Source organism: Hyla sarda, chromosome 4 (assembly GCF_029499605.1).
Source record: "Hyla sarda isolate aHylSar1 chromosome 4, aHylSar1.hap1, whole genome shotgun sequence".
Lineage (NCBI taxonomy): Eukaryota > Metazoa > Chordata > Amphibia > Anura > Hylidae > Hyla > Hyla sarda.
The window spans coordinates 134,648,131-134,787,657 of record NC_079192.1 but is presented as its reverse complement, the minus strand read 5'-3'; the positions used below and the strand labels follow the sequence as shown (position 1 = coordinate 134,787,657).

General features: G+C 43.1%; 4 protein-coding genes across 10 annotated transcripts in view; 3 read left to right on the top strand and 1 right to left on the bottom strand.

Annotated features, from left to right (window-relative positions):
• The window catches only part of BLOC1S6 (biogenesis of lysosomal organelles complex 1 subunit 6), a 12,464-nt gene extending 10,379 nt beyond the window's left edge, over positions 1-2,085 (top strand). For all 4 annotated transcript variants that reach the window (XR_008892484.1, XM_056572224.1, XM_056572225.1 and 1 more), the window contains one exon: positions 614-2,085. Coding sequence is in view for 3 of the 4 variants with exons in the window: in XM_056572224.1 (XP_056428199.1) it covers positions 614-733 (120 nt within the window). In the remaining variant the exon portion in view is untranslated. The remainder of the gene's footprint in view (positions 1-613) is intronic.
• Positions 2,086-13,984: 11,899 nt separating this feature from the next.
• Positions 13,985-65,547, top strand: SQOR (sulfide quinone oxidoreductase). 2 transcript variants are annotated; one of them, XM_056572210.1, is made up of 10 exons: positions 13,985-14,114; positions 27,406-27,623; positions 28,278-28,448; positions 31,553-31,606; positions 37,210-37,404; positions 39,526-39,735; positions 42,002-42,185; positions 57,445-57,512; positions 61,753-61,931; positions 65,167-65,547. In XM_056572210.1, exons 1-10 carry the CDS (start codon positions 14,054-14,056, stop codon positions 65,222-65,224), a joined length of 1,398 nt encoding a protein of 465 aa, XP_056428185.1. In that variant the 5' UTR covers positions 13,985-14,053; the 3' UTR covers positions 65,225-65,547. The 2 variants fall into 2 exon arrangements, with proteins under 2 accessions (XP_056428185.1, XP_056428186.1); XM_056572211.1 differs by lacking the exon at positions 13,985-14,114 and adding an exon at positions 14,255-14,396 and having other exon boundaries at positions 65,167-65,546.
• Positions 65,548-74,328: 8,781 nt separating this feature from the next.
• LOC130368486 (nicotinamide riboside kinase 2-like) lies at positions 74,329-92,114 on the bottom strand. The gene is made up of 8 exons (XM_056572205.1): positions 91,872-92,114; positions 84,001-84,091; positions 83,004-83,049; positions 82,694-82,877; positions 80,406-80,477; positions 78,221-78,327; positions 76,566-76,645; positions 74,329-74,523 (listed from the first exon to the last, which is right to left on the bottom strand). Exons 1-8 carry the CDS (start codon positions 91,895-91,897, stop codon positions 74,518-74,520), a joined length of 612 nt encoding a protein of 203 aa, XP_056428180.1. The 5' UTR covers positions 91,898-92,114; the 3' UTR covers positions 74,329-74,517.
• Positions 92,115-104,988: 12,874 nt separating this feature from the next.
• Positions 104,989-137,096, top strand: LOC130368487 (CDC42 small effector protein 2-B). Of its 3 annotated transcripts, none has more exons than XM_056572209.1 (5): positions 104,989-105,123; positions 123,376-123,516; positions 123,882-123,980; positions 124,559-124,643; positions 136,111-137,096. In XM_056572209.1, the coding sequence occupies exons 2-4, from the start codon at positions 123,463-123,465 to the stop codon at positions 124,628-124,630; spliced, it is 225 nt and encodes a 74-aa protein (XP_056428184.1). In that variant the 5' UTR covers positions 104,989-105,123; positions 123,376-123,462; the 3' UTR covers positions 124,631-124,643; positions 136,111-137,096. The 3 variants fall into 3 exon arrangements, with proteins under 3 accessions (XP_056428184.1, XP_056428181.1, XP_056428182.1); XM_056572206.1 differs by having other exon boundaries at positions 136,106-137,096; XM_056572207.1 differs by lacking the exon at positions 104,989-105,123 and adding an exon at positions 105,382-105,446 and having other exon boundaries at positions 136,106-137,096.
• Positions 137,097-139,527: the final 2,431 nt, after the last annotated feature.

Here is a 139,527-nt window from a genome sequence, read left to right as displayed (position 1 = left end):
GTACTTTATAAAGTTTTTGTTTTCGCTAAGTCAGCATCCTCTAAAGTGTCCGACATCACCTCCTGTGTTGCGATCTGCAGACGGGTCCTCTGCCGTCAGTCTTACTTCGGATTCTGGAGGAAGGTGGCAAAGCCCGCCCCCCCCCCCTCCTCTTGGTTGCACATTGTGCTAATCCACACCCCGTGAGCGCATCCTGATGATGTGGGAGATGGGCAAAAATGTAATGTTGGATGGCTTAAGTCAGCCACTCTTTTCACATTACATCAGCAGTGTCCATCGGACATATGGTAGTTCCCGATACCTAATTATGATGGACGCTAGTACTCTGGTGCATCTGTAATTTTTATTTTTATTTTTTTATTTTTTTTAGGGGAACAGCTCAATTTAAATAGCATGGAGGTCTGCCCTTTTTCATGCAGCAGACCCTGCCACATAAGTCCAGAACTGATGCCAAAAGGGCATACTTTTTACCTTTTGTGTATATGTGGGTGTCTATGGATCCATGTAACACATAAGGAGTTTCCCAAGAGGGACATATGTATAGGGGTTGTCTTTATCAAAAGTGTGTCTGTTACAAGGTGATGATGCTGATGATAGTCTCATTTTATTGCAGAAAAGAGCATTGAAGCTCCAACAGAAAAAGCAGGAGGAAAACCTAAAACAAGAACAGCAGCGAGAGCGGGAGCTTGAACGAGAAAAACAGTTAACGGCTAAGCCGGCAAAAAGGACATGAAAAGTCCAATATACTGCAGTCTGTTCTGATCTGTAATGCTTAATCCACATCCTCAATCAACTTCAATAGACTCCGAAGACCCTTATGAACTATGAAAACTGCTCTGCCTTGTCCTCTGTGTTGTGTATTATATTATGTTTATAGATGAAAATTTTAAGATCATAGTTTTATTTATATTTACTTATGATTATTTCTTTTACTGTGTAATGTGTATCATGTTTACTTTGCACCACCTAGTGGCCAGCTAGAATTTACTCCATTATAGGACTACAGTCTTATAAAATAGTTGGTGGAACGCCCTTTTTCCACGGTGAGTTCTGCATTCCACATGGTACAAGCTCATCTGCATGTGAAAGTCTTTTCTGAGCCATAAACTAATTTTCAGATATTTGCTTCACTTCTTCAATGACAGATTTAGATAAAGGTGAAGTTATGCCAAGGTACACAATCGTATAAAGGCATGAGAATGTGCTACTTTATACAAACATTATTTCTAATTCTAGGTTCAAGTCTTCAGACAATTAGGACTCATTCACACTATGTTTCAAGCAGAATCCTGCACAGAAATTATAGTGCAGCAGCCCTATTATGCTGCACCATTCACAAATCCCAGCTTAAAGAAGAAAGTTTATGCTTTTGGCGGAATCCGCACCGAGATGGCACATTTCCTAATGTTCCTGTGGCCGGCTTGTTTTTCCGGCACCCGCTCCAGACAAAATCTATACCCAGAATATCTCCAGGCGGAGATTGCTTAGTGTAAATGAACCCTTACCATTTCAGGCTATATGAAGACAAATTTAGTTTTGATGTAATTTACAGCTAGCTCATTAACCTAACCAAATATCATCATCCTTTACCTCCTGGGACTTTTGGTTCCCTGCTTGAATGTTAGGGCTGGGTTCACACCACGGAATCTCTGCTAAAGATTCAGAGGGCTTCGCTAGGACTGCGCAGACTTCATTGCCGTCTCCATAGATGGCAATGCATTTCTGAGTGGATCTGCTGAAAGAATACTCATGTGAACCCATTCTTTTAGCAGATATGTTCAGAAATGCATTGCCATCTCTGGGGACAGCTACGTGGTCCTAGTGCTGCCCATTGGATCTCTGCCTGAAATTCCAGTCATCTATTCCATAGTGTGAACTCAGCCTAGGTGGCACACTTTCTTAAACTCATACCCTAGATGCAGCCATTTTTATTTTGGCTATTACAGGTTAATCTTTCTAGTTTAGTTCAGTAATTAGACTCTCTGTATATTTCCTTATGTCTGTCTGGTGGGGGGCATAGAAAACAATCCATTAGTATGTAAATACTCTGCCTGAAATAAATGATGCTTCATGGTAACACAATAATTCTGTGTATGTCAGCATTTCTTCTGTATGTTCTAAAGCTTTTCCTCTGGGCTGCTGCTCAGTGTACACCACACTCAAATCTTACATTGCATATACTATCTACTAGACTACAAGTTCTTCAACATAAGCACTATATGTCTTCACATATTTATAGTAATCAGAAGGAGGGTAGTAGTATTTTTTTTTACATTTTACAAGGTGTTTGGGCAATAAATAAGCCCTATATGTCTCCAGCATTATAGTGTCAGTACAGCAATCAAAGTATATATCTTCCTGGTTAAGTATATATACTTTACAGGTTACTGTACTATGAGGAGGACTGCAGACACATAGGACTTATTGCACTATAGACTAGTAGATAATATATGCGCATGCAAAATAGATGGATTTTATTTTTTACTTTTTTTCTAGTCTAGCTTTTTTTTTTATATTTAATCAGTCCCCTGCCCCCTTAATCAGTCCCATGTCACCCTTCACCAGTCCCTTGCCCCCCTTAATCAGATGCAGTATAGTTCCCCCACATTAGGTGCAGTATAGCTCTCCACATTAGGTGCAGTATAGTTCCCCACATTAGGTGCAGTATATTTCCCCCACATTAGGTGCAGTATAGTTCTCCACATTAGGTGCAGCATAGCTCTCCACATTAGGTTGGCAGTATAGTTCTCCACATTAGGTTGGCAGTATAGGTCTCCACATTAGGTGCCATATAGTTCCCCACATTAGGTTCAGTATAGTTTCTCCACATTAGGTGCAGTATAGTTTCCCCACATTAGGTGCGGTATAGCTCTCCACATTAGGTTGGCAGTATAGTTCCACACATTAGGTGCAGTACAGTTCCCCCACATTAGGTGCCATATAGTTCCCCCACATTAGGTGCAGTATAGTTCCCCCACATTAGGTGCAGTATAGTTCCTCCACATTAGGTGCCGTATAGTTCCCCACATTAGGTGCCGTATAGTTCTCCACATTAGGTGCAGTATAGTTCTCCCACATTAGGTGCAGTATAGCTCTCCACATTAGGTTGGCAGTATAGTTCCCCACATTAGGTGCAGTATAGTTCTCCACATTAGGTGCAGTATAGTTCCCCCACATTAGGTGCAGTATAGCTCTTCACATTAGGTTGGCAGTATAGTTCCCCACATTAGGTGCAGTATAGTTCCCCACATTAGGTTGGCAGTATAGTTCCCCACATCAGGTGCAGTATAGTTCTTCCACATTAGGTGCAGTATAGTTCTCCCACATTAGGTTGGCAGTATAGTTCCATACATTAGGTGCAGTACAGTTCCCCCACAGACAAACAGCCTCCAGCCATATACAGTATATGGCTGGAGGCTGTATGTCTGTGTACTGCCCCACTTCAGTGTTCCGACCACCGCTCCGGGTCACGATCTACTGCTATGGCCTATAGACCATAGCAGTAGGTCCTGGGATCGGAGGAGTGGTGGTTGGAACACTGAAGATGACGTACAACATACAGGTAACTTACCATGCGCACGCACTTCTTTTTCCTCGCTGCTCCGCTCTGCTGTTGCTATGGGCGCACGGGACGTCAGTGACATCCCTGCGTGCCCTATCTCCCGGCGGCCCCAGTGCTTTTAAAGTTAACATGGGGGGGTGCCGCAGAGAGATAACGAGACATCCTTGTGTCCTGAAAAGATCTTTCGGGACACAGGGATGTCCAGAATGTGACGGGGGGCCCCTGCGGGCTGCTTAGTGGCGGCCGCGGATCCCCCCCCGTGCGCACGCCTATGGCTTCTTCCCATCTTTGGCCGGCCCGTTACACTGCGAGCTGTGTCGGCTACCCGGCGCCCCTGTTGCTATGGCGCCCTGTGCGGCCGCACAGCTCGCACACCCCTAAGGCTGGCCCTGAATGTAGTTCTATGGGCTCAAAAGTCACACTAGCTGGAAGAACTTCTGAGCTTCCTGTACACAGCTCAGGAAGGAATTACAGATGAACTGTGAAAGACAGAAAACGCAAGTATATTGGAGAGTTATATATCTTTTGTTTCTGCTGTATGGGAAAAGCTGCATATCTCCTTTAACTTTCTGGCATCAGTTGTATTAACCTCTTGGGGATGCAGGGCGGGCGTCATAGCGGGTCGGTCCCGGGACCCGTCGCTAATACCGGACATCACCGATCGCAGTGATGTCTGGTATTAACCCTTTAGACAAGTTGATCGCCACGTCTAAAGTAAAACTAAAAGCTTCCCGGCAGCTCAATCAAACCGCGGTGTCCCGATAAGCTGTTAGGACACGAGGAGGATCCCTACCTGTCTACTCTGTGTCCGATCGCCAAATGACTGCTCCATGTCTAAGATCCAGGCAGGAGCAGTCAAGCACATGGCATAGCATTGATCAGTGCTGGCAATCAGTGTATTGCATGTTATAGGCCCCTATGGAGGCTATAACATTGCACACAAAAAAAGTGAGAAAAAAAAATTAATAAATGTGATTTAACCCTTTCCCCAATAAAAGTTTGAATCACCCCCCTTTTCCCATTAAAAAAAAAAACTGTGTAAATAAAAATAAACATATGTGGTATCACCGCGTGCGTAAATGTCCGAACTATAAAAATATATTGTTAATTAAACCGCACTGTCAATGGTGTACAGTGAGTTGCCCATAGCAACCAATCAGATCACGTCTTTCGTTTTTCACAGGCCTCTTTAACCCCTTTAGCCACGGGACCAGTGGCTAATAGCGTGCGGCACTGATCGTGGTGCTGCATGCTATTAACCCTTTAGACGCGGCGTTCAAAGTTGAACGTCACGTCTAAAGTGAAAGTAAATCATTGCAGGATGTCCGCGGCGAAATTGCGGCATCCCGAACAGCTGTGACACAGCAGAAGGGTCCCTTACCTTGCCTCCTGGTGTCCGATCGCCGAATGACTGCTCAGTGCCTGAGATCCAGGCATGAGCAGTCAAGCGGCAGAATCATCGATCACTGGTTTCCTATGAGAAACCAGTGATCAATGTAAAAGATCAGTGTGTGCAGTGTTATAGCCCCCTATGGAAGCTATAACGCTGGGAAAAAAAAAAGTGGAAAAAAAGTGAATAAAGATCATTATCATTACCTTTCCCTAACAAAAGTTTGAATCACCCCCCTTTTCCCATAAAAAAAAAAAAAGGTGTAAATAAAAATAAACATATGTGGTATCGCCGCATACGGAAATGTCCAATGTCCGAATTATAAAAATATATCGTTAATTAAACCGCACGGTCAATCGTGTATGCGCAAAAAAATTCCAAAGTCCAAAATAGTGAGTTTTTGGTCACTTTTTATATCATGAAAATTAATAAAAAGCGATCAATGAATCCTATCAATGCAAAAATAGTACCGCTAAAAACTTCTGATCATGGTGCAAAAAATGAGCCCTCATACCGCCCCATACGCGGAAAAATAACCCCTTAAAGGAGTAGTCCAGTGGTGACTCAGTGGTGAACAACTTATCCCCTATCTTAAGGATAGGGGATAAGTTGCAGATCGCGGGGGGTCCGACTGCTGGGGCCCCCCGCGATCTCCTGTACGGAGCCCCGACAGCCCGCGGGAAGAGGGCGTGTCGACCTCCGCACGAAGTGGCGGCCAACACCCCCCTCAATACAACTCTATGGCAGAGCCGAAGCGCTGCCTTTGGCAATCTCCGGCTCTGCCATTGAGATGTATTGAGGGGGCGTGTCGGCCGCCGCTTCGTGCGGGGGTCGACACCCGCTATCTGGCCGGAGAGCCGGGGCCCTGTACAGAGAGATCGCAGGGGGCCCCAGTGGTCGGACCCCCCGCGATCTCAAACTTATCTCCTATCCTTAGGATAGGGGATACGTTTTTCACCACTGGACTACCCCTTTAAGGACTGAGCCCTTTTTTGCAATTCTGACCACTGTCACTTTAAACATTAATAACTCTGGAATGCTTTTAGTTATCAATCTGATTCCGAGATTGTTTTTTCGTGACATAGTCTACTTTAACATAGTGGTAAAATTTTGTGGTAACTTGCATCCTTTCTTGGTGAAAAATCCCCAAATTTGATGAAAAAATGAAAATTTTGCATTTTTCTAACTTTGAAGCTCTCTGCTTGTAAGGAAAATGGATATTCCAAATATATTTTTTTTGGATCACATATACAATATGTCTACTTTATGTTTGCATCATAAAATTGACGTGTTTTTACTTTTGGAAGACACCAGAGGGCTTCAAAGTTCAGCAGCAATTTTCAAATTTTTCACAAAATTTTCAAACTTGATATTTTTCAGGGACCAGTTCAGTTTTGAAGTGGATTTGAAGGGTCTTCATCTTAGAAATACCCCACAAATGACCCCATTATAAAACCTACACCCCCCAAAGTATTCAAAATGACATTCAGTCAGGGTTTTAACCCTTTAGGTGTTTCACAGGAATAGCAGCAAAGTGAAGGAGAAAATTCTAAATCTTCATTTTTTACACTCGCATGTTCTTGTAGACCCAATTTTTGAATTTTTGCAAGGGGTAAAAGGAGAAAATTTATACTTATATTTGTACCCCAATTTCTCTCAAGTAAGCACATACCTCATATGTCTATGTAAAGTGTTCGGCGGGCGCAGTAGAGGGCTCAGAAGGGAAAGAGCGACAAGGGGATTTTGGAGAGAACATTTTTCTGAAATGGTTTTTGGGGGGCATGTCACCTTTAGGAAGCCCCTAGGGTGTCAAAACATAGTTACATAGTTACATAGTTAGTATGGTTGAAAAAAGACATACATCCATCAAGTCCAACCAGGGGATTGAAGGGAAGGGTGTAAGGGGATAAGGGAAAGGGATGTAGTTTTATAATTCTGCATAAGCATTAATGTTATTTTGTTCCAGGAATGTATCTAACCCTGTTTTAAAGCTGTTAATTGTTCCTGCTGTGACCAGTTCCTGAGGTAGACCGTTCCATAAATTCACAGTCCTCACGGTAAAGAAGACGTGTCGCCCCTTTAGACTAAACCTTTTCTTCTCCAGACGGAGGGAGTGCCCCCTCGTCCTTTGGGGGGGTTTAACCTGGAACAGTTTTTCTCCATATTTTTTGTATGGGCCATTTATATACTTATATACGTTTATCATATCCCCCCTTAAACGTCTCTTCTCAAGACTAAACAATTGTAACTCCTTTCATAGCTAAGATATTCCATGCCCCATATTAGTTTAGTCGAGCGTCTCTGCACCCTTTCCAGCTCCACAGTGTCCCTTTTATGAACAGGCGACCAAAACTGAACAGCATATTCCAGGTGAGGCCGTACCAATGCTTTATAAAGGGGGAGTACTATGTCCCTGTCCCTTGAGTCCATGCCTCTTTTGATACATGACAATATCCTGCTGGCTTTGGAAGCAGCAGCCTGACATTGCATGCTATTCTGTAGTCTGTGATCTACAAGTACACCCAGATCCTTCTCTACCAGTGACTCTGCCAGTTTAATCCCCCCTAAGACATACGACGCATGCAGGTTATTAGTACCCAGATGCATAACTTTACATTTATCCACATTGAACCTCATTTGCCAAGTGGATGCCCAGACACTTAGTCTATCCAAGTTATCTTGTAACTTATGCACATCCTCTATAGACTGTACCGTGCTACAAAGCTTGGTGTCATCTGCAAAGATAGAAACAGAGCTGTTAATACCATCCTCTATATCATTGATAAATAAATTAAACAACAGCGGTCCCAGTACTGAACCTTGGGGTACACCACTAATAACCGGGGACCAATCAGAGTACGAATCATTGACCACCACTCTCTGGGTACGATCCATGAGCCAGTGTTCAATCCAGTTACAAACTAAAATTTCCAAACCCAAAGACCTTAACTTACCTGTCAGACGTCTATGAGGGACCGTATCAAATGCTTTAGCAAAATCCAGAAACACTATATCCACAGCCATTCCTCTGTCAAGGCTTCTACTCACCTCTTCATAAAAGCAAATTAGATTGGTTTGACAACTTCTATCCTTAGTAAACCCATGCTGGCAAAAAAAACACATGGTATACCATTTTGGAAACTAGACCCCTTGGGGAACGTAACAGGTGGTAAAGTGAACCTTAATACCCCACAGGGGTTTCACGACTTTTGCATATGTAAAAAAATATATATATTTTTTACCTAAAATGCTTGGTTTCTCAAAAATTTTACATTTTTTACAAAGGGTTAAAGCAGAAAATACCCCGCAAAATTTGAAGCCCAATTTCTCCCGATTCAGAAAACACCCCATATCGGGGTGAAAAGTGCTTTGCTGGCACACTACAGGTCTCAGAAGAGAAGGAGTCACATTTGGCTTTTTGGAAGCAAATTTTGCTCTGGGGGCATGCCGCATTTAGGAAGCCCCTATGGTGCCAGGACAGCAAAAAAAAAAACACATGGCATACCATTTTGGAAACTATACCCCTTGGGGAACATAACAAGGGGTAAAGTGAACCTTAATACCCCACAGGGGTTTCACGACTTTTGCATATGTAAACAAATATTTATATATATTTTACCTAAAATGCTTGGTTTCTCAAAAATTTTACATTTTTACAAAGGGATAAAGCAGAAAATACCCCCAAAAATTTGAATCCCAATTTCTCCCGATTCAGAAAACACCCCATATGGGGGTGAAAAGTGCTCTGCTGGCGCACTACAGGTCTCAGAAGTGAAGGAGTCACATTTGGCTTTTTGGAAGCAAATTTTGCTCTGGGGGCATGCCGCATTTAGGAAGCCCCTATGGTGCCAGGACAGCAAAAAAAAAACACATGGCATACCATTTTGGAAACTAGACCCCTTGGGGAACGTAACAAGGGGTAAAGTGAACCTTAATACCCCACAGGGGTTTCACGACTTTTGCATATGTAAAAAGAAATATATATTTTTTACCTAAAATGCTTGGTTTCTAAAAGATTTAACATTTTTACAAAGGGTTAAAGCAGAAAATACCCCCCAAAATTTGAAGCCCAATTTCTCCCAATTCAGAAAACACCCCATATGTGGGTGAAAAGTGCTCTGCTGGCGCACTACAGATCTCAGAAGAGAAGGAGTTACAAATTTTGCTCTGGGGGCATGCCGCATTTAGGAAGCCCCTATGGTGCCAGGACTGTAAAAAAAAACCACATGGCATACCATTTTGGAAACGACCCCTTGGGGAACGTAACAAGGGGTAAAGTGAACCTTAATACCCCACAGAGGTTTCACGACTTTGGCATATGTAAAAGAAAAAAATTTTTTTACCTAAAATGCTTGGTTTCCCAAAAATTTTACATTTTTACAAAGGGTTAAAGCAGAAAATACCCCCCCAAAATTTGAAGCCCAATTTCTCCCAATTCAGAAAACACCCCATATGGGGGTGAAAAGTGCTCTGCTGGCGCACTACAGGTCTCAGAAGAGAAGGAGTCACATTTTGGTTGTTTGGAAGCTAATTTTGCTCTGGGGGCATGCCGCATTTAGGAAGCCCCTGTGGTGCCAGGACAGCAAAGAAAAACCCCCATGGCATACCATTTTGGAAACTAGACCCCTCGGGGTATGTAACAGTGTTACAGTGAGTACTTACACCTCACAGGTTTTTTGAACAGTGGGACGTAAAAGTGAAAAATTTAATTTTTTTGCACTATATTGATAGTGTTACCCCAAATGTTTCATTTTCACATTGGGTAATAGGGCAAAAGGCCCCCAAAATTTGAAGAACAATTTTGTCTGAGAAAAAAAATACCCCATATGTGGATGTAAATTGCTCTGTGGACGCACTACAATGCTCAGAATAGAAGGAGTGAAAATTTTGTTGAAATTGAAGTCGGGGGTCATGTGCATTTATAAAGCCCCCCACAGAAAAAAAAAAAAAAACATGTGACACCATTTTAGAAACTACACCTCTCAATGAACATAACAAGGGGTACAGTGGGAAACAACACCTCACAGGTTTTTTGAAAAGTTGGCCATAAATTGAAAAATTTGAGTCTTTTACAATAAAATGCTGGGGTTACCCAATTTTTTACATTTTCACAAGGGGTAATATGAGGAATTGGGTTACAAATTTTGGAGGGCTTTTTCCCCTGACTATAAAAATACATCCCCATATGGGGTAACGTGCTGGGCGGGCGCACAACAAGGCTCAGAAGTCATAGAAGTCACTTTGTATTTGTGGCCTATGGCATATCAGTAGCTGACGGTTACATACATTCAGAGGAAAATACAAAAATGAAACACCCACATGTGACACCATTACAGAAAGTACCCACCCTGAGGAATATAGGGGTAAAGAGGACATTTTGAACTCACGGGTGTTTCCTAAATTTATTTTCCAGGAATGGATGAAGGGTAGCTTATGAAAATTGCAATTTTCAACCTATGCTCTGCTTAATTTTTCTTGAAACAACTAACATGTGACTCCGAATTGTCGCCTGGAAATACGACAGAGCTCATGAGCGAGAACTCTTCGCATTTGAGGCGGATGTTTGTTACGGACCTAACAGTTACATACATTCAGAGGAAAATACAAGAAAGGAACACCCACATGTGAACCTATTACAAACAGTACACCCCCTAGGGAAGGTGTATAGGGTAAAGTGGAGATTTGGAACAGACGGGTGTTCCCTTCATTTATTTTCCAGTAATGGATGAAGTGTACTATGGGGGGGGGAGAAAATTGCAATTTTAGTACTGATATGCCAATTATTTTCCCAGAATGATGACCCAGAGTACAGCCAAAAGTAAAAATGATGCCCGCCCCAAACCCTATACTCTGAATCATCATTCTGGGAAGGGGATGTGTGGGGCCGTCCCTATTCTGTTACCTCAAATGCGCAACCCGCTCAGGTGGGGAGAGAGCGTTGCACATTTGAGGCAACTGCAAACCTCCAATGCTGTTAACTCTGTGTCCCATGACCCATTTTTTAGGAAGAAGAAATAAAAAAGAGATTGGGGGTATTGGGTGTTTTTTTTCTTTTTTTTTTTTTGGGGGGGGGGGGGGGGTTGGTATAAAATTTGGAAGACAATGTACTCTGGACTGGTACATTGGAGTCGAATTTTGGGGAATGAAAACTAGGGCAAAGGATGGAAAATTTAGTACTCCATGGAAGTGTGATACTCCCTGAAGCAGCTTATGCAGAGGCCCGGATGATCGGGGCAAGTGTCGCATTGAGTGGTGGTGTCCTTCCGAATCCCCCTCTTGCGACACACTCTGCATTTCTTCTGAGATCGTCCCTTCTTTCCAGTGTGGGGGATCACACCTGGAAAGTGTTGGCCGGGGACGATCCAGGGACCTGAAGTTCCAGAGGTGCTCTGACCCGCTCTTTGGCGGTCACCAAACATGAGGGCTTTTAGAACTTCCTCTTGGAACTGCAGGTATGTCCCTGTGTTGCCAGCGTACTTGTACAGTACAAAAGCGTTGTACATGGCAACCTGTAGCATGTAGACCGCAACCTTTTTATACCATACCCGTGTTTTGCGCATGGCATTATATGGCTTGAGGACTTGATCAGAAAGATCAACTCCCCCCATATACCGATTGTAGTCCAGCATACAATCGGGCTTGAGGACCGGTCCCACGGCACCTCGCACAGGGACAGGGGTGCTGCCATTCCCATGAATTGTGGTGAGCATAAGGAAATCCCTCTTGTCCTTATACCGGACCAACAACAGGTTCTCATGGGAAAAGGCACGGGACTCACCCTGGGGGATAGGAGTCTGCAGGGGATAGGAAGGAAGGCCTCTTTTATTCTTCCGGACTGTCCCACAAGCGACCGTGGATCTGGCGGCGAGGGATGTGAAGAGAGGGATACTAGTATAAAAGTTATCCACGTAAAGGTGGTAACCTTTATCTAGCAGTGGGTGCAAAAGGCCCCAAACGATTTTCCCGCTAACACCCAGAGTGGGGGAACAATCTGGGGGTTCAATGTGGGAATCTCGTCCCTCATACACCATAAACTTGCAAGTGTACCCGGAGGTACTCTCGCAAAGTTTATACATCTTCACGCCATACCGCGCTCGCTTGGTAGGGATGTATTGCCGGAAGCTGAGTCTCCCCTTAAAGCTGATGAGAGACTCATCAATAGCGACCTCCCGCCCCGGGACATAGGCCTCCCAAAATCTGGCCCCGAAGTGATTGATGACCGGCCTGATTTTATACAGGCGGTCATACGCGGGATCAGTTCAGGGGGGACATGCCGCATTATCAGCATGATGCAAACATCTCCGAATGGCCTCGAACCGGGAACGTGCCATGGCCATACTGTAGAGGGGTGTCTGGTAAAAGACGTCCCCACTCCAATATTGCCTGACACTGGGTTTTTTAACTAGACCCATATGCAGCGCAAGGCCCCAAAAGGTCCTCATTTCGGCTGCATCGACTGGAGTCCAGCCGCCGGGTCTAGCTAAAAGTGAGCCCGGGTTAGCGGCGACGAACTGTTGGGCATACAGATTCGTCTGTGTAACCATTAGATTAACAAAGTCGTCACTGAACAAATAACCGAAAAAGTCCTTTTCAGTGAACCCGGCGATGTTAATCTTGATTCCTGAGTCGCCAACAAACTCAGGAATCACGGGCTCGTGGTCCGCTGGCTCAGCCCAGTCAAGTTCTCCGGTACGATGTACCAGTGATCTTGGCAGGGGGGCTTCACTAGTATGAGCGCCAGGGGGACTCATACTAGCATGGGGCACAGGGTCAAGGGCAGAGGAGGTTTGCGGCGCCGCACGGCGGCATCTCTGCCGCCTTGGTGGCTCATCATCTGAACTAGATGATAAGGAGAACGATGAAATAAGGAAGGTGGGGTCTTCATCGTCCTCTGAGCCGCTCTCGGTGTCGGAAGCAATTATGGCATATGCCTCCTCCGCCGAAAACGCTCTTCAGGCCATTTCCCTACTCTAATGTGGATACGGGTATGTGTGTGTGTGGGGGGAAAACTTTATTGGTGTGTGTGCTGCGTGTGGTGTGGTGCGATATTACGTCCCTAACCCTCCCTAACCTAACCTAACCTAACCTAACTAAACTAACCCGCCCTAACAGAAAAAAAATAAAAAGGGGACTTTTTTTAAAAACAAAAAAGGGACTTCTAGCGTAAAAAAGCCCTGCGCCAAAAAAAAAACGTTTATCCAATCAGTGGTGTGCGCACTGATTAGCGCTTGTGGCGGCAGGGGGCGCAGAAGTCAGTGGGGGGTCCGGCCACTCAGCCCAGAACAGTGGCTGGTGGCTTGTACACAGACCCCCACACAAAAAACCCGAAAAATAAAATAAAAAAAACGCTTAACCCCGAAAAAATGCACCCGCCTGAACCCCCAAAAAAACGCTGATCAGTGATAAATCACTGACAGTGGTGGGACAGGCTGCACACGCCTGCTACTGGTGGCACGGACCGCCTATGGGTGCAAAAAAGCGATAGAAAACGCGAAAAAAAAAACTAACCTGTCCCTACCTAAATCTAAAGCTATCCCTGGGGATTTCTGTGCCAAGGGGCCACAGAAAGGGGGCAAGGGGCACTTTTTTCACACTGAGGGGAAGGTGGCAGCACGGGGCTCCGTCCTGCTCGCCAGATCTCTGTGAAATGGCGTGCAGAACGGAGCAACGTGCTCCTAGCCCCCACCATCCCCTCCCATTACTATGTGATTGGTGGAGCAAAAAATAAGCCATCATATGGATTTTTAGATGCAAAATTGAAAGAGTTATGATTTTTTAAAGGTAAGGAGGAAAAAACGAAAATACAAAAACGGCAAAAAAAACCCGGGTCCTTAAGAGGTTAAAAAGGAAAGAAGCGATCTGATTGGCTGCTATGGGCAACAACAACTTTTCCTCTGGACAGGTTTTGATAAATCTCCCCCAGTGTTTCCCAACCAGCGTGCCTGCAGATGTTTCAAAACTACAACTGCCAGCATGCCCGGACAGCCGAAGGCTGTCCGGGCATGCTGGCAGTTGTAGTTTTGCAACAGCTTGAGGAACATTGGTTGTTGGAAACACTGGACTAGGTGCTCGAAGAAGAATCAGTCAGGTCTCTAGGAAAGATGGGTGACAAGCTCTGTGCTCCAGACTGGTTGCTGTCCCCAGCTATAAATAGCTGGCAGGGTAGGTGACAGCATACAATGATATGTTATCTATGAGCAGAGCTTTCACCACATAGAATACAAGGACAGGGTGACACTAGAGTCGCATTACACTAGAATCAACACTAGAGTCCCTTACACTAAACTCCACTGCGCATGTGTCCACCTCAACCTATGTCGGTTATGGCGACAGCCTAGCCCCGCCCACAGCGACAGGAAGCATGGGTTGTGGGCGGAGCTCCAGCCCGGGTCTTTTGTGCCCGTACACTGTGTTGTTGTCGTGTTCACGTCAGACAAGTGTCAGGTAAGTGTCTGCTGGGACTCTCCAGTATTTGCATCACGAATACGTCTGCTAGTACGACTCTATGCATGGAGAAGTGCCCTATATCTGTTCCATGCCAACCACTTGTTTCTAATGATGTAAAACTGAAGTAGAACTACAAGTACCAGCATGCCATGACTTGTGTGGTTAGAATGCTGGCATTTGTAGTTCCCATTATCTTCCTGAATCTAAAAGCATAGCACATTCCTTTTAATCTGTGACTTTAGCCCAGATATGTGAAATAATGTGCAGGAATGTTTGGACTAGTCAGTAGCAGAATAGTAGGGTTGGTGGCACTGGTGAAGAATTATAAGGCTGTGTTCACATGCTGCGTTTTTGTTGTATATATATATATATGTGTATATATATATATATATATATATATATAAACAAAGCTATTCTGCGCCAGTGTTCGGGCCTGGCAATACTAATCTCATTGCAATGCCCATAAAGACCATTCCAATTCTAGTGCTGAGTCCTGTTGTAATCTCACATGTATGGCGGCTGCCAAACCTAGGCTGGGTTCACACCACATTTTTGCCATACTGTTTTCAATCCGTTTTTTCTAAAGAAAACCGTATGGCAAAAAAAAACGGATGGAACAGTATGGGAAAAAGTAAATAGTATGCGTTTTTAAACCGTATACTGTTTTAAAAAAGCGCATACAGTTCCGTCCGTTTTTATTTAAAAAAAACAACATATGTTTTTGATAATTTTGTCCATTTTTAATGGGAGGGGTGTTGGGTGGGGACTTTAGGATGCAAATGCGCATGTGCAAAGTAAAAACCGTATACTGTTTCCCGTATGGAACCGTATACATGTGCGTTTCCCATTGACGTCCATGTTAAAAAAAATGGAGTCCAGACCGTGGTTGACCACGTTTTTGTCTCCGGTTTAAAAACCGTACTGCAGCCGCATTCGTTTGTTTTAACATGGACGTCAATGGGAAACACACATGTATACGGTTCCATACGGGAAACAGTATACGGTTTTTACTTTGCACATGCGCATTTGCATCCTAAAGTCCCCACCCAACACCCCTCCCATTAAAAATTTACAACATTTTCAAAAACGTATGTTTTCTTTTTATAAGAACGGACGGAACTGTATGCACTTTTAAAAACAGTATACGGTTTTAAAACGCATACGGTTTACTTTTTCCCATACTGTTCCATCAGTTTTTTTGCCATATGGTTTTCTTTAGAAAAACGGATTGAAAACAGTATGGCAAAAATGTGATGTGAACCCAGACTAAGCCAACTTCCCGCTTCCACAATCTGACATCATGGTGCATGTGCACTTCTATAAGACAAATTCCATTTAAAGGGGTACTCCGCCCCTGGCATCTTATCCCCTATCCAAAGGATAGGGGATAAGATGTTAGATCGCCGCGGCCCCGCTGCTGGGGACCCCGGGGATCGCTCCTGCGGCACCCCGCCATCATTACTGCACAGAGCGAGTTCGCTCTGTGCGTAATGACGGGCGATACAGGGGCCAGAGCAGCGTGACGTCATGGCTCCGCCCCTCATGACATCACGGCCCGTCCCCTTAATGCAAGCCTATAGCAGGGGGTGTGATGACTGCCACGCCCCCTCCCATAGACTTGTATTGAAAGGGGTGGGCTGTGGCATCACGAGGGGCGGAGCCGTGACGTAACGATGCTCCGGCCCCTGTATTGCCCATCATTACGTGCAGAGCGATTTCGCTCTGTGCAGTAATGATAGCGCAGTGCCGCAGCAGCGATCCCCGGGGTCCCCAGCAGCGATCTGACATCTTATACCCTATTCTTTGGATAGGGGATAAGATGTCTAGGGGCGGAGTACCCCTTTAATGGATTTGTGTGTTTTTGAAGTATCCACAGGTATGAAATACCCCCAATTTTTTTATTTTTTTATTTTTGCAGTATCCTGATGAATACTGGGCAGACAAAGGTCAAAAGGACACTTTTGAACTTCTTCTGACTATAGAGCCCTATGGGCATCTTTAGGGTAGGGTCACGTGCGCCATATTTTGTTGCTTGTTTGCTGCTTCATATTTTCCTACCCATCGAAGACAATGGGTAGCAAAATCAGCTGCATAATATACACAGCAGAATACGAAAGTGTGACCCTACCCTCAGCGAGCGATGTGCATGTGTCATATGAACAGGGCCTTATTTGTGGAACATAAAAGTGCAGTCCTGCAAATGAAATGCTTATTAAATAGACCCAACATAACACAAGTAAACTGTGTTTGGTCCGCTGAATCCTATGGCTAGCCATGGTAAGTAGTCTAGAATACCATACTTACCTGCAGAATACAGCCAAAACATAATGTGAATGGTCCCTTATACCAGAACAGTTATTTTTCAATGCCCAGACACTAAAAATAGTGCTAAAAAGTATCTTTAGGCAGCTGCTTTAAAGGGGTATTCCAGGCAAAAACTTTTTTTTAGATATATATACTGGCTCCGGAAAGTTAAACAGATTTGTAAATTACTTCTATTAAAAAATCTTAATCCTTCCAATAGTTATTAGCTTCTGAAGTTTTCTGTCTAACTGCTCAATGATGATGTCACGTCACGGGAGCTGTGCATGATGGGAGAATATCCCTTGCATGATGGGAGAATATCCCCATAGGAACTGCACAGCTCCCGGGACATGAGTCATCAGAGAACAGTTAGACAGAAAACAGCAACTCAACTTCAGAAGCTAATAACTATTGGAAGGATTAAGATTTTTTAATAGAAGTAATTTACAAATCTGTTTAACTTTCCGGAGCCAGTTGATATATAAAAAAAAGTTTTAGCCTGGAATACCCCTTTAACACGGCATATTACCACATGCTTTCTATTCATTACTTTGTTATGACTTTAAATTGTACACCGAATAACCTGTAACAGTGTATAGACCAGTGGTCTTCAACCTGCGGACCTCCAGATGTTGCAAAACTACAACTCCCAGCATGCCCGGACAGCCATTGGCTGTCCGGGCATGCTGGGAGTTGTAGTTTTGAAACATCTGGAGGGTCCGCAGGTTGAAGACCACTGGTATAGACAAAATAGTGCATCTCCCTGAAACGGTGGTTCCCTTATTATAACCGAGGGTACTGTATAGCTTCTGTACCCTCGGGAGAAAAAGTGTAAGGAAACAACAAAACTATGGATTGCAGTCCTCTAGTTTATATGGGAAGCGGTTGGACTCTTATTCAAAGTCATACTAATAATAATACTAATAATAATACTAATAATAATGGTAGAGTGTTGGTTATTATGAATATAAGATGTGTGCAGCAGATCATTAGGATCAGTCTATAGTAAGATCAACAATGCATTTATTTAAGACATTTTTTAATATTAAAAATAATAACGTGCAGACCAATATTTCTTAATACTTTATGGTCTGCACTTGATGCTTTTTATGATTTATTTTTATTTTTTTATAATAATCTTTTTCCCAACTAAATGCATATATTGATCTAAACAGCCTGATCCTCATCATCTAATATGTATAATAAGCAACATTCTACCACTACTATTATTATTATTATTATTAGAATCACTTTGAATAAGTGTCCAACCCCTTCCCATATAACGGTACATGCACACTATGTTTTTGCTATACAGTTCCCATATACAGTTTTAAGTTAAAAACCGTATGAAATGTATGCATTGACTTAACATTGTAAACCGTATGTCAAACGCATCATCCGGTTTAGTCTGTTTGGCATCTTATACGGTTTTGTCCGTTTTTTTTACCCGTACCCAAAACCGTAGTCCACCACGTTTTTTGGTCCGGGTGAAAAACCGTATTAAACCGTAAATCTTTTTTTTTTTTTAACATGGGAGTCAATGGGAACCGTACAGAACTGTATGTGTACGGTTCCATACGGTTTTCACCATCCGGTTTTTGACTTTGAACTGTTTTTTTTTCTTGGAATTTCAATCAAACAAGTGAAACTTCATTCAAAATGGAGTGAAAAGTTAAAAACGTATACGTTTTTTTCTTAAAAAACAGATGCAACCGGACATCATTTTTCAAACTGTATACAGTTTTCAACCGTATATGGGTTACAATTTTTACACATGTTTAGTCAGGTTTTGAGGAATGTGCATGCACCCTAACTAGAGATGAGCGAACTTACAGTAAATTCGATTTGTCACGAACTTCTCGGCTCGGCAGTTGATGACTTTTCCTGCGTAAATTAGTTCAGCCTTCAGGTGCTCCGGTGGCTGGAAAAGGTGGATACAGTCCTAGGAAAGAGTCTCCAGCCCACCGGAGCACCTGAAAGCTGAACTAATTTATGCAGGAAAAGTCATCAACTGCCGAGCCGAGAAGTTCGTGACGAATCAAATTTACTGTAAGTTCGCTCATCTCTAACCCTAACCCAGAGAACTCCAATCCTTTGTTTTGTTGTTTTACTTAATCAGTAACAACTTCTGCTTTTGCAATATCCTAGTTGCAATGATCATTTTGCAATATACTTCCTTATGATACCTCAGCCAAGCAGACACCAATTCACAGCCGGATGTGATACCCTTGCCTTCGCATAAAAATGTTGCACAAAAAAAATGGCACAATTTTTGCCATCTTCCCTGCACACTAGTAAATTCTACTCAGAATTTCAGCAGAATCCCATTGACCTTGGTGGAATTCTGCTTCTTAGAGCACACTACAGAAGCTCAGCAGGGTCTATTCACACGGTAGAATTTCCGCCTCAAATTAAAGCCCATAGACTTCTATGGGATTCCGCACTCCCATTCACATTTCTGAATTTCCGCAAGCGGAAATTCAGAAGTGTGAATGGGAGTGCGGAATCCCATAGAAGTCTATGGGCTTTAAAGGGGTTATCCAGGAAAAAACTTTTTTTATATATATATCAACAGAAAGTTAAACAGATTTGTAAATTACTTCTATTAAAAAATCTTAATCCTTTCAGTACTTATGAGCTTCTGAAGTTTAGGTTGTTCTTTTCTGTCTAAGTAATCTCTGATGACACATGTCTCGGGAACCGCCCAGTTTAGAAGAGGTTTGCTATGGGGATTTACTTCTAAACTGGGCGGTTCCCGAGACAGGTGTCATCAGAGATTACTTAGACAGAAAAGAACAACCTTAACTTCAGAAGATCATAAGTACTGAAAGGATTAAGATTTTTTAATAGAAGTAATTTACAAATCTGTTTAACTTTCTGGAGCCAGTTGGCTATATATGAAAAAGTTTTTTCCTGGAATACCCCTTTAATTTGAGGCTAGAATTCCGCAAGCCATGTGAATAGTCCCTTAGCGGAACTTCCAAAACAGATCAGGATTCCCCCGCCGACTGAATGAACAGGTTTATTCTTTTGTCAGAATCTGCTCAGAAAAGCCCATAAGTCAATGAAACTTTTCTTGTCCTTAGGCTAGGACTACACAGGCAGACTTATGCCCGGTGTGAGTGCCGATCAAGTACATCGGTGTCATTTTGAGGAGCGTATTACGTGGTTTGCAGGAAGGGCCAAATGAATGAACTCTGGATTTTTTGCAGCCCTTTTCCTAGATCATCATCAGTCGCAGGTCCTGTTACATGAGGAGATGTGCGGACAATGAATGATGAATTTTAATTTTTGCTCAGACAACGAAAAAGAGTGTTTGCGCATTGTTCGGCTGTCCTCTAGGCCTTCTAGCTCCACATGTGATGAGCTCTGGGTGTATACTGGGTGTATAGCCATGTAAATGTAAACCATCAACAAGCTGCCGTTGACAGACTTGTTGTTCCTTTTATGTGTCTCTGTTTCAGGCTTTGAGGACATAATGGTGTCCCGAATAGGGTTTTGGGGTTTTGGTCGTTTGTCGGGTCAGGCTAGTTGGATGTTCATGGATTGGTGTGCTAAGCTGCATACCTGCTAGATCCATCAGCAGATAGTATCCTAAGGCTAGGTTTCCACACAGGTTTTCTTCGGCCATTTTTAGGAATACTGCCACTGCAGATTTTGAGCCAAAGTCAGAAGTGAATCCAGTGGGAAGGAGAAGTATAAATCCTTTCTTTATATCCCCATTCATTTTGAATCCACTTCTGGCTTCTGCAGTGGCAAGAAAAAAAATAAAAATAAAAAAAACTCCAGAAAAAAACCTGTGTGGAAACCTAGCCTAAAGCTGACCACACACACATTAGACCTTTATCTCACGTATGGCCAGCTTAAAGGGGTATTCACATCTCCTGATTTCAGCTTCCCGCCCTCTCCCCAGCTGAAGGGGGGGAGGGGGGCGGCGCAGACCCCCCCCACCTGCAGTCAAACACTTATCCCTTATCCTGTGGGGATAAGTATATTTAGGCTGTAGATGTCCTTTAAGGAGTGAACTATGCAGACCCCCAGCTCCTTACTGTAATTTTGGCTACATGCCTAGTCCTGTACATACTGTTTTGACACATGCTAAATGAAAAATGTCTAGTCATTGTGAGTCGGCATAAGCTCCCTGTACATCTGTATATAGCTAAACTACTGTGCCATAATGACCTGGATGTAACATTGCAATTCATGCAAACTAATGTTGTAATCTTATGCATTTGCATTTATTGCACCTCATGATCACAGTAGAGAAAACTGCAATACAATGCATTGTTGGATTGACTTATATGCTGTGTCACTTGTTTATCATTTCGGTAAAAAAAAAAAAAAAATAAAACATGCTATGGGCTAAATGTGTATTTCTGTCTTAATGTGGTATAATGCTTGAATCTGGGATCCCCTTTGATCCCACTGGGATTTCTCTTTACATTATTGAGCCCCGGCCTCAATTGGGGGAAAAAAGTTGTTCTATAGTTCCGTAGTTCTGAGGTCTGCACTGTAGGTTCTTAGCGCTTGATTTATGGCTACATTTGGTCATTTGTGTCATCACTGTAGTTGGGTTTTTATTTTTAAATGGTGACTTTAATCTTGTCCCTTTAGTTTATGCCAGTCACAGTGGAGCAGGTAGTTTGCAAGATTTGTGTAAAATTTACTTAATTGTTTAAAGGAATACTCCGTTGGAAAACTTTTTTTTTTTTTTTTTTTTAATCAACTGGTGCCAGAAAGTTAAACAGATTTGTAAATTACTTCTATTAAAAACTCTTAATCCTTCCAGTACTTATTAACTGCTTAATACTACAGAGGAAATTATTTTCTTTTTGGAACACAGAGCTCTCTGCTGAATCACAAGCACAGTGCTCTCTGCTGACATCTCTGTCCATTTTAAGAACTGTCCAGAGTAGGAGAAAATCCCCAAAGCAAACATATGCTGCTCTGGACAGTTTCTAAAATGGAGATATCAGCAGAGAGCACTGTGGTCATGATGTCAGCAGGGAGGAGCACTGCCAAAGAGCTGTAAAATGACCTCCAGCAGGCCACAAATGTGCATGTGTCCACTCAAACAGTCAGAAACAGACTCCATGAGGGTGGTATGAGGGCCCGACGTTCACAGGTGGGGGCTGTGCTTACAGCCCATTTCCGTGCAGGTCATTTGGCATTTGCCACTGGCACCCTGTGCTCTTCATAGATGAAAGCAGGTTCACACTGAGCACATGGGACAGAGGTGACAGAGTCTGGAGACGCCGTGGAGAACGTTCTGCTGCCTGCAACATCCTCCAGCATGGCTGTTTGGTGGTGGGTCAGTAATGGTGTGAGGTGGCATTTCTTTGGGGGGCCGCACAGCTCTCCATGTGCTTGCCAGATGTAGCCTGACTGCCATTTGGTACCAAGATGAGATCCTCAGACCCCTTGTGAGACCATATGCTGGTGCAGTTGGCCCTGGGTTCCCCCTAATGCAAGACAATGCTAGACGTCATGTGGCTGGAGTGTGTCTGCAGTTCCTGCAAGAGGAAGGCATTGATGCTATGGACTGGCCCGCCTGTTCCCCAGACCTGAATCCGATTGAGCACATCTGAGACATCATGTCTCGCTCCATCCACCAATGCCACGTTGCACCACAGACTGTCCAGGAGTTGGTGGATGCTTTAGTCCAGGTCTGGGAGGACATCCCTCAGAAGACCATCCTCCACCTCATCAGGAGTATGCCCAGGCATTGTAGGGAGGTCGTACGGGCACATGGAGGCCACACACACTACTGAGCCTCATTTTGACTTGTTTTAAGGACATTACATCAAAGATGGATCAGCCTGCAGTGTGGTTTTCCACTTTGATTTTGAGTGTGACTCCATATCCAGACCTCAATGGGTTGATAAATTTGATTTCCATTGATAATTTTTGTGTGATCTTGTAGTCAGCACATTCAAATATGTAAAGACGAAAGTATTTCATACAATTAGTTCATTCATTAGATCTAGGATGTGTTATTTTAGTGTTCCCTTTATTTTTGAGCAGTGTACATGGACTCATCGGAATGCTGTTCACCGCCAGAAATAGGGTTTTACGTGAATCATGTGACCTTCTTTTATGGATGTGAACGTGCAGGAAAGCACTCCACACAATGATGTCAGCACAGGAATTGTAAATAGGAGGAGGATAATATACAGCCTGAAGACCTGCAAGGCTCATGTTACACATGACTTGTATGAACATCTCATTTTACTTGACTAGATGACTTACAAAATAAATTTTTCTTGTTATAACACAAATAACTGAGCCAATGTCCCTCTGCATGTCCTAATGATTTTTTATATATATATATATATATATATATATATATATATATATGTGTTTGCATACTTTATTTTGGTCCGTGAGCAAAATTGCTTAAAAAAAAAAGAAAAAGAATCAAACTTGGCTGGCAATACCTATTCAGTAAAGCAAAGTGCAGGGCCCTTCTTTTTAGCCATTCATGTTTATTCTTTGGAGCATTTTTTGCACATTTTCTGGGCTGTATTTGACCCAAACTAAAGTGCACATACATCACAGATAAGTGAACAGTGGGCTGGTAACTTCAACATTGTTTTAAAGGGGTATTCCAGGAAAAAACTTTTTTTATATATATATATATATATATATATATATATATATATATATATATATATCTCAACTGGTTCCAGAAAGTTAAACAGATTTGTAAATTACTTCTATTAAAAAATCTTAATCCTTTCAGTACTTATGAGCTTCTGAAGTTAAGGTTGTTCTTTTCTGTCTAAGTGCTCTCTGGTGACACGTGTCTCAGGAAACGGCCAGTTTAGAAGCAAATTCCCATAGCAAACCTCTTATAAACTGGGCGTTTCCCGAGACACGTGTCATCAGAGATTACTTAGACAGAAAAGAACAACCTTAACTTCAGAAGCTCATAAGTACTGAAAGGATTAAGATTTTTTAATAGAAGTAATTTACAAATCTGTTTAACTTTCTGGAGCCAGTTGATATGTAGAAAAAAGTTTTTTCCTGGATAACCCCTTTAAGACCAGTGTTCAGGAACTGAGTTTTCACACAGTAAACTCTTAAAAGAATAAAATCATCTGTGCTGTTTTTTTATTTTTTTTTACATATTTGCATGTCATTATAACACTTTTTGTAGCTTGTGGCTACTTTTACAGCACACTTTTTTACTGGTTCAATTAAATTGTTGGAGTGCTCTCTAGAATAATTCTAGAATGCTTAAAGGGGCACCCCACTGGCCAGTGTTTGGAATATTTAGTTCACAACGCTGTGTGCGCACTGCGGGGATCAGCCACGCCCCCTTGTGACATCAGGCCATGCCCCCTCATTGCTAGTCTATGGGGGGGGGCGTGAAGGCCGTCAGAAACAGACCTGCTTTCTTTTAGAAACAGCGCAACTTTAGTCTTCAGTTTGTGCGCAGTATTGCAGTTAAGTTTTATTGACGTGAATGGAGCCAAGTTGTATTACCGCACCTTACCTGAGGACAGATGTGGCGCTCTTTTTTAGAAGAAAGCAACTGTCGTTTTCTAATCTTAGATCTCCCCCTCTCAGCCTAAAATAATGTACCCAAGGTGAAAAGAGTTCCTGATTCCACTTGCAATATACAGTGGTCCCTCAAGTTACAATATTAATTGGTTCCAGGACGACCATTGTATGTTGAAACCATTGTATGTTGAGACCATAACTCTATGGAAACCTGGTAATTGGTGCTGAAGCCACCAAAATGTCATCCAAAAATAGGAAAAGGTAAAGATTAAAGAAAAATAAATAGATAACTAATATAGATAAAGCAAATCCTTACATATAAAAGAAATATCTGCTGGGAGCTGTAAATCACTGTCTATGTCAGTGTTTCCCAACCAGGGTGCCTCCAGCTGTTGCAAAACTACAACTCCCAGCATGCCCGGACAGCCAACGGCTGTCCGGGCATGCTGGGAGTTGTAGTTTTGCAACAGCTGGAGGCACCCTGGTTGGGAAACAATGGTTTATGTAGAGGACAGGAGCTTCTTCAGGGTCCTATACAGTACACACAGTGTCCCAAATGGAGCCGCCCTTACTTGGTGTCCAAAGGAGCGGCTAACCCTGGCACACGTAAGTAGTAGTACAGAACTTGTAGTTCCTTCCTGTACTGTAGGGGGGTGCTACCAGACACCAGTCAGTGCATGTACTTCAGTAATACAGGTGATTTGCCAGTAAAATGCCCATTCTGACTGGTCAGTTCCTCCAGTTGTGACACGTTTCACAGATCTGGACTGTCTGTACATTGTATGTTGAGTCTGGTTTCAAGTTACAATGGTCCAGAAAAGACCATTGTATGTTGAAACTATTGTATGTTGAGGCCATTGTAAGTTGAGGGATCACTGTAGTTTTGTCCTGTTTTCAAATAGAAGTCACTGGGTATTTTATTACAAATGAGATGAATCACATGATTACTAACTGGAGAGGAATGCGTATAGGTGAAAATGGCCCTTTACCTAGAGAGAACAGTGTGACCTCATGGTCTGAAGAACCCCGCCTTGTGTACATGTCTGCCTTTCACCTGTAGATTACTTACTTGGCAGCAAATGTCTGTTAACCTTCCAGAACATTTATATGTAGTGGTGGGTCAGGATGCTACATTACTACCAGACAATAGGGTACGTTTGCATGTACTATATATGCAATAGATTTTTCTGTAGCAGATTTTAACATAGACTTAACAATGGAAAATCTGCAGCATATATAGATAACTTGTGAACGTACACTTACTTTATTAAGCCTCTCTAGGAAACATTACAAAAATTGCAGTAATGTTTTAACACACTGTCAGGCCATGATCACACGGTTGAAAATGTGTATAATGTCCGTTCAGAAAACATGGGCGGACATTCCGCTCATTTACACAATTCAGCAGGTGCTTGGAAATGCACCGTCTCATAGACAGCAATGCATTTCTGAGCAGAATCCGCAAAATAAAATAGACAAGGCAGAAACATCTGCCACGAAAATTCCGCCATGTGCACAGTGCAGCAGAATCCCATTGAAATTCCGCTTGTCTGGAATTTCCATGCGGAATTTGACTGGAGATTCTGCAGCAACAGAGTCCCATTGTATTCAGTGGGATTCTGTTGCGCTGTGCACATGGCGGAATTTCCGCGCCAGATGTTTCTGGCACTGAAATTCCGATTTTCTTGTCTGCAGAAGGAATAAGCCTGTGCATTCTTTCTGCAGACTCCACACAGAATACATAGCAGTTTATGAGATGGCGCATTCCCGTGCGGACATTTTGGAAGTGTGAACATGGCCTAAGGGTTAATGTGTCATCAGACAATTGTTTAAATCAAGTTTTACGTTAAATATTATCAATTTTTGGTGATTTTTTTTTTTAAATAGAGATAGTAAAATACATTTATTTTTTTAAATTATAATCTGAAATCTTGCAGTTTCCATTTTTGGTACTAGGTCTAAAACTAAGCTTAGACTTCCTGTTTTGTCTGTGACCATAAGGTAGGAGCTGCTGGCAGGGTCAGCACCACATATAAGAGAGGTAGGCGCTGACCTAGAGTGCTCAGTGGTTGAGGTCAACGGCCAGGGATCCAGGACAAACATCCCGGACGCCCTGAGCGATGGCCCCTTTAAGCCTTATGTGCGCCTTTGAGACTCACACAGAGTTCAAGTCATGCTGTGTCCGTAACGGGATGTGGCTGCACTACTCCATCTTGTCACTTTACACAGTGTTTCCTGTGCGTGACCGACTCCAATCAGAGAAGACGCTACCTGTTATTAGTTATACAGTCTGCAGAGCTTGAGTAAAACTGGTATCTACTTTTACATGGTAACTGTATGTGGGAATATTGATCTCTGTATAGTTAATTTTATACAGTAACAGTATAGTCCAAAAAAGTTGGCCAAAAGCTGGGACCAAAGGGGTGGAGAAATGAGGGTGACAAAATGAGGTTTTGCCTAGGGTTGCAAAAATCCTTGCACCAGCCTCATAGCAAAAGGTGCCACCAGTGTACAGGTAAGACCTCATTCACCCTAGATGAAGCTCCGAGTCCCCTTTCCTATGAAATGACATTTGCAAAGATCAGAGCGAATGCCCAGCAACGTTTCCCATTCATGTGAATGGGACAGGCCCAGTCCATTGATTTCTATGCCCTTGAGGGTTTCTGTAAAGCATTTCCCAAGCAACTTCCATAATAATGTACAAAAAAATAAAGGAAAAAGTGACATGTCACCTTCTTAATGCAGATCCTCCCACATTCTGTGTTTGGGGGCCCCACAGGTAGGCATTTGCAATGCTTTGTCTGGGTTATTTATACACAGTATTTCAGTCAGTATTTTCTGCCAAAGACAGGAGTGGACTGACACAGATAAGAACGATAATGGAAAGATTTGCAGTTTTCCTGGTTTTGTCTAAAAATACTGATCAAAATACTGTGTGTGAACCCAGTCTATATATCTGTTTGAATAACTTTTAAATTAATACATCTCCATATGCTGTAAAGGAAAACAAATTACTCAGATATTCTAACAAAACAAATGCAAAAGTTATAAAATAAACTACCTGGTCAATTAGACCCTGAAATACCAGTATGTAAGAGATATATCAATGATACTTCTATAGGTCATATCATTGTTTGTGATGTCTGTTCACATGAGTGACTTAGTCTTTTTTTTTTCTCTTTTTTTCTTTTCCTAGAGATGACTTTGCAATGTGGTGCCAATCAGTGTGCCAACTTGCTCAGAGCAGGGGTACACAGCGGCTCCTGTCGCAGCCTGCACATGACCGCCAGATATGCTGCTAAGGAGTACTATGACGTAGTTGTCGTCGGAGGAGGTGCTGGTGGAATCACTATGAGTGCTCGTATGAAAAGAAAAGTTGGAGCTGGAAAAGTCGCTGTCATTGAGCCAAGTGAGGTAAGGGGAATCTACCAATTCTGTCAACTTCTCTTTTTGACTTTATACATAACATATGTATAAATAGATGATAGTTATTATGATTGTAATTGTTGTCATTACATTATCTGTTTTTTAGTTATATCTGATTCTAGAAAATGTGGGTAACAACCAGGGTAGCTAGCAGATAACCCGCTTAAAGGGATTCTGCAATCAGTGTCCTCTGCACTAACCTGTTGGTACAGGCTAGTAGTGTGGGTCATACTGATGATGATACTTTCTGATCCCCGCTCCACCGCTTCGTTCCTCCATTATCCTCCATATTCGGGCGGCAGGCTTGGTGCATAAGCAGAGCTCCATGAGCCCCCTGAGCCTGACCTCATCACTGCAGCTTCTTTAGCCCAGTTGTGAGCAGGCTTGAAGAAGCAGCAGCAGTGATGTCGGCTTACTCCTGGAGCACCACCTGTGCACCAAGCCTGACACTCAAATAAGGAGGTTAAGGAGTGAACTGAGTGATGGATCAGGGATAGGTAAGTATCGTTATCATCAGTGACACTGATGACAGATTCCCTTTAAAACTGTTTTAGTAGTTATACTTGTTACCCCCCCCCCCCCCACCTGTTCATGGAACATAAAGATAACATGACTGCATAACTAATGATACATCTTGTTTAGGTTCATTACTACCAGCCCATATGGACTCTCGTTGGTGGTGGGGCAAAGAAGGTGGCAAGCTCTGCAAGATCTACTTCTAGCTTAATCCCCTCTGGTGTCACATGGATAAAATCTGAAGTGAAAGGTTTTGATCCTGATAAAAACTGTATTCGTATTGATGATGGCAAAGAGGTAAATATAATGTAAATGAAGAAGGAATTTCATGAATTTGAAAATTCATAATTACTAGAACACATGACGTAACTGAGTTCTGCTAATGCCAAAGAAAGAAACAATGGGGGAGATTTATCAAAACCTGTCCAGAGGAAAAGTTGCTATGGGCAACTCAGCAACTTTTCCTCTGGACAGGTTTTGATAAATCTCCCCAAATATGTTTACTAAACATTTAACGGGGTATTCCAATTTAAAGTAACCCTTAAAATTGAGCAACTATGGGGGACCTGTGTTTCATATGCCAGCCTTAGGGTGCATGCACACTACGCTTCTTAAGATACGGGACCGTATACGGCTGGGGAGAGGGGGGGCGGAGAGTCGGGGGCAGGGCAACCGCACGCTGCCGTATGCGGTCCCGTATCTAATGTATTTCAATGAGCGACCGGAGTGAAACGCTGCCTCCGGTTGGCTCCGTTTTGCCCCATATACGGTTTCCCGACCGGACCTAAAAAACGCTGTTGACTACGCTCGTAGGTCCGGTCGGGAAACCATATACGGGCCAAAACGTAGCCGATCAGAGGCAGCGTTTCACTCAGGTCGCTCATTGAAATACATTAGATACGAGACCGCATATGGCAGCATGCGATTGCCCCGCCCCTGACTCTCCGCCCCCTCTCCCCAGCCGTATACGGTCCCGTATCTTAAGAAACGTAGTGTGCATGCACCCTTAAAGGGGTTATCCATGTGTTTTTGTTTTTGTTTTTTTGTTAAAGGGGTACTCTACTGGAAAACATATATATCAACTGGTGCCAGAAAGTTACAAATTTGTAAATTACATCTATTGAAAAATCTTAATCCTTCCAGTACTTATCAGCTGCTGTTATGATCCACAGGATGTTCTTTCTGCTGACACCTCTGTCCATTTTAGGAATTGTCCAGAGTAGGAGCAAATCCCCATAGAAAACCTATCCTACTCTGGACAATTCCTAAAATGGACAGAGGTGTCAGAAGAGAGCACTGTGGTCAGGCAGAAAGGAAATTCAAAAAGAAAATAACTTTTTGTGGATCATAACAGCAGCTGATAAGTACTGGAAGGATTAAGATTTTTTAATAGAAGTAATTTACAGATCTGTTTAACTTTCTGTCACCAGTTGATTTAAAAAAAAAAAAAGTGTACCCCTTTAAAGGCCCCAAATGCAGTTCTAGAGCAAACTGTTTCTCACACAACTGCTGAACCATACTGTACATAAACTGTGTAGCTCGCGGGGCTATGCTGTTTGCACAACTTCCATTGAAGTCAGTGGGAGTTATACAAATTATCTATTAAGCTTTCGGATCACACACATAGTGGGAAATTTATAAAGTGTCTAAAACAAAACTGTCTTTGTTGCCCATAGTAACAAATCAGAGCTCAACATTCATTTCTTAAAAACGACAGTTATGGTCTGGTTGCCGTAGGCAACAGAGTTTTTCATTTTAGACAGTTTTTAAAAATTTCTCCTATAATGCTCAGATTTACAATAAAAAAAATAACAATGAATAATAATTAAAAAATTAATGTGCACAAACAGTTCTGGATAAGCCCATGGAATCACAAAACCTTGTCAGATGTGAAGATTTAACATGAAATAAGCAGAGATTGGAGTGGAAAACTTCAGTCTGTAAGTCTGCCTGTCTGTCACAATGGGATTGCTTCATTGTAATAGAAAAACAAATACCTACTTGAACACATTGGCCCTCATTTACTTAGAAAATCGGGTTGTAAGTCTATCTTGCTTTCTTATCCGATTGCTTTTTTCCCCTGGTATTTATTATTATGTCGCATCCTGTTTGGCGCACGTGGGTTTTGTTGGTTTTGGTTTCCAACTCCTCTGAGTTGTCGGGAAAAAATCAACAACAATTCAACAAATTCGGGTTGGAAACATTTATAAATACGTGGGAAAGCTCAGAAATGTCGGGTTACGCCCCTTTTTCGGGTTTGGGAGAATCCACATCGGGTCCGTCGGGAAAAAATGTCGCATCGTGTCGCAGACTGCCGCACGATGTCTGCAACATGGCGCAGACAAAGATGCACCAGAAAAACCCTACAAAACAAGTCGGGTTTAGAATAGTAAATGAGGGCCAATGTGTTGCAAGTTATATTGTGTTTTCAATGCAGGTGCAGATTTTCAGCTTCATATTTTATGATTAATTTACCAGCAAAAAATCTGCAGCATATATAACACGTGTTAACATACCTTTTTACATTTGTTTTACATATGGAATGAATCTATATAAAAGTTAAGTTTGTAAATACATTGCCATACTTTTCCTAAACTGATTCTATACTACAGTTTGTATTATAGTCTAGATTTGCATTTACATATTATAGTTTGCTATTAGAAACATTCAAGTCACGGATATTGTTTGGCTATGCCATCTATTTATTATTCTGGGGCTCCAACCTCTGGGACACCCACTGATCCCGGAAATACAGACACCACAGTATTGGGGTTTCCTAGACTTTTTTTTTCCCCTCCTGCACAGCAGTGCCCCAGCCACCCTGTTGTGCAGGGACTTGCAGGTTGGTTCTGTTCCAGTGAATGATGCCGGCTGCCGCTGTTTGGGGAAAGCATAGTTTAGGGCCATTGTTATGTCAGTGCTGCGGCCCCTTTATTCTCAGGATTGCTGGGCTCCCAGAGGTTAGACTCCCACTGATCATTAAGTGATGGCATATTCAAGAGTACAGACGAGGCTTGTGGATTGTTGGATGTATGCTTACATAAACAAAACTGCTTGGTTTGGTTTTATGTTTCATAGTTGGCATTACCAGTAGAGATGAGCGAAGTTACAGTACTTTGATTCGTCACAAACCTCGCGGCTCGGCAGTTGCTGACTTTATCCTGCATAAATTAGTTCAGCTTTCAGGTGCTCCGGTGGGCTGGAGACTCTCTCCTAGGACTGTATCCACCTTTTCCAGCCCACCGGAGCAGCTGAAAGCTGAACTAATTTATGCAGGATAAAGTCAGCAACTGCCGAGCCGCGAGGTTCGTGACGAATCGAAGTACTGTAACTTCGCTCATCTCTAATTACTAGGTTTATCTGTGTTTTGTTTATTCTACCTTTTCCTTCTTTCTTTATAGATAGGCTACAAATACTTGATCATTGCTCTTGGTATCAAATTGCAGTTTGAAAAGGTAAAGTATTATTTTACATTACATGAATGTACATGATATAGACTACTAAATAAATCTTAATCTTAATTGTAATCTTAACTTTTGTAGAAAGGAATAAAATAAAAAAAAATGTTAACACTACTGTAAGAAAACAGCACTGGTCCAGTTTTTTGCGAAGGGAAGACTCCAGTTGGTAGAAGGAGCATAAAATGGAATCACTAAGCAGTGTTAATACAGTTCCTGGTCAGGTGAATGCAGATTTCTTTTGCACCATCCTAACTGAAGGGTCAGAATTTGACGCAAGAAGCATGCACGAATGATCCCTTCCTGTCAGGTGTGAACAGGCTGGTGGTATAATGGTATGGTGAAGGTTTGCTTGGCACACCTTGGGTCTGATACCTGTGGATGGACATGTGTACAGTAGCATTGTGGTTGACCACATCCTCCCCTAATGGCACATTCCCTATGGCAGAAGAATACTTAGTAGGACCATGTTTTACAAAGGTCTTAAATTCATGGATTAGTTCCAGGTACATGACAGAGTTTACCTTGCTTCTCAGGCCTTCACAGTCCACAGATATGAAAGTGTACATGTATAGCAGAGTTCCTGCGTACTCTTCAGATTGGGCAGGTAAGGATGCAGGTCGATGCTGGGAGATTGAGTTGCTAAGACAACTGTAGAATGTACAATGTGAGTTCCATGCATGCGTATATTTCTAATTCATAGAACTCAAGCACAAAACTCACTGACTCCCACTACAGTTAGATCCAATATCACTAGGAGGTCGTATCAATTCCAACTTACAACAGGTCTGTTTGGACAGACATAAGAGGCCATTTTTCTAGTGATACTGGGAAAGTAGAAATCCTAGTAATGTAAAAACATAGCCTTTTATTATTAATTGTATAAAAACAGTGATGGAGAGTCCCTATGATTATTTTAAAATTATCATGCTCTATAGCTCATTTGTTCCTGATTGTCACACACCAGGGATGGGGCCCAAATCCACCACTACTACCCCTATCGTGGTTGATGTGGGGTCACAGACTATGGTGTAAAAGTCTTGGATGTATGGGCACACTGCTGCAATTCTCAGATACCAGTGCCTTAAACGTGGACTATATAAATACAAATATTTGTCCACAGACTAACAGACCTCCTCTGGGAGAGTGGCTTCTATGTTACAGTAAACTAAGACAAACTATTGTGCATATACAGTACACCAGCTGACGTTACTGCATGCTCGTACACTGATGGCTATACTGGCCACAGACAACACTAATCTGGACCGCTGTTTTCTACAGTCCTGTATGTAAAAACTCTTATGTGTGAACAAGGTATTGATGGGATATAGTCGCTATCTAATAACGTGCAGACAATATTTCAAAGTCGCTGATCCATAGATAGCTGTCAGAGGGCCTGACCGAACATACCAACGAAGAGGCTGGTAGATATTATAGTGGAAAACAGCATAGCGGTGGTGTCAAGTCCAGGCACAATTTAGCGCAATATGACCCCAATACACCTGCTTTTAAAATAGCTCACTTGGACCCCGTATTGTCATGGGGGTCATTAACACTGACAGAACTGACTGACTTCATACAGTTGCTGACCATCATAGACCTAAGTCTCTCCATACCCGATCTGTAGAACAGAAGTATAAGACTGACTCCTAATGATGTTTGATACTGTACCTCCCTTAGCAAACAATGAAAGGAGGTGAAAGTTACCAGTCTCTTTGCTAGATCACAATCTTTGAGGATTATGTCCTCATATACGACATGTGACAGTTTTATCAATTTTCAGAGCAAATGGGCACCAGAGTTAATAATCTGTCTGGTAAATGGAAATTTCCATCACTGCAGTATATTCAGACTGGGCTTTCAATTATGCTGTGTGAGACTATGTTCCAACACAGTATTTTGGACTATTTTGTGAGCTGTGAAAGGATGAGAAAAATGGACCAAAAAACTCAATGAAAACATAGCCTTGGGTCTCTTTTGCACGGGCAAAGTTACTGCAGTATATGAGCACTTGTCTTGCTGATTCGAGCTTATTTGCAGAGCCTTCGATCAATCCTGTGGCCTTTCATCACGATCGTCTATATTTCACCTATTCACACAAGGCAATGTGCGTCCAATACAGATGATTTTTGCAGCATGCTCTCAGATATGCTCACTTTGTTTTAGCTGCATGCGAGTGTGGCTTCAAACTGAAAGGAATGGCATAAACAATGGTCACCATATATGCTCCTTTTTAAAATTGCTTTTATTACAAGTAGGAGCAGGCTAACACAGATGAGGGCAACAGCATATATATAGGTCACAGGGACTGTTAATTAAAAAAAATAAAAAAACTCTTCTTGTGGCTTCTGCACAATATTGTTTGACAATTAGGCAATTTCATATCCTATATATTTCATATCCTTTCACTCATACAAGGAAAATTATAGTATAATGTATAGTAAAATTAAAGTAGCAAACTTTTTTCACTTTATCTGCTACAGATTAGGTTGCAGTGATACGGATTAACCCTATTCAGTCCTTGCTACCCATAATGGAATCTGCATGGATCTTTCTCAAACAACATCACTTTGTTTAGGGGTTGTCCAGGGAGTAGGAAAGGTATTACCTTTTTTTTCTCATTTGATGAGGCAGTAGTATATTGCAATCGCCACATTTGATTTATGCACAATGTTGCATGAAATGTAACTTCGAATGTACATTAGCAGCAATCATGATGTAGTACTGCCCTTTTTAAATCAGGTAAGAAGGTGTTGGGCTGAGATGAGATAAAAACCAGAAATGAGCCGCAGTGGAGGGAGGAGTGATGATGCCTTTCCTGCTTTCTAGATAACCCCTTTAAAAGCCGCAACGGAGCAAATTCCCATGGTTTATGCGAATCGTATATTTATAAAAAAACAAACAAAAACAAAACAAAAACTTGTCATGAAGAAGGCCTAAATATATCACAGACTAATTGCCCATGTTGCAGACCTTCAGTTCACTTTTGTGTAGTTTTTACATGATGTGCCCACTAGGTGGTACTGTTTACTGTTTCACTGAGCCTCAATTTCTTTACTATTTATTTGCCATATTCAACACCGTGGGTATAGGTGCCATTTGAGTTGCCTGGGTCGCAGGTCACTAGTCTGATAAGACCCTCTCCCAAAATTTTCTCTGTGCCAATTTTATTAAAGGGGTTGTCCTTTGAAAAGTTTTATTTAACTAATGTGCCCAGACTGCCATGAAGAATTTTATATGCTTTCCTCGCTCCCTCTTAGCCTCTGATACTACAGAGAGAGTGAGGAAGGTGAGTTAAAGGAAATCTGTCATCAGAATCACCCGCACTAAACCTGTTACACAGGCTTGTAGTGCGGGTGATCCTGATTAAAACGCTCCTTACCTGGTTAAAAATGGTTGAGCGCTTCTTAAGATATCTATATTTTTAGTTTTCTGTTATTCCCTGGCTTGGGACTCAGTGGGAGATGTTATCATCTGGGACTCGGCCACACGTCATTCTAGCTGGGCGGAGCTGCCGCCCGGCTCATGAATATTCATGACCTTATCCTCGTAGTCTAACTCCTTTTTCTAGGTCTGGTGGGGAGGGCCGCGAGGATAAGTTCATGAATATTCATGAGCCGGGCGGCAGCTCCGCCCAGCTAGAATGACGTGTGGCCGAGTCCCAGATGATAACATCTCCCACTGAGTCCCAAGCCAGGGAATAACAGAAAACTAAAAATAAAGATATCTTAAGAACCACTGAACCATTTTTAACCAGGTAAGGAGCGTTTTAATCAGGATCACCCGCACTACAAGCCTGTGTAACAGGTTTAGTGCGGGTGATTCTGATGACAGATTTCCTTTAAATGTTTTATTAGGCAGTCAGGGCATATTAGTGAAATACACATTTTCCTCAGACAACCCCTTTAATCACAGTAGTGGATGTGCTTGAGTCCTTCAAAACAAATAATTTGTATCAAATTCCAGAGAATTGTCATAATTGTAACACTCACGTTTCAGTAGACTGGAACACTGATGATAGTAGATCTGCTGGACCTGTGTGGTAGATCACTTGGACCGTACCAGAGAGCAGAGTCTAAGGTGCTGCTGGTTTACACCAGAGCCCGCCGCAAATTGGGATGGACTTGCTGTGGCAGGCGGCACCCAGGTCACTACCCCTGGCACGGCTCAACCACACAGGCAGCTGAGGAGATGCGAGCCACAGGTGGGATACGGCAACTCGTTGTCTGGATAGCAGGAGGTCAGGGCAGGCAGCACAGTAGCGTAGTCAGGAATGTAGAAAATGGTCAGTAGGCAGGCGGCAAAGGAGCAAGTCAGGTCACGGAGCAAGGGTATAATACACGGCAAGGCCATACACAGGAATGCTTTCTCTAAGGCTCTAGGGCAACAAAGATCCGGCAGGGAAGTGTGGTGTGGTAGGTGGAGGAATTTATCAATGAGCCACAGGTGTTACTTCACTAATGGCTACACTGGCCCTTTAAATTTTAAAGCTCTGGCGCACGCGTGCCATAGGGGACAGGGACACGCGCGCCGGAGCGCAGAGGCGGGGGCAGGCGAAACACCAGGTGAGTGACGGGCTGGGATTCGCATGCGGGTGCATCCCACGATGCGAATCCCAGCCCCGCTGACAGCAGCAGGTAACGGGACCATGCGCTCACAGCTAGCGTTTGCGGCCGGAGCGCATAACAAAACAATAATCTAATTTGATTTAGAGCAGTTTATCGCTCCATAACAGAAAACCTAAGTAAATCATCAACTTTACCTATACATTGGATCTAGAACACAAGCTGTTTTTGGAATTTATAATTTAATCAATGGAAATACATTCACTGCTTGATGCTGATTTTACTGTAGACATATTAAGAAGCCTGGTTGTAACTTATCTGACCATACCTGTTGGGCCGCAATATAGTCACTGGCTATTCCTGAACAATACTTATGTAGGGTTTTTTTCTTAGAGGAAAAATAATAAAAATGGTCATACTACTATGTAGTGAACTGTACAATACTGCATCTAATGTCACTGAGTAGCACCTTACTGTTCCTCTAAAACAAAAACAGTGATCTATTGTAACCAATAATATTTGTATGCAGTGATACTAGCTAAATTATATACTCCACTAAAGTGAGCTATGGAGCGATCAGTAGAATGTTAAGGGAACACTACATATGGTAAACATGGTTGTACGATTGTAGTACAGTACTATATTTTCATGCATATGTTTCCATACATATATGATCTTTTTTTTTTAATCGCTGACTGTTAGCACTGTGTGTATGGGGTAAACCTGAAAATAATTAGAAATTTACTTATATGTGCCTGTAATTCTTTGCCTTTCATTCTCCATCTCAGATGGCATAAAAAAAAGCAGCATGACAGTAGGGTTAAACGGGCGCTGTTGACGTCTAAAATGTTAGGGGCCCAGCAATGCAAGAGCACAACAAGAGAAATGATGACACAAACATGAACAGCTTTCTCGCTGTTTTCTGACTTATTCTTTCAACTTTACCTTTTCTTTTTGTTTACTAGACCAGTACTGAAGGTAGGGCAGGTACTGAAATACTAAATATGCCGTGTCTGTTCTGTTTTGTTTGCACAGGTGAAAGGACTTCCAGAAGGATTTGACTATCCCAAAATCGGTTCCAACTACTCTGTAAAAACTGTTGAGAAAACCTGGAAAGCACTGCAAGATTTTAAGAAGGGAAATGCCATATTCACCTTCCCTAACACGCCAGTGAAATGTGCAGGCGCCCCACAGAAAATTATGTATTTAGCAGAGGAGTATCTCAGAAATGTAATAATAATTTTATATCTTATTATATTTCATTATTATTGTATTGTTATTGTATATCTGAAAGGAACATTTATATTCCTTTCTGGGACTTATCCTAACTACCTTTAAAATCAGACCCACGTGGTAGTTGGAGTTCAGACATAATGCTTGTCCATCATAGTGATTGATCTAGCTTGTTCAGCTCAATTGAACCATTGTCTGCGCAGATGATCTACCACCATGGACTTTTTAACTTCTAGCTTGGATGGAATTTGAAGCCCATTGTCTGATAAAAAATGGCTCAACATAAAAGGGTTATTTTTTTTTCCTTTTCCGTACTGCAATTGTCAAATTTAATGTGTTGTACAGCTGCCTTTACAATGGTACTGCAAAGTGTATTCTAGGCTCAGTATATAACTCTAGGCTCAGTCTTAGACTGGATGCAAAAAAGAAATTTTAGACAACCTGTCTTCAGTGAAAAATCACTTAAAGGGGTACTCCGGTGAAAACCTTTTTTCTTTTAAATCAACTGGTGCCAGAAAGTTAAACATATTTGTAAATTACTTCTATTAAAAAATCTTAATCCTTCCATTACTTATTAGTTGCTGAATGCTACAGAGGAAATTCCTTTCTTTTTGGAACACTGATGACATCACAAGCACAGTGCTCTCTGCTGACATCTCTGTCCATTTTAGCAACTGTGCCTAGCAGATGTATGCTAGGGGCAGCATGGTGGCTCAGTGGTAAGCAATCCTGCCTTGCAGTGCTGGGGCCTTGGGTTCAAATCCCACTAAGGGCAACAATAAATAAAGTTATTATTATAATGACTTCAGCAAAGAGCACTGTGCTCGTGATGTCATCAGAGAGAATTCCAAAAAGAAAAGAATTTCCTCTGTAGTATTCAGCAGATAATAAGTACAGGAAGGATTAAGATTTTTTAATAGAAGTAATTTACAAATCTGTTTAACTTTCTGGCACCAGTTGATTTAAAAGAAAAAAGGTTTTCACCAGAGTACCCCTTTAAATGGGCACTGACCTTTTGTAATATGGAAAACGGCTCATGAAAATCCCAATACCTCCTCATGCCTACTTGGACACTAACCAGTCCTGCAGCAGCATCAGGCTTGTCCATGAGTCATGTACAAGAGATGATTCACAGACAAGGTTGCATGAGCAGACACACCGATCGCCTCCCACCACCACAGGGAGGGACACGCCCCATTACCCTTAGAGGATTTCTAACACTGTGACTCAATGAAAAGAGGTGTTTTTATTATAGGTGATAGAGGGCATAAAAAATTTGATTACATGGTCAGGATTAGGTACTGAGCAACATATAAATCATTTTTTTTTTTTTCGTGCAGGACCTGACAGGTGCGCTTTAAAGGGCTTATACAGGTTTTATTAACTTTTCACCAATGTGCCTGTGATACTAAGTTTGATGGATCAACCACTTTTTTGTGATTTTATGGTCCCCGACCCCGCACACACACCAGGTTCAGCATTATTCCAGTGTATGGATGACTGCTGTCTCGAGCTTTCCCAGGATCCTTTTCAACTCAAAACAACAGTTGACCACAGGGGGCTTGGCTTCTTGGTCTTCCCTAACAACTCCGCCCCCTGATGACTTGTGCGGTCTAGCTGTACTTGCCGCTGCCCCTGTGATCAGCTGTTGTCTCGAGCTGAACAGGATCCTGGGAAAGGCTCTAGACAACAGCCATCAAGACACCGGAGGAATGCTGAACCTAGGGGGACTATGAAAATTCAAAAGATGGGGTCGATGCACCCCACACACCTAAGGCAAGTAAAGCACTTAAGACATAACTTGGTAACACAGGCACAATGGTGAAACGTTAATAAAACCTGGATAACTCCTTTTAATTGTAGGAATTTTGCCACAAAACTATTTTGTTACTGTCATAGGATGGTCTAGGGAAAGTAATCATCAATCCATAACTTAGTGTTTTCCAAACAGTGTGTCTCCAGCTGTTGCAAAACTATTACTCCCAGCATGCCTAGACAGCCAAAGGCTGTCCAGGCATGCTTGGACTTGTAGTTTTGCTGTAGCACAAGGCACACTGTTTGAAAAACATTACCATAACTGGTTTTACCTTAATAGTTATTTTTATTTTGCACAAATAGACAGGAAAACGATCTGATGCCAACTTCATCTTTAACACGTCTCTGGGAGTCATCTTTGGAGTAAAGAAATATGCAGATGCCTTGTTAAAGATCATTGAGGAGAGAAATATTCAGGTTAACTTCAGACACAACCTTATTGAGGTGCGAGCGGACAAACAAGAAGCTGTATTTGAGAACCTTGATAATCCAGGAGAGACCAAAGTGTATGAGGTAAGCCACAACAACCTGTCTCCAGACAGGTAGTATTTATTAATAAAATGTTAAAAATAACATTCTGCAATTTTATATAAATAAAGACTGCACTAGACTGAAATCATTATTGATGACATTGGTTGTCAGCTTAAAGGGGTACTGAAAAACATCCTATCCCCTATCCTTTGGATGTTTTTCGGCAGAGTACCCCTTTAAACCCTAAGCAAATCCCAGTTTTAGAGCTCAAAATTCAATGAAGTACATTCATGCTCAGAGGGATCGATGAATATCTATGAGCAGTGCCGAAAATTTCGACAAATCACCTCTTCTTCTTCTCTTATTCTGGGGACTGCCCTAGGTTCCAAGTTCAACCAGTTGAGGACGCAGGGCGTACGAGTATGCCCCCACTCCCGAGTCCTTAAGGACTCAGGGTGTACCTGAACGGGTTAAACCCTGTTTGTCCCGGTTGCTACGGGCACCGCCGATCGGGACGATGCCTGGCATTAACCCTTTAGACGCTGCGATCAAAGTTGATTGTGGCGTCTAAACTGAAAGTAAAACTATCCCGGCAGCTCAGCGGAGCTGATCGGGACTATCATGACAGAATCGCGATGTCCCGATCAGCTTACTGGACGATGGGAGGGTCCTCACCTGCCTCCCTGGAGCAGCAGGGCACCGAGAACACTGAACAATGCTATGCTATGGCATAGCATTGAACAGTGTATGCAAAGGTTTGCTAAACTGCACGTTCTATGGCGTACACGTAAAAAAATACCAAAGTCAAAAATTGTGAACTTTTGGTCACTTCATATACCATAAAAATATTAATAAAAAGCGATCAAAAAGTCCCATCAAAGCAAAAATGGTAGCGATAAAAACTACAGATTACGGCGCAAGAAATAAGCCCTCATTTAGCCCTATACGCGGAAAATTTTTAAAGTTCTAGGGGTCAGAACATGACAATTTTAAACATACAAATTTTGGTGCATGTAATTATAATTTTTTTTAAAGTCGTAAAATAAATAAATAAAACCTACATAAATTGGGTGTCCCTGCAACTGTATGGACCTACAGAATAAAGATAATGTCATTTTTACCGAAAAGTGCACTGCCTAGAAACGGAAGCCCTAAAAATTTGATAATTTTTTTTTCGTTTCGCCGCAGATTACGTTACAAAATAAGTAATGTCATTACAAAGTGCAATTGGTGACGCAAAAAATAAGCCCTTATATGGGTCTGTAGGTGCAAAATTGAACGCGTTATGATTTTTAGAAGATGAGGGGGAGAAACTAAAGTGCAAAAACGAAGAGTGTTTTGAGTCCTTAAGGTGAAAATGGGCTGAGTCGTTAAGAGGGTTATCCAGAATTAGAAAAACATAGCTGAGTTATTCTAGAAACAGCACCACTCCTGTCCTTAGTTTGCATTTGGTATTGCAGCTCAGTTCCACTGAAGTCAATCAAGCATAGTTGTAATACCACACACAACTTGAGGACAAGTATGGGGCTGTTTGTGGAAGAAAGCAGATGTGTTTTTAGTTTTTTTTTTTTTATCCTGGATAACCCCTTTTAATGACTTATTATTCCGCTTGTAACATGTCTTTATGACATGTAAGATAATTTTAAAATAAATACCCTTTAAAAAAAAAAAAAAAAAAAACCCTGAAGGGGTAGTCAGTCCAAACGCTGGGACACCCTGCAATCCTCTGTCCGGTGCCACGACTCCCCAAGAGGAATGCGTGCTACAGACAGCACACGATCCATTCATTCCTATGGGAGTGCCAGAGATGCCAAAGTACAGCACTCGAGTCTCTTTGGCGCCCCTTTAGAGAATGAATGGAGCATGTGCTGTCTGTAGCAGTCCTCTCAGAGGACCGGGGTGCCAGCAGGAGATCGCATGGGGTCCCAACAATGAAAACTTGGCTCTGCCATAGAGATGTATTGAGGGGGCGTGTCGGCTGCCGTATGCGGTGATTGAAATGCGCTATTTCGACAGAGTTGGGGGCCCCGTATGGAAGATCGCAGGGGGGGCCCCAGCAGTCGAATCCCCCGCGATCTGAAACTTATCCCCTATACTTATATAGAATAGGGGATAAGTTTTCATATCCCGGAGTACTCGTTTTAATAGTGGTCATTTTCATTACACACTGCACATTTTGAGAACATAACTATTGGTATCTTGCCTATTTAAAATGTGTTTTTTTTTTTTTGTTTTTTTTTTGACAGGAGAAGATTTACCTTTTTATTATATGGAATAAATACAATGTGACTCACTTTTATTCTTGCAGTATGAAATGCTTCATGTGACCCCTCCAATGGGACCACCAGATGTGCTTGTAAACAGTGCTGTGGCTGACGCAGGTGGCTGGGTGGATTTAGACAAGGAGACCCTACAGCATAAGAAGTACCCCAATGTTTTTGGTATTGGAGACTGTACAAACCTTCCAACATCAAAAACGGCAGCTGCCTTAGGTAAGAAAACTACACTGCTCAAAAAAATTAAGGGAACACAAAGATAACGCATGAATGAATTAATCGTATAAAATACTTTTGTCTTTACATAGTTGAATGTGCTGAAAACAAAATCACACAAAAATTATCAATGGAAATCAAATTTAGGTCAAATAGAGGTCTGGATATGGAGTCACACTCAAAATCAGAGTGGAAAACCACACTACTGGCTGATCCAACTATGATGTAATGTCCTTAAAACAAGTCAAAATGAGGCTTAGTAGTGTGTGTGGCCTCCACGTGCCCGTATGACCTCCCTACAATGCCTGGGCATGCTCCTGATGATGAGGTCTCCTGAGGGATGTCCTCCCAGACCTGGAGTAAAGCATCCGCCAACTCCTGGACAGTCTGTGGTGCAACATGGTGTTGGTGGATGGAGCGAGACATGAGGTCCCAGATGTGCTCAATCGGATTCAGGTCTGGGGAAGGACATCCAGTCCATAGTATCAATGCCTTCCTCTTGCAGGAACTGCTGATACACTCCAGCCACAAGAGGTCTAGCATTGTCTTGCATTAGGAGGAACCAGGGCCAACTGCACCAGCATATGGTCTCACAAGGGGTCTGAGGATCTCATCTCTGTACCTAATGGCAGTCAGGCTACCTCTGGCAAGCACATGGAGGGTTGTGCGGCCTGTGGACGTCGGGCCGTCATACCACCCTCATGAAGTCTGTTTCTGACTGTTTGAGTGGACACATGCACATTTGTGGCCTGCTGGAGGTCATTTTGCAGGGCTCTGGCAGTGCTCCTCCTTGCACAAAGGTGGGGGTAGCGGTCCTGCTGCTGTGTTTGCCTCCTATGGCTTCCTCCACATCTCCTATGTACTGGCCTGTCTCCTGGTAGCGCCTCCATGCTCTGGAAACTACTCTGACAGACACAGCAAACCTTCTTGCAACAGCTCGCATTGATGTGCAATCCTAGATGAGCTGCACTACTTGAGCCACTTGTGTGGGTTGTAGACTCTGTCTCATGCTACCACTAGAGTGAAAGCACCGCCAACATTCAAAAGTGACCAAAACAACAGCCAGGAAGCATAGGGACTGAGAAGTGGTCTGTAGAACCACTCCTTTATTGTGGGTGTCTTGCTAATTGCCTATAATTTCCACCTGTTGTCTGTTCCATTTGCACAACAGCATGTGAAATTGATTGTCAATCAGTGTTGCTTCCTGAGTGGACAGTGGGATTTCACAGAAGTGTGATTGATTTGGAGTTACATTGTGTTGTTTAAGTGTTCCCTTTATTTTTTTTGGCAGTTTATTTTGAGTATAACTTTTTGACTTTATGATAGTAAAGATCAGCTGTCCATCTTCATGTCTTATATTACTTGAACTGAAAAGTATTGCTTGGGGATATCTAGAAATATTTCTGTTTGCCTCAAAACATTTTCTTATACTACTTTAATATACAGACTTTACATTTTTTTTGGACTACCTTAAGTGAAACTTCAGGCTGCCTTTTAATACTAAGGCTCATATGATTAAGTATGTGTGTTAGCAGTTATCTTTTTTTTTTTTTTATTGGAGATTTAATTTATTATCATTCTATTCCTTAAGTGAAATCAACTTGTTGTACCCAGGGTGGTAAAATTGGGTGCTACTGCTTAACAGGCAAGTCATGGTCAAGCAGGTCCACCAGTAATGGTGGGCTAAAGCCGTGACAGAATAGTGAACCCCTAAAATATGGCTCCAAAGGTCTAGAAAAAGACAACTTAATTTGAAGCTGACTTTAAAACAAGTCACCAGATATTCTATTTTGAGGGACATTTATCAATGTTTGCTTATGTATTCTTTTTTTTAGTAATTTTTTTTTGCTTATGTGCGACGTATTTATCAACTGGTTTCAGCCTGTTGATAATTTTCTTCCACGTAAGCAATTTTTCCTTTTTTACTTTGGTAGTAGCTTTTTCTGCTCCATGTTTGAGCTGGAGTAAATTTAGTCAATTTTTAACGCTGTTGCGACTTTTTTTTGCGCAGTTGCGACTGTCGCAGTTAATAAATACCTGACTACCCGTAGTCCATTTTAAAATTATTACTACATAGTAAATTTTAGGAAAACTTGCTTTTCTCGCTTTCCAGTCAAAATGTCGCACGAAAAATTGTGTAGTCGCAGTTGCGACAATTTTGCGACAATTATAGTAAAGAAAACCTGACTAAACCCGTTGATAAATGTCCATATTTGTGATGTGCAATGATAACTTTAAAGCAGGTTTACAAAAAGTAGGGCGAGCCCTTAATATCATTTTCCCTGGCAGATCCAAGGAACCTAAGTCAAGCGAACTGTATTGTGAAAAAGGTCAACATTTTTCCACTTATCGGACTCTCCTTAACACCCCACCCCCCTTAAAGGGGTATTCCGGGCAAAAACATCTTATCCCCTATCGAAAGGATAGGGGATAAGATGTCTGATCGCTGAGACCCCCCGCGATCTCCCTGCAGCAGCCCGCATTCTATGCGTAGCTGCGTCTGAAGTTTCGGAAACCTCCGGGCTTCCAAGACGGGGACGTGACGTCACGCCACGCCTACTCCATTCATGTCTATGGGAGGGGGCGTAACGGCCGCGACGCCCCCTCACCTAGACATGAATGGAGGGGGCGTGGCGTGACGTCACGTCCCCGTCTCGGAAGCCCGGAGGTTTCCGAAACTTCAGACGCAGCTACGCATAGAATGCGGGCTCCTGCAGGGAGATCGCGGGGGGTCCCAGCAGCGGGCCCCCCGCAATCAGACATCTTATCCCCTATCCTTTCGATAGGGGATAAGATGTTTTTGCCCGGAATACCCCTTTATTATGTCACTATTCTCTCATCATTCATGTTGAAAAACTGAGAATTTGTCAGCTCATTAAAGCATCAGAGTATTGCTACCCATACAAACCTAATGAAAGGTTGAGGGGATAGGGAGGGATGGGTTGAGTGCTTGGAGAGAGAGACAAAAGCCAACAGAGATTACTGAAATTTATAGGAAGTATTAGATCTCAAATAAAAATAGAAAATGGAAGGCGCTCACTTAAACTCTGTACACCTAAAACTGAGCAAACTGGTAAACACTTATACCCACAGTTAGAGATGAGCGAACTTACAGTAAATTCGATTCGTCACGAACTTCTCGGCTCGGCAGTTGATTACTTTTCCTGCATAAATTAGTTCAGCTTTCAGGTGCTCCGAAGGGCTGGAAAAGGTGGATACAGTCCTAGGAGACTCTTTCCTAGGAATGTATCCACCTTTTCCAGCCCACCGGAGCACCTGAAGGCTGAACTAATTTACGCAGGATAAGTCATCAACTGCCGAGCTGAGAAGTTCGTGACGAATTGAATTTACTGTAAGTTCGCTCATCTCTACCCACAGTGTTCCAAAACATATGAGACAAGAGAAAGGTATAGTGCTCAAAGTTCAAGAGAGTCACTTTCTCAAATAAAATTATTATTTATTAAGTAATATCCTCCATGCTCTGCTGCTGCTTCTGAGGGTTTGCTTTAGAGAGATATGGGAGCAGGATCTCCTTTGTGGGTGCAGTGTATAGGAGACATCATAGCAGCTAGTCTACACCCACTAACAACTAAAAATTACAGATGAAATATGGAAAAAATGCCATATACAAGTTATATAATGCCAACCTAACTTCTCAAAAGTAAGTGTCCCAAGTGTATGCAGTATTGCAAATTAACCAAACTTGTACAAATACGTTCATAATTGAGAAGTTAGATCACCAAAAATATATACACCTAATACACAGGTAAACACCAAAATCAGAGACCTCTAGTAAATTGATCATACTAAATGTCTCAGCTATTTCTGAAGAAATTCCTTTCTTTTTGGAACACTGATGACATCACGAACACAGTGCTCTTTGCTGACATGTCTGTCCATTTTAGCAACCGTGCATAGCAGATGCATAGCAGATGTACGCTAAGGGTAGCATGGTGGCTGAGTGGTTAGCACCGCTGCCTTGCAGTGCTGGGGACTTGGGTTCAAATTCCTCTAAGGACAACAATAAATAAAGTGTTATTATTATAATAATAACGTCAGCAGAGAGAACTGTGGTCGTGATGTCATCAGAAAGCATTCCAAAAAGAAAAGAATTTCCTCTGTAGTATTCAGCAGCTAATAAGTACAGGAAGGATTAAGATTTTTTAATAGAAGTAATTTACAAATATGTTTAACTTTCTTCCACCAGTTGATTTAAAAGAAAAAAGGTTTTCACCGGAGTACCCCTTTAACCTCTTAAGGACCCAGGACGTACGGGGACGTCCCCGCACCCTGGGCCTTAAGGACCCAGGACGTCCCCGTACGTCCTGGCGTTTTCCAGTCTCTGCCGCTCGCCGGGCAGAGATCGGAACCGGATGCCTGCTGAAATCCTTCAGCAGGCATCCAGGGCAAACGCCGAGGGGGGCCATGTAGGCCCCCCATGTCGGCGATCGCCGCAAATCGATCTGCGGCGATACCGGGCTGATCGGGTCTCTGGGACCCGACCGCCCGGTAATTTTGCATGATCCCGGCTGTCACAGACAGCCAGGACCATGCTAACGTATAGGAGCAAGGTGGCAAGCCTGCCACCTCCTCCTATACCCTGCGATCTGTCGGTTAGTTAACCGACCAATTGCAGGAGGGGGGGCGGTTACTTCCTCCTGCCCGACCCCTGAAAGTCCGGAGAGGACGGGAGGAAGACCGGAGGACGCGGCGGGGGACGGGGGAGTGCTGGGGACCGGCCCCAATACTTACCTCGTCCCTGAAGACCTGGATCCCGGCGAGGAAGATGGCGGCCGCGGCGACAGGTGAGTATATCTTCAGCCGCGGTCGGGCCCTTTACAGGAATGCACATCGCCGTAAAGCGACATGTATTGCTGTAATAGGACCCTGTAAACTACAACTCCCAGCATGCCCAGACAGCCCTTGGCGTTTGGGCATGCTGGGAGTTGCAGTTTTGCAACATCTGGAGGTCCACAGTTTTTGGACCACTGTGCCCTTCCAGATGTTGCAAAACTACACATCCTCAGCATGCCCTTACTGTCCAGGCATGCTGGGAGTTGTAGTTCTGTAACATCTGGTCCTTCAGATGTTGCAGAACTACAACTCCCAGCATGCCTGGACAGTTTTGGCATACTGGGGGTTGTAGTTTTGCAACATCTGGAAGGGCACAGATTGGGAACCACTGTATTAGTGGTCTGCAAACTGTAGTCCTCCAGTTGTTGCAAAACTACAACTCCAAGCATGCTGGGAGTTGTAGTTCGGCAACATCTGGCTCTAAAGATGTTGCTGAACTACTACTCCCAGCATGCCTGAGAATGTTTGGGAGTTGTGGTTTTGCAACAGCTGGAGGCACACTGGTTGGGAAACATTGTTTCCTAACTCAGTGTTTCCCAACCCGTGTGCCTCCAGCTGTTGCAAAATCACAACTCCCAAACATTCTCAGGCATGCTGGGAGTAATAGTTTTGCAACAGCTGGAGGTCCCCCCATTGTGAATGTACAGGGTACATTCACATGGGCAGGGGGCTAACAGTGAGTATCGGGCTGCAAGTTTGCAATGCAGCAAATTTTGCGCGGCAGCTAAAACTCGCTGTAATCCCCCGCCCGTGTGACTGTACCCTAAAAACACTACACTAACACAAAATAAAATAAAAAGTAAAAAACACTACATATACACATACCCCTACACAGCCCCCCTCCCTCCCCAATAAAAATGAAAAACGCCTGGTACGCCACTCTTTCCAAAATGGAGCCTCCAGCTGTTGCAAAACAACAACTCCCAGTATTGCCGGACAGCCGTTGACTATCCAGGCATGCTGGGAGTTTTGCAACAGCTGGAGGCACCCTGTTTGGGAATCACTGGCGTAGAATACCCCTATGTCCACCCCTATGCAAATCCCTAATTCAGGCCTCAAATGCACATGGCGCTCTCACTTTGGAGCCCTGTCGTATTTCAAGGCAACAGTTTAGGGACACATATGGGGTATCGCCGTACTCGGGAGAAATTGACTAACAAATCTTGGGGGTCTTTTTCTCCTTTCACCCCTTATGAAAATGTGAAGTTGGGGGTCTACACTAGCATGTTAGTGTAAAAAAATAAACTTTTTACACTAACATGCTGGTGTTGCCCTATACTTTTCATTTTGACAAGAGGTAAAGGGGAAAAAAGCCCCCCAAAATTTGTAACGCAATTTCTCCCGAGTACGGAGATACCCCATATGTGGGCGCAAACTTCTCTGGGGGCGCACAACAAGGCCCAGAAGGGAGAATGCGCCATGTACATTTGAGGTGATTTGCTGATTGTTACAGCAGTTTTGACAAACGCAAAAACAATGAAAACCCACATGTGACCCCATTTCAGAAACTACACCCCTCACGGAATGTATTGAGGGGTGCAGTGAGAATTTACACCCCACAGGTGTCTGACAAATCTTTGGAAGAGTGAGCTGTGCAAATTAAAAATGTTGTACAGCCCACTGTTCCAAAGATATGACAGACACCAGTGGGGGGTAAATGCTCACTTTACGCCTTCTTACGTTCCTCAAGGGGTCTAGTTTCCAAAATGGTATGCCATGTGGGGGTTATTTTGCTGTCCTGGCACCATATGGGCTTCCTAAATGCGACATGCCCCCCGAGCAAAATTTGCTCTCAAAAAGCCAAATATGACTCCTTCTCTTCTGAGCATTGTAGTTCGCCCATAGTGCACTTCAGGTCAACTTATGGGGTACCTCCATACTCAGAAGAGATGTGGTTACAAATTTTGGGGGGTATTTTCTGCTATTAACCCTTGCAAAAATGTGAAATTTGGGGGGGAAACACACCTTTTAGTGATTTTTTTTTTTTTTTTTTTTACGTATGCAAAAGTCGTGAAACCCCTGTGGGGTATTAAGGCTCACTTTATTTCTTGTTACGTTCCACAAGGGGTCTAGTTTCCAAAATGGTATGCCATGTGTTTTTTTTTTTTGCTGTCCTGGCACCATAGGGGCTTCCTAAATGCGACATGCCCCCGAGCAAAATTTGCTCTCAAAAAGCCAAATATGACTCTTTCTCTTCTGAGCATTGTAGTTCACCCATAGTGCACTTCATGTCAACTTATGGGGTACCTCCATACTCAGAAGAGATGGGGTTACAATGTTTGGGGGGTATTTTCTGCTATTAACCCTTGCAAAAATGTGAAATTTGGGGGGTAACACACATTTTAGTGAAATTTTATTTTTATTTTTTTACATATGCAAAAGTCGTGAAACTCCTGTGGGGTATTAAGGCTCACTTTATTCCTTGTTACGTACCTCAAGGGATCTAGTTTCCAAAATGGTATGCCATGTGGGGGATTTTTGCTGTTCTGGCACCATAGGGGCTTCCTAAATGCAACATGCCCCCCAAAAACCATTTTAAAAAAACGTACTCTCCAAAATCCCCTTGTCGCTCCTTCGCTTCTGAGCCCTCTACTGCGCCCGCCGAACACTTTACATAGACATATGAGGTATGTGCTTACTCGAGAGAAATTGGGCTACAAATATAAGTATACATTTTCTCCTTTTTCCCCTTGTAAAAATTGGGTCTACAAGAACATGCGAGTGTAAAAAATGGAGATTGTGAATTTTCTCCTTCACTTTGCTGTTATTCCTGTGAAACACCTAAAGGGTTACAACGCGGACTGAATGTCATTTTGAATACTTTGGGGGTGCAGTTTTTATAATGGGGTCATTTGTGGGGTATTTCTAATATGAAGACCCTTCAAATCCACTTCAAACCTGAACTGGTCCATGAAAAATTGTGAGTTTGGAAATTTTGTGAAAAATTGGAAAATTGCTGCTGAACTTTGAAGCCCTCTGGTGTCTTCCAAAAGTAAAAACACGTAAATTTTATGATTCAAACATAAAATAGACATATTGTATATGTGAATAAAAAAAATAATTATTTGGAATATCCATTTTCCTTACAAGCAGAGAGCTTCAAAGTTAGAAAAATGCAAAATTTACTAATTTTTCATAAAATTTGGGGATTTTTCACCAAGAAAGGATGCAAGATACCACAAAATTTTACCACTATGATAAAGTAGAATATGTCACGAAAAAACAATCTCGGAATCAGAATGATAACTAAAAGCATTCCAGAGTTATTAATGTTTAAAGTGACAGTGGTCAGAATTGCAAAAAATGGCCGGGTCCTGAGGTGTAAAATGGCTGGGTCCTTAAGGGGTTAAGTTTTATATAATGGCCAGAAATAGTACCCACAACAAAGTATCCTGAAAAGTCACATGAAGTGACATGTACTCTGTATTCAATATAAGCTGACAGCTCTGCAGTGTAAAGCAGGAGGGAGGCCTCCAGAAGCAGCCAGAGTCTCTGTGAGAGAAGATGTTTGTTTCACATGGTTGGCCTCCTGATACTGACTTAGCTAAGCTGACGTCACTGATCATATGTGCACCCTAGAGAGTTAAAATGCAGCCAACACAGAAGAAAATAAATAGCAAACTCTGATTGACAATGGGGTATACAGGATTAAATTTCCACAGGATAGGGGATAAATGTCTGAGCAGTGACCTCTGGGACCCCCTGCAATCTCTACAACGGGGACCTTCCTCTCCATGCTGAATGGAGCATTGGGTCGGCATGCACTCCATTAATTATTTATAGAAGTACTGGAGCAGAGGCGTAGCTTGTAGCTTCTGGGTCCCTATGCAAAATATGCAAAAGGGGCCCCTATATGCCAATTATAATACTGGTCTCTTATGGGGAAGATGTGCTTCGGTGCAACTTCTACCTCTATAGCTACGCCCCTGTACTGGAGATACTCAATTATAGTGCTCGGGTACCTCCAGCGTGCCTGGAGACAATGATTTAAGCACGTGCTGACCCACCGCTTCATTCAGTCGGGTCCTCTTTCTAGAGATTGCAGGGGGTCCCAGAGGTCAGAACTCCCCTTTTCAGTCGGACACTTATCCCTATCCTAAGAATGGGGATACATTTTAGGGGCTGAAATACCACTTTCTCGGTCCCTCTTCATTGGGGGACACCTTTACTGATGGGTATATGCTGTTGCCACTAGGAGGCGCTGACACTAGGGAAAAAAGTCGGCTCCTCCCTGGAAGAATATACCCTCCCACTGGAAGTGAGGTAATCAGTTTTAGCTAGTGTCAGTAGGAGGAGCTCCCAGACCTAGTCATTTTTATTATTTTCTAGTAAGGGCTGTTTAGTTAGGTTTTTCCTCCCTTTTGTTTCCCTTTTCAGGTGGGGGTTCAGGAGCATGGCGCTACCTGTTCCCCCATATGTAATGAAGGGGCACAGACATAAATTATTTACTGTTAACCCCTTTTCGTCAAGGGCCAGCGCCTGGAGGTTGTACCCTTGGTCCGGGTCCCCCACTTCCCCTGCTCGCCCCGCTATCTTAGCCTATATGATGCATGGCCATAAGCTGGTTGAAGATGCCTGAGGTGAATTGCACCATTGTGACCTCTGGGGACACAAAGTTACAGCTTTGGCCTGTACTATCTGTTCTTTTCAGCTTAATATCTACTGGTCTCTTTTTCTGGGGCTGTATATGGGGCCCCCTTTATTGTCCCCATCTCCCTGTACGGACCTGATATGGCACATTACCTTGGATCAGTTGAGGTATGTCTCTAGCATACCTACTTTCGTCAGGGTTCTCACTCTGTCAGGGAGCGTATGTGACTCGCCGTGGCAGGTCGTTGCCAGGGATCTCATGGTCCCTTGGAAAATTCCAGGGTTACAGTCAGGACTGTTTCTCCTCTACCGCTGGTTGTCATGACATGTTTGTCATGTCTGCCGGTGTTCTTAACGTGTGCATACATTATTCGCTCCTCCACAGGCTTCCGCATGCACGGCTACTGCCCCGGATCCCCACCGCCAGTGCCATGTCTCCGTGGAAGTGTTCTGTGGACATGGATTGCACCTGCTCTCATTAGGCCAGACAGTAGTCTCGCCTGTCACTCATCTCACAACTGCCACGTCCGCAGCTGGATTTCGGTACCCCACTTCTAGTTCGAGGTGACCGCTGGAGTGACCCGTTGTCTACTATGGTTCCATACCAGTAAGCTAGATAGTGGTCTACATGGTTTTTCTCTGCCACCTGTCACTTCTCCAAGGGCTGATGTATCTGCGGCTGAAGTTCCAGTACCTCACTGCTAGTGTCCGACCTGGCATGTCCTATTGACCCTATGCAGGGCGACAGGGATACAATTCATGACTCCCAAGCCTCCCTCGATCTCCGAGGGTGAGGGGGATTCTATCCATGGCTTCTAGACTTCCCCGCACTTCCACATGCACCAAAGAGGCAGTTATCGCTTGACCATGTCCCCTAATCACCAGCGCCTGAAGGGGCACTAGTTACGCCAGACCGCTGTCTGCATGGTTTCCGCCGCCAATGGTTTCCCATCTCTGGGCTGCCGCGTGCATCACTGTCGCTTCCCGTACCTCACTGTTGGTGTGAGGAATCTTTCAGGGGGTTCCTGCAGGCAAAAGGGACTGCTGCCAGTCAGCCAGCCATTAGTCTGCATGGTCACCTACCGGGTCACCCATCAGATTGGCCACACTCCTGTGCCCCAATTTCTGTGGGAGGGTTCGGAGGAGTGTTCCTGTGCATTCAGGAGTCCTCCACCAGTCAGCCAGACAGCTGTCCGCGTGGTTTTCGCCTACGTCGGATCAACTACCATACACTTCCCACACCATGGCGGAAGTTCAGGTAACCCACTGCCAAAGTGTAGTTCAAAGTGGGTCTCCCCATTTTGCTTTATGGGCCCTATACAATGCACGACATGCTGGTTTGCAGGGTTCCCTACTTTACCAGGTCCCTCTCCACATGCCTGCTGCTCTCACGGCTTAAGGCTGGTAACCCCTTTTTAGTATGTGGTCCTGAATGAGGGACTTGGTGTGGCCATGTTCCCTATGGCAGATAGCCAGACTGTGTGCATGGTTTTCTAATCCACAAGGTAACCTCCCCCATTCCTGCTGCTCCTGCGTCTGCAGTGCGGTGGCTCCTTCCACACAGTGTGTATCTTTGGGTTCATTGGACTTTTATACCTATAAGTCAGACTGTGTCTGCATGTTTCCTGCCCCACATACATCCTTCATCTCTTGCATCTACGACTGCAGTCCTGGTGTGTGGCACCATTAGGTGATGGGATGTGGGCATTTCCTGCAGGTTCCATGGCCTTTCACAGCAACAGCATTGGTCTGCTAGGGGCATGGTTGTGACACACCATTGGGTGCTGAGTCTTTCTTCCATTCTGCCAGACTTTTGGATGTCTTCCTTTTTACTTCGTGTCTGCAGTTTGGTACCCCACTACTATCATGAGGTAACCATGTCTGTATCCCTACGTATGCTTAGGTCCTCTGCACGTGTAGAGCCCACCCTCCCTTCCATCGGTGGGGTGTGCCTTGGGCCTTCCTGAGATCTTGTTCTAAAGGCCTGCGGCGGTTGAGCACTTCTGTTCTGGCATGGGGCCTGTTGGGGCGACACAGACAGTTCAGCGCCCCCCCCCCCCCATGCATCAGTTTTCTTTCCTAGCTTCCTGTGCAGGGTGGCTCAGGCACCTTCTCTGTTGCCTTAGACACGACTAGGTTGGCTCTGTTGGCGCCCATCTGGTCCAGGGTCTCACCCCGATGGGGTGTTCCTCTCAACGCTATTGGTTGCTGTGTGCTTCTTACTCGCATTCGTAGCCATGTCTTTGTTTCTTTGCCCAGCACCATTGTCCAGGATTCCGATCCCTCCATATCCCTGTATGTTGTTGCAGGGTTCCTGGGGGCTACCTCTACCTAGTACTTTGTCCCGTTGCGGTAGGGCAGCTTTTCCCTGATCCTGCAGTGTCTGGTGCACTTGAGCACTGAGCGCTATCTTCTGCCAAGTTGAAACCATCTCTCTCTTTCTTCCCACTATATAGGTGGGGTATCTTGCTGGGCCCTTGTTTATTGCTAAGAACATTCAGAAGAGCTTTTCGCTGTCTATGCTTGTGTGTTTACTGCCCACTATTACAGCCTGGCTCTCTTCCTTGGTGCTCTCCTCTGTTGGAGGAGTTTACGCAATCATGTATGGCTCAGCGACAGCCAGTCTAGCGACCTTCTGTTTTGGGTCCTGCCATTGCTCTCCTCCTCCCTTGTCGCAATCTCCCTGGAAGGGTGTGTTCATCCTTCCCTTGACAGTGTCTGTTGTGCTACACTGACACCACAGTCTTCTAGAGTGACCTTCCTGTGCGCAGAACCCGTTAGTCCCTGCTGGGCCCCCTTTTTTGGTTTTTCCCTCCGTTTCTGTTTTGACAGGATGTTGCTTCGGAGTGCTTTGGTCCACTCGGACCGCTGGGGTCTGACTCTGGTTAGTCTTCTTGTCTTGGACACTATCCTAGACTGTGGTGGCAAGCCTTCTTTTCTAGGTCAGCCCTCCTGGTACTTTGGACCTTAGTGATGGATGAGGTCTCGGGCATCTGGAGCTCTCCTGCCCAGACTTCTCCGTGATTCCGTTGTGGGTCGGTCCTTCTGTACTGCCCTTCTTCTTGTCTTGACACGGAAGTTTGTCTCCCGGAGTGTTTCTCGGCCATTGGGTTTACTTACTCTTCAGGTGTAAGTCTTCCAGGAGATGTAGGAACCTCCAATTCCCATGTCAGCTGCTCTGGTGTTCCGGGATGCTCCTTTTCAGGGTCTTCTGCTCCTTTTTGGCCGTTTTTCCTTCCGTGTATGTCTTCCAAGTGACTCGGGAGCCTCCAGTTCCCCTGTCACTCTCCTGTTCCAGGATGCCCCTTTTCAGGGTGTTCCATTCCTTTTTTGCCTGTTATTACTTTCCGTCTCCTCCTTCGGGGTCCATGTACTCCCGAGACGGAGGGCGTTCCGGTCATCCGGATTACGCCAGTCGAGCTAATTTTCATCTTCTGGGTGCTCGTGGCGGGCCCCTGGGACAGGGGTTTTGGGTCTCCAGATGTTCCGGTCATCAATCTTATGCACCAGGCCTCTCATGAGCCAGTTTCCATCTTTCTTTTTTCCAGGGGTTTCCTGGTCTCCACCTTTTGTGCTCACCTTCTGCTCAGGCATACGCTGCTCTCCTTGGTGTCTTTCTGCCATGTTCTCTTGACTCTGTCGACACTGTATGGGGCTCACTTGTTGTGCCTTTTTCCATTTTTGTTTCCCGACCGGGCTAGCCCTCTATCTGGTTCTGTGTTCCTTGGGGTTGAAGCCCAGCTGGCTTCCTAGTAAACTTTACTTGTCTCTCTATATGTACAGTAGGTTTAGTCTCTGCAAAGGACGGTCCCTTCCTTTGGCGTCCTAGTCCATCTCCAAGGACGGGGGATCATCCGGGGGCTCAGTTTCTTGACCTCTGTTGTCTCTGGCCTCGTCCGCAGGCCTTCTGGACAAGTGGGTTCGGTCTATGACTGTTTCCCTTTCTCTATTCCCACCCTAAGGGACTGCTTTGGTACTTGCCATCAGTATAGGTGTCCCCAATGAAGAGCAAAGGAAAAAAGGAGATTTTTTTTGTACTCACCGTAAACTCCCTTTCTTGTAGATTTCATTGGGGGACCCCGCACCCACCCATATCTTCATTTTTTTGTACGGATGATCTTTTATGGTTCTTTATCCGTTTGTTCTTTTCCAGGGTCCTTCGGACATATGTCTTTGTTGGCTTCTCCCACTGCTTTGTGTCAAAACTGATTACCTCAATTCCAGTGGGCGGGTATATCTTGCCATGGAAGATCTGACTTTTTTTCCTAGTGTCAGCGACTCCTAGTGGCGAGAGCATATACCCATCAGTAAGGTGTCCCCCAATGAAGTCTACGAGAGAGAGAGATTTTACGGTGAGAACAAAAAAACCTCCTTTCTAAGACTTTGCTCACATCTGCATTGGCAGTTTCATTAGAAGCCTCTGTCATAGATTGATTATAAATGGTGGACAATAACTCATAGAGAGCATTTGCTCTGTTTTATCTGTTTAAAATGTTGGATACCAATACAGAAACACAACATTTCATGAAAGGCATGATAGAGGTTTTTTTTTTGTTCTGCACCTATGATGAAACTAACTAGAGAACAAATTAGACAGATGTAAACCCTTCCTAACCTTGTCCAAGAAATATGTCCTTGTGTTCTTTTCTTAATCAAATGATTTATAATCCTTATGTTAACAGAAGCCTTTCCCTGTTATGTAACTAATAACTATTTTGACTTCTTTTGGCTTTATTGCTTTCATTTAATAGTAAGCAATTATCTCACATTAATTTGATTTGGACTTGTTTAAACTATTAAAAACATTACATCATTTCTCACAAAACATGGAAAATCCCAGACTTGATTCTTAGGAGGGTCAGTACTAAAACAGCTGTTCTATGTAATCCAGCACCTTACCACTTCCATAGTAATAGTGCTTATCTGCACTCCGCATGCACATATCACATGACTGATAAGACATTTTGTACAAGGGTACAAAGACTACAGACATTGTTTGTTCTTGTCACTATTAAATATAGAATTTACAGATTTTTTTGTTGTTGTTATTATTAAAATGAATATTAATAATATTGTATTTGTTGTGCTTATCCTTATTTTTTTCTCCCGGTTACTTCCAGTGTTACTATAAATGTAGTTTACAGACAAGTGTACATGCTTCACTGAGGTCACATTTATTCATGGATCTAGCTGTTCTTGATTGGAAGCCCAGTATCTCTGTTCTCCGAGAGGGTTTTTAGTATACATTGATGGTTACTTGTGAAGGTCATATAAGGAAATGAAATGTTGACCTTAAATTGCCTTTAAATCCCCAGTATAGAGGTTTGTTTGTGTTTTCATGTGGACAAGTCATGTTGGATTTTATTTAAAAAAAATTTCTGTCTTTGTTATTTGGATATTTCGTCTTGTTCCCCTCCATTAGTGTAATCACCCTGCACAAAATACACATCATACAGGCTGTATTACGGTTAAATTGCATACAAATTGCAGATTCCTAATCTAATGTTATTATATTGCTTTACCTGGAACTAAAGCAGCAGAGCAGGTAAATCCAGGTAATTTTCCAGACTCGTTTGACCCTTAGGTTCCTTTGGTTGTCAGGGTAATGAAAATGTTAAGCTTTTTTTCCCCTCCAGCTGTCCAGTCCCCTCCAATATCCCCACAGAGAAAGACCCTGACCACTTATTTTCTCCACAAGGTGTCATCTGGCCACAATTACTCCATAAATATGTAGATCAAGATCACAGACTGGCTTTTAAAAGTGGAGAAACCTGATGAAATATATTATGAACAACATATTTTTATTTCTTTCCAGCTGCCCAGTCAGCAGTCTTGGACAAAACCCTCTCTTTGGTGATGAAAGGCCAAAGTCCATCGTCCAAGGTTTGTAACATTTTTATAGTTACTATAATATAATAATATATCTAATATAAGAAATAACATTATTTTGCTTTAACGGTGTTCGATGAGCACTGTGCTATGTCTTTAACCTCTTAAGGACCCAGCCATTTTACACCTTAGGACCCGGCCATTTTTTGAACATCTGACCACTGTCACTTTAAACATGAATAACTCTGGAATGCTTTTAGTTATCATTCTGATTCCGAGATTGTTTTTTCGTGACATATTCTACTTTAACATAGTGGTAAAAAAATTGTAACTTGCATCCTTTCTTGGTGAAAAATGTGAAAATTTTATGAAAAATTTGAAAATTTTGCATTTTTCTAACTTTGAAGCTCTCTGTTTGTAAGGAAAATGGATATTCAAAATATTTTAATTTTTTATCACATATACAATATGTCTACTTTATGTTTGCATCATAAAATTGACGTGTTTTTACTTTTGGAAGACACCAGAGGGCTTCAAAGTTCAGCAGCAATTTACCAATTTTTCACAAAATTTCCAAACTCACTATTTTTCAGGGACCGGTTCAGGTTTGAAGTGGATTTGAAGGGTCTTCATCTTAGAAATACCCCACAAATGACCCCATTATAAAAACTGCACCCCCCAAAGTATACAAAATGATATTCTGTCAGCCTTTTAACCCTTTAGGGGTTTCAAAGGAATAGCAGGAAAGTGAAGGAGAAAATTCACAATCTTCATTTTTTACACTCGCATGTTCTTGTAGACCCAATTTTTGAATTTTTACGAGGGGTAAAAGGAGAAAATGTATACTTATTTGTAGCCCAATTTCTCTCGAGTAAGCACATACCTCATATGTCTATGTAAAGTGTTCGGTGGGCGCAGTAGAGGGCTCAGAACCGAAGGAGTGACAAGGGGATTTTGGAGAGTACGTTTTTCTGAAATGGTTTTTGGGGGGGCATGTTGCATTTAGGAAGCCCCTATGGTGCCAGAACAGCAAAAAAAAACACATGCCATACCATTTTGGAAACAAGACCCCTTGAGGAACATAACAAGGAATTAAGTGAGCCTTAATACCCCACATGTGTTTCACGACTTTTGCATATGTAAAAAAATAAAATAAAATTTCACTAAAATGTGTGTTTCCCCCCAAATTTCACATTTTTGCAAGGGTTAATAGCAGAAAATACCCCCCAAAATTTGTAACCCCATCTCTTCTGAGTATGGAGGTACCCCATAAGTTGACCTGAAGTGCACTACGGGCGAACTACAATGCTCAGAAGAGAAGGAGTCATATTTGGCTTTTTGAGAGCAAATTTTGCTCGGGGGCATGTCCCATATGGGAAGCCCCTATGGTGCCAGGACAGCAAAAAATACCCACATGGCATACCATTTTGGAAACTAGACCCCTTGAGGAACGTAACAAGGAATTAAGTGAGCCTTAATACCCCACACGGGTTTCACGACTTTTGCATACGTAAAAAAAAAAAATTTCATTAAAATGGGTGTTTCCCCCCAAATTTCACATTTTTGCAAGGGTTAATAGCAAAAAATACCCCCCAAAATTTGAAACCCCATCTCTTCTGAGTATGGAGGTACCCCATAAGTTGACCTGAAGTGCACTACGAGCGAACTACAATGCTCAGAAGAGAAGGAGTCATATTTGGCTTTTTGAGAGCAAATTTTGCTCGGGGGGCATGTCGCATTTAGGAAGCCCCTATGGTGCCAGGACAGCAAAATAACCCCCACATGGCATACCATTTTGGAAACTAGACCCCTTGAGGAACGTAACAAGGGGTACAGTGAGCATTTACCCCCACTGGTGTCTGTCAGATCTTTGGAACAGTGGTCTGTACAACATTTTTAATTTGCACAGCTCACTGTTCCAAAGATCTGTCAGACACCTGTGGGGTGTAAATTCTCACTGTACCCCTTATTACATTCCGTGAGGGGTTTAGTTTCCAAAATGGGGTCACATGTGGGGTTTTGTTTTTTTTGCGTTTGTCAAAACCGCTGTAACAATCAGCCACCCCTGTGCAAATCACCTCAAATGTACATGGTGCACTGTCCCTTCTGGGCCTTGTTGTGCGCCCCAGAGCACTTTGCGCCCACATATGGGGTATCTCCGTAGTCGGGAGAAATTGCATTACAAATTTTGGGGGGCTTTTTTCCCTTTTACCTCTTGTCAAAATGAAAAGTATAGGGCAACACCAGCATGTTAGTGTAAAAAATTTATTTTTTTACACTAACATGCTGGTGTAGACCCCAACTTCACATTTTCATAAGGGGTGAAAGGAGAAAAAGCCCCCCAAAATTTGTTAGGCAATTTCTCCCGAGTACGGCAATACCCCATATGTGACCCTAAACTGTTGCCTTGAAATACGACAGGGCTCCAAAGTGAGAGCGCCATGCGCATTTGAGGCCTGAATTAGGGATTTGCATAGGGGTGGACATAGGGGTATTCTACGCCAGTGATTCCCAAACAGGGTGCCTCCAGCTGTTGCAAAACTCCCAGCATGCTTGGACAGTCAACGGCTGTCCAGCAATACTGGGAGTTGTTGTTTTGCAACAGCTGGAGGCTCCATTTTGGAAACAGTGGCGTACCAGACGTTTTTCATTTTTATTGGGGAGGGGAGGGGGGCTGTGTAGGGGTATGTGTATATGTAGTGTTTTTTACTTTTTATTTTATTTTGTGTTAGTGTAGTGTAGTGTTTTTAGGGTACAGTCACATGGGCGGGGGTTACAGCGAGTTTGAGCTGCCGCGCAAAATTTGCTGCATCGCAAACTTGCAGCCTGATACTCACTGTAAGCCCCCTGCCCATGTGAATGTATCCTGTACATTCACAGGGGGGGACCTCCAGCTGTTGCAAAACTACAACTCCCAGCATGCACAGTCTATCAGTGCATGCTGGTAGTTATAGTTTTGCAACACCTGGAGGCACACGGGTTGGGAAACACTGAGTTAGGAAACAGACAATGTTTCCCAACCAGTGTGCCTCCAGTTGTTGCAAAACCACAACTCTCAGCATTCTCAAGCATGCTGGGAGTAGTAGTTGGCAATATCTTTAGAGCCAGATGTTGCCGAACTACAACTCCCAGCATGCTTGGAGTTGTAGTTTTGCAACATCTGGAGGACTACAGTTTGCAGACCACTAATACAGTGGTTCTCAATCTGTGCCCTTCCAGATGTTGCAAAACTACAACTCCCAGTATGCCAAAACTGTCCAGGCATGCTGGGAGTTGTAGTTCTGCAACATCTGAAGGGCCAGATGTTACAGAACTACAACTCCCAGCATGCCTGGACAGTAAGGACATGCTGAGGATGTGTAGTTTTGCAACATCTGGAAGGGCACAGTGGTCTCCAAACTGTGGACCTCCAGATGTTGCAAAACTGCAACTCCCAGCATGCCCAGACGCCAAGGGCTGTCTGGGCATGCTGGGAGTTGTAGTTTACAGGGTCCCATTACAGCAATGCATGTCGCTTTACGGCGACGTGCATTGCTGTAAAGGGCCCGACCGTAAGGCTGAAGATCCACTCACCTGTCGCCGCCGCCACCGTCTCCGCCGCCAGGATCCGGGTCTTCAGGGACGAGGTAAGTACCGGGGCCGGTCCCCAGCACTCCCCCGTCCCCCGCCGCGTCCCCCGGTCTTCCTCCCGTCCTCTCCGGACTTTCAGGGGCCGGGCAGGACGGCAGGAAGTAACCATCCCCCCACCCCCCTGCGATTGGTCGGTTAACTAACCGACAGATCGCAGGGTATAGGAGAAGGTGGCAGGCTTGCCACCTCGCTCCTATACGTTAGCATGGTCCTGGCTGTCTGTGACAGCCGGGATCATGCGAAATTACCGGGCGGTCGGGTCCCAGAGACCCGATCAGCCCGGTATCGCCGCAGATCGCAAGGGCGATTTCCCTTGCGATTTGCGGCGATCGCCGACATGGGGGGCCTACATGGCCCCCCTCGGCGTTTGCCCTGGATGCCTGCTGAAGGATTTCAGCAGGCATCCAGTTCCGATCTCTGCCCAGCGCGCGGCAGAGACCGGAAAACGCCAGGGTGTATGGATACGCCCTGGGTCCTTAAGGCCCAGGGTGTGAGGGCGTATCCATACGCCCTGGGTCCTTAAGAGGTTAATAAAACTCCACTTTCATGTACAAAGTTAATAGGTTATTACTTTGCATTAGTGGCATCATATTGTGTTTTACACAAATCATTTCTAGACCTTCCTGATCAGGAATGTTTCTATGTTTTTGTTTGTTTTTTGCAGTATGATGGATACACTTCATGTCCACTGGTAACTGGCTACCGAAAAGTGATCTTGGCAGAATTTGACTACAATGCCCAACCCCTGGAGACTTTTCCGATCGACCAAGGTAAAGAAAGAAGAACAATGTACCATATGAAGGCAGACATGATGCCATTCCTGTACTGGAATATGCTTCTCAAGTAAGTGATTTCTTAATATCTACATTTTAACTGACCAGCTAATTCATTTACTGTATCTAGATCCTCCAACATATACCATTGAGTGTGATTTGTGCATGATCTGGCCAGTGCTGGTTTGTGTAAAAGGGATTTAGATTTCATCTATTTTGATTTTTAAGTAAAAGATCATTTAAACAATAAACTCACTGTCATGTTATCTGATGCTGTAGGTAAATCTTTTTAAGGCTATAAATAACAGAATAAAATCTAAATTCCAAAATGGAATAAAGTGATCAAGAACCCCTATGTACCCTAAGCTGGTACCAACAAAGACATCAACTCCTTTAAATAAAAAAAAAATTTAAAAAGCCCTCATGCATCTGTCTCAGTGGAAAAACTAAAATGTTATACCTCTAAATATAAGGAGGGAACCTGTCAAGACTTTATCCTCTTAAAGACGCAGGGCGTACCTGTACGCCCTGCGCCTGTTATATAACGTGACCCCGCGTCATACAGGGTCGGTCCCGGCGGCCAATGACAGCCAGGACCCTGGGCTAATAGCGTGCGGCACCGATCTTTGTGCCACGCGCTATTAACCCTTTAGACGCGGTGTTCAAAGTTGATCACTGCATCTAAAATGAAAGTAAAAGCTTCCGGCAGCTCAGTCAGGCTGATCAGGACCATCGCGGTGAAATCGCAATGTCCCGATCAGCTAGAATGCCAGCAGAGGTCCCGTTACCTGCCTCTGTTCACTTTTGTTCACTTTTTATATAATGGAAAAAATGAATAAAAAGTGATCAAAAAGTCCGATCAATACAAAAATGGTACCGATAAAAACTTCAGATCATGGCGCAAAAAATTAGCCCTCATACCAGCCAGTACGTGGAAAACTAAAAAAAAAAAGTTATAGGGGTCAGAAGATGACAATTTTAAACGTATAAATTTTCCTGCATGTAGTTATGATTTTTTTTTTTTAGAAGTAATACAAAATCAAACCTATATAAGTAGGGTATCATTTTAACCGTATGGACCGACAAAATAAAGATAAAATCAAATTTTTACCGAAAAATGCAATGCGTAGAAACGGAAGCCCACAAAACTTACAAAATGGAATTTTTTTTTCAATGATTTATTTTTCCGCTTCGCCATGGATATTTTGGTAAAATGACTGTCACTGCAAAGTAGAATTGGTGGTGCAAAAAATTATCCATAATATGGAATTTTTGGTGCAAAATTAAAAGAGTTATGATTTTTTAGAAGGTGATGAGGAAAAAATGAAAATGCAAAAACTGAAAAACCCTGAGTCCTTAAGGGGTTAATTCTGTCTGAACCACGAGTGATGCGGGTGGTCCCCATTGCCTTCTCCCTGCCCTGCTTGATAGAGCTCTTCCTACACCCAAACACACATATTTAACTTGCCCAATAATTACCATAAAAATTGAAGAATGTATGAATGGATTTTTTGGTTCATCCTTTCTCTCTAATATTTCATAATAAACATTGCAACACAAATAAAAAATTATGCAAGAGTATTAAAACATAAGATAAATTATTATTGTAATCTTACTGTCCTGTAGAATAGTTACCATGCCACTTATAAACACACGTAAGGTAGTAGTATAAAAGCAAGCCCAAAAAAATAAAAGGCTGCTGACAGGTCCACTTTAAATTCAACATCCACTTTTGGTCTTTGCGCAAATTTTGACCGTTCTGAAGGGGTTATTGAGGGAAAAAAAGAGCAAATCTCTTTCAAAAACAGCACCACACTGTCCTCACGTTTTGTGTGGCATTAGTTTGGCTCCTTTCACTTCAATAAAACTGAGCAGCAATACCACGCACATCCTAAAGACAGGTGGGGTGCTGTTTTGTTGTTAAGGAATCAGCTGTTTTTTTTCTAATCCTGTACAAGGATAATACAAGAGAAAATATGGGAAAAGGCAAGAGAGAAAGAGGGGAGGGTAATAAAATGAAGATGGGAAAATTCTATAAAAAACAATGCCTGAAATTTGGAGGAGTTTTACTGGGCTCTCCTGCGATCAGATAACCCATTCATTTGATAACCTTTACTCCTTGGACCCATTCCACAACTGAAATGGCCTGAGTAGTGTTCTAGTATCTTGGAATGACAGCACCTGTTGTTGCAAGACAGTGGTATAAGATATCATTTTAATAAATGCAAAGGATTCTCAAATAATATGTGGAGTGTAGCAATAATACAATACCCACTCACCTTCACAGAAGTTTAATAAACTTGTTTAAAAACGTTCTAGACGTCCTGCCACAGGTTCATTGCCCCCTCCTTCAGAACTACATCTATAACATTACTCTGGGACTTTTTTCTCTTGATGTATCTTTATGAGGATTTGTTTTTTATTGGACAAGTTGTTAGTGTTTTATATTGTTATGCATATGCACTTATTGAATTTTTGTCAGGGTCTAATAGGCTAACTTCACATTGTACAGGTGCTGGTGGTGGAATAGAAGCCGCCTCCTCTATGCAAACACTTGGGGGTAGATTTATCAAAACCTGTCCTGAGGAAACGTTGCGGAGTTGCCCATAGCAACCAGATCGCTTTTTGTAATTTTGAAAAGGCCTCTGACAAATGAAAGAAGTGATCTGATTGGTTGCTATGGGCAACTCACCAAATTTTCCTCTGGACAGGTTTTGATAAATCGCCCCCTTGGATGTTTATTATTGTCGCCACACTGCCTAATAAAATAAAACTCCTCTTCCTCTGCTCCCTCGTGGCTCCAGAATCAGGATGCCCCACTCCGGCCTGTCTCCACTGACAGTCTGCTTTACAGAGCAGTAGATGTGACATCACAGCGCTTCTCTACCAATCACTGGCAACAGTGATGTCCCGCCTCAGCCAATGATTGGCAAGCAATATCATTTCCCCCGACTGGAGATGCTTCGCTTTGCAGCTCGGGGAGAAAAGTAGAGTCACCAACTGCCCCGATACCAGAGTCATGAGGGACTGGCAGAAGGCAAGTTTATTACGGTATTTTATTAGGCCGCTATGGGGACAATAAAAAAATTAATTCCACTTGACAACCCTTTTAACCTGTTAGCAGCTGCATCTGAGATAAAAAGAAAAATCTCTCTGATCCCAGCCAGTGGGAAAAGTGTGCATACCGTAATTTAGTGTTAAAAAGACAACTAACTATATACAGTAATCATATTTAGCAAGAACCTTAGTGAAATATTTAGGAAGTCATAATTTCTCACTTTTATTGCTATTATTTGTCTTTACAGGGGATATTGGGGAGGACCAGCTCCCTACAGAAAAATAATGCACCTTGGCTTTAAATAAGGAAGGACTCAACTACCTCGCCAAACAGAACAAGCTTGTGTTTCCATATTCAGTAGGAGTCATGATTTTAAGATGCTTGAAAAAAGAAAAAAGAAATTGAACAAACCCTCAGTAAATCCACAGACCTGCCGAGGAAGATTGTTTCATTGATACAACCATGCAGGACCTCAGATTTTAGATCAAATTAGTTGATATTTTCTAATAACATGACGGGTTTTTATCTTCTGGTAATATGTACTTTTGTTACATGGGGAAAAAACACTTTTTAAAGGAATAAAAGCGGTCAAGATCATTTCTGAAAACCCCTCACTGCAATCTAGATTAGCATTCATTCACATATCGCCAACATGACGGTTCACATAAGGTTCTCTGGAAATGACCAGTCATCAGTGAGGCATTTTTCTCAAAGGGTGACCTGACATCACCAGGGCATGTGAGGCTGCCAGCAGGGTTCAAACAAGCTCCAGTTCTAGTGACTGTAATATTACATATGATGCCTTCAAAGAGCGGACAGTTTACCCGATTATGCACATTGGGTCTTTTAAGTGTTTCTTCATTTGTTACTTTTTTAAGGTTTCATATCTGTATATTCAAAATATGAGCCCTTTTACATGGTCAACAGCAAAAGATGAATAATTGTATTATTACCTATAGATACCTATAGATTCAACTTACAAATTCAAAATCCAGTTTAAAAAAAAGCAGAACTAGCGCACTAAGGCTATATTCACAGCAGGTTTTTGCAATTCCGTACAAGTTACGTTTATCAAAGCTTGTAGAATTTCTAAGTTCTCTCAACACAGAGTTTTGCTGAAATTCAAAGCCCTAATGACTTCAATGGAATTCTGCTGTGGAATTCCGCAAAATTAAAGACAGGTCTATACATTTTGTGGAATGAAATAAGTTCACAGCGGAATTGTCTGTGTGGAAATCTCACTGTGTGAATGGGACAGCAGAATCTCATTGAAGTCAACGGACAGTAAATTGCGGCCGAATTTCCGCCATGTGAACATAACCTTAGGGTGCGTTCACACGCTATTACTAGCAGCGGGAATGCCGCTGTGAGTTACGCTACCATTGATTTAAATGGGTCCACAGACAGTCCGCAATTGTCAGATTTGCAGACTGTCCGTGGACCCATTCAAATGAATGGTAGCGTAACTCGCAGCGGGAAACCCGCTGCTAGTTACTAGCGAGTGAACGCACCCTTAATGTGTATCTTCACCTAGAAGCCAAGTCCACCAGAGCAGTTGCCCTTTCAGACTGATAAAGGTTGGTCTCAAACAGCAGCACAAGTGTCAGATTTGTGTGACTGCTTACTTTGAGTACAGCAGCTGAGTTTTGGTTCAGACACTGTATTTTGGTCGGTCATTTTAGCCAAAACCAGGAGTGGAACTGACACTGAGAAAAACTAATAAATAGCACCTTTATTTGTTTTGAACCCACTTTGGGGTGAGAGAAACCTTGGAGGGCAGCTGACACAGACTGTAAAGAGGGTGATATGAAAATAGAAGACAGTTTGCAGTGGATATTCATGAGTTGTGTACACGAGTAGCGGAAAAAAAAAAAAGCTTACACAGCAAACTGTAGAAGCCACACTGTAGCAGATCCTAGGCCTGGGTGACTGTCACTTTTAAGGGGTACTCCATTGGAAAACTTTTTTTTTATTTTTTTTTCATATCTGGCTCCAAAAAGTTAAGCAGACTTGTACATTTCCTCCATTAAAAAAAATAAAAATACATTTTTTTTTATCCTTCTAGTACTTATCAGCTGCTGTATACTTGAGAGGAAGTGGAGTTTTCCTTTACTGTCTGACCACAGTGCTCTCCGCTGACACCTCTGCCTGTATCAGGAACTGTCCAGAGTAGGAGCAAAATCCCATAGCAAACCTCTCCTGCTCTGGACAGTTCCTGTCAGCAAAGAGCACTATGGTCAGACTGAAAACTACACAACTTCCTGTGGAGCATACAGCAGCTAAGTACTGAAAGAATTAAGATTGTTTACTAATTTACAGTTACAAATTAACTTACACATCTTTAACTTTCTGGCGCCGGGGAAGGCTGGAAAAAGGACGTTCCTACGTCCGAAACAGCCGGCGTAGCCTCTGAGCGCCCCTTACCGTCTTCGTCTATGCCGTGGTGATCCCGGACCACGGGCCTGCAGCTGTTTACCCGCGGTGAGTGCACGCTACCTCTTTTCATTGTATTGTTTGATACTTTATCTAGTGTGTGCACCCCGCAGGTGCTGCGTTGTTACCTATCGGGTCCGGAGGCTGCCAGTGTACACCAGTGGTATTGTATATCTGCATGTTTAGCTGCACGGTGTGCTCTCTCCCTTTCTAGTGGCTTAACATCAGAATCAGCCTACAAATATCTGAAAAGCAATTTTAGACTCTGTTGCCATTCTATAATCAAACCATATGAGCAGAAATATAAAAAGGATGTAGATACGTAGTTAGTCTAATCATACTGCACCCCGACATCAATCAACCACCAGGTGCCCCAGCGTGCCTCTGAGAGATTCTAAGGCATACCATTCAGTCATTCTATATTTAGTCATAAGGCGCCGTCTGTCCTCCTCAGACATCAATTTTGCAATGGGTGACCTCCATTTTTTGAAGAAAGCTTTGGCAAATTTATCGGGGTCCTTAAGTGTTTCCCTAGACTCCATATCTAGTAAGTGCAAGTATGTGACCGTCACCTCCGTTATTGTCGGGATTGTGTCCACCAGCCAGTGCCTCAGTAAACACTTCACCCCAACTAGCATCAACAAGTGGACACCTTTGTCAGCTAAGGTAGATTCCCCCACAGACAAGTTCGGGAGGGGGATATAATGAAAAAGAAAATGCATGGGTTCTAACTGTATGGTCCTACTCCAAACCCGGCATATAAGGTCTTGAATGGATTTCCAGTATTCCTTGACCTGCTCGCAGAGCCAGTGCATAAGGTCGGCTTTATGTAAGTGACACTTTGGACAAGCATTTAAATAATGAGGGGGCACTTCCTAGTGGGAGAAATTGAAAGCATATGTCGCTTTATGGAGAATTTTGAGGTGCATCTCCCTCCAATCCTCACTAATTGCCGCCTCTCTCACGTCTCAGACCCTGCTGCAGCTTCACTGTCAAGTCGTCCTGCATCAGAACATGAGTCCAATGATCAAACAATTTGGAGGCATAAGTAAACGAGTCACGGTCCCTCATAAGCCTGTACAAGTGAGATAGCGTATGGCACGATGAGTCCTGACCTAGTAAAGTCATAAAATGGGGTTCCTCCTGTAGGCTGTCAAACTGTCGTGCCCTGTATCTACAGAAGGTCTTTACCTGGCAGAACTGAAGAAACTGGGAGGAAGGGAAATTGTATTTGTCCTTAACCTCCTGCCAGGACAGCAATGACTGTCCCTGAGTTGACAGTAAATCCCCTACCTTACGGATAGCCACCTCCCTCCATCTGTTAAATAACTTATTCTCTGCACCTATGGTAAAGAAAGGGGAGTTCCACAAAGACATCACAAGAGATATACTAAAGGGTAAGTGATACAATTTTCTAACGGCCTTCCATGCAGCTATTGTGTCCCTTAGCAGCGCGCTCCGTTTGACGTCTGAGGGTAGTTCGGAATATTTCGCGTGGAGCAAAGCAGTAAGATTCCATGGTGCGGCTAGTTGCCTGTCCATCGACAAGTCAGGAAAATAAAGCAATCTAATACCCAGTCCCTGGCATGTCGAAGGAGAGCTGCAAGATTATAGGTCCGAATGCATGGCATATTTAACCCACCCAAGTGTTTTCCCAACTGCAACTTCTTATACGCAATGCTGGGTCGCTTCCCCTTCCACAGAAACTTTGTGATCCAAGACTGTAGAAGCCGGACATCCGTATGTTTAAGCAGAAGGGGAATTGTTTGTAACGGGTATAGTAATTTCCCAAAACACATCATCTTCACCAAATGCGCCCTCCCCACCAGTGACAACGGCAATGAGGCCCATCTGGTTAAGTCCTTTCTAATCTTAGTAAATAGTGGGAGATAGTTTAATTTGTACAAATCTGCTGTGGTCCTCCCTATTTTAATCCCCAGGTAAGTGATGTGGGACGACGACACCTACTATCCTATATTTTAAGTGGACGTATAAGTAACATGTGACCAAGTATTATCGAAATATCTCCAGCCGTTTGGAAGTTATGCAGCAACATATATTTCCCATAGACTTGTATGGCACTTTAAAGTGGTATTCCAGGCAAAACCTTTTTTATATATATCAACTGGCTCCGGAAAGTTAAACAGATTTGTAAATTACTTCTATAAAAAAAAATCTTAAACCTTCCAATAGCTATTAGCTTCTGAAGTTTTCTGTCTAACTGCTCAATGATGATGTCACGTCCCGGGAGCTGTGCATGATGGAAGAATATCCCCATAGGAACTGCACAGCTCCCGGGACGCGAGTCATCAGAGAGCAGTTAGACAGAAAACAACAACTCAACTTCGGAAGCTAATAACTATTGGAAGGATTAAGATTTTTTTATAGAAGTAATTTACAAATCTGTTTAACTTTCCGGAGCCAGTTGATATATATATATGCCTCCTCGCTGTCCGATCGCCGTATGACTGCTCAGTGCCTGAGATCCAGGCATGAGCAGTCATGCGGCAGAATCGTTGATCACTGGTTTCTTATGAGAAACCAGTGATCAATGATGAAGATCAGTGTGTGCAGTGTTATAGGTCCCTATGGGACCTATAACACTGCAAAAAAAAGTGAAAAAAAAAGTGAATAAAGATCATTTAACTCCTCCCCTATTAAAAGTTTGAATCACCCCCCTTTTCCAATAAAAAAAAGTGTAAATAAAAATAAACATATATGGTATCACCGCGTGCGGAAATGTCCGATTTATAAAAATATATCATTAATTAAACCGCTCGGTCAATGGCGTGCGCGCAAAAAAATTCCAAAGTCCAAAATAGTGCATTTTTGGTCACTTTTTATATCATTTAAAAATGAATAAAAAGTGATCAATAAGTCCTATCAATGCAAAAATGGTACCGTTAAAAACTTCAGATCACGGCGCAAAAAATGAGCCCTCATACCGCCCCATACACGGAAAAATAAAAAAGTTATAGGGGTCAGAAGATGACAATTTTAAACATATTAATTTTCCTGCATGTAGTTATGATTTTTTCCAGAAGTCCGACAAAATCAAACCTATATAAGTAGGGTATCATTTTAATCGTATGGACCTACAGAATAAAGATAAGGTGTCCTTTTTACCGAAAAATTTACTACGTAGAAACGGAAGCCCCCAAAAGTTACAAAACGGCGTTTTTTTTTTCAATTTTGTCGCACAATTATTTTTTTTTCCGTTTCACCGTAGATTTTTGGGCAAAATGACTGACGTCATTACAAAGTAGAATTGGTGGCGCAAAAAATAAACCATCATATGGATTTTTAGGTGCAAAATTGAAAGAGTTATGATTTTTTAAAGGCAAGGAGCAAAAAACGAAAATGCAGAAACGGAAAAACCCTCGGTCCTTAAGGGGTTAAACATAAACCCCACCCCTGGCAAATGGGAGTGAGTAAGGGATTAATCACCTATCCTGTTTGTTGTTGACATATAAGTAACACATGTGCCAAGTTTCATATTAATATCTTTAGTCGTTTGGACGCGATGCTGGAACATACACAAACATTGATATTATATATATGCATATATGTTTGTATATATATATATATATATATATATATACACACACACACACACAATCTATACAGCAACAAAAGAATGCAGCAGCACACTGCCAGCACAAGGATATAGGTGAAACATGAACATGCAGATAAAACATGGAGAGCTATACAGCTATGGTGTAATAGATGCAAATGGGAAACTATGAGATAGTGAGGCACTTAGCTCGCAAATTTGTCTCCGCCGGCGGTCAAATTGCTTAAACCGTCCCACCGCGATAAGGTAGCCTCATTGGGACGGACCCTACACTGTGAATATGCCTATGTGTGAACAGTTCAGTAAGCATGGCAGGATCTGGAACATCCAAGACACCTTATATACACACCTGATAGAGGTGGGTGGGGTGCAAGGCCAACATGGAGGTAGCCACTCCCCCGTATGTGCAATACAGACAAAGAATAAGTCAGCCAGCACTTTAGTTGATACCAAACTATTATATGGACCTGGCCTGCAGGTGCACGCTACTAGGCTAGATATACAGCAACAGAAGAATGGAGCAGCACACTGCCAGCACAAGGATATAGGTGAAACATGAACATGCAGATAAAACATGGAGAGCTATACAGCTATGGTGTAATAGATGCAAATGTGAAACTGAGATAGTGAGGCACTTAGCTCGCAAATTTGTCTCCGCCAGCGGTCAAATAGCTTGGACCGTCCCACCGCAATAAGGTGGCCTCATTGGGACGGACCCTACACTGTGAATATGCCTCTGTGTGAACAGTTCAGTAAGCATGGCAGGGTCTGGAACATCCAAGACACCTTATATACACACCTGATAGAGGTGGGTGGGGTGCAAGGCCAACATGGAGGTAGCTGCTGCATTCTTTTGTTGCTGTATATTTAGCCTAGTAGCGTGCAACTGCAGGCCAGGTCCATATAATAGTTTGGTATCAACTAAAGTGCTGGATGACTTATTCTTTGTCATATATATATGTGTGTGTGTCATGTGCCATAATCTGACATCTCGATGTGCTAAAACGGTCAGAGATTACACAATAAACTTGCCCCAATGTGCAGCTACATAGTACACAATATTAGACAGGTGGTTTTCATGTTATGGCTACAATGTGTGCACAAACTTTTTATATATTGATCTGCTCCACCTTTCATGCTCTAACATCTGCCTGTAGGTGAGCAGCATGTTCAATGTGACACATTCCCTTCAGAGAAAAATCAGTATTTGGCAGCTGACTGCGTTTGCACACTAAGCTAACAGCCGAGGATAGCGCTTGAGAGCCCAATAACTGCCGGGCACCTGGACTTTACATATGAACCCACAATTATTGGTGTGTATGACGAAGTCCTCAGAGGCTGAAACGCGTCACTTGCTATTCCACTTCTGCTCCTGTCTGTGATGTGAGAAACTTCAGATTTTACTGCACGTAAAACCTGGCTGGACATCTATCCTTTATTCATGCTGCTCTCTGTGTGGTCGGCACCAGTCCAGGCCGGGCTACCTTCTCTTCAGTTGCTGCACAATTATTGGTGAACTGTAATTGTTGGCCTCAGCATGTAAAAGAAAAAAAAAGTACATTGAGCTGTGTGGCAATGGAATACTGCCACTGCAGTTTTTGAGCCAAAGCCAGGAGTGGGAAATATAAAGGGAGGATTTATACTTCCTCATGGAAGGTGAGAGGAAGGTGACTTTGGTTAGATTTAAAAAAGTACATTTAGTGGCATTGGGGGAGATTTATCAAAATATGCCCATAGCAACCAATCAGATCGCTTCTTTCATTATGCAGAGGCCTTGTTAAAATTAAAGAAGCGATCTGATTGGTTGCTATGGGCAACTCAGCAACTTTTCCTCTGGACAGGTTTTGATAAATCTCCCCCATTATTTCTAAAAAACTGCCAAGTGCAAATCCAGCCTAAGTGTAGGGTCACACATCGCATCTGCAGCGTATTTCACACTATAAATGCCCATTACTAGAGTAAGCTTATTGTGCGTGTGTCTGCAAATCTGTAGTAAAACTTAACTCATGCGCAGTTTACTCACAGACATCACGATTGCTCCCCCTGCTCCCTTAGCTAGGCGGAGAGCAGCTGCGATGTCTGTGTGTCTGCTCATAGCAGCGGATTTCTGCTATAAGTAGACATGCAGGACACAGGCACAAGGAGCTCACTCTAAGGACGCTGCGGATGTGCTATGTGTGACCCTACCCTTAATGTCTTTCATTTCAGGCGTATGTTAAAACTACTACAGATGTAAATTTCTAAAAGAAATCAATCTAAAATATCGGCTTTACAACTACCTGGCAGCATATCTGGATTCTTAGGTTCAGAAGATGGCTTTCTTCTGGCCACATTCACATTTGGGAGTGGCTAGAGATTTATCAAAACCTGCACAGAGGAAAAGTGGTGCAGTTGCCCGTAGCAACCAGAGTTTTTTTTTTAATTAAAGAAGCAATCTGACTGGTTGCTATGGTCAACTGCTCCACTTTACCTCTGTACATGTTTTAATAATTCTCTCCCTTGGAGTGTTATGTCTGACATTATGACAAATAGGAATTGCATTTATAAACAAAAGTGGGGAGAATTAACAAAACCTGTTCAGAGGAAAAATGGAGCAGTTGCCCATAGCAACCAGATTTATTTTTCAGAGGCCTTTTTAAAAATGAAAGCAAAGTGGGAATTGGTTGATATAGGCAATTGCATAGATTTTGCTAAATCCCCACAGAGATCCCTGCTCCCATGTGAAAGATGCCTTACAAGATAAAAGCCACATTAAACTCAGACATAGCAAGAGAAATCTGGTGCTATACTAAGAAAATCTTAGAGATATTCCCATTTCAGGCATTTATGGCAAAATGTCAACCTGTGGGACCCACACCTAAACCTAAAATAGGGGTTCCCCAGCGGTGGTGGTTGGGAATCTGGAGACAGACAAGCCGCCAGTATTACTTAAATTACGTAACTCCTACTGACTTATCAAAGTTGCGTAAACAGCGTAGCACCATAAGCTATGCTCATTACTTGCTGCGGGAGTTACGTAAACAGCATACCGAATTCTGCTACACTAAAACACCTTTCATTAACGTTCATGGGAGTTATGCAAATTTTATAAAACTGACGGCGTGGCTTTTTTTAGCTTCTTGACCATCTCCACCAACCGCAAGCAGAGGGCCGAGGAGCCTCATTGCAGAGTTGGGTGTGGGTCTCAGAGATGTAACCCAAAATCTAAGACTAGATTTATGTGTATCCTACAAATATGCCACAATACCCCAAATGAGATATTTAGCATTAATTCATTAGATCATATTTAGAAAAACTTTAGTAGGGACTTTACTATGAAGCTGTAATTTCTACTAACTTTATAAAGACCTAGGACCCCAAAATGTTATTTTCTATAGACATTCACAAGTTTTGACACAAGGCTCTATTGGAAGAAATTGTTTATTTGAGTGGAGTGCTTTGTGGTCAATTTATAAATTACTGATTGTTAAAAACATATTGCTAATAAAAAAAAAGAATAAAATAAAACTCCAGATGAAGTGAGCGCAACAGGTATATAAATAATAATCCAAAAGGCATCTCCAGGTGTTAAGGCCACTCGTGTTTTGCCACTTAACTCTGAAAAGAACAGAAACAAAACAATGATTAGAGTGAATGCAGCGTTTTAGATCACAAAAAGCCTCTAGTTATATGGGGGAGATTTATCAAAACCTGTGCAAAGGAAAAGTTGTGCAGTTGCCCATAGTGACCAGACAGATTGCTTCTTTAGTTTATTAAGCGGCCTTTTAAAAAATTAAAGCAATCTGATTGGTTGCTATGGGCAACTGCACAAGTTTTAATAAATCTCCCCCCTATATCTATGTATTTAGAGGTTATCCAAAGATTAAATGTAGAGATGAGCGAACTTACAGTAAATTCGATTGGTCACAAACTTCTCGGCTCAGCAGTTGATGGCTTTTCCTGCATAAATTAGTTCAGCTTTCAGGTGCTCCGGTGAGCTGGAAAAGGTGGATACAGTCCTATGAGACTCTTTCCTAGGACTGTATCCACCTTTTCCAGCCCACGGGAGCACCTGAAAGCTGAACTAATTTAGGCAGGAAAAGTCATCAACTGCCGAGCCGAGAAGTTCGTGACAAATCGAATTTACTGTAAGTTCGCTCATCTCTAATTAAATGTATCCTTTATCCACAGAATAGGGGATAACTAACCTAAGAACTATGTAATTGAAGCACCATTCATCCTTACACACTGGCACTCTATTCATTGGCTACAGGAATTCTATGGATAGCTGAGGGCTCTGCAGTTAGACCCCTAATGATCCGCTAGTTATCCCGTGTCCTGTGGATAAGGCATAACTACTTTAACCCCTTAAGGACTCAGGGTTTTTCCGTTTTTGCACTTTCGTCTGTTCCTCATTACCTTTTAAAAATCATAACCCTTTCAATTTTACACCTAAAAATCCATATTATGGCTTATTTTTTGCGTCGCCAATTCTACTTTGCAGTGACAGTCATTTTACCCAAAAATGCACGGCGAAACGAAAAAAAAAAAAAAATCATTGTGCGACAAAAATCGAAAAAAAAAAACGCAATTTTGTAACTTTTGGGGGCTTCCGTTTCTACGCAGTGCATATTTCGGTAAAAATGACACCTTATTATTCTGTAGGTCCATATGATTAAAATGATACCCTACTTATATAGGTTTGATTTTGTCGCACTTCTGGAAAAAATCATAACTACATGCAGGAAAATTTATACGTTTAAAAATGTCATCTTCTGACCCCTATAACTTTTTTATTTTTCCACGTACAGGGCGGTATGAGGACTCATTTTTTGCGCCGTGATCTGAAGTTTTTATCGATATGATTTTTGTTTTGATCGGACATTTTGATCACTTTTTATTCATTTTTTTAATGGTATAAAAAGTGACCAAAATATGCTTTTTTGGACTTTGGAATTTTTTTGCGCGTACGCCATTGACTGTGCGGTTTAATTAATGATATATTTTTATAGTTCGGACATTTACGCACGCGGCGATACCACATATGTTTATATATTTTTTTTTACACTGTTTTATTTTTTTTTATGGGAAAAGGGGGGTGATTCAAACTTTTATTAGGGAAGGGGTTAAATGACCTTTATTAACACTTTTTTTTTGCAGTGTTATAGGTCCCATAGGCGATGTGTGGTATTAGCCGCGGGTCCCGGCGGTTGATGAGCGCCGGGACTGACGCGATATGATGCATGATCGCGGCGCGATCCCGCTTCATATCGCGGGAGCCGGCGCAGGACGTAAATATACGTCCTGCGTCGTTAAGGGGTTAAAGGAAAACTTTCAGCCTGTTCACCCACACTAAGCCTTATACACTGGGTTATAGTGTGGGTGAACAGGAGTCCAACGAGGGGTCACTTACTTAAATATGTCCAGTAGGTCCTGAGATATGTCCCCCAGAAGATCCTCTGCTAAATTCAAGGAATCGTGCAGTGGGGGTGGGGCTACATGTCGTTCTCCCCCCCCCCCCCCCCCCCATAGATAGGTTAACAAACAGTCATCAGATCTGTTGTCATGAGCCATGCACCCTTGTGACACTAGGAGAGTTCTCTGTCACAAGGGGATGACAAAGTCATGGCTGCCTAGGAGATGGATAAGAGAGCAGTTACCTTGTTGTTTATCAGGTTTAGCACATCTCCATACACTCTGTTGAACAATTCTTCCCTTGTACTTGTCCCTTCAAGCTTTTCTATAAGAAAAAAAACAAAAACATTTTTTTAAGCATAACTCTGATCATACTCAGGTGGCAAGATACATGTTTAACCTCTTAAAAGGACTTAGGGCGTACCTGTACGCCCTAAGCCTGGTCCCGGCTGCTAACGATAGCCGGGACCCTGGGCTAACAGCGTGCGGCACCGATCGTTGTGCCGCGCGCTGTTAACCCTTCAGACGCGCTGATCAAAGTTGACCGCCGCGTCTGAAAACAAAAGTAAACGGTTCCTGGCAGCTCAGTCGGGCTGATTGGGACATTGCGATAAAATCGTGATGTTCCGATCAGCTGGGACGCAGGCGGAGGTCTCCTTACCTCTCTCCGCGGCGTCCGATCGGGGATTGATTGCTCCAAGCCTGAGATACAGGCTTGAGCAATCGAGCCCCTATCTGACTGATCCCTGCAAAGCTATGGACAAAGGCAAAGGACATTTAACCCCTTCCCTATTAAAAAGTTTGAATCACCCTCCTTTTCCCGTTAAAAAAAAAAAAACAAAAAAAAAAAACTGTAAATAAAAACAAACATATGTGGTATCGCCTCATGCGAAAATGTCCGAACTATAAAAATATATCATTAATTAAATTGCACGGTCAATAGCGTACGCCCCCAAAAATTCCAAAGTCCAAAATAGTGTCTTTTTGGTCACTTTTTATATCATGAAAAAATAGCGATCAAAAAAGTCTGATCAATAGAAAAATGGTACCGATAAAAACTTCAGATCACGGTGCAAAAAAATTGCCCTCATACCGCCCTGTATGCGGAAAAATAAAAAAGTTATAGGGGTCAGAAGATGACAATTTTAAATGTATACATTTTCCTGCATGTAGTTATGAGTTTTTTTCAAAGTACGACAAAATCAAACCTATATAAGTAGGGTATCATTTTAATCGTATGGACCTACAGAATAAAGATTATGGTATCATTTTTACCGAAAATTGCACTGCGTAGAAACGGAAGCCCCCAAAAGTTACAAAATTAAATTTTTTCTTCAATCAATTTTGTCGCACAATTAATTTTTTTCCCGCTTCGACGTGGATTTTATGGTAAAATGACTAATGTCACTGCAAAGTAGAATTGGTGGCACAAAAAATAAGCCATAATATGGATTTTTAGGTGCAAAATTTAAAGCGTTATGATTTTTAGGTGATGAGGAAAAAATTTAAATGCAAAAACGGAAAAACGCTGAGTCCTTAAGGGGTTAAAAGGGGACCCCCACGATCTCTGTGCAGAATCGGGCGTTCGTTTAGAACACTGGGTGGCTTGCATTGAGGGGTGTGGCATAATGCCACAAGGGGCGTGGCATGATGTCACAGATGACCCCCCCTCCCCCTTTGAGACAGCCCGCTGCTGAAGTGATCAGGATACAGATTTGCCAGAAGTCCCATGCAAGTCTATGACTTCCGTCAAATCCATATCCTAATCACTTGAGTCTCTGAGCTGCCAGGAGATTTAAATAGGTATCCTGCCACCGGACCAATATTAGAGTTATGCTTTAACTATTTGATTCACTTCACCTTTCTAGATTCCCAAATACACAAAGAATGAATAACTTACCCACTGTGACATTCATTTCCTCCATGATATTTTTGTGCTTCACATACATTGGCCAGACATGGCCATCGAAGAGTCCCGGTGGATCTGGAACTGTGTAATTTCTGGAGCTGTTACAAAAAAGCAAAAAGATAAAAAAAAAAAAAAAAAAAAAATACTACGTTCAAAAATAAAGACAATTAAAACATCCACTGGCAAAATACAGAAATAAGTCAAGATGTGGATATAATCTTTATAACTAAAAATAAAAAAAATAAAAAAAAGTGGCTGAGCACGAGCTAGTTATAAGCTTTATGTAAACTCTACTATAACCTGTTATCAGGTGGGGCACCATGTCCTACCATGCCCAATACAATTTACTGGCTGGTTAATCTGAAATTATAGCAAAATTTTGCAATACAGCCAAAATAGTGTATAAAAAAATAAAAAAAAACACCACACATTTCTAATGGAGTAGTATTTGTTAGCAACTAAGGGAACTAGAACACATTAAAATTATATGAAGATAACTCAGGTAATTGAGAGAAAGCAAATACATAGATCAACAAGGAACATCTTCGTATTAGTTCTAGAAAACACTTTAATACACAGAACAGGTTAGTCAGAACCCAATATCCAGTCTTATTTCTAGATCTCCAGGGCCTTTCAGGACAGTCGTCTGCAATCAAAGGATAATGTCCATGTACAGTAACAGCAGTGACGCATCATGTCCTACAGACTATTACACCTCAATCCAAACTATGCCATAAACTACAGATATTACGTCTGTTCAGTGGATGATAAGAAAAGACGTGTTCTATAGTATTCTGGTACAAGATGTCTCTAGATAGGAAAGTCACAATGTTTTAAGCTCTCCTAGGGAATGACTAAGCAAGACTTGATCTAGTGCCATGTCAATTCGGGCAATACACAGACAAGTGAAGAGATAGGAAAATAGTGCAGTAAAGACGAAAAATCTACCATGGGAAAGAAAAAGAAAAAAAAGTGGCGTCCATACTAATGACATAGCATGTGACTATATAAAACTAACCAAAAAGTGGCTTTTTATTTTAAGCAATTGAGTACTAAGTGATTAAAAGTGATCACTCCTCTAGATGCAGTATGTCACATAAGTCCCCATTGGCAGCACAAAAGCCTATTCTGAGCTCAGTCACCCTGTAGACTGTATATCCACAACTGGTCGGCATTGCTGGGCTGCCAAAATGCTGACAGCAATAGACCTCACCCTCCTGTCCGCCAGCAGCTGTCTCCTGTGATATAGTACAGTGCAGCCTCCTGACATTAACTCTATGAATTCCAGAATCCCAAATCTGTATACTGTTATCACAGCCCACTAGTAAAACAAGAGTCAATGAACCAATCACTGACCTGGAAAAGTTTTACATTTTTTTTTTTAAACAATCCTAAAGTATTCATAACAATTTAATAATCTGTGGTATATAAAACACCTCCCCAAATTCTGTTAACATGCAGATGATCCATCCTATGAACACTTCTGTAATAGACTGACACTAATAGATGGACACCCTAACTAAAACACCATTGCCAGAGCCTTATGTTAGTCCAGCAGTAACTGGTTAAAGGGGTACTCCGGTGAAACACTCCTTTTTTATTATTATTTTTTAAAATCAACTGGTGCCAGAAAGTTAAACAGATTTGTAAATTACTTCTATTAAAAATCTTAATCCTTCCTGTACTTATTAGCTGCTGAATACTACAGTGGACATTATTTTCCGTTTGAAACACAGAGCTCTCTGCTGACATCATGAGCACAGTGCTCTCTGCTGACATCTCTGTCCATTTTAGGAACTGTCCAGAGTAAAAGGAAATCCCCAATGCAAACATATGCTGTTCTGGACAGTTCCTAAAATGGACAAAGATGTCAGCAGAGAGCACTGTGGTCATGATTCAGCAGACAGCTATGTGTTTCAAACAGAAAAGAATTTCCGCTGTGGTATTCAGCAGCTAATAAGTACAGGAAGGATTAAGATTTTTTTTAATAGAAGTAATTTACAAATCTGTTTAACTTTCTTGCACCAGATTTAAAAAAAAAATAAAAAATAAAAATAAAAGTTTTTCACCGGAGTACCCCTTTAAGTCCAGATGAGGAACTCCAACATGGGGAAAGGGAAATTCTTAGTACTATTACTTGATTTAAGAAAACATAAAAACCAAGCACACTTAATACCTCCTTCTCCTCTTGCATTCATCGTAGGGTATTGAAATAAAATAACGGTGTGTAAATAACTCGATCAATGGTCTGAAATATGAAAAAAATAAATTCATATAAACATTATGTGGAAATATTAATTTTTCAAAACTAGTATTTATGTTTTACAATTTGACTTTATACCCAACCTTGTGACAACTTCAATTACTATTTAAGAACATTTGTGGCTTTTATTAGTCAAGAACATTGCAAAATGCAATAAAATTAATTCTTCCCACTGAATTTATATACTAGTCTACAAATGATAACATTGGAGAATAGTTCAATAGCCAAGCAGAGGCCCCCAAGAGTAATGTTGTAAAACTAGCTATACAGAATAAAACAAAATATAGGGTCAATTGTGTCCTTGGGACTTCAATGCTCAAAGGGCAGGCCTATGGTCTTTGACCTTGTGCATGCTGCAGTAGTTGTAGGGACTAGGGATCGCCCGATATCGGTTTTTTAGGGCCGATACCGATAATCGGTGCAGGTTAGGGCCGATAGCCGATAACTTATACCGATATTCCGGTATAAGTTATCGGCTATTTATCCCCCCTCGACACCGCTGCAGAGCATTGATTTAAAGCGGGCGCTTTAAATCAATGCACTGCAGTGGCTTTTGCGGGGCCATAGGCCGCCGCCACCACCCGCTTCTCTCCCCCTACCTGTCAGGGTGGTCCGGGCCATCCTTCCATCGTGTCCGGGGGCGTTCCAGGTGGAGGGTGAACCGGTCCGGGCTGTTGTTCTTCTCTGGCGGTCATCTTCTCCACTCCGGGCGGGCTCCGGCCTAGTACGCTGCATAGACGCCGCTGCGCAGTGACGCCCGTGCGCAGCGACGCACCTGACGTGACGGCGTAGCGGTGTCTATGCAGCGTACTAGGCTGGAGCCTGCCCTGAGTGGAGAAGAAGACCGTGGGAGAAGAAGGACAGCCCGGACCGGTTCACTCTTCACCTGGAATGCCGCCGGACACTACAGGAACGATGGATGGCCCGGACCACCCCCATTACGGGTAAGTTAAATTTTTTTTTTTATTGACTCGGAGGGTGGGGGAGGGACCCGACCGGTATAGCGGTATGGGCAAAAATCCATACCGGTATATTGCCCAGCACTACGGTAGGGGGTGCGGGGCATTATCGGCAAGGTAATTGCCGATACCGATAATCCCCAAAATCGTGATTATCGGCCATACCGATAATCGGTCGATCCCTAGTAGGGACCCACAGTACAGTACGCATAGCCTGCTATAGAGCCTGTACAATACTTCTATACACCTCTAATTTTATACAAAAGCACAGTGACTTTTTTTCCAAAAGATTCAGAAACAAATAAATAATAGTAAAAAGAAAAGAACAGTAGCCAGCACTCACCATCCAGGGGTCATTTATTGCAGAAATCGGTGCATGTACACAACTTCGGTGGGCAAGGAATGAAGGGCAGGGGTCTCGGGACGGTACTGTTTCGCGCGCCTGGATGGCGAGTGCTTGCTACTCTACTTTTCTTAAATATTCTCAAATTTCACTTCTTGGTTGGCAATGTGCACCGCCGCAATCAGGGGAGGTGCTTTAAGTTTGGCATTAGATCCCAGCGATCATTGAGACTACTAGTGGTGTAGTGCCAGTGTTACCGTTTCTCATAGAACTGTAAAATAATAGTGGCATGCACCCAAGCATGCTGTACTATGGAGGTATTCTTCCCCTAGAAGATCCTTACAGTGACTATAGGGTTATAACACTGAATCGCTTCTAGGACAGTGTACAGTACCACAGGGAGACAGTAATATGACCAGTAGAACAAACACGGATCTGCCACCGTACCTCATAGTGTGCCAGTCCCCACCTATGGGTATGTTCACACTACGGATAATGAACGGAATCTCTGCTCGCAGAAATTGCATTCTGGCGGCCGCCGCCGCAATACTTTGGCGGTAGGACCGCGCGGCACTGCGCCGTCACCACTGACGGCTATGCAGTGTTCGCGGACTTCCGCACAAAGAAGAACATGTTCTTTCTTTGCGCTGAACAATTTCAGCGGTGGAATTATCCACTGCTGAAATTCCGCAGTGTGAACAGGTCTCGCCGAAGACTCATTCACACTGATGTTTATGTTCACAGCACGTAATTCCGCAGGAATTACGTAGTGTGAACATACCCTATTACTAGAACCTTATAGTATTAATAGCATGATTTACATATGGTAGTTTTGCGCCTTTAACACCTGGAAATCCACATCACTTAAAAAAAAAAAAAAATTATTACTACACACTTACTCATAGGTGTACAGAAGAAAACCCTCCACAATTAGGATATGACAAGTGTCCGGCTCCTCAATTCCGTCAGAGGTCTCACTATCTAGACTGTTGTTAACACCATGAGATCGCTCAAACTTCACAGGATCCTTTTTCCAGGCTGTAATGGTTTCAACCATGGCTTCAATATCCAATGCACTTATCACTAGTAAGAAGTGAAACACAAAAGGTTAGACGATTCTGAGGTAACTCCCTTCTCATGTATTGGCTAGTAACAGCGTTCCACCTTCACCAGTGGTGTCAGGGTGGTCATGCCCTGGCACCTTCTTACCATCATACTGCTTAAACCCGTCTTCAACTTTGATCTGGTCCTGAGGCTGAAACAGTGATCAAAAAGAAAAATATACAAGAGCCTTGTCTATATAAAGCCAGAACACATAGTACATTGACATGACATGCCCTAACACCGATAAAGTATACAGTGACCCCCCCGACCTACGATGGCCCCGACATACGATAATTTCAGCATCGCATGTTGAAGGCAGCATCAACATACGATGCTTTTTTATGTCGGGGCCATCGCATAAACGGCTATCCGGCAGCGCTGACTGCTTCAGCTGCCGCCGGATAGCCGTTTACGGTGCCCCGTGTGGTCCGCTGACGATCACTTACCTGTCCTCGGGGCTCCGGCGCGTCCTCTTCGGGATCCTCTGCATCATCGGTGCTCTCCATCGTCATTTCATCGCTGCGCACGCCGTCCCGTCATCCAATAGGAGCGGCGTGCGTAACAACGTAATAGCAGCGACGGAGCGCGGGGATGCCGGGGAAGCAGAGGCCTTACCGGAGCGTCGGGGACACCTCGGGGACGCGGCAACAGTGATGGACGGCGACGGTCCGGAGCGGCGGGGACAGGTGAGTACAACTTCCTCTAACAGTGGCCTTCAACCTGCGGACCTCCAGATGTTGCAAAACTACAACACCCAGCATGCCCGGACAGCCAACGGCTGTCCGGGCATGCTGGGTGTTGTAGTTTTGCAACATCTGGAGGTCCACAGGTTGAAGGCCACTGTCCTATACTTTACATTGCCCGGATCCCTCAACATGCGATGGTCCGTTTGGAACAGATTACCATCGTATGTTGAGGGACCACTGTAGTTTCCACTGCAGTGTGGATTCTCACCCATGTACTTCATTATCAGTTGAAATAACTATAGGGCGGCACTAATGTATTACAAGACACAGTATCTACATTGTAGCTGTAATTTTCTTATGAAGGGATTGAACTGTATAATAAATAATGAACAGCACAAATAATTAGCATTACCTACCTTAAAGAAGTCATCTTGATGCACAACACAGCAGTTGGGTAGAGACTTTATCAACCTGTTGGTCAGAGTGGTCTTCCCACCGTTGGTTACACTGAAACGAGAAATATTTAGCTGAGACGCTGTATATGGTTGCGTTATTTGACAGTAAATCTACAATCTATATACAGAGCCCATATCATTTTACTAGCGCACAGGACATTTAACATTTGAAGCACAATATGTATCCCTGACAATGATTACAGACTAAAGAGGTTGCTGTGTTCATTTACCAGCAGAGCGTCCATGGATGAGAAATAGATATTATGTACATCATTCTTACCCATGGATACAGTGGACACAAACACAGGGCAATAGCAACCAGAGAAGCGACAAGTCTGCAGAGCTTAAAGGGGTACTCCGGTCCTAAGACATCTTATCCACTATCCCAGTGGTCTTCAACCTGCAGACCTCCAGATGTTACAAAACTATAACTCCCAGCATGCCCGGACCGTCCGGGCATGCTGGGAGTTGTAGTTTTGCAACAGCTGGAGGTCCACAGGTTGAAGATCACTATCCTATCCAGAGGATAGGGGGATAAGATGTCTGATCGTGGGGGGCCCGCCGCTGGGGACCCCCGCAATCTCTCATGCAGCACCCACCTTTGTGAGCTGCACGCCAGCGCTGAAGCCTCACAACTAGAGGGCCAGAGTATCGCACTCAGAACTCATAGCTTGTGTGGTCTTCTAATGCAGTGTTGTCCAACCAGGGTGCCTCCAGCTGTTGCAAAACTACAAATCCCAGCATGCCCGTACAGCCTTTGGAAATCAATCTGTTGATAGAATGAAAGCGGTCCTTTTGGCAGAATCCGCAGAGTCCCTTTGCTAAAGGGGAAGTGACACCACTTATACTGCCACTGCTAAAAAATATAGTAACATAACCATGGTTATTCTGTATGATTACAGCTCGTTGGAGCACTAAGGGCGGTTGCCTGGACCATTCTAATCTCCCATGCCTAACCACGGCCACTGGATATATATTTTCTTGCCCTTTTGAACTTTATGGAATAAACGCCTCTTCCCGTTTTTTCACCACTATTTGGAGTGCTGCGGTCTTTTTGAATACTTATCTAATCTATATCCCGTGACCGGGGATCAGCACCGATAGCGCCCACATCTTGAGGTGTGCTGCTCCTGTCTGCAATTATATATATATATTTATATATATATTTTTTTTTATAAATAAAAGCAGTGGCAGGGCAGTACTGACTGTCTCAATACAAACTGTCATGGCAATAAGCACCAACACCAAATCATTTTTGCTCCATTTGATTTTCCTCAATTTCATAGTGTGAACATACCCTTCTATAGAAAACCAGCAATGTGTACTTATTTTACATTGTATATTATATTCTCCTTATGGCTAAATGAAACACCCGTATAATACTGAAGATGCCACATTGATTTATTAATATACAGGAGGGAAGGAGCAGCCGACTACATATAATATAGAGTGACCGTTCTTTCTTCAGTCCTAGTTTTCCCAGCTGTGATGGTGAAACCTTTCCTGTATGTCGATCTAAAGCAGCGAGAGACTTCAGCTGTTGCAAAACTACAACTCCGGGCACGCTGGAAGTAAGTTTTGTTTTATTAATACAGTGCTGTATGCGTTCAGTCGAATAGAAACAACAACATGGATTTTAGTAAAGTAGTAAACAAGGCCGTTTCCCGATCAGACTTATACCTGAGAATAGTTCAGAGTATATAGTTCGTGAATCTTACACCCCTACAAACACATAATCCGGGCACAGGTGTCAGGGAAAGCCACTGGGCATAGGCTCAGACACCGTATCCACAACAGAGGAGCAAAGAATCCTGGAAAAATGTCCCCGCAAAAAATAAAATACAGCCAGATGCCCCCTGCTTGTATTTTATATTTTCAAATTAACGCCTTAAGGACGCAGCCCTTTTTTACCTTAAGGACTGAGCCCTTTTTCGCAGTTCTGACCACCGTCACTTTACAAATTAATAACTCGAAAACTCTTTTACCGAATATTCTGATTCTGAGATTGTTTTTTCATGACATATTCTACTTTATTTTGGTGCAAAATTTTTGTCGTTACTTGCATCCTTTTTTGGTGAAAAATCCCCAAATTTCATGAAAATGTTGCATTTTTCTAACTTTGAAGCTCTCTACTTGTAAGGAAAATGAATATTCCCAATAAATTTTATTTTTATTCACAAATACAATATGTCCACTTTATGTTGTCATCATAAAATGGACATATTTGTACTTTTTGAAAAAATTTGAGGGCTTCAAAGTAGAGCAGCAATTTTCAAAAATTTCATGAAAATTGCAAAATCTGAAGGGACAGATGTTACAGAACTACAACTCCCAGCATGCCTGGGCAGTCTAGGCATGCTGAGAGTTGTAGTTTGGCAACATCTGGAGGGCTACCGTTAGGGCACCACTGTAACAGTCGTCTCCAAACTATGACCTTCCAGATGTTGCAAAACTACAACACCCAGCATGCCCAGACAGCCTTTGGCTGTCTGGGCATGCTGGGAATTGCAGTTAGGCACCCACAAGGAAGGGCAGCAGTAAATATCGCTTACTCATGGGAGGTCTGGATATGGAGTCACACTCAAAATCAAAAGTTGAAAACCACACTACAGGCTGATCCAACTTTGATGTTATGTCCTTAACCCCTTAAGGACGCAGGACGTAAATGTACGTCCTGGTGCGGTGGTACTTAACGCACAAGGACGTACATTTACGTCCTATGCATAACCGCGGGCATCGGAGCGATGCCCGTGTCATGCGCGGCTGATCCCGGCTGCTGATCGCAGCCAGGGACCCGCCGGCAATGGCCGACGCCCGCGATCTCGCGGGCGTCCGCCATTAGCCCCTCAGGTGCCGGGATCAATACAGATCCCGGCATCTGCGGCAGTGCGCGATTTGAATGAATGATCGGATCGCCCGCAGCACTGCTGCGGGGATCCGATCATTCAGAACGCCGCACGGAGGTCCCCTCTCCTTCCTCCGTCCGGCTCCCGGCGTCTCCTGCTCTGGTCTGTGATCGAGCAGACCAGAGCAGGAGATGACCGATAATACTGATCTGTTCTATGTCCTATACATAGAACAGATCAGTATTAGCAATCATGGTATTGCTATGAATAGTCCCCTATGGGGACTATTCAAGTGTAAAAAAAAATGTAAAAAAATGTAAAAGTAAAAAAAAAGTGAAAAATCCCCTCCCCCAATAAAAAAGTAAAACGTCCGTTTTTTCCTATTTTACCCCCAAAAAGCGTAAAAGATAAATTTTATAGACATATTTGGTATCGCTGCGTGCGTAAATGTCCGAACTATTAAAATAAAATGTTAATGATCCCGTACGGTGAACGGCGTGAACGAAAAAAAAATTAAAAATAGTCCAAAATTGCTACTTTAATACATTTTATTTTAAAAAAAATTATTAAAAAAATGTATTAAAAGTTTTTTTATATGCAAATGTGGTATCAAAAAAAAGTACAGATCATGGCGCAAAAAATGAGCCCCCATACCGCCGCTTATACGGAAAAATAAAAAAAAGTTATAGGTCATCAAAATAAAGGGATTATAAACGTACTAATTTGGTTAAAAAGTTTGTGATTTTTTTTTAAGCGCAACAATAATAGAAAAGTATGTAATAATGGGTATCATTTTAATCGTATTGACCCTCAGAATAAAGAACACATGTCATTTTTACCATAAATTGTACGGCGTGAAAACGAAACCTTCCAATATTAGCAAAATTGTGTTTTTCTTTTTAATTTCCCCACAAAAAGTGTTTTTTGGTTGCGCCATACATTTTATGATATAATGAGTGATGTCATTACAAAGGACAACTGGTCGCGCAAAAAACAAGCCCTCATACTAGTCTGGCGATGAAAATATAAAAGAGTTATGATTTTTAGAAGGCGAGGAGGAAAAAATGAAAACGTAAAAATTAAATTGTCTGAGTCCTTAAGGCCAAAATGGGCTGAGTCCTTAAGGGGTTAAAACAAGTCACAATGAGGCTCAGTAGTGTGTGTGGCCTCCACGTGCCCGTATGACCTCCCTACAATGCCTGGGTATTCTCCTGATGAGGCGACGGATGGTCTCCTGAGGGATGTCCTCCCAGACCTGGACTAAAGCATCCACCAACTCCTGGACAGTCTGTGGTACAACGTGGCGTTGGTGGATGGAGCGAGACATGATGTTCCAGATGTGCTCAGTCTGATTCAGGTCTGGGGAACGGGGCGGGCCAGCCCATAACATCAATACCTTCCTCTTGCAGGAACTGCTGACACACTCCAGCCACATGAGGTCTAGCATTGTCTTGCATTAGGAGGAACCCAGGGCCAACCGCACCAGCATATGGTCTCACAAGGGGTCTGAGGATCTCATCTCGGTACCAAATGGCAGTCAGGCTACCTCTGGCAAGCACATGGAGGGCTGTGAGGCCCCCCCAAAGAAATGCCACCCCACACCATTACTGACCCACCGCCAAACCGGTCATGCTGGAGGATGTTGCAGGCAGCAGAATGTTCTCCACGCCGTCTCCAGACTGTCACATGTGCTCAGTTTGAACCTGCTTTCATCTGTGAAGAGCACAGGGCACCAGTGGCGAATTTGCCCATCTTTGTGTTCCCTGGCAAATGCCAAACGTCCTGCACGGTGTTGGGCTGTAAGCACAACCCCCACCTGTGGATATCGGGCCCTCATACCACCCTCATGGAGTCTGTTTCTGACCGTTTGAGTGGACACATGCACATTTGTGGCCTGCTGGAGGTCATTTTGCAGGGCTCTAACTGTGCTCCTTCAGCTCCTCCTTGCACAAAGGCGGAGCTAGCGGTCCTGCTGCTGGGTTGTTCCCCTCCTACGGTCTCTTCCACGTCTCCTGATGTACTGGCCTGTCTCTTGGTAGTGCCTCCAAGCTCTGGACACTACGCTGACAGACACAGCAAACCTTGTTGCCACAGCTCGCATTGATGTGCCATCCTGGATGAGCTGCACTACCTGAGCCACTTGGGTTGTAGACTCTGTCTCATGCTACCACTAGAGTGAAAGCACCGCCAGCATTCAGAAGTGACCAAAACATCAGCCAGGAAGCATAGGAACTGAGAAGTGGTCTGTGGTCACCACCTGCAGAACCACTCCTTTATTGGGGCGTCTTGCTAATTGCCTATACTTTCCACCTGTTGTCTGTTCCATTTGCACAACAACATGTGAAATAGATTGTCAATCAGTGTTGCTTCCTGAGTGGACAGTGTGATCTCACAGAAGTGGGATTGACTTGGAGTTACATTGTGTTGTTGAAGTGTTCCCTATAGTTTACAGGGAACATTGCATAGTCATTCAAAGGCTCTTGGCCACTAATGAAAAAAAAAAAAAAAAATTATATGTGTAAATATATTTTTTTTCTTTTAATTATACACACACCAAAGTCAGCTTTAGATCAGTGTTAATTCATTCTTCAATAGTATAGACTGTCTTCAAAGTGAGTATAGCGACTTGAGGTTAGGGTTGCCACATGTCCGGTACTTTACCAGCACTGCCGGTATTTTGGCCACCCTGTCAGTATTTTTATATTAAAAATACCAGCAATGCAATGGCTCATATTTATCCAACCAATCCTCTATAACCTATATCAGTGTTTCCCAACCAGAGTGCCTCCAGCTGTTGCAAAACTACAACTCCTAGCATGCCCCCCAAAAAATGAAGACTGTCCGGGCATGCTAGGAGTTGTAGTTTTGCAACAGCTTGAGGCTCCCCAGGTTGGGAAACACTGACCTATACTATATAGTCCAACATGCTGGGAGTTGTAGTTTTGCAACAGCTGGAGGCACCCCAGGTTGGGAAGTACTGACCCATACTAGATTCTACTAAATATGCATAATTAATTATATCTGCCCATTACAGGGAGGTGTACACTGCTTTATCCTTGTAAACGCTGCATTGCATGTCAGTCTTTCCCAACCAGGGTGCCTGCAGCTGTTGCAAAACTACAACCCCTAGCATTCCCCCGAAAAGCTGAAGACTGTCCGGGCATGCTGGAAGTTGTAGTTTTTCAACAGCTGGAGGCACCCTGGTTGGGAGAGAGTAGTCACTTCTGGATTACATGATGGAAACCATCCAGTCTGGTAAATGAACAGGAACTATAATCTGTAGTCCTGAGAAGGAGGGAAAAACACACCACTAGTTATGGCCTGCCAACCCTGCCACACCCGCCTGGCACAGATACCCCATGTGTACTATACACTGCAAATGTGGAGGGAAAACATAAATCATACTCATGACTGGATATTATGTTCTTATAAGTGCCTATGGGAGGAGAATAGAGATGAGCGAACTTACAGTAAATTCGATTCGTCATGAACTTCTCGGCTCGGCAGTTGATAACTTATCCTGCATAAATTAGTTCAGCTTTCAGGTGCTCCCGTGGGCTGGAAAAGGTGGATACAGTTCTAGGAGACTCTTTCCTAGGAATGTATCCACCTTTTCCAGCCCACCGGAGCACCGGAAAGCTGAACTAATTTATGCAGGATAAGTAATCAACTGTCGAGCCGAGAAGTTTGTGACGAATCGAATTTACTGTAAGTTCACTCATCTCTAGAGGAGAACCCCTTCAATGTCGCCATAAAGCTTGTACCAGTGTTTTCCCAACCAGGGTGCCTCCAGCTGTTGCAAAACTACAACTCCCAGCATGCCCGGACAGCCAACGGCTGTCCGGGCATGCTGGGAGTTGTAGTTTTGCAACAGCTGGAGGCACCCTGGTTGGGGAAACACAGCTAGAGTAAGGCTGGGTTCAGACCAAATTTTTGCAATACAGTTCCCGTATCAGGTTTTTGACAAAAAAAATAAAAAGCGGATTCCTCAAATTCTGACTTGGGCTGCGTTCACATCACGTTTTTCCCCATACGGGAGCGCATACGGCTGGGGGGGAAAGCTAAAAACTTGCGCTGCTGTATGCCGCCCATGTGTAATTCATTTCAATGAGCCGACCGGAGTGAACCAGTCGGCTCATTTTTCCCCTGTATGCGGTCTCCTACCAGACCTAAAACCGTGGTTGACTACGGTTTTAGGTCCTGTAGAAAACCGCATAAGGGAAAAAAAATGAGCCGACTGGTTCACACCGGTCGGCTCATTGAAATGAATTACACATGGGCGGCATACAGCAGCGCAAGTTTTTAGCTTTCCCCCCCAGCCGTATGCCCTCCCGTATGGGGAAAAACGTGATGTGAACCCAGCGTTCACTGTATCAAACACGTGTACACATTTTTTATCTGTATACGGTTGAAAAATGATGTCCGCTTCATTTGTTTGTTTTTTTTTAAAGAAAAAAAACGTATACGTTTTTAACTTTACACTCCATTATGAATAAAGTTTCAGTTGTTTGTTTAAAATTCCAAAAGGGGGGAAAAAAAAAAACAAAAAAAACTGTGCAAAGTCAAAAACCATATGGTGAAAACCCGGATGGAACCGTACGTATATACGGCTCTGTACGGTTCCCATTGACTCCCATGTTAAAAAAAACGTATACGGTTTTTCACCAGAACCAAAAAAACCGTGGTAGGCTACGGTTTTTTGTCCGGAAAAAAAAAAAAAAGTAAAAAAACGTATGGTTTGAAAAAAGGAGACACCTGTATACATTATGGTACATAAAGTTTTGAATGGGAAGTCTATGGGCACGGTTTTCTGTACGGTTGCATGCGTTTTTTTGTTTTTTTTAATGAAACCGTATAGCAAAATCGTGCTGTGAACCCACCCTAAGACCCCCTCAGCTACACAGGGCTCTGCAGTCCGCCAGCGCACACTAGAGTGAAGCAGCTGTTGCAATGTCTCGTGAATTCTACGCATGCGCAGTGACTCACCCGCCAATGCCCACGATGATCTTCATGGCGTGACTCTTCTCACCACGATCCACACACGAGTGGAAAAAAAAATGTATATAAAAGGTGGAAGGATGGGAAGAAGGAAACCCTAGAGAAACGCAGAGAGAAGAAGGAGGTGAAGTCAACGTCAACTACTTAAAGAAGCCTCCATGGCGGATAGAGCAGCGCTGAGCCCGGCCTGTCACACTGAAGAGCTGGTCGCGAAAGGACGATACAGAACAGCAGGGGGGCGCGTCAGGTGCGTCCGCTCCCGTCATTGGTCACTCGGTGGGATGGAGGAGGGGCTTCGTGACGTCATCGGCGCCTGTCAATGCAGGGTGTGGACCGCAGCTGTCACAGGAGGGGACGGTGACATTTAGTGCGGGGTGTCCTTCATTATCGGGAACACCTGATGGAAACGTATCTCCCGGACACATGACAAGTATCGGATACAACTAGTGCTACAAAGACCAATGTCAACAGTGTTCATTCATTCTTCACTAGTATAGACTGGCATCCAAATCAGCTTTATAACTGTTCAGATTTCTCTATACACATATCCACATCGCCAGCGCATTACAACCAATATACAACCAATAATTACCACTTTGTGGGATACTGTACTGGGACACTGCAATCTTTGTGTTCTGCCACCAAAGTCATCGTTTAGCCCCATCCTAATAAAATGGTGGATATGTATCAAAACCTGTCCACGGGAAAAGTTGTCATAAAGAAAAAGTTGTAGCCAACTCACCGCTTATACGGTCTTATTGATCCAAGCACGCTGTATCCGTATTCTGGAAGCCCGGATGACGCCGAGCCGTTTCCTCGGTATAAGTACAATGCAAGAGAATCCCATAGGAAAGTGTCCAGCTCCCAGACGAAATTATATTAAAAGCCCAACATTTTATTTAGTCCATTTAAAAAAAAGTAGAGATGAAAAACGAAACACCCAGTGAGTTAAAAACACAACGCCAACGGCGTTGTGTTTTTAACTCACTGGGTGTTTTGTTTTTCATCTCTACTTTTTTTTTAAATGGACTAAATAAAATTTTGGACTATTAACCCCTTAAGGACGCAGGGTTTTTCCGTTTTTGCATTTTCATTTTTTCCTCATCACCTTCTAAAAATCATAACGCTTTCAATTTTGCACATAAAATTCCATATTTTGGCTTATTTTTTGCGCCACCAATTCTACTTTGCAGTGACATTAGTCATTTCACCCAAAAATCCACAGCGAAACGGAAAAAAAAATTCATTGTGCGACAAAATTGAAGAAAAATTTCATTTTGTAAATTTTGGGGGCTTCCGTTTCTACACAGTGCCTTTTTTGGTAAAAATGACACCTTATCTTTATTCTGTAGGTCCATACGGTTAAAATGATACCCTACTTATATAGGTTGGATATTGTCGTACTTCGAAAAAAATCATAACTACATGCAGGAAAATGTATAAGTTAACAATTCTCATCTTCTAACCCCTATAACTTTTTTATTTTTCCGCGTACGGGCCGGTATGAGGGCTCATTTTTTTGTGTTGATCAGACTTTTTGATCACTTTTTATTCATTTTTTCATGATATAAAAAGGGACCAAAAATACACTATTTTGGACTTTGGAATTTTTTTGCGCACACGCCATTGACCGTTAGATTTAATTAACGATATATTTTTATAGTTCGGACATTTCTGCACGCCACATATGTTTATTTTTATTTACACAGTTTTTTTATGGGAAAAGGGGGGGGGGGTGATTAAAACTTTTATTAGGGAAGGGGTTAAATGACCGTTGTTAACTTTTTCTTTTCACTTTTTTTTTTTTTGCAGTGTTGTAGCTCCCATAGGGACCTATAACACTGCACACACTGATCTCCTATGCTGATCCCTGCAGAGCCATAGCTTTGCATGGATCAGCGAGATAGGGGCTCGATTGCTCAAGCCTGTAGCTCAGGCTTGGAGCAATCAATTGACGATCGGACGCCACGGAGTCAGGTAAGGAGACCTCCGCCTGCGTCCCAGCTGATCGGAACATCACGATTTTTTCGCGATGTCCTGATCAGCCTGACTAAGCTGCTGGGAAGCGTTTACTTTCGCTTTCAGACGCGGCGGTCAACTTTGATCGCCGTGTCTGAAGGGTGAACAGCGCGCGGCACAACGATTGATGCTGCGCGCTGTTAGTCCAGGGTCCCGGCTATGATTATCAGCCGGGACCGACCCGGTGTGATGTGGGGTCACGGCGTGACCCTGTTTTAAACACCGGGAGTTAATATAATTTCGTCTGGGAGCTGGACACTTTCCTATGGGATTCTCTTGCATTGAACCAATCAGATTGCTTCTTTTATTTTTGAAGAGGCCTGTGAAAAATGAAAGAAGCGATCTGATTGGTTACAATGGGCAACTCAGCAACGTTTCCTCTGGACAGGTTTTAATAAATCCAATGAATCACCATCATCAATTTATGCATCGAGTTTGGGCTGACCCTGACAACATGTACAAAAAAAATAAAATGCAGTCAGCAATACATTATATATACTGTATAGGGCGTAGCTATAGAGGTAGCGGAGGTAGCAGTCACACCGGGGCCCTGGTGCCTAAGGAGGCCCCAAAGCACATCGGGGGAGAGTTATCAAAACCTGTGCAAAGGAAAAGTTGCCCATAGTAACCAATCAGATCACTTATTTCATTTTTTATTCTGATTGGTTGCTATGGGCAACAAGGCAACTTTTTCTCTGCACAGGTTTTGATAAATCTCCCCCATCAGCCTCATTAGAGACCAGTAATATAATTGGCATATGGGCCCTGTTGAAGATTTTGCATCAGGGCCCAGAAGCCATAAGCTATGTCTGTCTTTATTGTATATATGCAGTCATGGCTGTAAATGTTGGCAGCCCTGAAATTTTTCTAGAAAATGAAGTATTTCTCATAGAAAAGGATTGCAGTAACACACGTTTTGCTATACACATGTTTATTCCCTTTGTGTGTATTGGAACTAAACCAAAAAAGGAAGGAAAAAAGCAAATTGGACATAATGTCACAGCAAACTCCAAAAATGGTCTGGACAAAATTATTGGCACCCTTAAATGGGTTCTCCGGTGCTTAGACATCTTATCCCCTATCCAAAGGATAGGGGATAAGATGCCTGATCGCGGGAGTCCCGCCGCTGGGGACCCCCGTGATCTTGCACGCGGTACCCCGTTTATAATCAGTCCCCGGAGCATGTTCGCTCCGGGTCTGATTACCGGCGACCACATTTAAAAGGGTTATCCACATTATCCACATGATTTTAGTATATACCTGGCAGGCAGTAATGGACATGCTTAGGAAGGATCTGCACTTGTCTTGGGGCTAAATGGCTATGTTGTGAGATTACCATAATACTGTGGCTAGCTTTTTGTGAACTGGTATTTCCTGTTTGATTTTTCTTTTTTGGACTACAAATCCCATAATTCCATTTTCCTCCCCCCCACATCAGCCTCCCCACCCATTGAAACATAAATGAGCTGCATCCATTCAAAAGACCTGTGGTTTTCAATCAGGGTGCCTACAACAGTTGCATTAGTTGCAGATTGATCTCTGTCCCACTAAGCGATTGCTCCACCCATTGAAGCAGACAGGCTCCCTGTCATCAGCTGACTAGTGAGTCAGGTCTCGGCCATATTGCAATCTGGGAAAAGTCGGAGACAACGGTCATTTTGTATGCTGATAAAAATAAATCTTGGGGTGAAAATCACAGAAGAAAACTGTCACACACAGGTACAGACACTATATTATGAATTACACTAACTTTACAGCCCCTGTAGCATAGTCAAATTAAAACTATCCCTGGAATACCCCTTTAAATGTAACCTTGAGATTGTTGATATACACACAGACACACAATGCAAAGACTAAGTGAACCTCTCTCCTTTTTATCTGCTTTCAGGTGATTTTTATATTGCCCACACCTGTTACTTGCCCCAGGTGAGTTTAAAGGAGCATCACATGCTTGAAACAATCTTATTTATCCACAATTTTGAAAGGGTACCAATAATTTTTGTCCAGCCCATTTTTGGAGTTTGGTGTGACATTATGTCCAATTAGCGTTTTTTTCTCCCTTTTTTGGTTTAGTTACAATACACACAAAGGGAATAAACGTGTATAGCAAAACATGTGTTACTGCAATCCTTTTCTGTGAGAAATACTTCATTTTCTAGAAAAAATTCAGGGGTGCCAACATTTACGGCCATATATATATATATATACACACACACACACACACACGCCACTTTATTAGGCTAGGATTCCACTTGTTTTTTTTCCCCAGCTATTTTCTGTGTCTGATGTTTTTTCTGGCATTTTGCATTTAGAAATTAGAGATGAGTGAAGTTACAGTGATTCGATTCGTCACAAACTTCTCAGCTCGGCAGTTGCTGACTTTAGCCTGCATAAATTAGCTCACCTTTCAGGTGCTCCGGTGGGCTGGAAAATATGGATACAGTCCTAGGAGAGAGTCTCCAGCCCACCGGAGCACCTGAAAGCTGAACTAACTTATGCAGGCTAAAGTCAGCAACTGCCAAGCCGAGAAGTTTGTGACAAATCGAATCACTGTAACTTCGCTCATCTGTATTAGCAATCAAGTGATTGCAATTAATAGTACCCTATAGGGATATAAAAAGTGTAAAAAAATGGAAAAAAAATATGTGAAAAATCCCCTCCCCCAATAAAAATGTAAATCGTCCCTGTTTACCATTTTACCCTCAGAAAGTGTAAAAAAAATAATTAATAAACATATTTGATATTGCCACGTGCATAAATGTCCGAACTATCAAACCATAATGTTATTGATCTCCGTATGGGGAGCGGCATAAACGTTAAAAAAAAAGTCCAAAATTGCTGTGTAAGTCTAGGTTTCCACTTGTTTTTTTTTTTTTTGTACACCTAAACAAACGCCTGCGTTTTGGCAGTTTTTCTGGCATTTTCCCTGGTGTGTGGAAACAGCCAAATTTGTACCCTGTTGCAGTTTTTTCACTGCCTTCTGGGTACCACTCTATAGGTCAGATGCTGAGCGCCCGGTCCACAGAGTGTAAGGAGATGAGGAGTGATGTAAAGCATCACAGCTCACCTCCTCCGCAGTGGCGGATCCAGGGGGGGGGGCAACGGGGCAATTGCCCCCCCCCCCCCCGAGATTGCCGCACGCAGCACCCACCCCACCACCTTGCATGGTGGAGCCGAAGCTGTAAGCTCCAGCTCCACCATTCACTGAACTTTCACACGCTGTGATTACACAGTGTGTGAGCTGCGGGGACGCGATCCACTAGAGGCCGGCGCGATGACGTCACATCATCGCGCCGGCGCCCGGAGATCCTGTCCCCGCAGCCCGCATACTGTGAGTACTGAAGAGTATGCTCAGGGCCCAGGGGATTTGGGGAAACTATATACAGGAGGAGGGGGGATTTAAAAACTTGGAAAAAGGGAATATTAAATGTGTAGGGCAAAGCACAGGGGGCATTATATGGGAAGAGCACATGGCAGGGGGCCCCCCTGTGCTGTGCCCCTCACATATAATGCCCCCTGTGCTGTGCCCCTCACATATAATGCCCTCTGTGCTGTGCCCCTCACATATAATGCCCCCTGTGCCCCACACATATAATTTATATGTGTGGGGCACAGCACAGGGGGCATTATATGTGAGGGGCACAGCACAGGGGGCATTATATGTGAGGGGCACAGCACAGGAGGCATTATTTCATATAATGCCCCCTGTGCTGTGCTCCACACATATAATGCCCCCTGTGCTGTGTCCCACACATATAATGCCCCCTGTGCTGTGCCCCTCACATATAATGCCCCCTGTGCTGTGCCCCTCACATATAATGCCCCCTGTGCCCCACACATATAAATTATATGTGTGGGGCACAGCACAGGTGGCATTATATGTGAGGGGCACAGCACAGGGGCCATTATATGTGAGGGGCACAGCACAGGGGGCATTATATGTGAGGGGCACAGCACAGGAGGCATTATTTCATATAATGCCCCCTGTGCTGTGCTCCACACATATAATGCCCCCTGTGCTGTGTCCCACACATATAATGCCCCCTGTGCTGTGCCCCTCACATATAATGCCCCCTGTGCTGTGTCCCACACATATAATGCCCCCTGTGCTGTGCCCCTCACATATAATGCCCCCTGTGCCCCACACATATAAATTATATGTGTGGGGCACAGCACAGGTGGCATTATATGTGAGGGGCACAGCACAGGGGCCATTATATGTGAGGGGCACAGCACAGGAGGCATTATTTCATATAATGCCCCCTGTGCTGTGCTCCACACATATAATGCCACCTGTGCTATGCCCCTCACATATAATGCCCCGTGCTTTGCCCCACACATATAATGCCCCCTGTGCTGTGCCCCTCACATATAATGCCCCCTGTGCTGTGCCCCACACATATAAATTATATGTGTGGGGCACAGGGGGCATTATATGTGAGGGGCACAGCACAGGGGGCATTATATGTGAGGGGCACAGCACAGGAGGCATTATTTCATATAATGCCCCCTGTGCTGTGCTCCACACATATAATGCCCCCTGTGCTGTGCCCCTCACATATAATGCCCCCTGTGCTGTGCCCATCACATATAATGCCCCATAATGCACCCCTCACATATAATGCCCCCATCACGCACCCCTCACATATAATGCCCCCATCATGCACCCCTCACATATAATGCCCCCTGTGCTGTGCCCCTCACAAATAATACTTCTTTCATGTGCCCCAAACATATAATGCCCCCTGAGGGGACAGGATGGGGGCATTATATGTGAAGGGCACAGCACGGGGCATTATATGTGAGGGGCGCATGATGGGGGCATTATATATCAGGGGCAAAGAACAGGGGCATTAAATGTGAAGGGCACAGCACGGGGCATTATATGTGAGGGGCGCATGATGGGGGCATTATATGTGAGGGGCAAAGAACAGGGGCATTATATGTGAAGGGCACAGCACAGGGGCCAATATATGTTAGGGGAACAGGACAGAGGGCATTATTATTATGTGGGGGAACAGGACGGGTCATAATTAGTATATGTAGGGGCACAAGATGGGGCATTATTACTATATGTGAAGGCACAGAGTGTTCTGCATTTCAGAAGTATAGTGTATATGATGAGGAATTTCTGGGGTGGTACGTTTTTTAAGGGCCACAAAACATTTGGGTATTTTATTCAGAGGGTGTAATGCACAGCAAGTTATATTCAGAGAGTGCAGTGTGTGGTAGCATTAAATTTAGAGAACACAGTGTGTGGTAGTATTATATTCAGAGGGTACGGTGTGTGGTGGTATTATATTCAGAGGGTACAGTGTGTTGTATATTCAGGGGGTACAGTGTGTCAGAATTATATTCAGAGGGTGTGTGGCGGTATTGTATTAGAAGAATACAGTGTTTAGCAGTATTATAATAATTATTGTTTTCATATAGAGGATCAGAATCCGCTGACATAGAAACCATCTGGGCGTCAAGTTCTGCTGAGAGAAAATATAGCTGGAACAATTCCTGGCGGTATGTAGCATCTGAATTAGATAAGGAAAGACTATAGAGAAGACGTCACTGTAGTCACTGACATCATTCTGTATTCTCCTCATTATAGAGAAGACGTCACCTGTAGTCACTGATATCATTGTGTATTCTCCTCACTATAGAGAAGACGTCACCTGTAGTCACTGATATCATTCTGTATCCTCCTGTGTCTGTCCCATCAGAGCTGGAGTCACTTGTAAGTTCTGCAGTTATGATGGGTGAAACGACAACTCACAGCATCCCCTTTCCACTGCTTAGGTCATACTGGGAGCTGTAGTTTTAAATGGTAAAAACCTCTTTAGCACTTTCCCATTCTGCGGCAATTGGTATATTTGATTATTATTCTGACATGTGAGCACGGCCTAAGAGTCTTAAACAAGGTCAGGACTGTATGATACATTTAATAATATTGTAAGTTCCGTGAGCAACATCTTGTTTTCTGTCCGCCAACACAAAATACTCTAATAGTGCCCCTCCCGAGACTCCACTCTGGAACCGCCCCTGCTCCTCCGGCCGTATAATATACAGCAGTGCATAGTGTATCCGTGTATACTATACAGGAGCCGTGAATCCCGTCACTATACTGACAGGACTCCCTGCTCCTATAGCCCCTTTGGGTGGTATACAGGATATACAGCTATCTATAGATAGCTGTATATAGTGTATACAGAACAGTGAAGCTCTGTTCACATTGTCCATTTTGTATAATGTGAACAGACCCTTCTGCCAGTGTCTACCCAGACAGGGAGACTCCAGCTGTTGCTAAACTACAACTCCCAGCAGGTCCAGACAGCCAAAGGCTGTCTGGGCTTGCTGAGAGTTGTAGTTTTGCACCAATTGGAGGCTCCCTGTTTAGGTAGACATTGCATTATGGGTGCTCTCCCCTGCGGAGAGTGCAAAAAATGTCCTAACCCATTTTTTTGTGTTTTTTTTTTCTTCTCGTTTCAAATCCGTGTATGCAGAGGATTATGGCGGATTCGATGGATTACGACGGATGAACTTGATTTTTTTTATTTTAATAAAATGGTTAACGAGGGCTGTGGGAGAGTGTTTTTAAAAATAAAATAATTTTTCCAATGTGTTGTGTTTTTTTTATTGAATATTCAGGCTTGGTAATGGAGGCTGTCTAATAGACGGAATCCATTACTAAGCCGGGGCTTAGCGTTAGCCCCAAAAACAGCTGGTGCTAACCCCCAATTATTGCCCCAAAAACAGCTGGTGCTAACCCCCAATTATTACCCCGGTACCCACTGCCACAGGGGTACCGGGAAGAGCCAGTACCAACAGGCCCGGAGTGTCAAAAATGGAGCTCTGGGCCTAGGCAGTAATAGACCGGCATTATTTAGACTAAGGAGGGCCAGTAACAATGGTCCTCGCCCACCCTGGTAACATCAGGCTGTTGCTGCTTTTTTGGTATCTGGCTGATACTGAATATACACGGAACCCTATGCTTTTTTTTTTTTCCATAAATAAATTTAAAAAAAAAAACGCATAGGGTTCACCCTATTTTCAGTATCAGCCAGATACCAACCAAGCAGCAACAGCCTGACATTACCAGGGTGGGCGAGGACCATTGTTACTGGCCCTCCCAGCCTAAATAACGCCAGCCTGTTACCACCTAGCCCCAGGAACGCCATTTTTGACACGCCGGGCCTGTTGGTACCAGCTCTTCCCGACACCCCTGTGGCGGTGGGTACTGGTGTAATAATTGGGGGTTAGTGCCAGCTGTTTTTGGGGCTAACGCTAAACCCAGACTTAGTAATGGATTCCATCTATTAGACAGCCTCCATTACTAAGCCTGAATATTCAATAAAAAAGAAAACACAACACATTGGAAAAATTATTTTATTTTAAAAACACTCCCCCACAGCCCTCGTTAACCATTTTATTAAAATATAAAAAATCAAGTTCATCCGTCGTAATCCTCTGCATACAGGGATCTGAAACGAGAAGAAAAAAAAACACAAAAAAATATGTTAGGACATTTTTTGCGCTCTCTGCAGGGGAGAGCGCCCATAATGCAATGTCCACCTAAACAGTAAGCCTCCAATTGGTGCAAATCTACAACTCCCAGCATGCCCAGACAGCCTTTGGCTGTCTGGGCATGCTGGGAGTTGCAGTTTAGCAACAGCTGGAGTCTCCCTATCTGGGAGGATAATGTTAACAGAGCCTTATACCCTTGCCAGTCTGGATTGCGTCTGTAGCTCTGCCCCTAATGACGTCATCACTAGGGGGCGGAGCTACACGGACATGCGGGGACTGGACAGAGGTAAGGGGACTTCTCCATCTTCTGCATACACTATATACAGCTATCTATAGATAGCTGTATATAGTGTATACCGACCAAAGGGTTAACCTACACTGTCCAGCAGTGTAAGTTAACTCTTTCCTTGCCGGGCTGGCTTAGCGCACAGCTCAGCAAGGGGTTAAGTGAGCCAGCAATGTGTATACTGTATACACATTGCAGGCTCACTGTAAGTTCTTGCTGGGCAATATATATACCATGTATATATACTGCTCAGGATCAGCTGTTCTCCCGGCTCTATAGCCTTGAGAACAGCTTATCCCGACAGTCACTTCAGGAGGATCGCAGCGAGTGTCAGGAGGAGTGACACTTGCTGTGATCTGTCCCTTACTGCAGGTACTACTACTCCCAACATGGAGCACACTCTGCTGGGAGCTGTAGTATCTGCATTTACCTCTTCAGGACACAGGGCATATGGATACGCCCTGCATTCCGAGTCCTTAAGGACCGAGGGCGTATCCATACGCCCGTGGGAAATCCGGTCCCCACCACTAGCCGGTTGAGGACCGGAGCCGGATGCCTGCTGAAATCATTCAGCAGGCACCCTGGCACAACACCCAGGGGGGTCCTGAGACCCCCCCATGTCGGCGATCGGAGAAAATCGCATGTCAATTCAGACATGCGATTTTCTCCAATTACGGGCTGATCGGGTCTCTGGTGACCCGATCACCCGGAAAATAGGGCTGATCGGAGTTGTCAGCGACAGCCCCGATCAGCCTAAAGGATAGGAGTGAGGTCGCAAAGCTGCGATCTACTTCCATCCCCTGCCATTACTCAGAACGGAGTTCTGACCAATGGCAGCGCAGGGAAGAAGATGGAGGCCGTACCTGCAGGAGAAGATGCCTGGGGACCTGGGATCTTCGCTGGAGCCTGTTGGATCCGAAAGTGAAAGTAAATCGATCTTTACTGTGGCAACCACTAGGGGGGGCAAACTGCAACTCCCAATATGCCCAGACAGCCAAAGGCTGTCTGGGCATGCTGGGAGTTGTAGTTTTGCAACTTCTGGAGGGTCACAGTTTGGAGACCACTGTTACAGTGGTGCCCAAACAGTAGCCCTCCAGATGTTGCCAAACTACAACTCTCAGCATGCCTCGACTGCCCAGGCATGCTGCAAGTTGTAGTTCTGTAACATCTGTCCCTTCAGATTTAGCAATTTTCATGACACTTTTGAAAATTGCTGCTCTACTTTGAAGCCCTCTAATTTTTTCAAAAAGCTAAAATATGTCCATTTTATGAAGCCAACATAAAGTGGACATATTGTGTTTGTGAAGAAAAATAAAAAAATTTTGGAATATCCATTTTCCTTACATTTAGAGAGCTTCAAAGTTAGAAAAATGCAAAATTTTCATGAAATTTGGGGATTTTTCACCAAAAAAGGATGCAAGTAACGCCGAAAATTTAGCACCAAAATAAAGTAGAATATGTCGCGAAAAAACAATCTCAGAATAAGAATATTCAGTAAAAGCGTTTTCACGTTATTAATTCGTAAAGTGACGGTGGTCATAATTGCGAAAAAGGGCTCAGTCCTTAAGGTGAAAAAGGGCTGCGTCCTTAAGGGGTTAATAGACAGATCGCAGCGAGTGTCACTCCTCCTGACACCCGCTGTGATGCTCCTGTATAATGTATAGATGTGGGCGGCTGCTCTTCTATGGTCCCCTGCACTGCCGTATATATATATACACATATTCCTATTTCCCACAGAGTTGTGATTGGCTGGAACCATCTGACCAATCACAGCTCTGTGTGGGAAATATGAATATGTGTATATATACGGCAGTGCAGGGACCATAGGAGAGCGGCCGCCGCATCTATACATTATATAGGAGGATCACAACGAACCCCGGCGATCTGTCAATTAGTACAGGTAACTACTACTCTTATCATGGGACAGTGTGTTCCATGCTGGGAGTAGTAGTACTACCTAAAAAATGTAAAAAAAAATAAAAAGTAAAAAACACACACACACACTACATTTTTATTATTGTCGGCTACATTTTTAGTGCCCTGCCTGCCCACATAAATTGCTCACTGTTTAAAAATTAATAACAATTTTGTTAGAAAAAAGATAAATTTCGTTAAAAACTATTTTTTCCATCACTACTGTTATTATTTTTTAATGGTACCCTACTAAATTTTAATAAAAAAGGTATCTCCATCTCTTTTTTGGATCGCTAAAGTCCAAAAGAGAATAAAAACCGCCTGAAAAAAAACGCCAAAGTTAAAACCCACATGATGTTTTTCTTGGCGTTTTTTCACTCCCATATACTTCTATGGAAGAAAAATGCCAAGATTTTCCCGAAAAAACGGCAGTCTCAACAAGAGGTTGTTTTTTAAAAACTGCCAAAGAGCCCAAAAACGGCAAAAGGATTTAAAAAAACGCCAAACTGAAAAACACCAAGTGGATTTGGCAGTTTGCAGTTTACTATTGACTTGCAGCTAACATCTGGCTGCAGCGTTTTTTCAAAAAAAAAAAAGCCATGCGGCAGAATGGGCGTTTTTATTGGCGTTTTTGTAAAAAAAAAAAAAAAAACAAGTTGAAACCCAGCCTCATACCGGCCCGTACGCGGAAGAATAAAAAAGTAATAGGGGTCAGAAGATGAGAATTAACTTAAAAATTTTCCTGCATGTAGTTATGATTTTATTTCAGAAGTATGACAAAATCAAACCTATATAAGTAGGGGATCATTTTAACCGTATGGACCTACAGAATAAAGATAAGGTGTTATTTTTACCAAAAAATGCACTGCGTAGAAACGGAAGCCCCCAAAAGTTACAAAATGGCGTTTTTTCTTCAATTTTGTCACACAATTAATTTTTTCTGTTTCGCCGTGGATTTTTGGGTAAAATGACTAATGTCACTGCAAAGTAGAATTGGTGGCGCAAAAAATAAGCCATAATATGGATTTTTAGGTGGAAAATTGAAAGGGTTATGATTTTTAGAAGGTGATGAGGAAAAAATGAAAATGCAAAAACGGAAAAACCCTGAGTCCTTAAGGGGTTAAATTGACAGGACAATGCAGCAGATCACGCTTTTGAGTGTGCACATAGGTCCCGAAATAAGTTACTCCGTCCCCTTATATAAGTTAGTATACTTGTGTCTAGTCCAAAACATAAAATCTAAAGCATGAAATCCGCAGTATATTCAGTTGGTGTGAACATACCCCAAGGAGAATATATGTATATATATATATATATATATATATATGCGGTTTTTATGCAGATCCCGCGCACCGATCTCTCCACACTAGCTGCACCTGTGGGTGATCAGAACATACAAGCGGCCGAGGGCGCCTAGCTCCGCCCCGGGGGCGTGGTTATGGAGATTGTTGCAGACGCTCTGGCGGTAGTGCTGCAGTGAGGGCTGAGGAGCTGATACCGTCCTGTGTGAGTATTCTGAGAGGATGGACGGGACCATGTGTATTGGGGCGGGGGAGGACTGGCTATGAATAACTGGTTAACCACACTGTGCACTCGAGTATAATATGCGTTTGGCTCGTAGTGAGGTCGATATTGCTTCTCCTTTTCAGGAACTCTATAAAACTTTCATGTTAATGGACACTATATTTATGATCTCTTAAACGCCAACGTGCAATGCTGTGGTCTAGTACTGCTGGTTATTGTAGTGCATTATACTGCTATATCTGCATAGGAGATGGATTTAGGTCACGTGGTTTGTGCATGTAGAGAGTATGACCCTGTGTTTGCAGGTAAGGCTCAACACACCAGAGGAGCACACAGTGCATCAAAAAACAAAATGAGCCCCCTTATCCTTTTAGGGCAGTGTTTCCCGACCAAGGTGCCTCCAGCTGTTGTTAAACTACAACTCCCTTTGGCTGTCTAGGCATACTGGGAGCTGTAGTTCTACAGCAGCTGGAGGTGATTGGGAAATACTGATCTAGGGATGGACCTGATATTACATGGTATTCACAAAAGGGTGCCAGCATTGCCAAGGTCTCATTTTAGGAATGGTGCCCCCTGCTGTTCTATTTGCAGCCTGGCACTGCTGGCAACAGCATCCTGCTGGTATTGCTCTATCAAGGGATCCTTGGACTGCTCTGACCGTGCCATGTAAGGGGTCCGAGGGATTTATGAATTGTCTCAGATATGGGAACCCCCATCAGATAATTTGGCCAGGGAGCAGGGCTGCCATTACACAGCTCAGGAACTACACATATCTGTGAGAAATACCGCATTATAGAAACTGCACCCCTCAAGGTATTCAGAAAGTTTGTTAAAGGGGTACTCCACCCCTAGACATCTTATCCCCTATCCAAAGGATAGGGGATAAGAGGTCTGATCGCGGGGGTCCTGCCGCTGGGGACCCCCCGCAATATAGCATGCGGCACCCACCTGTTTCTGCTTCGTAAGCCGCCACGCCCCCTCCCATAGACTTGCATTGAGGGGACGGGGCATGGTGTCACACGGGGGCAGAGTCGTGACGTCACGGACTTCCGTTCCGGTGGTCCGGACCCAGACCCTCCAGCGCTTCCGGAAACAGGTGGGTGCCGCATGCTATATTGCGGGGGTCCCCAGCAGTGGGACCCCCACGATCAGACATCTTATCCCCTATCCTTTGGATAGGGGATAAGATGTCTAGGGGTGGAGTACTCCTTTAACCCTTTTAGGTGTTTCACAGCATAGTGGAGGAGAAAAATAAAAATCTAAATTTTTTTTTTACACTAACATGTTCTTGTAGCCCCCCTTTTTTTTTTTTTTTTTTCTCATTTTTAAAAGTTGTATAAGGAGAGAATTTTTTTTTTAACCCAATTTCTCTCGAGTATGGAAATACCTTCTATGTTGACATAAAGTCCTCTGCGGGCTCACAACATGGCTCAAGAGGGAAAGTGCAACTGTGGGATTTTGGAGAACAAATTTTGCTGTCATGGTTTTTGGGGGGCATGTTCCATTTAGGAAGCCCCCATGGTGCCAGAACAGCAAAAGAAAACCAACATGGCATGCTATTTGGAAAACTACACCCCTCAAGGAACGTAACAAGGGGTAAAGTGTGATGTGAAAATGAAAAATCAGATTTTTAACATGAAAATGCTGGTGTATCCTCAAATTTTTCATTTTCACATGGGGTAATATGGGAAAAAGACCCCCCAAAGTTGAGTTCCAATTTTTCCCGAGTAAGGAAATACCTCATATGTGGATGTAAAGTGATCTGCTGGCGCACTACAAGTGTCGGAACAGAAGGAGCGTCATTGGGCATGTGGAGAGAGTATTTTGCTGAAATGTTTTTTGGGGGCATGTCGCATTTAGGAATTCCACCCCCATGGTGCCAGAACAGCAGGTGATTGACATACTTTTGTTAAAGTGTTTTTTTTATTTACTAAATTGCTGGTGTTACCCCAAATTTTTCATTTTCACAAGGGGTAATAGGAAAAAATGCCCCCAATAATTTGTAACTCCACTTCTCTCGAGTAAGGAAATACCTCAAATGTGGATGTTAAGTGCTCTGTGGGTGCACTAGAGGGCTCAGAAGGGAAGGAGGGACATTAGGCTTCTGGGGAGGGAATTTTGCTGAAATGGTTTTTGGGGGGAATGTGTCATTTAGGAAGCCCCCATGGTGCCAGGACAGGGGGGAAAAAAAAAAAAATCTCACATGGCATACTATTTGGGAAACTACACCCCTCAAGAAACTTAACAAGAGGTATAGTGAGCCTTAACACCTGAGTTGTTACCCCAAATTTTTCATTCACAAGGGGTAACTGGAGAAAGCCCCCACATTTTTTTTTTTTACATTTCTTCTGAGTATGGAAATACCCCTTATGTGGATGTAAAGTGCTCTTCGGGCGCACTACAGGGCTCAGAAGAGAGTGCCATTGAGCTTTTGGTAAAATATAAGAAAAAGTGGTACCAATAAAAACTACAGATCACGGCGCAAAAAATGAGCCCTCATACCACCCCGTATATGGAAAAATATGAGTTTATAGGTGGTCAAAATAGGGCAATTTCAAACATGCTAAATTTTTTTAAATAGTTTGAGATTTTTTTTTTAAGCAGTACAATTATTTAAAAAAAAAAAAAGCATATAACATGGGTATCATTTTAATTGTATTGACCCAGAGAATAAAGAAAACATGTCATTTTTACTGTAAAGTGTACAGCGCGAAAACAAAACCTTCCAAAATTTGCTAAGTTGCATTTTTCTTTTCAATTTCCCCACATAAATAATAATTTTTTGTTGTGCCGTACATTTTATGGTAAAATGAGTGATGTCATTACAAAGTAAAATTGGCGACGCAAAAGACAAGCCCTCATATGGGTCTGTGGATGAAAATGAGTTTTTAGAAGGAAAGGAGTAAAAAAAACAAAAATGCTAAAATAAAATTGGCCTGGTCCTTAAAGGGGATGTGCGCTGCCCTGCCTTTCGGAGCTCCGCTCGCAGCGTCCGGAAGTTCATTACTCCGAACGCTGTGTGCGGGCTTCCATGTTGGCGCCCGGCCCCTCGTGACGTCACGCCCGCCCCCTCAACGAAAGTCTATTGGAAGGGGGCGCGACCGCTGTCACGACACGCACCCTTCCCATAGACTTTGGTTGAGGGGCCGGGTGTGACGTCACGAGGGGGCGGCCGCGAACACGGAAGCCCGCACACAGCGTTTGGAGTAATGAACTTCCGGACGCTGCAAGCGGAGCTCCGAAAGGCAGGGCAGCGCACAACCCCTTTATGGATATGCCCTCGTGTCCTGGTACTTAAGGACGGAGGTCGTACCACACTGGGCGGGGACCGGACCAGGGTTACTGCTGATATCATTCAGCAGGCATCCCATGCCAATGCCCAGGGGGGTCCTGAGATACCCCCCCCCCATGTCGGCGATCGCTGCAAATCACCGGTGAATTCACACCGGCGATTTGCGGCTATTCCGGGTCCTACATGTCTACGTTGACCCTGAAAAAAAGGGGGATCGGGGTTGTCCTAGACACCCACGATCCCCCTGAAGGGATAGGAGTGAGGTGGCAGGGGTGCCACCCCTCCTATCCCTGCTATTGGTCATCTAGAAGCGATGACCAATAGCAGATCGGGGGCGGGGGGGTTAAGTTTCTGCTTCCCCGTTCTGCCCACCCACAATTGGCGGGGCAGAATGGGGAAACCGAAGGGGACCGGCGCCGAAGATCCACTTACCCATTGGCGGCGGGCATCGGTGGCAGAAGGGGACGGCGATACGGCTCCCTGGATCCTATGGAAGCCGGTGAGTTGCCTATCAACATCTGGAGGGCTACAGTTTGAGACCACTATATAGTGGTCTCTAAACTGTAGCCCTCCAGATGTTGCAAAACAACTCCCAGCATGCCCAGACAGCTGTTTGCTGTCTGGGCATGCTGGCATTTGTAGTTTTGCAACATCTGGAGGGCCACAGTTTGGAGATCACTGTGTAGTGGTTTCTAAACCATGGCCCTTCAAATCTTGCAAAACTACAACTCCCAGCATGCCCAAACAGCTGTCTCAGCATGCTGGGAGTTGTAGTTGCGTACCTCCAGCTGTTGCATAACTACATCTCACAGCATGCCCATCGGAAATCAGTTGAGTTGTAGTTTTGCAACAGCTGGAGGTACAGTGTACCTCCAGCTGTTGCAAAACTACAACTCCCAGCAAGCACGGTTTGTCAGTGCATGCTGGAAGTTGTAGTTTTGAAACAGCTGGAGGTTTTCCACCACAGCGCAAACTCCTAGTGGGAAACTCACCGTAAACCGCCGCCAGTGCGAATGTACCCTAAAAACACTACACTACTCTAACACATAATAAAGGGCAAAACACTACATATGCACCCCCCTTACACTGCCCCCCCCCCCCCAATAAAAATGAAAACGTATCGTACGACAGGGTTTCCAAAATGGAGCCTCCAGCTGTTGCAAAACAGCTCCCAGCATTTCCAGACAGCCACTGACTGTCCAGGCATGCTGGGAGGTTTAGCAACAGCTGGAGGCACCCTGTTTGGGAATCACTGGCGTAGAATACCCCTATGTCCACCCCTAATTTAGTCCTCAAATGCGCGTGGCGCTCTCTCATTTTGGAGCCCTGTCGTATTTCAAGGAAACAGTTTAGGGCCACATATGGGAAATTTCCGTACTCGGGAGAAATTACACTACAAATTTTGGGGGTCTTTTTCTCCTTTTACCCTTTATAAAAAGGAAAAGTTGGGGTCTACACCAGCCTGTTAGTGTAAAAAAATAAACAATTTACATATACATGCTGGTGTTGCCCCATACTTTTTATTTTCACAAGAGGTAAAAGGGAAAAAAAATCCCCAAAATTTGTAACGCAATTTCTCCTGAGTACGGAAATACCCCATATGTGGGCGTAAAATGCTCTGCGGGCGCACAACAAGGCTCAGGAGTGAGAGCGCACTATGTACATTTGAGGCCTAAATTGGTGATTTGCACAGGGGTGGCCGATTTTACAGCGGTTCTGACATAAACACAAAAAATAAATACCCACATGTGACCCCATTTTGGAAACTACACCCCTCACGGAACGTAACAAGGGGTATAGTGTGTCTTAACACCCCACAGGTGTTTGATGAATTTTCGTTAAAGTTGAATGGGATAATAAAGAAGAAAATTTTTTTTTTTCACTAAAATGCTGGTGTTACCCTAAATTTTTCATTTTCACAAGGGAAAATAGGAAAAAACTAAACAAAATTTGTAACCCCATTTCTTCTGAGTAACAACATACCCCATATGTGGATGTAAAGTGCTCTGCGGGTGAACTATAATGCTCAGAAGAGAAGGAGCGCCATTGGGATTTTGGAGAGAAAATTTGTCCGGAATTCAAGGCTACGTGTGTTTACAAAGCCCCCATAGTGCAAAAACAATGGACCCCCCCCACATGTGACCCCATTTTAGAAACTAAATGTAATTTTTCATTTGCACAGCCCACTGTTCCAAAGATCTGTCAAATGCCAGTGGGGTGTAAATGCTCATTGCACCACTTATTAAATTCTGTGAGGTGTTTAGTTTCCAATATGGGGGGGGGGGCGTGTTCTGGCACCACGGGGGGGGGGGGGGGGGGGATTTGTAAACACACATGGCCCCTGACTTCCATTCCAAACAAATTCTGTCTCCAAAAGCACAATGGCGGTCCTTCTCTTCTGAGCATTGTAGTGCGCCACCAGTGTACTTGACGTCCACACATGGGGTATTTCCATACTCAGAAGAAATGGTTACACATTTTGGGGGGCATTTTCTATTACCCCTTGTAAAAATGTCAAATTTGGGGAAAAACCAGCATTTTGGTGAAAAAGATTTTTTTTTTTTTTTCATTTACACATCCGACTTTAACAAAAATTCGTCAAACACCTGTGGTGTGTTAAGGCTCACTGGACCCCTTGTTACGTTCCTTGAGGGGTGAAGTTTACAAGATAGTATGCCATGTGTTTTTTTTTTTCGCTGTTTTATTTCACCATAGGGGCTTCCTAAATGCGACATGCCCCTCAAAAACCATTTCAGAAAAACTCACTCTCCAAAATCCCATTGTTGCTCCTTCCCTTCTGAGCCCTCTACTGCGCCCGCCGAACACTTGACATACACATCTGAGGTATTTCCTTACTTGAGAGAAATTGGGTTTCAAATTTTGGGGGACTTTTTCTCCTATTACCCCTTGTAAAAATTCAAAAACTGGGTCTACAAGAACATGCGAGTGTAAAAAATGAAGATTTTGAATTTTCTCCTTCACTTTGCTGCTATTCCTGTGAAACACCTAAAGGGTTAAACTTTCGGAATGTAATTTTGAATACTTAGAGGGGTGCAATTTTTATAATGGGGTCATTTATGGGGTATTTCTAATATGAAGGCCCTTCAAATCCACTTCAAAACTGAATTGAAAATTTAGTGAAAAATTTGAAAATTGCTGCTGAACTTTGAAGCCCTCTGATGTCTTCCAAAAGTAAAAACATGTCAACTTTACTTTATGTTGGAATCATAGACATATTGTATATGTGAATCAATAATATATTATTTATTTGGAATGTCTATTTTCCTTACAAGCAGAGAGCTTCAACGTTTGAAAAATTCAAAATTTTCTATTTTTTTAAGAAATGATGCAAGTATCAACAAAAAACTACCACTAACATAAATTAGAATATGTCATGAAAAAACTATCTCGCTGCAGTTCATTGATTTAAAGCGCCTGCTTTAAATCATTGATCTGCAGCGGCTTCTGCGGTGCCTGGGGGGGGGAATAGCCGATAACTTATACCGATATTCCAGTATAAGTTATCGGCCTCAAAGTTCACATATTATCGGTATCGGCCCTAAAAAATCAATATCTGTCGATCCCTAATAGGAATGTATAATGCAGTCAGTTTGGGTCATTACACCTGGGGTCGAGCCAAGCCTTGTGTCTTTATTACAACTGTTTGAAGTGGCTTTAAAGGGATATAAGCATTTTTGATACAGTCAGGTCCATAAATATTGGGACATCGGCACAATTCTAACATTTTTGGCTCTATACACCACCACAATGGATTTGAAATGAAGCAAACAAGAGGTGCTTTAACTCCAGATTGTCAGCTTTAATTTGAGGGTATTTACATCCAAATCAAGTGAACGGTGTAGGAATTACAACAGTTTGCATATGTGCCTCCCACTTGCTAAGAGACCAATAGTAATGGGACAGAATAATAATCATAGGGCTGGGCGGTTGACCAAATGTGTTTATCACTATATTTTTGTAACTTTTGGCAGTTCCACGGTATAGAATTGTATTTTCACTTTTTATATACTTGGTTGCAAATCCTTTGCAGTCAATTACAGCCTGAAGTCTGGAACGCAGAGACATCACCAGACATTGCTGGTTTTCATCCTCTGCCAGGACCCTCTACAGTTCCTGCTTGTTCTTGGGGCATTTTCCCTTCAGTTTTGTCTTCAAAAAGTGAAATGAATGTTCAATCGGATTCCGATCAATGACTTGGCCATTGCATAACATTCCACTTCTTTCCCTTAACCTCTTAAGGACCCATGACGTACCAGTAAGTCATGAGTACGCTCCCGATACATAACGCGGGGCCACGGTTTGGCCTCGTGTCATAGCGGGTCGGGCTGGCCTCTAACACTGCCGGGACCCGTGGCTGATCGCAGTGCGGCGCGCTATTAACCCTTTAGACGCGGCGTTAAAAGTTGAATTCCGCGTCTAAAATTAAACTAAATCACAGCCGGTTAGCTCAGGGAGCTGTTCGGGATCGCGAACAGCTTACAAGACAGCCGGAGGATCCCTACCTGCCTCCATGCTGTCCAATCGCCGAATGACTGCTCAGTGCCTGAGATCCAGGCATGAACAGTCAAGCGGCAGAATCATCGATCAGTGGTTTCCTATGAGAAACCAGTGATCAATGTAAAAGATCAGTGTGTGCAGTGTTATAGCCCCATATGGGAGCTATAACATTGCGAAAAATAGTGAATAAAGATCATTTAACCCCTCCCCTAATAGGTTTGTATCACCCCCCTTTTCCCATAAAAAAATAAAAATAAAAAGTGTAAATAAACATATGTGGTATCGCCGCGTGCAGAAATGTCTGAATTATAAAAATATCATTAATTAAACTGCACGGTCAATGGCGTACATGCCAAAAAATTCCAAAGTCCAAAATAGCGTATTTTTGGTCATTTTATATCATGAATAAAAAGCGATCAATAAGTCCTAACAATGCAAAAATGTTTCCGCTAAAAACTTCAGATCACGGCGCAAAAAATAAGCCCTCATACCGCCCCATACGCGGAAAAATAAAAGTTTATAGGGGTCAGAAGTTGACAATTTTAAACATATAAATTTTCCTGCATGTAGTTATGATTTTTTCCAGAAGTACGACAAAATCATACCTATATAAGTAGGGTATCATTTTAATCGTATAGGAATCAGGGTAGAAAAAACAGACATGGCCGCACATCCACAATTTTGTATTTTGATCGAATTGCTTCTCGGCATAGTTTCAAAAACTAACAGGTTGTTAGTATACATTTTGATCAAAAGGTACAAGCCCACTCGCCATGTCAAGGCCACCTATTAAGAGTAGGTCCCTAACATAAAATGGCGTAGCACTAGGCGGCGTCAATCACCGCCGCGACCCCTGTGCCCACAGGAGGAACGACCCACTGGCAGAGCGGCCCCAATGCCACTCATACCAGTCTCTGGGCCGTACCCCCTCACAGACACGGCGCCTCGACAGCAACGGACGCCGCACAGCACCACACCAGTGTGAACAAGGTGTAAAAGCTCACTTACCATGTACTCCCAGTCAGACTGGGAGGCTGCTAGAAAATGAAAGGGCCTTGTGTAGCTACCTGCTACTTATATAAGGTTGGGCTGAGGGGGTGGGGAGGAGTTCAGGCCAAGTGGGGGGGAAAAAAAAAGAGGGGATAGAATGCACAATGTGAATCAGTGTAGAAAAACAGACATGGTGCACATCCACAATTTTGTATTTTGATCTAATTGCTTCTCAGCATAATAGGTGGCCTTGACGTGGCGAATGGGCTTGTACCTTTTGATCAAAATGTATACTAACAACCTGTTAGTTTTTGAAATTATGCTGAGAAGCAATTAGATCAAAATACAAAATTGTGGATGTGCGGCCATGTCTGTTTTTTTCTACCCGGATTCTCATTTTAATCGTATGGACCTACACAATAAAGAGAAGGTGTAATTTCTACCGAAAAATGGACTGTGTAGAAACGGAAGCCCCCAAAAGTTACAAAATGGTGTTTTTTTTTTGTTTTTTTTCAATTTTGTCTCACAATGATGTGTTTTTTTTTCTGTTTCACCGTAGTTTTTTGGGTAAAATGACTGATGTCACTGCAAAGTAGAATTGGTGGCGCAAAAAATAAGCCATCATATGGATTTTTAGGTGCAAAATTGAAAGAGTTATGATTTTTTAAAGGTAAGGAGGAAAAAATGAAAATGCAGAAACTGAAAAACACTGGGTCCTTAAGGGGTTAAACTCTTTGGTTGCTTTTGCAGTATGCTTTGGGTCATTGTCCATCTGCACTGTGAAGCGCTGTCCAATGAGTTCTGAAGCATTTTGCCGAATGAGTAGATAATATTGCCATAAACACTTCAGAATTCATCCTGCTGCTTTTGTCAGCAGTCACATCATTAATAAATACAAGAGAAGCAGTTCGATTGGCAGCCATACATGCCCACTATGCCATGACACTACCACCACCATGCTTCACTGATGAGGTGTATGCTTAGGATCATGTTCCTTTCCTTCTCCATACTCTTCTCTTCCCATCACTCTGGTACAGGTTGATCTTGGTCTCATCTGTCCATAGGATGTTTTCCCAGAACTGTGAAGGCTTTTTTAGATGTCGTTTGGCAAACTCTAATCTGGCCTTCCTGTTTTTGAGGCTCACCAATGGTTTCCATCTTGTGGTGAACCCTCTGTATTCCCTTCGGGTGAAGTCTTCTCTTGATTGTTGACTTTGACTCACATACACCTACCTCCTGGAGAGTGTTCTTCATCTGACCAACTGTTGTGAAGGGAGTTTTCTTCAACAGGGAAAGATTTCTTCGCTCATCCACCACAGTTGTTTTCCTTGGTCTTACGGGTCTTTTGGTGTTGCTGAGCTCACCGGTGCGTTCCTTCTTTTTAAGAATGTTCCAAACAGTTGTTTTGGCCACGCCTAATGTTTCGGCTCTCAGCCTAATGATGGCTTGCTTCACTGATAGTGACAGCTCTTTGGATCTCATCTTGAGTTGACAGCAACAGATTCCAAATTCTAATAGCACTCTTGAAATGAACTCTGGACCTTTTTATTTGCTCATTGTAATTAGGATAATAAGGGAATAACACACACCTGACATGGAACAGCTGAGAAGCCAATTGTCCCATCTCTTTTGGTCCCTTAGCAAGTGGGAGGCACATATGCAAACTGTTGTAATTCTTAAATTGTTCACCTGATTTGCATGTAAATACCCTCAAATTAAAGCTGACAATCTGGAGTTAATGCACCTCTTGTTCATTTCATTTCAAATCCATTGTGGTGGTGTATAGAGCCAAAAATCTTAATTCTGTTGATGGCCCAAAATTTATGGACCTGACTGTATGTGTGGGTGTATATATGTATATGTGTGTGTGTGTGTGTGTGTATGTATGTATAATTTCTATAAAAAAAACTACGGAACCCCAGACATCAGGTGCACAGAGCGACCTTCGCTCCGTGCCAGATGACTGGCGATGTGGGGTGGAGGCTTGTGATATCACGGTCACACCCTGCTCATGATGCCCCCTCAATACAAGTCTATGGGAGCATCACTCCCCCTCCCGTAGACTTGCGTTGAGGGGGCGCGCCAATGACATCACTAGCCTCCAGCGCTGCACCCGACGCTCTAAACTAATGCCGGGTGCAGCTTTGGATAGGGGATAAGATGCCTAGGGGCGGAGTACCCTTTTAACCTTGGTCAGTGAATGGCAGATCGTCAGGTAGACTTATTGAGCCACAGCACCAGGAAGAAGACTGCATCGGAGGATGGGAACAGGGTACCGAAGGCACAGAGGGAGCTTTGTGAAGGGAAGTTCAGGATTAAAGGGGTATTCCAGGCCAAAACCTTTTTTTTTTTATATATCAACTGGCTCTGGAAAGTTAAACAGATTTGTAAATTACTTCTATAACAAAAATCTTAATCCTTCCAATAGTTATTAGCTTCTGAAGTTGAGTTGTTGTTTTCTGTCTAACTGCTCTCTGATGACTCACGTCCAGGGAGCTGTGCAGTTCCTATGGGGGTATTCTCCCATCAATATATACGAAAAAGTTCACACTTGCAACATATTGAAGTTTTCAAATGCTGATTTATAGTAGAAAAAATTCATTCATGGTAAATCCATCAATCTTACATTGAACAATAGTTGCATGAAAACAAATTATTTCACCCAGTGTGCAGTATTACGACGCGCTTGACACTCCTCTTTAGCAGACAAATTTTCACCCTTCCACGGGCATGCTGCAACCAAGGACCTTCCTCTCACGAAGCGGTAAGCAGAGCCGGACACTTCTGACGTTTCGGAGGTCACGCCTCCTTTCTTAAGTATGGAGAGTGCAAGTGTGAACTTTTTCGTATATATTGGTCTTAATATGGACTGAGCCTCCATTATCATCACACTGACCCAGGTGCACTAAGAAGGTATTTATCTATTTTTATTGATATTTTCCCATCATGCACAGCTCCCGGGACGTGACATCATCATTGAGCAGTTAGACAGAAAACTTCAGAAGCTAATAACTATTGGAAGGATTAAGATTTTTTAATAGAAGTAATTTACAAATCTGTTTAACTTTCCGGAGCCAGTTGAGATATATATATATATATATATATATATATATATATATATATATATATATATATATATATATATATATATATATATATATATATATATATATATACATATACATATACATATACATATACATATACATATACATATATAGTTTTGCCTGGAATACCCCTTAACGACGCAGGACGTATATTTACATCCTGCGCCGGCTCCCGCAATATGAAGCGGGATCGCGCCGCAATCCTGCATCATATCGCGTTGGTCCTGGCGCTCATCAACGGCCGGGACCCGCGGCTAATACCACACATCGCCGATCGCGGCGATGTGCGGTATTAACCCTTTAGAAGCGGCGGTCAAAGCTGACCGCCGCTTCTAAAGTGAAACTGAAAGTGACCCGGCTGCTCAGTCAGGCTGTTCGGGACCGCCGCGGTGAAATCGCGGCGTCCCGAACAGCTGACCAGACACCGGGAGGGCCCTTACCTGCCTCCTCGGTGTCCGATCGGCGAATGACTGCTCCGTGCCTGAGATCCAGGCAGGAGCAGTCAAGCGCCGATAATGCTGATCACAGGCGTGTTAATACACGCCAGTGATCAGCAGAGGAGATCAGTGTGTGCAGTGTTATAGGTCCCTATGGGACCTATAACACTGCAAAAAAAATGTAAATAAAAAAGTGTTAATAAAGGTCATTTAACCCCTTCCCTAATAAAAGTTTGAATCACCCCCCTTTTCCCATAAACAAAATAAAACAGTGTAAAAAAAATAAACATGTGGTATCGCCGCGTGCGTAAATGTCCGAACTATAAAAATATATCATTAATTAAGCCGCACGGTCAATGGCGTACGCGCAAAAAAATTCCAAAGTCCAAAAAAGAGTATTTTGGTCACTTTTTATACCATTAAAAAAATGAATAAAAAGTGATCAAAAAGTCCGATCAAAACAAAAATCATTCCGATAAAGATCACGGCGCAAAAAATGAGCCCTCATACTGCCCTGTACATGGAAAAATAAAAAAGTTATAGGGGTCAGAGGATGACATTTTTAAACGTATACATTTTCCTGCATGTAGTTATGATTTTTTTCCAGAAGTGCGACAAAATTAAACCTATATAAGTAGGGTATCATTTTAACCGTATGGACCTCCAGAATAATAAGGGGTAATTTTTACCGAAATATGCACTGCGTAGAAACGGAAGCCCCCAAAATTTACAAAATGGCGTTTTTTTTTCGATTTTGTTGCACAATGATTTTTTTTTTCCGTTTCGCCGTGCATTTTTGGGTAAAATGACTAATGTCACTGCAAAGTAGAATTGGCGACGCAAAAAATAAGCCATAATATGGATTTTTAGGTGGAAAATTGAAAGGGTTATGATTTTTAAAAGGTAAGGAGGAAAAAACGAAAGTGGAAAAACCCTGAGTCCTTAAGGGGTTAATATATATATATATATATATATATATATATATATATATATATATATATATATACATATATACACATACATATATATATATATATATGTGTATGTGTATATATGTATGTGTATGTGTATATATGTATGTGTATGTGTATATATGTATGTGTATATATATGTGTGTGTATATGTATGTGTATATATATGTGTATGTGTGTATATATGTATGTATGTGTGTGTATATATATATATATATATATATATATATATATATATATATATGTATGTATGTATGTATGTATATATATGTATGTGTGTGTGTGTATATGTATATATATATATATATATATATATATATATATATATATATATTACATAATTTTTTTTTTTTTTTTTTTTTTAAATAAAGTTCTATCTAGGATAACCCTTTAACATCTATGGGAGTGATGTAAAACTGCCCATTAGACTGTCTTCATAATCCTCACCAGAGACCTTAGTAATAGAAATAGGTTCAGGTCCCAGACGTGGCCTATGAGATGGAAATATCATTTTTAATAGGTGATTTACTGTTTACTTAGGTTCTACCAGCTATTCCATCAAAACCATAAGACTGTCAGATTTCCATACAGATCATCTGACTTACAAACAGAAGCAAAATGTCCAGCGCGAGTATCAAGGAACAGGATGTTTTATTCCAATGAAAGCCAAAAAGACCAGGAGAACATTTCCTTTTCTTTTTCCGGGCTTTACTTGTCACCCCCGCGTCACGAAAGAGGAGGAGGACCCAATTCAGCCGCGGCCGGATTACTGGTCGTTGCTTGAGGGGCCACCTATATAAGGTTTGTACTCGCTGTATGCTAGTGTATGACTAAGGTCCAGTTTTAGGACCGAAACGCGTCACCTTGTCATGTTCTCCTGGTCTTTTTGGCTTTCATTGGAATAAAACATCCTGTTCCTTGATACTCGCGCTGGGCATTTTGCTTCTGTTTGTTGGTTCCAGTCGGTGTTGCCCACGCCGGTCCTGGCGCGTTGGGCTGAGGGAGTGAGCTGGACTACATACATCTTTGCTTGCAGACCATCTGACTTGTAATGTGGTCTGAGCATTTGGTTTCTCTTCTTTGTATAAAGCGGATGTTGCAATGAGATGGCAGATATTTCCTTTTTATATCTATAGATGTGGCAGCTATACATTAAAGCTGTGTAAACAAAAAAAGAGGATTGCAGCAGCACACATTGGTCAAAAAATTGATGCTCTTAGCGCACTTTTTGATCAAAACGTGTCCCCCATCCACCACGGGGAGGTGGCCTCATTTAGGATGGGACCCTAGCACAAATTCTGAGCCTAACGCTCAACTATCCACTCACCTCTGCTGGGCATATAGCCTCTGACTGGGTGACATGCTGGATCCATTTAAAACTCCACCTGTGAGAAAGGGGGAGGGGTGCACAGCTAAACAGGGTGCCATTTCCCCCTGAATTGTACATACAAGAAAAAAGAAAGATAGCCAGCACAACAGCCTAATACACGGGTGCACACTGCCATGGCAGATACAGAGTATACAAAAAAAGAGGATTGCAGCAGCACACATTGGTCAAAAAATTGAGGCTCTTAGCGCACTTTTTGATCAAAACGTTAAAGCTTTATAGGTGTCACTCTGACTGGCTTTTCTTAGTATTCAAAAGTTCATTTGGGGAAAAAGACTTGGGTTATTTAAATCTAAAGAAGTTTTATTTTCTAGCCTTGAATGTATGACTGAGGTGTATTGTATGTTTGTTTTAAACTTTTTGAAAATTCAATAAAAAGATAGGTGTAAAATGGTGTTATGTGTTTTTGTTGGTGGGGGCCTGAGCAATGATGGAAGAATACTGCAGCCAGCCTAAACAATGCCAATATTACTGTGCACATCAGTCATAAACACTTATTGGCAAAAATATAAAATAAATAATGCACCCACATAAAAATGTTTGGTGCAAAACTTTCAGTTGTCGCTCTTTTGGCGATAGAATGTCCACCGCTGAAATTCTGTAATGTGCAATGTGCAGTGGAATCCTATTACCAGCAATGGGATTCTGCTGCATCCGAGATACCTAAACAGAATTCCAGATGGAAATTCCATAGTGTAAACCTAGCTTTATGGGTGTGTTTTGATTACTCTCTCCACAAGAGGGCGTTAAACTGCTTCCCCAACTTTACTGTATAAAGGCTTGCAGAGGATACTTTTGGGTAGTGTACTTCTTGGTAAAAGATAGTTGACTGCTAGACATTCTTTTATGGTGCACTTGAAGACATTTTGCTCAGTTGGCAGATTTTGAGTGGGCACATCCTTGCAGTGAGAGAAGCAGAATGTTATCTAGCAGTGGTTATGTAAGAGTATTCACACATGGGGCAAACAGGCCAAGGATGGTCCAAACAAACCACCAGTAAGGAGAATTGTTTGATTTGCCAACAAGCACAAATAGGTCTCACAGTTTTCATATCCACCATCCAAACACAGGTAGAACCTTTTATTACACATCCCTGTCTCTACTGGGATTATTTCCAGGCACTTAGCAGAAAGATGTTTGGTGTCACTGCGTCCATTAAAGGGATATTCTAGGTAAAAAACATCTTATCACCTATCCAAAGGATAGGGGATAAGATATTTGATCGCGGGGGGCCACTGCTGGGACCCCCGCAATCTCCCTGCAGTACCTGCATTCTATGTGGGGCTGCGTCTCCAGTTTCAGAAACTTCCAGGACTGGGGATGTGACTCCATACCCCCTCCATTCAGGTCTATGGGAGGGGGCATGATGGCTGTCACGCCCCCTCTCATAGTCATGATTGGAGGAGGCGTGGTGTGACGTCACATCTCCAGTCCTTTGGATAGGGGATAAAATGTTTTTGCCCGGAATACCCTTTTAAGTGTTCTGTCATTGACAGCCAGGCACTGTCAACTTTGCTTGCTCTGGAGACATGTACAAGTATTTGAGTATGAGGTATTGTGGTGAACACTTCAATCCTGCCTTTTGCTGTGGAGGGACACAATGGCCCTCATTTACTCTTCTAAACCCGACTTGTTTTGTCGGGTTTTTTTGGTGCATCTTTGTCTGCACCATGTCGCAGACATCGTGCGCCAGTTTGCGACACCATGCAACATTTTTTCCCGACGGACCCGATGTGGATTCTCCCAAACCCGAAAAAGGGGCATAACCCGACATTTCTGAGCTTTCCCACGTATTTATAAAGGTTTCCAACCCAAATTTGTTGAATTGTTGTGGATTTTTTCCCGACAACTCAGAGGAATTGGAAACCAAAACCAACAAAACCCACGTGCGACAAACATAATGCGACATAATAATAAATACCAGGGGAAAAAAGCAGTCGGGTAAGAAAGCAACATAGACTTACAACCCGATTTTCTAAGTAAATGAGGGCCATTGCCCACAATGCTGCTGTGATGATCTGTGGAGCCATTTCAGAAGTGATGCAAGGGACACTAACAGCTAAGCGGTATGTGCAGGACATCTTAAGGCTTTCAGAAAAGGTTTCCCAGTAATGTCTCCGCCAGATTGTAACACTTTCTTGGCCTGCTCGGTCACCAGCTTTGGTAACTCACAAGTGTGCAGGACCTACAGGCCCAGCTTATTATAGAGCTGATGCACCGCAGCATGCCATATGGCTCCTGTATGCCTCCGTGCCCAACCGTATCTCATATTGTATCCAGGCTGGAGGCGGCCCAGCAGGGTACTAGAGCCTCCTTTCAGTTGTATGTTTTTTCCGCAATAAACTTATACTTTTGCTCTAATCACTTACACATATCAGTCCATTCATATGTTCCTTTACTTTGATTTTAACTTCTTCTTGATATGCTTGTTCTTGTAAATGAGTGTAGTCAGTATAGAGTATATTATTAGACTATGGCAAAATAGCTTTAGGGTCTACAGTGGTCCCTCAACATACCATGGTAATCCGTTCCAAATGGACCATCGTTTGTTGAAATCATCGTATGTTGAGGGATCCGTGCAATGTAAAGTATAGGACAGTGGTCTACAACCTGCGGACCTCCAGATGTTGCAAAACTACAACACCCAGCATGCCCGGACAGCCAACGGCTGTCCGGGCATGCTGGGAGTTGTAGTTTTGCAACATCTGGAGGTCCGCAGGTTGAAGACCACTGGTATTGGAGGTTATACTCACTTGTCCCCGCCACTCCGGACCGTCACCGCTGCCCTGGATGTTGCCGTCCATCGCTGCCGCCGCGTCCCCGGGGTGTCCCCGACGCTCCGGCAAGGCCTCTGCTTCCCCGGCATCCTCGCTCTCCTTCGTCGCCATCACGTTGTTACGCACGCCACTCCTATTGGATGACGGGACGGTGTGCGCAGCAACGTGATGACGAAGATGGAGAGCGCCGACGATGCAGGGGATCCAGAAGAGGACGCTCCGGAGCCCCGAGGACAGGTAAGTGATCGTCAGCGGACCACACGGGGCACCGTAAACGGCTATCCGGTGGCAGCTGAAGCAGTCTGCGCTGCCGGATAGCCGTTTAAGCGATGGCCCTGACATACAAAAGCATCGTATGTTGATGCTGCCTTCAACATGCGATGGTCTCTGAGAGGCCATCGCATGTTGAAATGATCGTATGTCGGGGCCATCGTAGGTCGGGGGGGGTCACTGAATTCACACGTATCCTGTGCATATATGATACTGTGTTCAGTCATTTGCAGAATACTGTACATGTGAATAGACCCTTAATTAGAACTTCTGTAAACAGAAGAGTGAGGGGGGGGGGGGGTGTTAGCATTGTTAACTTGAAAAACTGAAACCTTTCTGTATATTTAGTTTATTACAATACTAATATTAACTGTTCTTACATTTTTTTACTTTCGGTAGATGCCTCTAGTCTTTGTGTTTTGTTACATTTTAAGTGTGACAAGTATATTCACTGACTGACTTTCCGGAGTGTCTCTTCCGGATAGGTTTGTGGTGTAGCATCAGACGCTGGCAGGAAGAAAAAAACACTTTTTCTCTTCAGAGCAAACGGCTTCCATTAACCCCTTGTAAGAATGACTGAATTTCTTTTCTGCTTCAGTTGCTGCATTGGAGAGCAGCCACAGCCGGTAGGTATGACCCTTTTATACAGGTGAATTCTAGGATCAGAACATTAAGCCATTTGTGAAGTAGATTAGGTCAGCTGGTGAATACATGTAAACCTTAGAGCACTGCTTGTAACTTCCTTTTCTGTGCTGTCATCTGTATTGTACTTAGTGAGAAATCTGATGTGAATCTACTGTACTGAGAACAATTATTTTTTACACAAAAAACTAATCTGCTCTCCTCTTGCTATACGTTTACTAGGCTCATTTATTGCACCAAGCGCAAAAGAGTAGTAAATGGGGGGGGGGGGGGGGAGGTCGTTTCACTGCGAGCGAATGATGAAACCGGTGTCTATATTGTAAATGTCTCTTTGATTTAATTGTTCCAGAGGCGCAGGCGGATTGATAGGAGCATGATAGGTGAACCAATGGATTTTGTACACACTGCTCATGTAGGATCGGGAGACTCCAATGCTGGGTTTGCAATGGTAAGTAAAATACTGGAATTCAGTAGGGGTACTGCACTGGGACAACTGGTTTCTCTGGTGTTTGATACATTTGTGGTTAGTGTTTGATGAATAACATTTTTTTAGTTATTGTTCATTATGTTGTTAAATGGTCCAGGTAATGTGTGGCATGCTTTATTGCATGCGTTACAGAAGTGTTCCCATAGAAGCACCATATGTGTGTAGACCCGAAGGGTGTTTCACATACTAAATCAGTGGTCTCCAACCTGCGGACCTCCAGATGTTGCAAAACTACAACTCCCAGCATTCCCGGACAGCCGTTGGCTGTCCGGGCATGCTGGGAGTTGTAGTTTTCCAACATCTGGAGGTCCGCAGGTTGGAGACCACTGTACTAAATTGTAGTATGTAATGTATGGCATTCAATGAAGCATTCTAAGCTCTGTATAAAATACAATATTATATACATGGGCTTAAAATGCACTATTATCATATTCAGGAATCATACCTAATAACAATCTGCATAAGGCCTAACAGTAAAACAAAAAAAAGGCTTGCCTGTTATATGATGTATAATGTTAAAAATATCGTTTTACTTTTAGGCTGGATCATTTCAGGACCAGATGAAATCAAAGGGCGGCTATGGTCAGGGGATTTCAGATGTGGCACTTTAGCACTTTAGCATCTGTAAGTAATAAATATATATTTTATTATTATTATTATTAAAGGGGTATTCCAGGCAAAAACTTTTTTTTATATATATATCAACTGGCTCCAGAAAGTCGAACAGATTTGTAAATTACTTCTATTAAAAAATCTTAATCCTTTCAGTACTTATGAGCTTCTGAAGTTAAGGTTGTTCTTTTCTGTCTAAGTCCTCTCTGATGACACCTGTATCGGGAACTGCCCAGTTTAGAAGAGGTTTGCTATAGGAATTTGCTTCTAAACTGGGCGTTTCCCGAGACAGGTGTCATCAGAGAGGACTTAGACAGAAACGAACAACCTTAAATTCAGAAGCTCATAAGTACTGAAAGGATTAAGATTTTTTAATAGAAGTAATTTACAAATCTGTTTAACTTTCTGGAGCCAGTTGATATATATATATATAAAAAAAAAGTTTTGCCTGGAATACCCCTTTAACTCTAGCTGATACTTTAACCTCCTTTTCACAAAATCTTCATTGTAAATAATAAATTGTGAAGATGCCGGAGACAAATGACTACAAATGTCGCCAAAGCTGTATTTATGAGTAGTTAGAGGATAGTAAATAAAAGCATCAAACTACTGTTTGTGAAAATATGTGCGGGTAACACTTATGATGAGGGTGTTTACATTTTTGCTATCTGTGGCTTCCTTGTTCCTTTTTTTTTTTGCCCATTTTTCTTGATATGCAAATGAGCTGGCTTGGTGCACTCAGGGTGTTCCCTAGCCCAAAATGTCTGGCCTGCCTTATGACTACTTATAACACACTTTCCCTGTGAAATCTCTCCTTGCGCGAGGAAAGATTTCTCTTTTAGCGAGCACTGCGCATGCTCAATTTCCCGGATGCACCCAAACATAGTGAAATCTCTCCTCTAGTGCAAGAGATTTCACAGGGGAAGCATTATGAATATTCATAAAGCGGGGCGGACAGAGGAAGGAAGTGAGCTGGATGTCGAGGTGCACTTCGGCTTGGAAACACCCTGAGTGCACCATGCCACCTCAATAGCATATGTAGAAATACAGGTATTAAATGGGCACTGTCGGATATAAAAACTTTTTTATATTTTGTACATCTTGGCAAAACAATGGTTTTTCTAATAAGTCACTTTTTTTTTTTTAATTTTTTTTTTTTTTTTAAGAAAACTGCCTTTGGAAATCCCCATACCTTCTGGGTCATGAGGGTGTCCAAGGGTCATGGACACAAGATTGCTGATTGACAAGTCTGAAGGAAGAACATGGCCTGCAGCAACAATGCTGTAACACAGTTTTACCAAACGTGCCTCCAGCTGTTGCAAATTTACAACTCCAAGCATGCCTGGACAGTCAAAAGGATGTCTGGTCATGCTGGGAGTTGTAGTTTTGCAAGAGCTGTAGACACACAGCTGAAGGAAACACTGCTGTTAAAAAAATAAAATAAAAAATAAGTTATCCAAACACTGTACCTCCAACTATTCCAAAACTAAAAGTCTCAGCATTACAGGACTGCCTGAGGATGATACACATGAATAATATAGGAAGATGTAAGTTGTACACTCATCATATTGTCTTTGGTAGAGTAAAGGCAATCTCCATAATCAGTGTGTGTACATAGGGCTGGGCGGTATGACCAAATATGTGTATGACTGTATTTTTGTAACTTATGGCGGTTTCAAGGTATATAACGGTATTTCCCCCCCCCCCCCAAATTATCACCCCAGCGCTGCCCCCATCAGGGTAAATACTCACATATGTCACCCGCAAGTGCTGCCTTCCTTGTCATCCTGTTTGTTGCAGCCGCCGGCGCTGACACTCTATACCACTGGTCTTCAACCTGCGGACCTCCAGATATTGCACACCTACAACTCCCAGCATGCCCGGGCAGCCAAAGGCTGTCTGGGCATGCTGAGAGTTGTAGTTCAGGCAACATCTGGAGGTCTGAAGGTTGAAGACCTCTGCTTTGTACTGTACACTATGCCCGGGCTGCAAAAGCACTGCACTGTCCCCATCGGGGTAAACACTCACAAGTCTACCGCAAGCGCTGCCCTCCTTGTCCTCCTGTTTGTTGCGGCCGCCTGCGCTGACTCTCTTCTTTACGATATGTCTGGGCTGCAAAATGTAAATATAATAAACCTTAATGCACGTTCCGACGTCGGCCTTACGCTAGGGACGGGAACGTCGGACAGCAGGCAGCCTATCAACTGCCGCAGCGATGTTCGGCCTCGGCCGGTGATAGGCTGAGCCCACTGTCATGTAAGAAGACAGCTTCTTACATGACAGTGCGCTCAACCTATCACTGGCCGAGTCGGAACATCACTACGGCCGGTGATAGGCTGACGGCTTTCCGACGTTCCCGTTACCTTGGAAGCTGGTCTGGACCGACGGGGAAGGAGAGTTTATTTTGTTTACCTTTTGCAGCTCGGGCATAGTGTACAGTATGGAGCAGTGGTCTTCAATCTGCGGACCTCCAGATGTTGCCTGAACTACAACACTCAGCATGCCTGGACAGCCTTTGGCTGTCCTGGCATCCTGGGAGTTGTAGGTTTGCAACATCTGGGGGACAGCGCAGCTGGCTGATCATTCATTCCCGAGGGGGAGGGGCCAAACCGGTATTGTGGTATGGGGAAAAATGAATATCGTGCAGCACAAAAATTTCGGTATTCGGTAGGAACCGGTATACCGCCCAGCCCTATGTGTGCAGCATAAATTCAGAGAGGAAAGGGTTACAGAGCGGGGCTACCAGGCTCCCCAGAGTAGTCAGCAGAGTGCAGACAAAAGAGGGACACGCCACCTCCCTTTTGTCAAGATGGAAAAAACATTGAGCAGCTGTAATATGCAATTTTTTTTTTTTTGTAAAATATGGGTAATGGAGAAAAATTACATGTACATAATCAGGATTAGGTACTGAGTAACTTAACTTTTTTTTTTTTTATTTGTGGGATCTGATGAGTACGCTTAAAGGAACAAGGTAGGCATTGATTGCAAAAAGGTAAACATCCTTGTCATCAGTGTCAACTACACTATATAAGCCTGCAACAACAGGTTAATACAGGTGATACGGATGACAGATTCCCTTTTAACCCCTTAAGGACCCAGGCTTTTCAGTTTTTTTTCATTTTCAATTTTTCCTCCTTAATTTTAATCATAACTCTTTAAAATTTTCACCTAAAATTCCCAATGACTGCTTATTTTTTGCATCACTAATTCTACTTTGTAATGACATTAGTGATTTTACCCAAAAATCTACGGTGAAACGGGGAAAAAAAATCAATGTGCGACAAAATTGATGAAAAAACACTATTTTGTAAGTTTTGGGGGCTTCCGTTTTTACGCAGTAAATTTTTCGGCAAAAATGACACCTTATCTTTATTCTGTAGGTCCATACGGTTAAAATGATCCCCTACTTATATAGGTTTGATTTTGTATTACTTCAGAAAAAAAATCATAACTACATGCAGGAAAATGTATACGTTTAAAATGGTCATCTTCTGACCCCTATAACTTAATTTTTCTGTGTTCAGGGCGCTATGAGTTTTTAGCGGTAACATTTTTGTTCTGATCAGACTTTTTTTTATAACTTTTTATTCAATTTTTTGTGGTATAAAAAGTGATAAAAAATGTGGTATTTTGGACTTTGGAATTTTTTTGCACGTACGCCATTGACCGTGCGGTTTAAAAAGCAGTATATTTTTATAATTCGGACATTTCCGCACGCGGTGATACCACATATGTTTATTTTTATTTACACTGTTTTTTTTTTTTATTCTTGGAAATGCCGGGTGACTTTTATTAGGGGAAGGGATAATTGAAAGGGTTAATGAATTTTTTTTACACTTTTCTTATGCAAGATTATAGCTCCCATAAGGGGCTATAACATTGCATGTACTGATCTTTAAGGGTATGTTCACACTGAGGAATTGGGGCAGAAATCAAGCAGAAATTTTCTGCCTCAAAATATTGTTACTTTTCCACAAGAACACAGAGATTTCGCACGGAATTGGCGCGGAAATGCAGGTTTCATGCGGAGGAGGAGTATCAAGTATTTCTATTCATAACATTTTTTTTTTTTTCATGCGGAAATAGAAAAGCTTCTGACTCAAAAAAAAATAAATAAATAACATTGATCTCTATGGGAGAACAACGCTGATTCCTCCTGAAAGAACATGTTCTTTCTTCAAGCGGAACAGACTTCCTCGTCAGAATTCTCTTGAGGAAATTCCTCAGTGTGAACTGAGGGGCAGAAATTCTGTACAACTCTATGGGGATTTCACTGCTGAATGATTTGGAGAGGAAAAAGCAAGCAGAATTACTCGTGGAAATTCCTCTCAAATTCCTCAGTGTGAACATACCCTTACACTGATTTATGCATCTCCATAGGAATGGATCGATCAGTGTTTTCAGCGATTGCTGAAGCCTGGATCTCAGGCTTGAAGCATTCATTCGGCGATCGGACAGCACAGGAGAAGGTAAGAAGACCTCCTCCTGTGCTACAGCTGTTCGGGATGCTGCGATTATACCGCGGCGATCCCGAACAGCTCCCTGAGCTAGCCGGGCACTTTTACTTTCGTTTTTAGCCACACGGCTCAGCTTTGAGCGCGCAGCTAAAGGGTTAATAGCGGTGCCGCGTGCTATTAGCAGCGGGTCCCGGCTTCACTATGACGCCGGGACCGCCTCGATATGATGCGGGATCACCGTGTAACCCCGCGTTATATCGCAGGACCGGGACCCAGGACGTACGCATACGTCCTGGGTCCTTAAGAGGTTAAGGATACAAGGACGCAGCCGTTTTTTGCAAATCTGACCACTGTCACTTTATGCATTAATAACTTTGGGATGCTTTAACTTATGAATTTGATTGAGATTTTTTCATGACATATTGTATGTTATGTTAGTGGTAAATTTTCGTTGATACTTGCATAATTTCTTGGTGAAAAATTCCAAAATTTCATGAAAAATTTGAAAATTTAGCATTTTTCTAACTTTGAAGCTCTTTGCTTGTAAGGAAAATGGACATTCCAAATAAATGATATATTGATTCACAGATACAATATGTCTACTTTACGATGGCATCATAAAGTTGACATGATTTTACTTTTTGAAGACATCAGAGGGCTTCAAGTTTAGCAGCATTTTCCAATTTTTCCCAAAAATTTCTAAATCAGAATTTTTAAGGGACCAGTTCAGTTTCAAAGTGAATTTAAGGGTCTTTATGTTAGAATTCCCCAATAATGGACCCCATTATGAAAACTGCACCCTAAAAGTATTCAAAATGACATTCAGAAAGTTTAACCCTTTAGGTGTTTCACAGGAATAGCTGCAATGAAGTACAAAATTCTAAATCTTTTTTTTTTTTTCCCCCCTTCATTTTTACAAGGGGTAAAAGGAGAAAAAGACCACCAAAATATGTAACTTAATTTCTCTCGAGTAAGGAAATACCTCATATGTGGATGTAAAATTCTCTGCGAGCGCACTACAGGGTTCAGAAGGGAAGGAGCGACAATGAGATTTTGGAAAGGAGAATTTTTCTGAAATGGTTTTTGGTGGGCATGTTGCATTTAGGAAGCCCCCATGGTGCCAGAACAGCAAAAAATATATAAAAAAAAAATTTAAAAAAACACATGGCATACTATTTGGGAAACTACACCCCTCAAGAAACATAACAAGGGGTAAAGTGGGACGTGAAAATGAAAAATTTGATTTTGTTCACTTAAATGCTGGCGTTACCCCAAATTTCTCATTTTCACAAGGGGTAATAGGTAAAAATGTGCCACAAAATTTGTAACCCTATTTCTCTCAAATAAGGAAATACCTCATGTGGATGTAAAGTGCTCTGTGGGTGCACTAGAGGGCTCAGAAGGGAAGGAGCGACATTGGGATCATGGCAGACACCAGTTTGGATTCTTGTATTTTTTTTTCTAATGACCTTTTCTTTATTGTAAGTAGAGATGAGCGAACTTACAGTAAATTCGATTCGTCACGAACTTCTCGGCTCGGCAGTCGATGACTTATCCTGCATAAATTAGTTCAGCTTTCAGGTTTTCCGGTGGGCTGGAAATGGTGGATACATTCCTAGGAAAAAGTTTCCTCTCTAATTGTAAGGCTATTTGCACACACAATTCTTGGTGGGTTTTTTTAGCATAAAATTGGCTGAAAAATTGTCATGTTTGTTCATTGAATTTAATAGTAAAATATCTGATTTAATATTTAGTTCACTTAATTTTATGCCTGTCATAATCATGCAAGTTAAGTGCAGAGCATTTCTTTTGAGCCCTTTCCATGTCAGAAAATGTCAAAAAAATTTTGCCATGTTTTATAGACTATAAACATTTATTTTTATTTTTTTAACTGTCTGCCTTTCAGGTAGCCTCATGGCTTTTGCTGTAGCCCAAAATGTATTTTTTTTTTTTGTCTCAAATTGCCCAAATTCAAAACAAGGCGGAAAAAACCTTTTGTCAGTAAACAGATGCTTTTTTGACTCTTAAATAACATCTGTGCATATATCTGAACAGTATGTTCTCATAGCAGGTGGTGTGGAAATTTAATAAAAAAACTACTTGTCCATGGGACTAAAACGGAGCACAATCTACTTGTTCCTCATGACAATCCCCATGTCCGGACGAGGGCTGCAAGATATGGGGATAATGTGCGATTTCGGGGCCTAAATATTTCGATATGCGATTCGATATAATAAAAAAAAAGGTGAAATCCCCCCCCCAATTTCATATCCCATTGCCTCCATTTCACATCTACCAACCCCTTTTATGCCCACCGCCTATTTCACATTCTCCTCCCCCTCCTTGTCACATTCTCCTCCCCTCCTTGTCACATTCTCCTCCCCTCCTTGTCACATTCTCCTCCCCCTCCTTGTCACATTCTCCTCCCCCTCCTTGTCACATTCTCCTCCCCCTCCTTGTCACATTCTCCTCCCCCCCCCCTTGTCACATTCTCCTCCCCCCCTTGTCACATTCTCCTCCCCCCCCTTGTCACATTCTCCTCCCCCCCCTTGTCACATTCTCCTCCCCCCCCCTTGTCACATTCTCCTCCCCCCCCTTGTCACATTCTCCTCCCCCCCCTTGTCACATTCTCCTCCCCCCCCTTGTCGCATTCTCCTCCCCCCCCTTGTCGCATTCTCCTCCCCCCCCTTGTCGCATTCTCCTCCCCCCCCCTTGTCACATTCTCCTCCCCCCCCCTTGTCACATTCTCCTCCCCCCCCTTGTCACATTCTCCTCCCCCCCCTTGTCACATTCTCCCCCCCCCTTGTCACATTCTCCCCCCCCCTTGTCACATTCTCCCTCCCCCCCCTTGTCACATTCTCCCTCCCCCCCCTTGTCACATTCTCCCTCCCCCCTTGTCACATTCTCCCTCCCCCCCCTTGTCACATTCTCCCTCCCCCCCCCTTGTCACATTCTCCCTCCCCCCCCCTTGTCACATTCTCCCTCCCCCCCCTTGTCACATTCTCCCTCCCCCCCCCTTGTCACATTCTCCCTCCCCCCCCCTTGTCACATTCTCCCTCCCCCCCCTTGTCACATTCTCCCTCCCCCCCCCCTTGTCACATTCTCCCTCCCCCCCCTTGTCACATTCTCCCTCCCCCCCCCGCGTCACATTCTCCCTCCCCCCCCGCGTCACATTCTCCCTCCCCCCCCGCGTCACATTCTCCCTCCCCCCCCGCGTCACATTCTCCCTCCCCCCCGCGTCACATTCTCCCTCCCCCCCCCGCGTCACATTCTCCCTCCCCCCCCGCGTCACATTCTCCCTCCCCCCCCCGCGTCACATTCTCCCTCCCCCCCCCGCGTCACATTCTCCCTCCCCCCCCCGCGTCACATTCTCCCTCCCCCCCCCGCGTCACATTCTCCCTCCCCCCCCCGCGTCACATTCTCCCTCCCCCCCCGCGTCACATTCTCCCTCCCCCCCCCGCGTCACATTCTCCCTCCCCCCCCCGCGTCACATTCTCCCTCCCCCCCCCCCCGCGTCACATTCTCCCTCCCCCCCCCCCCCGCGTCACATTCTCCCTCCCCCCCCCCCCCCCGCGTCACATTCTCCCTCCCCCCCCCCCCGCGTCACATTCTCCCTCCCCCCCCCCCCCCCGCGTCACATTCTCCCTCCCTCCCCCCCCGCGTCACATTCTCCCTCCCCCCCCGCGTCACATTCCCCCTCCCCACCCCCGTCACATTCTTGTATTCTTGCACTGCAGCAATACACTGGGTTTCCCAGGTGGATTTTAAATCTTCCACGGGACCCGGGAAATCCAGTATGTTTGCTGCAGTACAAGACCTTTCTCAATCAGCCAATCACTGGCATGCACGTGACACCACTGCGCCCTTAGCTCAGTGTTTTTCTAGCAGGGAGTCTCCAGCTGTTGTGAAACTACTACTCCCAGCCTTTGCCGGTCCGGACATGCTAAGAGTTGTAGTTTTGCAACAACTGGAGGCACCCTGGTTGGGAAACACTGACTTTTAGTATTTAAATTAGTTTTTACCCGCTCTGGCCGGCCCCCGCCACAGGAGCCAGCCTGAGCAGATAATCATATGTTTTCCCTGGGGGCTGTATTGCTATATCGCAAAAAGCAAAAATCACGATTCGATTATTCAATTTTTGCTTTTACACGCACTTTTTTTTCCTCCACGCCCTATAATAGCCATAACTACCGTATTTATCGGCGTATAACACGCACTTTTTAGGCTAAAATTTTTTGCCTAAAGTCTGTGTGCGTGTTATACGCCGATACACCCCCAGGAAAGGCAGGGGGAGAGAGGCCGTCGCTGCCCGATTCTCTCCCCCTGCCTTTCCTGGGGTCTAGAGCGCTGCTGTCGGCCCTTTTCACCCCCTGGTTATCGGCGCCGCTGCCCGTTCTGTCCCCCTGACTATCGGTGTCGGCGGCGATAGCCAGGGAGAGAGAAGCGGCGCCGACAGCCAGGGGGAGAGAAGGGGCAGGGGCACCCATTGCCGGCGCTGCTGCCCCGTTGCCTCCCCCCATCCCCGGTGGCATAATTACCTGAGTCGGGTCCGCGCTGCTCCAGACCTCCGTCGTGCGTCCCCGGCGTCATTGCTATGCGCTGAATGGCGCATGACGTCAGAGCGCCGTGCATAGCAACGACGCTGGGGACGCACGACGGAGGCCTGGAGCAGCGCGGACCCGACTCAGGTAATTATGCCACCGGGGATGGGGGGAGGCAACGGGGCAGCGGCGCCGGCAATGGGTGCCGCTGCCCCTTCTCTCCCCCTGACTGTCGGCGCCGCTTCTCTCCCCCTGGCTATCGGCGCCGCCACCGATAGTCAGGGGGACAGAACGGGCAGCGGCGCCGATAACCAGGGGGTGAAAAGGGCCGACCGCAGCGCTCTAAACCCCAGGAAAGGCAGGGGGAGAGAAGCGGGCAGCGACGGCCTCTCTCCCCCTGCCTTTCCTGGGGGTATATCGGGGTATACACGCGCACACACGCACCCTCATTTTATCATGGGTATTTGGGTAAAAAACTTTTTTTACCCAAATATCCTTGGTAAAATGAGGGTGCGTGTTATAGGCCGGTGCGTGGTATACCCCGATAAATACGGTACCTACTATAATGATACCTTTTTAATTTTGAAATAACATTCTCCGAACCAAATTTTTTTTTAATATATTTCGGTGAAGTGAAATTGAAATAGTTAAAGATAATTTTGCAAGTTTGGTGGTTTTCTTTTCTACACTATTTACCTTGTGGTTGAGCTAACATGTTAGTTTTATACTTTAGGTGCCTGATTACAGCGATACCAGATTTGTATAGTTTCAGTCATGTTTTACTAATTTACTAAATTTAGAACTTTCTCAAAAACATTTTTTAATTGCCGTTTTTTGACCCATGTAGGCTTTTTTTTCCGTATACCAGGATGTTTTTTGTATTGGTACCATTTTGGTATTGATCTGACTTTTTTTATCCTGGGATATTATAAAAATTGCAATTCTGTGGTTTTATTTATTTTTATTTTTTTACATTTGTCATTTACCGTATGGGATTAATGATGTTCTATTTTTATAGTTCGTACAATTATGCACGCAGCAATACTAAATGTTTGTTTTTATTATGTTTACAAGTTTTTATATACAACTTTTAACATGGAAGGGGTTAATGTGTGTTTATTTATTTATTTATTTATTTATTTTACACTTTATTAGACTTTTAGGAGGAACCATTAGATTCTTCATACAGATCAATAGCACTGCGGGGAGGGGCAATCCACCCCACTAGCCCACCATGGAGCATTCACGTGTCGCTTTAGATGCCGCTGTCAGCGGCAATCTAAAGGGTTAATAGCAAGCCGCGGCGATCGCCGGATGCTGGCTATTAGCGGTGGCCCCCGGCTACTGAAAACAGCTGGGAGCTACAGAGAACTGAGCGGGCAGAAGTCGGGAGCCCGCTCCATACAGAATGCTGAGCGCCGCCGCACTTGTCCGGTCTGACCATGCTTGCCTGAAGCAGGGCTAAAGACTGGAAAAATTGTCCTGCCTGGCGCCCAGAACTGCATGTCCTGGGTGTCGGACGATAGGAATTCCACATCCCTGCATGGGCACATGGAAAGTGTGTGTGGGGGTATAGGCTACTGCTATAATATCTGCCAGATTCTGGTGTAAATTATAATGCCCTTCCCTCTTTTTAATATTAATAGTAAAATGTGTTCATATAACACTAAAATTCCGCAGCACTTCACAATTCTGGGGGTAAATAGACAGACATTACATAGTTACACAATAAATAATTTTTTTTTAAAAAAAGGAGTGAAGGCCCTTCTCACAAGAGCTTGCAGTCTGAGGAATGGGGCTGAGACAAAAGGCAAAAAGTGCTTTTTTTATCATAAATAAATAGGGTAGTGCACATATGGCTGGATGGGCCTGGTGTATAGATACAATGTCATGAAGCAAAGGGGACACTGCTAAATGAAAGTTGTTTGGTGCAAGTAGGGGAAACCATTTAGGGTATCTTATAAGACTGCCCTTAATGTGGTGTCCTGACCACATACTGAAAAGTAGTGAGTGTAAAGTAAAAAGTTGCAAATGTTTGCTCAAATGGCTCTTGCACAAAAGTTTGCAAATTTTTTTTAACACCAAAAACAGGCATATATAAAAAGCGATGGCATAGCACTCCAAAAATTGGTGAAAAAATAGTGAATTTATTGGCTCACATCCAAGCTTCAAAATGGTCCTGTGGTATTACAGAAACGTTGCTGTGATATGAGCTTATAAAGTCACTCATTTTTTTTTTCACCAATTTTTGGAGTACTGCGCCATCGCTTTTCTTATGTGGGATAGACTTTGATCGGGTCTGGGATGCTGGCACCGTGCATGGCTTTGGATGAGAAGTGCTGCAATATATATTTTTTTGCAATTATATGTATAACTTCAGAAATACTTACAAATGACTGAAAAAGACTTTAGTAATTTCTAAATGTAGTGTTTATCCATACTACTTATATTTATGATGTAATCTAATATATTTCAGAGCAGACTAGACCAGACGATTGTTTTGCACATTGCACAGAAAATCCTTACTGAAGATGAATCTCGGAGAAAGGTGAATGACGTCAAGTCATGCTATCAAGTCTTCCTGGAAATCAATGATCAGAACCATGTACTACTGAAAATGTCAAGTGTCCCACCAACTTTAAGGCTGGGTTCACACACAGTAGTCCGATCAGTATTTTTAGCCAAAACCAGAAGTGGAACTAACACAGAGAAACACTAATGGGGAAAGATATTTTTTTCTCTTCAGGTTTTTCATGTGTTTTGAACTAATTCCAGGTTTTGCATAAAACACTGACCAAAATACGATGTGTGAACACAGCCTGATTTTGTGTATTTTTAACTGTTCTGGCACATCAGATCATAAATGCATGACACTTGTAACTCTTCCATGTCATGCTGTTTTCCTCTTCTGTCCTGCTTGGTAAACCTATGTAATACTGTGCTGTTCCTGTTTTTGCTGTGAATGTTTGTAGGTCACGGTATCATTTATAGATTCTAGATGACACTTAGTAAGTAAAGCGCATATATATTAATTTTTTTTACACCAGTTGAGGTGGTTTGTCTTTGTTTGGTAAATGCAGAATGGTACGATGACCACCTTTTCTCCCAGAGATGTTCTGATGGATAAGTGGCCTGGATTTTTTGACCATAGCATGGTATAAGAGAGACATGATGGGTCAAACTAATCCTCAGGACATGTTCATGTTTAAAGGAAGTTGTCTCTTGCACAATGTTAAGCAATCTTCTGCAATTTTACCCTTTGCATCTCCTTTTTTACACAATCTTATGTTTCTACAGAAACAAACGTTCACACATCTCTTTGATACAGAATTATTAGGAAAGAAATATGTTTGATGTAAACTATACGTTTATTTGATATAGCTCTTTTACTTCTGAATGCTTACTTTAGTTCAGTCTATTTATTTTGAACACTTATGCCAGTGGTCTTCAAACTGTGGCCCTCCAGATGTGGCAAAACTACAATTCCCAGCATGCCCGGACAGCCGTTGGCTGTCCGGGCATGCTGGGAGTTGTAGTTTTGCAACATCTGGAGGGCCACAGTTTGAAGACCGCTGCCTTATGCCTTTAGTGTCTGCAGTTTTGTATAGTCTGTATCATGTGCTTCACTTGGCTTTGTTTAACCCCTAAAGCTTAAATGTATTTTGTATATAATATGTACACTGTGTGTGCATTAATGGAGAGTATACTTTAATAGCTAATGCAATTGATGGCAAATAAAAATAATTTTATTCAGTAAGGCTATTGTTTTCTGTCTATTCAATTAAAATGGGAAACGAGGTCAGTTCAAAACCAGTCGGAATAGTGCGTTCCTGTTGAGGAATCTAAAAGCGCAGTTACCCTTGTAACAGATTATACATAAATTCATGAGGATGTATAATTCATAGGCCCGGTATCTTTTATGCTGTTAACTCTATGCAAGGAAAAATAGAAATGTTAAGTGATAAAACTAAATCAAATCCAGCTCCGACGTCATGCCATGATCTGTGATTTCCAAGAACAGGAGTTATCAATGCTCATCTGGCTGGAGAGGTTTATAAAACAACAATTTCTAAAGGCTTTAGTGATCATACACCTGACTGTAGTGTTCCACATGCTGTGTTTTTGTTTTGCTTGCTTTTTACATTTTTTTGAATACAGTTTTTGCAGATGAAGAAAAAAATAGTTTCCAAGAAGTGGTGCGCTAAGAAAAATTGCACCAATAGCAAGGCATATTACCCAGGAATCATACAGGAGTCTTGTGTGTGTGTATGTGTGTGTGTGTGTGTAAGGCTTTTATGAAAATCAATCAAATCAATTCCGCACGGAAATTCTATCATGTGAACACAGCCTAACAGTATGATGGTAAAATGCTAGGAAGGAATGTTTACTCCTACTTACGGATTATTGGTAATATTGGTCTTACTACTGGATTTCTACACGTGATATATATATATATATATATATATATATATATCTCACTTATAGGCCTACACCTGTGCGCAGCAGCCATTGGCTGGCACAATAACAGTGTTGGGGCTGGTGTGCAATCATATCCAGGACTGTTTTTATCCCCAGTCCGGCCCTCACCTATAGTGACACTGAGACCCTTCTGGTCTGATCTTAGTGCATCATGTAAAACGGGGCAGAGTTGCCATCATACCCCTAAATTAAGAGTATATACCCCAAATAATGAAAACACCATCACTATATTGTTTAGAGAAAATAGATTATCTTCATTATAAACATCATATATTAAAAACATAAAATCAATGGCACAAAAGACTATGCAAGGCAATCAATACATGGTGAGCAAATATCACCCACTTCCTGATGTGAAGATTACATAACGAAGTATAAGTAAGCATAATTCACAGAAGGGGGAAACAAGGTACACAAATCATCCCAGTAAAAATCACACGAGAAGCCTTACCACAGTGTGTGTCAACCCCCTACATATGTTTCGTTTCATTGAGCTTCCTCAGGGGGTGTGGCTAACACTGTCTCCGGTCACTATATATTATCATGTTTGGCCAATCACTAGCCCCCTCTCATTCATCCCATGCACACTCAGCCAATCATATTCATCCTATTGACTCTGTGCCACTTAATTTCCTGCTGTTACTATATGTAGCTGAATCATTAGTTAAATCAGCTTTAGGCCCCTTTCACACTACAAAATTACTCAGTTTTAAAGATCCGTACGAAGTTCCGTCTGAAAATCAGCTGAAAACGGCAGTTACAAAATCCTATACGGCCGTTACAAAATCTCATTATAGTCTATGGGATTTTTCTAATAGCCGTTTTAACCCGTTATAGCCCGTTAACGGGCGTTATTTTGTGACGGAAGATAGTAACGGGAGAAATAGTGCATGCACTATTTCTCCCGTTATCTTCCGTCACAAAATAACGGGCGATAACGGGTTAAAATGGCTATTAGAAAAATCCCATAGACTATAATGAGATTTTCTAACGGCCGTATAGGATTTTGTAACTGCCCTTTTCAGACGGAACTTCGTACGGATCTTTAAAATGGAGTAATTTCGTAGTGTGAAAGAAGCCTTAGCACAGGTCCAGAGCGTGTTCTTGCAAGAGTACTCGGAGATCATGGCATCACATGATCCCAGCCAGTCACATGACCGGACGTTCGTACATAGTAAATCTCAAGGGAGTAATGTTCCAACTCGCGGACAAACCCGCGGCGATGCGCACCATGAACGAGAAAATTTGCATAAGTACTTAGTACTACAGTGTATACTATTTTAACGCATGCACAAATAAAGTGTGGATGGAAAGTATGTGAATAAACAAAAAAGTGATTAAGAAAACTGCACAAAGTGAGTAATAATGGTGAAACTTGCAGTGGGAGGTGACATATTTATGAAGGGTGCAAAATATGAA

What these genes read in the sequence shown, in the direction of transcription:
- SQOR (XM_056572210.1), top strand. Translation starts at nt 14,054, where the DNA reads ATGGGTGACAAGCTCTGTGCTCCAGACTGGTTGCTGTCCCCAGCTATA. An exon ending in GTATTGATGATGGCAAAGAG is followed by an intron (nt 28,449 to 31,552) that starts GTAAATATAATG and finishes CTTTCTTTATAG; the next exon opens with ATAGGCTACAAATACTTGAT. An exon ending in GCCAAAGTCCATCGTCCAAG is followed by an intron (nt 57,513 to 61,752) that starts GTTTGTAACATT and finishes TGTTTTTTGCAG; the next exon opens with TATGATGGATACACTTCATG.
- LOC130368486 (XM_056572205.1), bottom strand. Translation starts at nt 91,897, where the DNA reads ATGAAGATCATCGTGGGCATTGGCGG. An exon ending in CGGGTTTAAGCAGTATGATG is followed by an intron (nt 82,878 to 83,003) that starts GTAAGAAGGTGC and finishes ACTTCTTACTAG; the next exon opens with TGATAAGTGCATTGGATATT. An exon ending in TTTCTTCTGTACACCTATGA is followed by an intron (nt 80,478 to 82,693) that starts GTAAGTGTGTAG and finishes TTCATATTTCAG; the next exon opens with ACCATTGATCGAGTTATTTA.
- LOC130368487 (XM_056572209.1), top strand. Translation starts at nt 123,463, where the DNA reads ATGACTGAATTTCTTTTCTGCTTCAGTTGCTGCATTGGAGAGCAGCCA. An exon ending in TTGGAGAGCAGCCACAGCCG is followed by an intron (nt 123,517 to 123,881) that starts GTAGGTATGACC and finishes TAATTGTTCCAG; the next exon opens with AGGCGCAGGCGGATTGATAG. An exon ending in CCAATGCTGGGTTTGCAATG is followed by an intron (nt 123,981 to 124,558) that starts GTAAGTAAAATA and finishes TTTTACTTTTAG; the next exon opens with GCTGGATCATTTCAGGACCA.